Source organism: Phodopus roborovskii, unplaced genomic scaffold, assembly GCF_943737965.1.
Source record: "Phodopus roborovskii unplaced genomic scaffold, PHOROB, whole genome shotgun sequence".
Classification (NCBI taxonomy): domain Eukaryota; kingdom Metazoa; phylum Chordata; class Mammalia; order Rodentia; family Cricetidae; genus Phodopus; species Phodopus roborovskii.
Window position 1 is genome coordinate 32104 of NW_026126010.1, and position 141508 is coordinate 173611.

Genomic DNA, 141508 nt, shown 5'->3' on the forward strand with positions numbered 1-141508 from the left:
AGTGAAATTGCTTTGAGTTTCTCACCATTTAATTTGATGTTGGCTATGGGCTTACTGTAGATTGCCATTATTATGTTTAGATATGTCCCTTGTATTCCTAATCTCTCCAAGACCTTTAACATGAAGGGTTGTAGGATTTTGTCAAAGGCTTTTTCAGCATCTAAAGAGGTGATCATATGGGTTTTGTTTATATGGTAGGCTTCATCTCAGAGATGCATAGATGGTTCAATATATGAAAATGTGTCAAAGTAATCCACCATATAAACAAACTGGAAAAAAAAACAACACATGATCGTCTCACTGAGCAGAACTCCTGGAATCCAGTTGTAGAGAGGAAGGAGTGATGAGCAAAAGGGTCAAGACCATGCTAGAGAAACCCACAGAAACAGATGACCTGAACAAGGGAGAGCTCATAGGCCAAAGTCTGACAGATGTGGAACCAGCATCAGACTGAACCAGGCCCCTTGAACTTGGGTGTAACTTGGGAGGCCTGGGCAGTTATGGGGCCTTTGGCAGTGGAACCAGTATTTATCCCCAGTGCACAAATGGGCTTTGGGAGCCCATTCCCTGTGGAAGGATCCTGTGGAAGGATACTCTCTCAGCCCAGACACATGGAAGAGGGCCTAGGTCCTGCCCCAAATGATGTGACAGACTTTGACCATGGAAGTCCCCACTCTCCCTGAGTAATTGATGGGGAGTGGGATGGGGGTTTTGGTGGGGAGAGTGGGAGGACAGGAGTGAGAGGGAAGTGGGATTGGTATGTAAAATATGATTGTTTTTAATTTAAATAAAAATTACTTTTAAAAAAGATTAGGGGCTGGCTCTTCCTGTAGGCGGCCTGAGGTGACCTGTGAAGATGGTTTGCTACTCCCTCGACCCAGAAAACCCCATGAAATCATGCAAGTCAAGAGGATCAAATCTTCGGGTTCACTTTAAGAACACCCGTGAAACTTCCCAGGCCATCAAGGGCATGCATATCCAAAAAGCCACCAAATACCTGGAAGATGTCACTTTGAAGAAGCAATGTGTGCCATTCCGGCGGTACAATGGTTGAGTGGGCAGGTGCGCCCAGGTCAAACAGTGGGGATGGACACAGAGTCAGTGGCCAAAAAAGAGTGCTGAATTTTTGCTGCACATGCTTAAAAATGCAGTGAGTAATGATGAGCTTAAGGGTCTAGACGTCGATTCTCTGGTCATTGAACACATCCAGGTGAACAAAGCACCTAAGATGCGCCGACGAACCTACAGAGCCCACGGCTGGATTAACCCGTACATGAGCTCCCCCTGCCACATCGAGATGATCCTCATGGAAAAGGAGCAGATTGTTCCAAAGCCAGAAGAGGAGGTTGCACAGAAGAAGAAGATATCCCAGAAGAAACTGAAGAAACAAAAGCTTATGGCACGGGAATAAACTCAGCGTAAAATAAATGCAGATGAAAGTAAAGGTCTTCTGGTCTTCTGTATAAGCAGTTCCAGATTGCCTGCTAATCAACCCTGTTGGGAGGGGGATGCTTAACATACTGCAGAGGTTTATTAAAGTGATGAAGCTGTGAAACACTGAAAAAAAGAAAAGATTAGGGGCTGGGTTTGGTGGCACATGCCATTAATCACAGCACTCCAGAGACAGAGCCAGGTGGATCTCTGTGAATTCAAGACCAGCCTGGTCTACAGATCGAGTTCCAGGACAGCCTCCAAAGCAAAGCAATACAGAGAAACCCCATCTCAAAAAAAAAAGATTAGAATCAGGTTTCAGATACCATCCATTTGAATGTTTAATTTGTCTTTCATAAATGAGAAACTTAGTCTCAGATCATATTTTTTTAAAAAATTGAAAAGAACAAAGTTGTTCAATCTCCATGAGTTTGTAGGTGCTCTATTGTTTCTATTATTGTTGAAATCCAGATTTAATCCATGGTGGTCTGATAGGATTCAGGGGTTATTTCAATTTTCTTGTATCTGTTAAGAGTTGCTTTGTGAGAGGAACACAGTATATACTCACTCATATATGGATTTTAGACCTAGATCAAAGGATCACCAGCCTATAATTCACACCACCAGAGGAACTAGGATACAAGGTGTATTCTAAGAGATTCATATAAAGTCCTTCACAGAACCGGGAAGGGACAAGTCCCCCAGAGCTCAGGGGAAGTCGGGGGGGGGGCAGCGAATGGAGAGAGAAGTAGGAGAAAACGAGGGGGAGGAAAGGAAAACATGTGCGACCAGGAAGATTGAGCATGGTTAGGAATAGAAGACAGGAAAAGGAGAGAGAGACAGAGATAGATAGATAGATAGAGAGAGAGAGAGAGAGAGAGAGAGAGAGAGAGAACATAAAAGAGGGAGCCAATATTGGTTGGAAGATAAAATTGAACACAAAGAAAGGTCTAGAGAACTACAAGACTGCTGCCAAATAACAATTTGAGCTTCTGTGGAAAGGCAACCATAAATGCCCTTCCTGGAGAGTGAGATCAACAACTAACTTATCCATGGAGCCCTCAACTAATGCCTGTTGGAAACAGGAGCAAACACCCATACATAAACACTGAGTCGAAGTAGAACTCAGATGCAGATGGAGAGGACAAGACCAGGTTGCAGAAACACATAGAGACAGCTTACCTGAACAAGGAGGAGCTAATGCGCCCCCAGACTGATAGCTGGGATGCCAGCATGGGACTGACTCAGGCCCCCCTGAATATGGGACCTCAGATAGTGGAGCCAGGTTGTATCCCTGGTGCACAAAAGGACTTTGCGAACACATCCCCCATGGAGGGATAACTGCCTTAATCTAGAGACAGGAGAGAAGCCCTAGTCCCTACTTCATAGGACCTGTCAGATCTACATGACCCCAACTGGATGGCATTCCCCTACATATGGAATTGGGGTGGGGGGATGGGAGGGGAGGGGGGTTAGAGTGCATGTGAGAGGGCAGGGGGGGAAAAGGGAGGGAAGGAGGGAGGGAGGAAGGGAGGGAGGGGGAACTGGGATCAACATGTAAAATAATAAATTAAATTTAAAAAAATGCTTTGACTCCAAAATTTAAGTTCAAGGACAAGTTACTGGGGAAAAGGATTTCTATTTTTGTTTCCACAGAAAATGAAAAGATGTGGATTCCTTCCAGACTAATGTGGTTTGATCAAGCCAGACCACCTGAAACAGAGTACCAGGTGACCCTACATTCAAAACAGCTGGAATAAGCAGCCTTACAGACTACAGCCAGGATTTCTGCATCTTCTTCGAATCCCCCATGACAGTGCCCCTTACCAGCAGGAAGTAGTTTGGAAAGAACGATGCCCAAATTCCCAAATATTGTGTATAAATGTTTGTTTTCATTTAAATGGACTTGGTTATATAAAATAAATAAATAAATAAATAAAAGAAAACTCACAAAAAAAAAGAGTTGCTTTGTGCCTGAGTATGTCATCAGATTTGGTGAAAGTTCCTGAGGTGCTGAGAAGATGCTTTCTTTTGTATTTGGAATGTTCCGTTAGATTCATTTGGCTCATAACACCTGTTAGCTCCAGTATTTCTCTGTTTAGTTTTTGTTTAGATAATCTGTCCATTGGTGTGAGGGGGGAATATTAAAATTTCCTATCAATGTCTGAGGTTTTTTTTTTTTTTTTAATTTTACATGTTGATCCCAGTTCCCTCTCCCTCCCTCCCTCCCTTTTACCCTCTCTCCCCACTCACATGCACCCTGACCACCCTCCCCTCCCACCCCCCCACCCCAATTCCACGTGTAGGGCTATGCCATCCAGGTGGGGTCATGTAGATTTGTCAAGTCATTTGACAGGGACTAGGACTTCTCTCCTGTCTCTAGATTAAGGCAGTATCCCTCCATGGGGGATGTATCCGTAAGGTCCTTTCGTGCACCAGGAATACATCCTGGTTCCACTGTCTGAGGTCCCTTAGACTGCTCAGTCAATGTGTGAGTTTTGATATGTGATTTAAGCTTTCGTAATGTTTCTTTTAGAAATATGTGTTCCCTTGTATATGAAACATAGATGTTAAGAATTGAAACATTTTGGAGGATTTTTCCTTTGATGAGTATGTAATGTCCTTCCCTATCTCTTTTGATTAATTTTGGTTGGAAGTCTGTTTTCTTAGATATTAAAATAGCTGTACCATCTTGATCATTGGGCCCATTTGCAGGGAAAATCTTTTTCCAGTCCATTACTCTGAGGTCATGTCTATCTTTGATGTTGAGGTATGCAGCAGAAGGGTGGATTCTGTTTTTGAGTCTATTCTCTTAGCCTGTGTCTTTTTTTAATTTTTTGAAGATTTATTCATTCGTGACATCTACACTGCTTTGCCTGTATGTATCCCCACAGGCCAGAAGAGGGCACCAGACCTCATTACAGATGGTTGTGAGACACCAAGTGTTTGCTGGGAATTGAACTCAGGACCTTTGGAAGAACAGGCAATGCTCTTAACCACTGAGCCATCTCTCCAGCCTACCTGAGTCTTTTTATTGGGAAATTGAGATCTTTGATGTTGAGAAATATCAAAGACCATTAATTGTTGATTTCCTGTTATTTTGTCATTGTTGGTCATTGTCAATGTGTTGGTGGTGATTATGATACGTGTGTGTGTGTGTGTGTGTGTGTGTGTGTGTGTGTGTGTGTATACATATATTCCAAAATATAACCTGGTCATTCTGTATAATGTCACTTATATGTATTTTCAAGGTTGCTCACTCGACATTGAACATTGAAAATTGTGTTCATTTCTGGGGGAGATTACTTCCCCTGATCCCGGCTTTTCTAAGTTGCCTATAGTTCTTTGTATATAGTTCAGACCTGTGGTCTTTCACCCATCTACTTAGGTATGCCCATTGGGGTCAATGTTGTTCAGTTCATGTTTGAATAGGCATGTTGATGAGACTTTATGGGTGTAACTTCTGATTCCTAGGAGGTACAATTTCATAGCAAACTCTCTGATCCTCTGGGTCTTAGAAGATTTCTGTCCTTTCTTTTGCAGTGGTCCCTGAGCCTTAGGTGTGGGACTGTTTTGTAGATGTATCCATTGGGACTAGGTGCAACAATTTTGTATTTTGACTGGTTGTGCTTTTCTCCATGTATTGCACAGTCTACTTAATAAGGGATGAGGAATACACTCATCTGTGAGTATAAGAACACATGTTTAGAATGTAAGTAATTAGGGATTATGCTGGTTTAGTAAAGCAGTGGTTGTGGATTCTCCTACAAGATCCATGACCTCATTGTAATTAGCCAGGTTTTCTAGAACTAGGTATGATTTACCTAGTGTGGCTTATTTTTATTTTTGTTATGTTTATATGTTTGTCTGTGTGGGAATGTGTAGCTGATAGGATAAAAAGGGTAGATTATTGAATCTACTCTGAAAAGAATAAAGGGAGGATACAGATATGATAAAATAAAAGGTAGATTAATGAATCTATTCTTAAAAAGCAACTACTAGCTTTAAGTATTTTATATTGGATTGGATTTTATATATTGTATACTAATATTGTATCAATATTGTATATTGATACAAATTTGAAATTAATTTTGCTAAAACATACTGTACATATATTTCTATTATTGTTCAAGGTATTATACCTATACAACACATTTAACAATGTAATACAAATTTCTAGTCCTTGAAAGTTATTATTATCAACTGTATAGGAAGTGTAGTTTAGTAATTAGTCAACTATTACATTCAAACTTGTGGTCACATTAGGTATATTTACTAGGTCAAACAGATATTTTAAAAAGACAAGTCACCTTCGAAAACTTCAAAGATGTTCAGAATATGGCATTTAATATGTTTTAACAACATAGGTATCTTTTATGTCAATGAGACATCTTTGCTCATGGCAGCACCAATCTACGTCAGAGAAGATGAAAGGCATTGAAGAAACTCCACATGGAGTTTACTTTCTTTGTGGCAAAGGTAAGCCATTGGGCAAGAAACTGCCCTTGCCTCAAATGCTGAGAGTATGCTGTCTAAATTGGACAAAAAAGACACCAAAAAGAATGACTGCAAACTTTGCCAAGACAAAGCAGTCCAGTCCTTCAGAATATCCTGCTTCACAGACATATCTGTCAGATATGCTAAGACTATAGGCCGAAGATGAATGCCCAGATATTCCAGAACAACCTTGGATGTTTCTGTCATTTCTCACATTTTTTGGAAATCCCTTGCTCGTACTTCTTGTTTACTCAGTATTATTTCCTTCTCTGGTCTCTGAAGGAGTTGAAGACTAGATAGTATAGTTATAGTTTTCCTTGTTTACCAGACTCAGTAAAGAAACTCACTGAAGATGTGTTAAGTTTAGTAGGTTTAAAATTCATTAAAAATAATTTGATAATGCAAATTAGAATAGAAAGTAAATTAGGTACAAGACTTTAGACTCATCAAGAAAAACTAGATAATGGAGTGTTATCCCTGAATTTGTCAAATGCTAATGGACTAAACACTGTTCATGTAGTCATTGCCTTAGATATAGTTATTATACTTATTGTATATAGTTTTTCTTATATTAACTATAATCTTTTCAAATTTTTACACAAAAAAGGGAGATATGTAGTGATACCTTGCTTGTACAAATAAAGCTTATCTGAGGGTCAGAGAATGGAGCTTGCCACTAGCTAACCATAGAGGTCTTTACATCTGTACAAACAGACAGGAAGTGAGATGGCTAGGTGGAAACAGGATATAGGCAGGGATAAACAGGAATTCATTCTATTGTCTGCTGAGAAGCTAAGAAGGCAAGGTGTGGCTTGCTCCTTCTCTCTGATCTCTCAGCATTTCCCTCTATATCTGACTCTGGAGTTTTATTAATTAGACCAAATAAAAACTCCATTTATGTGTAGCTGTAGAGTGCAGGTGCCTTCAGGGTTCTGGAGAAGTCATCAGATACTGTGTGACTGGAGTTACAGGCATTTGTATGCTGGAAGCCAAACTTAAGTCCTTTACAAGGACAGTACTCCATCTTAACTGCTGAGCCATCTCTCCAGCCATAATATATTTTATTCTAATTTTATTACTAATATTAACTCTCTGGTCATATATTACACATCATACAGTAAATATACATATATGTGTATATGTATAGATACATATATGCACATATGATATAAAGGTTGTAGAATGATTATAAAGAGTTCAGAGGCTACAGTAGAGTTCAAGAGTGTTTCAGAAATAAGAAACACAGAAGCTGATGAATGTTCAAATGGAGTCTGTATTGATAAGGTATCAATGGAACAAAGCCTTAGATCTGAGCCATGGGATCAAAGATGAGCTGTAGAGTTGAGTCCAGCTACAGAAGTAAAAGGGTAGAACTAGCTCCAGAAGAATGAACAGGCAGATGGATGAACAGATGGCAGGTCTGAATAGGTAAGCAGGAGGATGAGTAAACAGTAATTCAAGTAAGCCACACGAACAGCAGGAACCAAGAGGAGTTTAAGTTCCCAGGACAGCAAAAAGTTCTCTGCTTGTCAGTCATTGATGCACATACCAAGTGGTCAAATAACGACTCAATAAAGGCTGTCACCATCTCCATGCTAGGTCTGTTTTCGTCAGTGTCCTATTGCAGTAAAGACACACCATTCCATTCCATGACACCCGTAGACTTGTAGTCATGCCATATTTTAGAAATGGATTCAGTTCAACTTCAAAAGTCTCCATAGTCTACCATAGTCTTAAAATTGCTTCAAAGTCCCAAAGTCTCTTCTGAGATTCATGGCGATATCTTAACCCTACTCCCTTGTAAAATCAAAATTAAAAAGCAGATCACATACTTTCAACATATAGTGGTACAGAATACACATTACCATTCCAAAATGGAGAAAAAGAAACATAACAAGGAGATACTGAACCAAAGCAAGACTGAAAGCCAGCTGGGCAAACTCTAAACTCTACATCTCTGTCTGATATCAAAGCACTCTTCAAATCTCCAAACACTGTAACACAAGTTTTAGTTGGTCTTAATAATAAAAACCCACAGCTAGATATCAGGGAAAATGCTGAAAGATCAGAGAGAGAAAAGAGCAAGCCACAACCAACTCTTACATTGTTAACTCCTCAGCCAGAAGAAGCCGAGTTTCTGTCTCCTCACATCTCCTGTCTCCTCACATCTCCACCCGGCCATATCACTTCCTATCTGTCTGTACAGACCTCCAGACCTTTGTTGAGTGTAACATACTTCTCTCTCTTGGGCTGGTTCCATGCTCTGTTAGCAGTTCTGCTTGACATCTATCCCATAACTCTGGTATCTCCAGTAACTTAGGGTCTCCAATGACTTCTCTTTCACAGCTTCACACAATGACCTTTCTGAGCCTCCATGCAGGAACATTTCTGACACATGCCTGGCCTCTGTAGCTTTCCTTAGCCAAGGATGAAGATTACACAACCCCTTTTTTCTATCTATGTCTCGAAAGCCAGAGTCATGGGTCTGAAGCTGCCAAGTTCTGCTGTTTGTTGGGGCTGGAACATGGCCCCCTTCTTTCAATTGCATCTGCATCAGCTTTCTGTTGTTAATTGGCTTCTTCATTACTTAAGCTTTCCTTTAATTCTTTTTCATAAGTTGGAAGCTGAACTGAATTGGGTCTTTCCCTGAAGACACCAGTCTCTTTATTCCATTTAGCACCAGACTCAATAAGGGATTTTTTTTTTAACTTTTTATCTCCTTGAGTACTAGGGCTTAGTTCCATTATACTTCCTGGTGCTTTTTTTCTCATGAACTGTACATTTTGTATTTTTCCTTGCTCAACTTTCTCCTTTTCTTTATGATCTGCATGAGAGTGAACACTAATAACTACATGACAAAGTCAATACTAGGCTGCCTTGAAATCTCCTCTGCCACCAATGTAAATACAAAATTTTCAGTTTATCCTCAGACATGTATAGCATGAATAATAAAAATCCAGAGACAGATATTGGGGTTCAAGATGAAGACCATAAAAGAAAAGCAGCCAAACCACTAGAGAGTCCTTACTTCTACCAAGTCTCAGACCAAAGGGAGTGATCCTGTCCTCAGAGTGACTGCAGACTGCAGTGCTCTCCACTAAAACTCAGACTGCTCTGAGACTGCACTGAGCTCCTGTCTCATATTCCTCTCTAGTGTTGGGATTGAAGGCATGTCGTCCCAAGTGCTGAGATCAAAGGTGTGAGACCTGCTTTTCTGTTAGACTGATTCATTGTCATGTAGCCCAGGGTGGCCTTGAACTCACAAAGATCCATCTGCCTCTGTCTCCCAAGTGCTGGAATTAAATGTGTGGCCACCACTGTCTGTACTCTATGGCTAACTAGTTTCTTAGGTATGTGACTAACTAGTGGTTTATGGGACAAGGGCAAAAAGCAGACACATTCTTTGACAAAATCTCATAAGAACAGTCTCTATGTTAGTTACTAATGTTCTTCTCCTCTGAAACCTCTTCTGCTGGATTGCCATAATCTGCATTGCTCCCAGCACTACTAATGTGGCCCATCAAGCCCTGCCTAGAGCATTCAACTGATTTCCCAACCCAGAGTCCCGAAGTCCACAGTCCACTACAAGCAGCATGGTCAGACTTATCAAAGCAATACCCCACTCTCTGATACCAACTACTGTCATTGTCAATGTGCTATTGCTGTGAAGAGAGACCGTGACCATGGCAACACTTATAAAAGAAAGGATTTCATTTGTTTGTTTTTGATTGTTGTTTTGAGACAGGGCTTCTCTGTAGTCCTGGCTGTTCTTGAACTTACTTTGTAGACCAGACTAGCGTTAAACTCACAGACATCCACCAACCTCTGCCTACTGAGTGCTGGGATTGAAGGCATGTGACACCACTGCCTGGCTAAGGAAAGGATTTAATTTAGGGCTTGCTTACAGTTTCAGAGGTTTAATCCATTGTCACCATGGCAGGGATTAGGCACATGGTGCTGGAGAAGTAGCTGAGAGTTCTACATCCAAATCTGCAGGTAGCAGAAAGAAAGAGAGCCACTGGGCCTAGCTTGAGTTTCTGAAACCTCAAAGCCCACCCCAATGGCACACTTCCTCCAACAAGGCCATACTTACTAATCCTTCTAAGTAGTGCCACTCCCAGATGACTAAGCATTCAAGTATATAAGCCTATGGAGGCCATTCTTATTCAAGCCACCACAATGGCCACCTCTTTATGGGATCTGGGTGAAGTAGTTACATATTTTCCTTGGTCTGCTGTGTCCACTAAGTTCTTGGAGTTTCTGGGGTAATTTTAATATGCTTATGTGCCCCTACAATCCCAGTTCACTCAACAAGTTCATAGAGTGGCACCCTTTCCACTCTAGGAATAAGCTGTTTATGATTTATGCTATGTGGGTAGTTATCCTCCCCCTCAAAATGGACTCCAGAGCCCCTTGTAAGATGGAGTCCCAGCCTGGTCAACAGAGCAAGTTCCAGGACAGGCTTCAAAGCTACACAGAGAAACCTGTCTCAGGAAAAAAAATGGACTCTCTCTGGCTAGTAAGATGGTTCACCAGGTAAAAGTGTTTGCCATACAAACCTGATAATCTGGATTCCACTCCAGGGTTCCATGTTACTATGTTAGAAGGAAAGAACCAGCTCTTTACACTGTGGCATATATTCTCTGTCTGTCTGTCTGCCTGCCTGCCTACCTGCCTGTCCTGCCTCTCTCTCTCTCTCTCTCTGTCTCTCTCTCTCTCTCTCTCTCTCTCTCTCTCTCACACACACACACACACACACACACACACAGTCTAGAAAGACTTTCACACAATATGGAGTAATTTGGAGCAGGGCAGAGCCTGATCTCAACAAAATCAGCTAGGTCCTGAGAGGAACTTAGATTGGATTGAAGACATAGCCAGAATATAGCAATATTAACTATAATATTATAAGTGGGCTTATTTTATAAACAATAAGGTCAAGTACCTTTCCCACAAGCTTTAAGAACACGCCCAGACTGGGTATGGTAGTGCACAACTTTAATCCCAACATTATAGAGGCAAAGACTATGAGTTCCGGGCCAGCTAAGGCTACATAGTGATATCTTGTTTCAAAAACAACAACAACAAAAGAACATACCCAGATTTATGTCAACAATGGAGAGTAGACTCAGGAATAGTGATCTTTATAAATGTTGTAGTTAGGGTTGCTGTGAAGAGACTCCATAACCATAGCAACTCTTATAAAGGAAAACTCCTTTTTTGTTTTTTCAAGACAGGATTTCTTTGTGTAGCCCTAGCTGTCCTGGAACTAGCTCTGTAGGCCATGCTGGCCTTGAACTCACAAAGATTCACCTGCTTCTGCCTCCTAGGTGCTGGGATTAGAGGTGTGCACCACCACTACCTGGCTAAAGGAAAATATTTAGTCGAGGTGTACACTTACAGTTTCAGAGGTTCAGTCCATTATCACCAGGGTAGGTCATGGTGCTATGTAGGCAGGCATGGTACTGGAGCTGAGACTCCTACATCTTGATCTAAAGGTAACAGAACTGAATTGTCTCAATGGGCATGGCTTGAGCATCTATGACACCTCAAAGCCCACTTCCACAGTAACACACTTCCTCCAACAATACCATACCCACTCCAACAAGTCCATATCTCCTAATAGTACCACCCCCTTTGTTGTCCATTTTCTTTGAAACCACCACAATAAGTAAGATTGGTCACATGCCCTTTAAGGCAGTGCTTCTCAACATTCCTAATGCTGAGACCCTTTAATACATCTCCTCACGTTGTAGTGACCCTGACAATAAAATTATTTTCATTGCTACTTCATAACTGTAATTTTGCCACTGTTGTGAATCACAATGTAAATATCTGTGTTTTCAATGGTGTTAGGTGACTCCTGTGAAAAGATCGTTTGAGCCCCCCGCCAAAGGAGGTTATGACCCACAGTTTGAGGCCCATTGCTTCAATATATCCTGGTAAATTGGGAGAAATAAAAACTTTTATAACACTGCTGCCTATTTGGAAAACAAATTCAGTGCACCCATATCCTGTAAGCTATAACTCCAACAGCAAGTGTTCTCTCAAGAACTTGTTGGGGAATGTGACACTCATTAAGCCCAACAATCTATCTCTATATAAGATACTAAACAAGCTGGGTGGTGGTAGTTGTGGTGATGGTGGTGATGGTGGTGGTTGTGGTGGTGGTGGTGGTGGTGGTGGTGGTGGTGGTGGTGGTGGTGGTGCACACCTTTAATCCCAGCACTTGGGAGGCAGAGGTAGGTAGATCTCTGTAAGTTTGAGGCAAGTTCCAGAACAGCCAGAGAAATCCTGTCTCTAAAATAAAAACAAAACACAAACAAAAAACAAGCCACAAACAGACAAACAAAATCTAAAACAAAAAAAACCAAAAAACAAAAAACTTTACAGCCAAATCTTTGTGTGTGTGTGTGTATTTTTTAAATTTTTTTCTTATTTTACATATCGATCCCAGTTCCCTCTCCCTTCCTCCCTCTCTCCCCCCTTCTTCCCTTCCAAGACCCTCAACCACCCTCCCATCCCACCCCCACTCCACAGGGAGGGTGATACCTTCCAGGAGGGATCAAAAAAATCTATCAAGTCATTTGGAGTAGGGACTAGGCCCTCCCTCCTGCCTCTAGTTTAAGGGAGTATCCCTCCATGGGGAATGTGCTCCCAAAGTCCTTTTGTGCACCAGGGATACATCCTGGTTCCACTGTCAGAGGTCCCTTAGACTGCCCAGGCCTTCTAACTGAGATCCATGTTCAGGGGTTCTGGGTAGGTCCAATGCTGGTTTCCCAGCTATCAGTCTGGGGGTTCATTAGCTCCTTCTTATTCAGGTCAGCTGTCTCTGTGGGTTTCTGTAGCCTGGTCTTGACCCCATTTTCTTATTACTCCTCCCTCTCTGCATCTGGATTCCAGTTCGGCTCAGTGTTTAGCTGTGGGTGTCTGCTTCTGTTTAGATAAACAATAGATGAGGGCTCTATGATGGTAGATAAGTAAGTCATCAATCTCATTTTCAGGGAAGAGCATTTAGGGTAGCCTTTCCACTGTTGCTCAGATTGTTAGGGAGGCATCTTTCTCAATTGAGGTTCCCTTCTTTCAGATAACTCTAGGTTGTTTGTCAAGTTGACATTAACACTAGCCAGCACAGATACTGAGCACTTGTGTCTTTTACGTAGCAAGTCTGTTGCGGTAATTTAAAAATTCTTTTGTGTTGCATTTATTTAGGTATTTGTGAGTTCAGAGGACAACTTGTGGGACTCAGTTCTCTCTTTCCACTAACAAGTCCCAGGGTTCAAATTTAGGCCATCAGGCTCAGAGGCAAGCACCTGTACCTACTGAGTGATCTGGCCAACCTGCTGCAGTATTTGACAAGTTGGTTTTTGTTTTTTCCCAAGGGACTCTGTTGTTGATACTCTTCACTTTTCTACTGCAGTAAAACACTTGAGTCAAGTGCCTCCTGTGCGGGAATATTATTTTAAGGTGTGTGATTTTTGTTTATGCTCCATTTGTTTAACAGCGAAGCTGTGATTCCTTGCCTGTTTAAAACACCTGATGTTCTAATAATGAGCTGAACAGCCAATAGTGAGCTAGGAGCAAGAATAGACAGGGCTGGCAGGCACAGATTATAAAAAGAAGGAGAAACAAGGAAGAGGAACAAGAGACCAAGGAGAGAGAGGGGGGATGTCAGCGGCCAGCTATACAGCCAGCCAGAGAGTAAGAGTGAAAGTAAGATATACATAAGTAAGATCCAGAGGCAAAAGGTAGTTAAATTAAGCTTAGAAAAGCTGGCAAGAAGCAAGCCGAAACTGGGCATTAATAACTAAAATTGGGCCTCTGTGAGTGATTTGGGAGCTGGGTGGTACTCCCCCCCAAAAAAAAGATCCAAAAGAAAAAAGAATAAAACATCATACAACAACCTACTATGTATGTATGTATGAACATTGTTGTTTCAATGTTTGTGCTAGTTAGTTTTTTTTTTTTTTTTTTTTTTTTTTTTTTTGTCAACTTGACACAAGTTACAGTTATCCTGAAATAGGAACCTCCATTGAGAAAACAACTTCATTGTGTTACCTTCTTCAGGCAAGTCTGTGGGGCAGACTTTATTAACAACTGATGTGGGAGAGTACAGCCCATTATGGGTGGTTTTTCCCATAGACAGGTGGTCCAGGTTTGTATAAGAAAGCAGGCTGAGCAAGCCCCAGGGAACAAGCCCTGGAGTTCTTCAGTTACACCAGTGACACTCCTTTGTAGAAAATGGATTTTACCTTTCCCAGGAGCTATCAATTGCACATAGCTTCTTACTAAGAGTTGGGACTTCACATCCACTTCCCCTTCGTATTGCGGTTAAATAAGGATCAGGATAAACAGATAGGCTGAATAGATGTTTATTCAGGGAGAAATAACTTACAACCTAGACAAGTTCCACCGGATGCTCTCCTCTCTGCTCTCTGTGACCCACCAGCAAGAGAACTTTCCCTGGCTCCTCCTCAGACCTCTTTCTACAGGTCACTTCCGCCCTGGCTCCAACCCCCCAATGGGCGTGGTCAAAAAGTGAATATTCCTCTACACCTTCGTGTTGGGATTTTGTTTGGCAGGACCCGGGCATGCGGTCACATGAACTCTGTGAGTTTCTATGTGTATCAGCCCTGTTGAGTCTGAAAGATGCTGTTTTCTTGGTGTCCTGCAATACCTCCAGCTTTTACAATCTTTCTGCCTCCTTTTCTGAGTATATCCTTGAGCCTTGAGAGAATGAGTTTGGTAAAGTCTTTGAACATTGTTCTGTTGTAGTCATGATGTTTTATAGCACAACAATAGAAACTCTAAGACACAGGATTATTGCAACTTATGTTGGGAAGTGCAAGAAGCAAACAGAGCATCCAGATCTAGATGGGACGACCAGTATCAATGCTTCCAAATTCTATTTAGTTTTTAACACCCTGTGGTAGGGAAGAGGCTGAAGACTTGAAGAAACTTTCATCCTAGTCTCAAGAGTTCTTAGCCCCACTAGTAGTGAATCACGTGGCATATAGGTGGTTCTAGAGGTCAGGCCATCTGCTTAGCTTACTCTCAGGATTTTTTGTGGGGAGGTTTCAAGACAGAGTTTCTCTGTATTGCTTTGGAGCCCATCCTGGAACTCACTCTGTAGACCAGATTCGCTTTGAACTCACAGAGATCCACATGCCTCTGCCTCCCGAGAGCTGAGGTTAAAGGCATGTACTGCCAACACCTGGCTACTCTCAGGCTACTCTCAGGATTTTAAGTCTTTGTAGTTATCCCTAGGTAATGGGATCTGATCCCTGGCACTGAAAGTGGGATACTGACTTTGCTGCCTGAGCCTTCTACCACCTGACTTTCTGAAAATCTCCTGATTTCTCACTAAAGGCTGGCCAAAACCAAATCTTTAAAAGAACAAAACAAAACTATTTTACTATATGTGTATGGGTGTTTCCCCTGAATGCATGTCTGTGTACCACATGGATATCTGGTGCTCAGAGTTCAAAAGAGGGCACTGGATCCCCTATAACTGGAGTTACAGACGGTTGTAAGCAACCATATAGGTGGTAAGAATAGAACCCAGGTCTTCTGGAACAGCAGCTAGAGATCTTAACCACTGAGCCATCACTCCAATCACAGAAGCTGAGCCTTTCAGCTCTTTGCCTTCAAACCATTCTGATAGCTTTTTCAGCATGAACAACAGCCTCCTTGAGATCTCTAAACCCAGTCTCTATGTCCTGAATGACTGGGATATGCAGCTGCAGGAGGTGCATCCTGCCTTCTAGGCTGTAGATAACAATATTGTGTGGCTTCAGGAAGCAGCTCCAAGTCCTTTGGTTGCTATCATTGGCCTGCTGAAACACTTCAGGCTCCAGGGCACAAGCACTTTGTGAAGTAGTGTTTTCCTGATCCTCTCTCAGTTGAGCCCTTGTTGGAATTAAACCATGCCTGGCCAAGGGACACTTGGAGAACTGGGGGAAATTGTCCCATCTACCTTGACCAGCAAGGAAAACGCAACGCTCAGACTCTTCTTTAAGCAGTTTATTAAGGAACCTTGTACAATCTTCTGACCCCCGGGGCAGCCCAGCCCACAGCTTAAAAGCCCTTGGGCAGTCAATCCCAGAATGCCATGCGGTGAAAAACAAAAACAGACAGGTCCACATACATGGAAGCAAGCCAGATTCTCAGCCTTAGCTAAATATGGAATTGTTTAATACAGAGAGCACTCACCATCGGGAAGGTGGAAGGCGGAAGCCAGCGCCATCTTTAAGGCACAGCACTTCGCAGCTCTCTACAGGAAATCTCATGCTTCCTTCTCCTCCACACATATGGCAGCCCCAAGCTGAGCAGGCCCACAAATGGTGTCTCCCAGATCCTAGTCTCTTAACTTGTGACCACTCTTTTCTTGTCACTTGTCTCAATAACCCTTGCTGAAAGGCTTGGGTCCAAACACTGGCTAGGAGCTTTGAGGGAATGAAGACAGACATACAGACAACTAAGCTGGAATCAAGAGGTGCTTTCTTACAGCTGCAACCAGGAACCTCAGCATGTTTGTAACACATACATAAGGGGAGGGGCTAGCTAGTCTCAGTAGGAGGTCTCTGTATGTGAGCAGTCTTGGGCTTTAAAATTCTTAGAGGAAGAAGGTGCAGTTACTAGTCTTTGCACACTGATCAATCGTCCAATAAACACCAATACTTGGTCCCCCAGAAAGCTTTGCCATCTCTTTGGAGCCAAGCCCATAGGGTTATTGGTTTTGTCAATTTACCATGGGCCAATTGGTCTCAGACATCCCTATGTCAAAATACACATTCACGCAAGGTGTCATCCTCTCCCTACACCTGGTCTTTGTAGAATTCCTTTGAAGTATCAGAACTCTGTAGAGTTCTGTAGACTCCAATCCCAATTCTTGTGTCCTGAGGAGGAGAGTCATCTCCACTGAAAATGGGGCAATTTGACACCAGTTACAAAGCAAAACCAAAGGTCTTTTGGATCATAAAAAAAAGAACTCTCATAGGAGCCTAGCATTGTTATTCGGTGGTAGAGCACTTGCCTAGCATATAAGAGGTCTTGGGTTCCATTTGGAGCACAGAATTACTGTTAACAGATACATGCAAAAACTAAATGGACAGCAATATTTGCATGGATGAAGTATGAACTGTTTGTACAATGAAATAGAATATAGCAGTGAAGAAAGAAAACTAATGCATGGAACAACATAAACAGATCCCACAAACACTGCATTGTATGAAAATAATTGACCACAAAATATGATCCTATTTATAGGAAATTCAAAACAGACAAGGTGGTCTACAGTTTAGAAGTAGTTAAGACAGTGGGCCTGCAATATATGTCAGCAAGCAAAAGCACCCATAGTAGAAGGGGAGAACCAATTTCAAAAAGTTGTCCTGACCTACACATTCAGGACATGATATGTAAGCTTGTGCGCACACTCACAGACTTGCACACACACACACACACATACACACACACACACACACAAATAATAATAATAATAAGTCAACTTTGTATTCTGTTTCCTTTTTTGTTTGTTTGTTTGTTTGATTGGTTTTTGAGACAGGGTTTCTCTTTGTAGCTTTGGCTGTCCTGGAACACTCTCTGTAGACAAGGCTGGCCTTGAACTCAAGAGATTCACCTGATTGTTTCTTGTTCTAAGAGCTAATTACATAGGAGTGGCTAATTTGTAAGAAGAAAATGAGTTTTGTATGCATTATTCTCTATGTGCATTTTATTTCTTTAATTTTTACTGATCCAGGATATTATATGCCTGTAATCTCAGTACATGGAGGCTGAGGCAAGAAAAATCACAGATCTCAAGGTCAGCCTGAGCTACACAGTGAGAACCTGCCTTGAAAAATAGTTTTTGTGGGGGTAGGAGAGATGGTTCAGTGGTTAAAAGCACTGGTTATCCATCCAGAGGACCCAGGTTTGAGTCCCAGCACCCACATGGAGGTTCATGACCATCTGTAAGTCCTGCTTCAGGGGATCACATCTTCCTTTCTTTTTGGGAACTGGACAAGCATAAAACAATTTTAAAAGTTTATTGGCAATAATTGTACTTTGATAACCGGGGCAAGAAGAGTACTTTTCCCATAATGAATATGTAATTCTTTTGGATTTGACATTTTTACTTGTTATTGATATACTTTTTTCATTATATATAGTGTTCAGGTATATATAGCCAATTTCTTTCTAGCAATGTCATATACTTTGACCATATTGTTCCTCCTCTACCCCATGAAATCAGTATGGTAGATCCTGTGACAAGAACAAAATGCTTATGATCAGCCTGACAGATAGTCCACTGGGAACTTGCCATTCTGTGCCTTTTTTTTATTGCTAGAGTCAGATGAAGTACTTCTTCATAGGTAAAGATATGAAAGATATAGTGGATGCTAGTGTTTTATATACTATTTTATATAAAATAAACAGTATACACACATATATATACTGTATATAGAATATATATGTACTAATTTGTGTGTGGGGGTGCATGTTTGTGGTGTACGTGTGTGTTAACCTCAGGCCTTATCAACCAACTGAGCTTTATATTTTCCCAGCCCTATATGTATACTTTAAGTCAGTGGTGACCCAAAGCAGGCAAGCAGTGTGGCTGAGTTACAATGAGCAAGAGAAAGTGGTGTTTGCAGTCAAAACAGAAGGGGCTAGAGCATGGACTTTAGGGTTATTTGAAGTGTAGGCTCTAGGTTTTAAGGTTTAATTCATGTATAGCTAGAATGAAAATTTCTCAAGGGCTGAGAGCTTGATGAAGTAGAACTTGGGAGAACAGAAGCATTTGGTCTTGATCTACAAGCCAGAAGGCCATGGATAGATTGAAGTCATCAACACAAGAGGTAGCATACCAATTTTTTTAATCCCCCAAAAGAATGGATTCCTAGTTGTGTCCCGTAATAACACACTCATGCATGGAGTGGACAGAACCAGCTATTCCATCTGTGAGGATTCAGGCAGTATGCTGGCCTGCCCCCTGTCACCTGGCAGGAGGAACTCAGGCAGTACCCTGGCCTATGGTCGCTAGGCACTATGCAGTCCTTAGCAGGTGCAAAAGGTCCCTTTAAGGGACAGGCTCCTCCCATTCCCGCTGTTTCTGCTGCTCCTCTGAAGAGGCAGGCAGGTCTTTGTACTGCCTGTAGTCCTGTGGCTATCTGTCTCCCTCCCCCCTCCCCTCCCCTCCCTCCCTCTTTTCCTCCCTCCCTTCCTCCCTTTCTCTTTCCCTTCCCTTCCCCCACTCCCTTTTACCCCAATAAAACTTCCCATGTAAGCTCTGTCTACATGGGGAATTGTCCCCCCACCCACATTCGGAGTTTCCCACCAAGGTCCCTCTTGCACTGTTATCATGACATTGGTGCCCCGAGGCACGCCAGGACCTCCAACTGCATCAATGTTTCAACTAAAGGATCACTGGATCTTATTTTCACCTCACTTGTGGCAACTGTATCTTATCCAGACTGCTGCTTAAGGGCCCTCCATATCCCGATATTTCATGGTGTTGTAATTTTTAAAAAGTGGCATGAGAGAAAAAGATGCCACGCTGTTTCACATCACTGTCCAGGCTCTGTGGAACCATCAGGCACTGCCTGGACCTGCCAAAATTGTTTGAGATGGATCCAAATCCAAATCGACTCCCTAGGGCTTAAAGCACCTGATCCTTTCCCATCACCATGGCATCACCTGGACGTATTTGATAGTCTTGCGCATCCAGCTCTATGGCCAACAGCTGGTAGTCCTGCAACAACAGCTGATTAGGAATGGTCAGTGGGTCTCCAGAAAACATCCAGTTCCCATGAGTGAGGCAGAGAAGACCCAAGGATCCGCAATTCCTAGCATCCCAGGAATTCAGAGAGGGTCGATTTCGACAGGCACAGGCTGCCCAGCGAGTCCTCATGCAAAGGGTGGGGGCTAAGGGCTCTGAACCCCAAAGAGCCATGGTTGCCTGGTGCCAAGGCTTTTCTAGGCCCAAAGCAGAAAAGCCATGAGAGTTCTCACTCTTGGGAAATAGCCAGAGGTGGGGAAGGCGAAGTGGCTCACCGATCATGCCAGTTTTAGATGGAGGGACCCAGCGATCCAGAGAAGAGAGGCTGTCACATGTGGACCAGGTTCCAGGATCCTGGTGTGCCTCAAACTGCCTACAGGCAGGAGGACGCGCCAGGAGAGCCTTTCCCGCTGGTCAGGGAACCAATTTTTTAATTAAAAAAAAAAAAGAGAAAGCAGCATGAAGCATGAGAGAAAAAGACATCATGCCATGGAGCACACGTGAAGGTTTTTTTTTTTTTTTTTTTTTTTTTAAGTTGGGGGAAAGGGAACAGAAAAAGAGGGACGGGAGGGGGAGAGACCAGCCTCTAGGGACAGGAGCAACAGAAGAGAAAGGCAGAGTGGGGAGGAGGAGACAGATGTGCAGAGAAGCAGAAGGGGGATTATCAGCAGAGAGGGAGAGAGAAGGATGGGAGGTGGGCAAGGCCATCTTAAAAGGGAATGTAGTGAATATGCACAGGCAGTGCTCTTAGTGGCTGCAGCTGAGGGGGTATCCTGTCAGGACCCCAAGGGCAGGCCAATACAGATGCCCGCATACTTAACACCATCTCTTGTTCCAAAAGTTCATTTAATACATTTTCCTCAGATAAAGGACATGCCATATAGTAAACTGATTTAGATGCAGAACTTCATCTTTGCCAAAAAGCTGAGAAGTGATAATGGACCAATTATTGTTCAAGCACACACTATGGTGAGCACTACTTAGAGCAGAATGTACCTGAACTCCTGTTCCTCTAGAATTTATATCCTTGTGGAATGCTCTCCTCCAGGCATGGAATTGCCATTGATGTCTTAAAATGAAAACAGTTAAATCCCTTGCCCATGTTCCTGTAAGTAACCCCAATTAAATCCATACGTTTAACGGGCTATTTATGGGTGAGAATCTTTCTCCTGTCTGTTACATGGTTCCAAGGATGGATCTGACTGGGGTAGAAATGGAATGAACAAAACAGAAACCCATACACACAGAAAAGCTGAGAGATCTGGTAGTTTGGATTCTCTGATGGAGGAACCATAGTACTCTAGGAAGACTGGCATGCTTAGCATATAGAATTAACAGGTGGGATTATGACATCCAGATAAATAAGGAGCCAGGGTTTATGGAATATAGCTGGATAAAGAAGACAAGATTAGCTAATCTCAGTAGGAGTGGTCTCTGTAGGAGTAGTAGTCTTCAGGATGTAAATATGGAAGTGTGGAGAAAGCTATAGTTGACATTTTCTGTATACACTATCAACATCTACACTTGGACCAACAGGGAAGCCTTTGCCATTTCCCTAGGCTTGAGGAAGGCATCACCATTTTCCCATGGATCTGAAACATTGGGCTTCTTGACATGGCCATGGCTATGTCAACAGCACACACTCAGGACTTCACACACTAAGGGCTTTCTCAGCTCCCATAGTTTGTCCTTGGTGAACTATTTGGAGTGAATAGATAAGATGCTTGTTTTGTCTCCACAGGAAAAGTTGATGCAACATTTGGCACCCAGAGACATGACAAGGTGAATTTGGGGAGGAACAATTACATTGTCTCTGCTGTGGGTGAAAAGGCATGAAACTAACTGAAGCCAAGCCACCCTAGGCTGTAGAATCTGTGGAGACAATCCCAACATGGCTTGTTCCAGGAGTAGGCAATTATATTCACCTAGAGTTAACTGCACATTTCTCACCTGTCTGTAAGAAAGTATACAGGGAGATGCAGGCAGATCTCTGTTAAGTATAAGGCTAGCCTGATCTACATAGCAAGTTCCAGGACAGCCAGAACTACACAGTGAGACCACTTTAACAACAAGGTAAACAAACAAAAATGAGGTTAGGAGGGTGGTGCATGTATTTAACCCCAGCATTCATGAGACAGGCAGGTGGACCTCTGTGAGTTCAAGGCCAGCCTTGTCTACACAGTGAGTTCTGGGCCACCCTCAATTACTTAGTGAAACCCTATCTCCAAAAAAAAAAAAAAAAAAAAAAAAAAAAAGGGAAGAAAGTATGGAGGGTGGGGTGAAGGGAATGGGATGGGAGGAATGGCTCAGCAGTTAAGAGCAATGACTACTCTTTCTGAGGACCTGGCTTCAACTTCTGTCACACATATGGTGGCTAACAACTAGCTCTAACTCCAGTTCCAGGGACTCCAACACTCTCTTATGGCCTGCATGGGCACTGCACATATTTTGCACATACATGCAGACAAAACCCTCATACACATAAAATAAACATACCTTTTCTAAAAGTATGCTGGGGGCTGGAGAAATGGCTCAGTGGCTAAAAGATTAAATTGCTCTTGGAGGAGTCCCCAAGTACAATTTCCAGCACTCAGCTGTGTGGCTCACCTGTAACTCTAAATCCAGGGAGATCTGATGCCTCTGGCCTCCATGAGTGCCTGCTGGCCCACACATATACATAATTAAAAATAATAAAATAATTTTTAAAGTGTGACAAGTAGAGATTATTTAGCGTGGGCCCCTTTCAGCAGCCAAATATGGCCAGTGGAGAGACAGGAGCCAACTGCCTAATGGTAGACAGATGAGAGTATAGCCCTACATCTCCCTGGCCTCAATCTGTTCAAAGTAGTAAGAGCCACCTTGCCCTTCAGAGGTGTGGAAGACACACATGGAGTCTCATAGCACACTCTAGGTTGAGGTGAAAAGGCTCATGGAGAATGCTCATTATGGAGGGACTAACTCAAGTAGTGCCTGCCTTCCATCCTAGCCATTTTATCTACCACTCATCTTTTGAGGAAATAAATTAAGCAATGGAATCTTTTCATTCTGTATTGTACCTTGCTAACTTAAATTTTTTTTTTTCAAGACAGGGTTTCTCTGTGTAGCCCTGGTTGTCCTAGAACTCACTCTGTAGACCAGGCTGCCCTCAAACTTACAGAGATCCACCTGCCTCTGCCTCCCAAATGCTGGAACTAAAGACATGCACCACCACCACCTGGCTTCTTGCTAAATTTTTTTTAACTATCCCCTTAACAGCTGATTCCTGAGATCATTGGCACTTGCTTAGAATGGTAAGGGTTGGGCCTTTGTAAAACAGCATAGGGCAGGTGATAGTATACTGTATGGGTGGAAAAAGATGATTCCATAAGCTATAAGTTGCTAAACAGGGGTGGGCTATTTCCTTACAAGTTCATGGTCAGAGAGGCCCCCAAAACTATAGAGATCACTGCTCTTGGTCGTCCAACAGCTAAACTGCAAGATTCTATTTTGAAACACTTTACTCTTTGGTTACAGAAAATCATGCTGGGACTGAACAGAAAGCTCCCTCCATGCTGGCTAGCTTTCATAATATTAATGAAAGGCAAGGAGCTGACAACGGACTGACCAGCAGACAGACAATTGCAAGGAGACAGATTATTATCAGGGATGAAGGTGGTGAGAGAGGAAGAAGAGGGGCAGAGGGACATGGAAAGAGAGAGGCAAACAGAGATGTACTATCTTTTTTGAGTATTTGGTACTAGGATGGAACCTAAAGCATACTCAGCAAGTACTCTAACCTTGAGCTACATCCCCACCCTAGATGTATGTCAAATTGGAGACCATTCAAAATTAAGATTAGAAGAGAAAAGAGATGCATCCAGATTCACCAGTACACAAGACAGAAGCAGAGAAGCCACACAACCCAGAGAAGCAGTGAAAGCAATGTGTCCAACAGCCATACTCAGCAACAGAAAAATCCTGCCTGCTCTTGCCCACCAGTTATCTCAGCACATGTTCAAATGTAGGCAGGTTACAGTATAAATGGCTACTGTCAATTTCTTCCTATATGCTGTATATCCATCCAGAAAAGCCTTTAGCTACCCCTCAACTGTGTGTCATAACCCCTTTGATAAACTATCTCCAAAAATATTTACGTTATGATTCATAACAGTACAAAATTAGTTTTGAAGTAGCACCGAAAATACTTTTATGGTTGGGGCGGGGCTCACAACATGAGGAACTGTATTAAAGGATCATAGCATAAGGACGAGTGAGAACCACTGCTATAAGCAGCCCAGGTTACTATGCTGAAGACTGAAGTGCCAGACATTTTGTTTTGTTTTTATAAACATTGGCTGTACAGACCAGATGTGCTTCTGATGCCTCTAGCCCTAGCTACTACATAAGAGCAACTACCTGAGATCCAAGAGGAGCCAAATACCCTTACTGTGCAACCCACAGGGCCATAGGATAGAGTACAAAGTCACCAAACTTTAGTGTTGCACAGCTCTAGACAACCAAGAAAGGCAGCAGTGGCCCTTGTAAGGCTTGTCACTCTCTCACACATATCCTCTTCCATAACAAAAGCAACAGTAACCAGTCCTTCTTTCAATCCCTTTAATAAGGTGCTTGGAGGAACCAGGAGAATAACAGGCAGGAGGTGGACAAAGTAGTGTGCTTCTTAAGCCCTTCTCAGTAATTCATCACTCATCTTCTGGTAACTTGATCTTGCTGGGATCAAAACAGTTGGATTCCATGATGGGGAGGCCATTGGCTTCTCGATATTTCACAAGTCTCTCAGCTTCTCGGCGGGCCCACTCTTGCATTCTAGAAGCAGCAACAGGTGTGGTCTGATTTAAAAGAGCCTCACTAGACACCAGTTCCCCACCTCAGCACCCCATACTCCACCAGTTCTGGGCAAGGATTCTGGTCATAGACGTTCTCAACCTTTACCCTTGCCTCTGCCTCTACCCGCTCTATTCTTTTGGAAAACCCCTATACCTGTAGTCAGGCAGATATGCCACAAAGGTGGTACCCAAGACCAGGACGATGGAAAAACCAAAGAAGAAGACAGCCCGCATATTCCAGACGTCCACCACAGGGTCCTGGTCATAACCATGAAAGTCTGGGTTCTGAGGAGAAGGAGAAGTCAGTAAGAGCTTCCTACTGTTTCATAAAGATATATGCTGGCTCTGTATATATCTTCATGTTGGTCTCTAATCTGCCCTCAAACCAATTTATTATTCCTCAATAAAATCCTTTTCTTACTCTTAGGGTATATGAAGTTCCTTCTCACCAAAGGGCTTTGGTATTTGCTGCTCCCACTGCCTAGAAAGCTCTTCCTCCAAATTTAATCAAGTCAAAGCTGGATCCATCCCCATCTCCTCATCCAAGGTTTTAACTTTATTTCCAAATTGGCCTCACCTACTTGTTTGGGAATCATTACCAAATCTCCCTGTCAAGTTGCATCCTTGGGAAGTGCTATTTATAAAGGATTTAAAATGGCTAAATACTGATAATTTCCCATGGGTCCACTTATCCTATAACACCCTATATATTTAAGCCCCTCAACCAGAGGTTAGTATTGATGAACTACTCATATGCTAGTATACAAACCTCACATATCCCAGTAAAGTGGAAAAGGCGATAATAAATATCTAATTGAATAGTTCTGAAATGGCAGGAACTGTTGTGACCATCCTGACTCATTTAATCATATGAAGCAGGTCTATTTTTTAGCTGTCCTATTACATTTCTCACTTTACAAAGAAACTGAGGTATCAAGATACTATAAACTACTTGCCCAAGGTCACACAAATGAATAATTTCCAACCCAGGGTGTCTGACTACAGAGTCTCTGTTATTCATAAAGCACAGAAATTCAGTTAGTCTTAAATTCCAGTATCAGCTCCTCTACCTACTCAAGTTATTTGATCTTGGGCAAGCAACTATTTGTTTCAGTATCCTCATCCGTATAATGGTAACAGTAGTAGCGTTTACCTCCAAATCGCCCTGTTTTGGAACTTATATGAGTTAATAGATACAAAATGTCTAGCACAGACTCGCACCGAGCACGTTCCATCTCAGAATTTAGCATTATCTTGATTATAATGTTTCTAACGCGCTTTGGGTGCTGCCCACTTTAAGTGTGATTTCGAGTTCTAGACCAAAGACATCAAAAAAAGAGGAAAACAAGCCAAAATTGTGAATCTTTGAAGATCTTGTCCACGGCGCAAGCCTCGAGTCAGAGAACGTCCTCTTAGACATGGGTCTGCCAGTCGTAGATTGGTCCCTGCGGCATCCCGTTCCCTTCCCCCCCACTCTCACCTTCGCGTAGACGTTTTCGTCCTCGGGTTCTGGGTCCTCCTGCCAGCGCATGGTCGGTTCTTGTTGCCGCTTTCTCTCCACAGCAGACGGAGAGATTACAGCCCTGGAGGATTCCCAGCGAACGCGGGCACCTGGGAGCCCTCGTACCGCTGCTGCTGCCGAAAGGCGGCGAGCATACAAACTTAACAGCCGGGCCGCCATGACAGCTCGTGCTGCTGGGTCGGGGTTGGGGGAACGGCGCGGGGTGGGGGGGAGGGGGAACACGGAAATGCTATGTGCGCAGCTGCGGTTGATCCCAGCGCGATTTTTGTCGCTCCGCCCTCACCTCGCTAAATAGATCCTAGGTCTAAGTTTGTTTTCGAGAGAGTTGTGGACTCTATTTTACTTCCTGCGCAGTGTCGCTACCAAGTCAACTTTATCCTTTTTGTCAGGCTGGGAGAAATTTGGTCTTGAGAGGTCTGTTTATTTTCTTCATAAGAAGAAAGCGGTGACATCCCGATGGCCTTGTGGGGAAGGAGGCGGAGCTTCTGCTTGTCTTTCAACTTCAAAGGAAAGCAAGCTCTAAAAAGCGGGCCTCATAGAGGTAGCCAATAGCTACTCTTTTTCTGGACTCCCGGGGCGTTCTCACGGGGGATGGGGCGGTAGTTATATGATTGCCAATCAGAGAAGGGCAGGGCCAGCCCATGGCGTCCGGCAACCAATCGTCAAAGCCGGCCAGAGCGCGCTCCCTTAGTAGGTGGTTGGTGGTCGGAGCGCCGACTGCCTTCTCCTCGTCGCCATTTTGTGTCGGAGACTGTGGCCGTCTGGGAGGAGGCGGCACTGAGTTTCCTTGGGAGGGCAGCGCGTCGGGCGCGTCTCCCCTCCCCCCTTCCTCTCTTTTGCCCCCAGCCTTGGACTTGGTTGTTGGCTCTGGTCGGCTCCCGTTGAACTAGCAGTTCTGGAGGAAGTGGCGGCTGGCGGAGGTGATGCCTGGGAGCCCTGCCTTGACAGCCCGGACCGAGAAGGTGAGCACCTTTGCGGGTGGTGGGGGCCAAGGCAAGGGAGCGGGGCGTGCGCGGGGGTACGGTGTACATAGAAGAGGCGCGGGGATGGATTGCACACTCGGGGTTCACACAGAGTCAAGTGATGTACCTGAGAGGGGGTGTCCCCCCCCCCGGCTTTTTCTTATGAAAGCAAAAGCGCGTGCGCGATTGGGACACGGGATGGGTGCACGAGGGTGGGGGAAGGGAAGGACAGATGGGAATGGGGTACTGTGACTTACTGTGTTTGCTCCACTGAACTTTTATCTTTTGGAACGTGTGTGTCTGCGACTTTGCGGCGGTATTCTTATTTCAGGGGTGTGCTGGCTGCCCTGTGTTACTTAGATATCCACGGAGAAATGATCTGGCTGCGGCCTCTGTTCATTTATGTAGCAGGGATGGGGGTGACGACCGCGGAGAGGGAAAGTGAATAAGGACCTCCGGTCCTTATTGGTGAGGAAGCTGTCGTGTTACTGGCCGACCCCAACCTATTAAGTGAATGCTGGGGAAGGTGGAGTGGACAGAGACGATATATGCTACTTTTCTTCTTTTGGTAGTTGTATCTGACACTGATTGTTTGATTACGTGTCTTGTGGTTTTCCTTCTGTTTTCTTGGCCCTTGGTTATTTAGGGGCTCACCTGCAACTTTAATTCTTATCTGTGGTGTGTGTTTGACAATGTTTAACTTACCTTTTTGCCATTGAAGGGTTTGCATCAGGTTCTCGGCCACTAGGGTTCCTGGTTGATTATTTTCCCCCACCTGGGAGCAGTTAACTGGTTCCCGGTGGTCTGACGTGTAAGAGAAAATGGGTACATGTGTACTTGGAGAAAAGATGTGATGGCAACTTAGTGTTTGGCATAACGGTAACCTGCTTTGCTTTACTTGGTTCCTGTACAGTGGGTGCCAGCAGAAGATTCAAGGATAATTCTGATCCCTGGTTGGGTCGCTTCACTCTCAGCCCTAAAAGTTAGATGAAATGACTGCTCCCTTCAACTGAGTAGAACAAGATGTTTTAGAACCACCTCAGAAAGAGGCTCCTTTTGCCTCTGCAAAGCTTAGCCTATGATCCCTGGGGAAGAGATTCAGCTGGGGACCTGGCTGCACGGACCAGAGCTGTGTTGGCCAGGAGCCCAGGAAGATGGCAGCTGTCTTGTTGCCAAGTTAGCCCCTACACACACAACTTTCTCCCTCAATTCCTTCCATCCTTTCAAGGTTTCTGACTGCCTTGTCATGGTATAGTTGGCATCTTGTTGGGAGAATGAAATGATACCTTGTTGCTCTCTTTGGTGTTTTGCTGGTTGTTTTGTGATGCTGGGAATGTGGCTTAGGGGTCAAGTGTTCTACCCCACAACTATGTCACCATTCAATTATTGTGATCTCTGTGACATACCTAATCCAGGCAGAACATTCAGCACTTGTTCTAAGAATGCAAAGCCTTGATCACATAGCTGATGGGCCCAACAGATCTCTTTAAGATTCTCTTTGTTTGATAAGGGCTTTACTGTTTTGGGGGGCAGTGGAATCTTGCTTCATCTTGTGGGGAAAGGAAGGAGAAAGCCAAATGGGGCTGTCTTCCTGCAGTGATTCACAGGAGCACAAGGAAGTAGAAAACAATGTCTCTGGGCTACAGGATAGCTGAGAGCCTTGACAAAGAGTCTCTCAAGGAGTCCCTCTCTGCACCAACTGCTTTGACCCCTTTCTTCCTTCCATTCTCTGCAGAGTCTCTGCATGAGGCATCACCCAGGCAGGCAGATCATGGTGGCAGCGGGGGTGGCTGGGAAGTGAAACGGAGCCAGCGACTGAGGAGGGGCTCCAGCAGCTCCCAAAGATCCTATCAGGACATGGAGTATGAAAGACGGTGAGTTATTCACTCCTTTCAATCCCAAGTACTATAGGCAAACCCCCATATGAGCACTGATCCAGGAAGATGCTATGGGGCACTTCTAGGCAAAAGAAACAACACAGCCAAAGGAGTGGATTCTTTTCAGCATACGTGTATCTATGCTCTGAGAATGCAGAGATGGATGAGACATAATGATTGTGGGTCTCCTCTCATGAGAAACTGCATTGTTATGTATGGTCTTAACAAGGAAGACTACATAGTTTACAGGTGATTGCCAAACAGTCTGATGAGTACCATGGCTGTATATGAAGGTGAGTTTCTTGTTAGTATGGCTGTGGAGGCCATAAAATGATCCCAGTTATCTACCTCAATTGCGCTCCCCCATTTTTTTTTTTTTTTTTTTTTTTTTGAACACAGAGCTCATGGACTTAGCTGTCCTGGCTAGCCATCAAGCCTGAGGGAGCCTCCTTTCTCTACTTCCTCAGCACTGGGATTACAGGCGTGTGTCACACACATGGTGTTTTTATATGAGTGACTGGGGTTTTGAGCTCAGGCCCTCATACTTTAAACCACAAGCAATTTACTGATAAAGCCATTTTCCAGACCTGTGAGGGTGGGTTTTGTTTTCTCTGGAAACAGAGTTTCCCTCTATAGTCCATACTGACCAAGTTGTGGTCCTGTTGTTTCAGCTTCCTAAGAGAGCTGGAGTGACAGCATATCTAGTTCATATAGGGTGTTTTTTTTTTTTGATTTGAGTTGGGTCTTGGCTCTGTTATCTAAGCTGGTCTCAAACTCCTGAGTATAAGTGATATTCTATTCCCACTTCATTTTCCTGAGTAGCTGGAAATGTGACCTCTCATTGGGCTTTTTCAACTCTGATACTAAACAAACATTTAGGACACTTGGTACAATTTAAAGATTTTGGATGTAAGTACAGGATCCTTTGGCACCCTGGTAGATTACTGCCCCAGGTGATTCTGAAGCGAATGACCTATCCACTATATTGTAAAAGCCTAGGAAGGCAAACTGAACTTAACATTCACCAAGTCTATTCTTAATAAATTTGCTAGACATGGTGGTATGTACCTGAAATCCTAGCACTTGGGAGGTAGAGGCAGGAGGGTTAGGAATTTAAAACCAACTTGTGCTACATGAAACCTTGACTTGAAAAAATAGTCGATGAATTTATGAAACATTGAAAAAAAGCAGTTTTTGAAAAGTCTTTGTGGAGTGGGGTACTGGGGATTGGGTCTAGATTGCACAACTCAGCAAGTGCTAAACCATTGAACTGTTTTATATCCTCAGCCCTTTACATTTTAATTCTGACATAGACTCTAAATAGCCCAGCTTGGACTTGTACTCAATCTGTAGCCCAGACCAAATTTGCAGGCATGACCTTACAACTGTCCTCATTTGGTCTCTGAGTATCTAGGTTTACAGGCCTACACTACCAGACCCAGTGTATGAAGACATTTTATTTATTTGTTTGCTTGTTTAATGTGTGTTAATGTTTGCTTGCATGTGCCTTTGCATCACATGTGTTTCTGGTGCTGCCAGAAGAGGGCATTGGATCCCCTGGAACTGGAGTTAAGACAGCTAGAAATCGAACTTGAGTTATCTGGAAGAGCAATCAAGTGTGCTCTTAACTCTTGAGCCATCTCTCCAACCCGTATTTATTTGTTTGTTTGTTTGTTTGTTTTGAGATAGGGTTTCACTATGTAGTGAAACCTTATATCTGCCTGGAACTCATTGGAAATGCCACCACTACCCCCAAACCTCCCAGGTGTTGGGACTAATATGTGCCACATTGACCTCCTTTTAAAACTGTCTTTTGAAAGGCATTTGGTGGCTAGAAATATTCTCAGTGGTAGAACTCTTACTCAGCATGTGTGAAGTATTAAGTTCAATACAGTATTCCCTTAGGGGAAGATTAATTTGATTTTAGACCATAATCACTACAAGTACTGTGTGACTGAGCTCTACGTAGCCATACTCTTGGACTTGGTTGCCAAGTAAAACCACTGGTTTTCAGCTGGGCGGTTGTGGCTCAGGCCTTTAATCCCAGCACTCAGGAGGCAGAGGCAGGTTGATCTTTGTGAGAGGACAGCCTGGTCTACTGAGTGAGTTTGAGAAACCCTGTCTTGAAACAAGCAAACAAACAAACAAACAAACAAAAAAAACTCACTGCTTTTCCTTTCTTTTTTTTTTTTTTTTTGAGAATCTGAGGTTTGAAATTACCACTTTCCAGTTCTAAATAGGCTTTATCATAGATCAGTCATCACAAGGCCTTTTCTTACTGTTTATTTTTCTCAGTTTATCCCAAATTTCCACCTCTGTAGGCAGCAGTCCTTTTTGTGCTTAATATGTATCCTCCTAAAATAGGTAGTATTATCTCAAGTACCTGTTTTCAATTCTTATGAATATTGTAGTGTTACAATTTTTTGTTTCCAAAACTCAATATTATTCAACACTATATTTCAGCTGTCTCTATTGCCATTTGTATATTAATGTTTTGTTTGTAATTGCTGCCACACCTCATGGTGCCCTTGTTACATTTTACATAATAGTGTGTGCCTGCCAAGAATAGATACTGTTTTTGTTGTTGTTGTTGAGACAGTATCTCACACTGTAAAGCTCAGACTGACCTGAGATTCTTGGTAATCTTCCTGCCTTAACAAATCCTTACTTTCTTGCTCCCCTCTCTTTTTGAGACAGAGTCTCACTATGAAGCTCTTGCTGTTCTGGAACTTGTTATGTAGACTCAGCTGGCCTTGAACTCACAGAAATCCATCTCCCAAGTGCCGAGATTAGAGGCATGTGCCTGCACGTCCATATCTTGCTGTATTTGTGTTTCCAGAATCTTCCTGTCCTATATCACAAAAAGTTTTACCATATAGTTCTTACCTTGTCATTCACATCTTTATTTCATTTAGAATCCAGTTTTGAATATGGTACAGATAGGTTTTAGTTTTGTTTTCATATAGTGGTCAGTTTGTTGAGTACCATCTCCTAAAGAGTTCATTTTTGTTCAAGTTCCCTCCATCTTGAGTGATCTAGGTTGTTCCATTTAGCTCTTTGCTTATTCTTATACTATAACCTTACTGTTTGCATTACTGTGGATTTATACAGTTTCTTACAAGCTCCCTCATTGCTCCTATTTTTTTAAAGTTGATTTAACCATTTGTGGCATTTTATTCCATGTAAAAACTAATCTAAGGGCTGATACTGAATGTGCTTAATTAATATGTGTGAGGCCCTGGGCTCCATCTCCAACATTGCAAATTGCTTTTAAAAAGTCATCTCAAAACATGACTTTTGATTAAGATTACATCAAATTTCTATATTTAGTGAGGGGGAAAGTGTCTTTGTAAGTAGCCATCTTTTCCAAGACCTATAATGAAGCATACTTTCTTAGAATTTTTTTTAAAAATTATTTTTTTATATGCATTGGTATCTTGCTTGTATGGATGTGTGAGGGTGTTGGGTCTCCTGGAACAGGAGTTACAGACAGTAGTGGTCTGGCATGTATATGCTGGGAATTGAACTCAGGTCCTCTGGAAGACCAGTCAGTGCTCTTAACTACTGAGCCATCTTTCCATACCCAATGAAGCATACTTCTTTGTTGTTTTTCAAGACAGGGTTTCTCTGTATATCAGCCCTAGCTCTTCTGGGACTCACTCTGTAGACCAGGCAGGTCTTGAATGCAAAGAGATCATCCTGCCTCTGCCTCCCAAGTGCTGGGATCAAAGGCATGAGCCACCAGTGCTTGAAGCATACCTTTAAATGGCACAAAAATCTACCTGTTTGCTTAAGTAATATCTTACTTTGTTAAAGTACAATCCCTAGAAAACTGGAGAGGTGGCTTAGCTTTTAAGAGCACTTGCCATTCTTTAAAAGGATGAGAGTTCAGTTCCCAGCATCCATGTCTAGTAAGTGTTCTTTACCCATGGGCCATCTCTCCAACCCCAATTTATTTTATTTTTATGTACATGTATTTGTATGTGTATGATTGTTAGAGTATGTGTCCATGTCAATGTTTGTGTATATATTTGTAGGACTGTGCACACCTGTGTTAAGTCAGAGGACAGCCTTGAGTACCTTTCACATTATGTTTGATGTAGGGTCTCTCATTGACCTGGAGCTTCAAGTAGGCTAGGCTAGCTAACCATTGAGCTCCAGGGATCCCTTTATCTCCTCCCAGATTGACATCACTGATTTACAAGTAAATGCTACTACACCTGGCTTTTTATCTGAGTTCTAGGGATCTGAACTCAGGTCTTTGTGCTTTAGAAGCAAGAGCTCTACTGACAGCCATCTTTCCAATCATACACATGTCTTTTGTCTAAGACAGTTTCTCTATGACAGCCTTGACTGTCTTGAAACTTATTTTGTTGACCAGGCTAGCCTCAAACTCACAGAGATCCATTTGCCTCTGCCTCCTCTGTGTGCTGGGATTAAAGGTGTGCATCATCATGCCTAGCTCAGATGTGTGATTTTTATATCTAAGAATGTTCAGCCCGGCAGTAACGTGTATGCCTTTAATCCCAGAATTTGGGAGGTAGAGGCATGCAGATCTCTGTGAGTTCAAGGCCAGCCTGTTCTATAGAGCAAGTGCCAAGACAGCCAGGGTTACACAAAGAAACCCTGTCCCAAAAAGTTTAAAAAAAAAACCTGTGTGTGTATTTATTTGTTGTTTATTCAGGGTCACCTTACGTGTGGTAGCACATATGATAGTAGCCCTCAGGAGATGGAAGTAGGATGATTAGGAGTTCAAGTTACTATGGAGTGAGTTCCAAGCCTGCTGGAAAGACAGACTCCTATAAAACAACAAAATATTGAGGGCTGACTGTGACTATAACTCACGTAGAATGTATACTTAGCATCTAAAGCCTTGGATTCCATTGCCAGCACAAGGTGGAGGGATGAAAGAGGATGGAAGAGAGATGAAAGTAGTAGGTGTCAGATATAATAGACCACTTTCCCTAGTCTTAAAGGAACGTGTTCAGAATGTCTCTCTCTTTTTTTCCCCCATTTGGGTAGTTTTTGTTTTGTTTTGAGACAGGGTTTCTCTGTATATTCCTGACTGTCTTGGAACTAGCTCTGTAGACTAGGCTGGCCTCGAGCTCACAGAGATCCTTCCTGCCTCTGCCTCCTGAATGCTGGGATGAAAGGCCTGTGCCACTACTGCCCAACTTCATGTTGTTAAAAGATTTATTGTTTAGACAGTATTCTCTCTGCATGTGTCCCTGCAGGCCAGAAGAGGGCACCAGATCTCATTACAGATGGTTGTGAGCCACCATGTGGTTGCTGGGAATTGAACTCAGGTACTCTGGGAGAGCAGTCAGTGCTCTTAACCTCTGAGCCATCTCTCCAGCCCCTATTTTCACATATATTAAAAAAACATTTATTTATTTTGGGGAGGGTCTTGTGCGTGTGTGTGTGTATAGGTCAGAGGACTACTTGTGAGACTGAGTTCTTTCCCCTGAGTTACTTTTCATCAGGGTTGTTTACAAGAGCATTGTTTCCTTACCAGTAACTATACCACTGGAGAAAATATTTGTCACTCCATCAACTATTAATTGCCTGTAAACCTTCATGGGGATATGGGGACCCATGAGCACATCACACTTCCGTGTGTGGTCCTCATACTTTTTGTGACAGAGTGTGATAGGCTCAGTCATAAGGAGAGCTTGCTTAGGTGATCAAAGCTGCTGTGAGTTCATAAGTACAACAGCCATGTCAAACCCAGCCCCTCACTTCCTCTATATTTTGGGTGTTTTTTTTTTTTTTTTTGAGACAGTATCTAGTCTGTCTCTTTTCCCCTCTTCTCTCCCCTTCCCCCTCCCTCCCCCTCTCTAACTCTTGTAAGGGAGGGAGGGAAGGAAGGAATAAAAGGAAGAAACTATCAGATCACTAGACACTATCAAGTTGAAAAGAAACCCCACAAAATGGGAGAATATATTTGCAGATCATGTATCTAGTAAGAGATTCCTATGTAGAAGACAAAGCTTTTATAGCACGAAAACAAAACATACCAACTCAGCAGTAGGTAAGGATGGAGGATATAGCTCTCAACCACTGAGCTATGTCCCTAGATCTTTTGTTACTGAATTCCCTGGGTTGGCCTTGAATTTGTGATTCTCCTGTCTCTGCTTCCTTGAGTGGTGCTGTTACAGGAATCGCCTGTGCTAAATTTTCTTCTTTTATACTTATTAAGTTGTTTGGATTTTTTGTTGTTGTTATTTGAGTCTTAGTCTCCCTTTGTATGTCAATGACCTCCACATTTCTATCTTCCTGCCTCAGCTTCCTGAGTCCTGAGATTACAGCATGTGTCATCATTCCCAGTATGTTTTCCTTGTACTGGTTCATTTTCTTTATTTTTGGTGCTGTACAGGGCCTAGACCTTTGTGCAAGCTAGCCACCATAAAGCTGCACCTCTAGGTACTTCTATTGCTTATGTTTTTATCTTTTTTTCCTTTGGTTTTTAGAGACAGGGTTTCTCCATGTAGCTTTGAAGACTGTCCTAGAACTCAATCTGTGGACCAGGCAACAGATCCCCTGGAGTTAGAGTTACTTGTGGGCATGAACTGCCCAACATGGGTGTAGGGAATCAAACATTAAGCCCCTGATTTTCATTATCAACATCACTGTTGTTATGTTATGGAAGTGGTGAAGCTAGAACTCAGAGTCTTGGATGTGTTGTCATTGAATTATACCTACAGTTCCTGATTTATTACTTGTAATATTTTTTGTGATCCATTTAGGCTTTGCATGGTTATTCTCAATATTAGCTACAATAATGGTGACCTTTTTTTACCTTTACAGTTCTTTATTTTTCAAGGTTTATTTATTTATTTATTTATTACATATATAGTGTTCTGCATACAGGCCAGAAGAGGGCACCAGATCTCATTATGTATGGCTGTAAGCCATCATGTAGTTCCAGGACCTCTGGAAGATCAACAAGTGCTTCTAACCTCTGAACCATCTCTCTAATCCTACCTTTACAATTCTTAATGCCCTTTCTTCCTTTCCTTATTTAATTGTTTTAGCTATTATCATTAGAATATTGTTATTGCTGGAGTATTTTGTCCCACCAGGCCCTGCTGCTTCAGCCCCAAATGAACACATGGAGATGCTATATTAATTATAAAACTATTGCCTGATGGCTAGGTCTTATTGGATAGCTCTGTCTTAATTATTAACCTATTTCTATTAATCTATTTAGTCTCATGTGGTCTTGGCTTACCAGAGAATGCCTGACATTCTAGATTCTGATTCTCTACGTGGTGCCTCTGCTGTCTGCTTACCTTTCCCAGAATTCTCATCTCCTAGTCCTGCCTATCTTCCTGCCTCCTGAATAAAACAATGTTTTATTCATCAACCAATAAGAAAAACACATGTACCGAAGGACACCCCAATCATAATGTAGTTTAAGAGTGGTGTCAATGACATCCTAGTGTTATTATTTCCCATAAGTAGAATCTTGTTTCATTCTTCTGTGGGGTGTGATTCTCCTTGCTTGAACATGTTCTATTTTTATATTTTATGTTTTTTTTTCTTCAATGCTGGATATTAAGCCCAGGTTTTTGTGTGTGGTCTGCCACTGAGCTAAACAGCTATAATAGTATATTTTCTTTTTAAATGAGCCTAAATTGGTTCTTTTAAAGTACTTTTAAAGACAAGGTCTCATGTAACCTTAAACTCATTTTGTATCTTGGCTAACCTTGAACTCCTGATTTTCCTGCCTCCACCTCTCAAGTGCTGGGATTATAGGTATGAACTGTTTGCCTACCATGAGATACTTGATCACCCACTGAGTCCTATATTAAGCTTTGAGAAATAAGGCAAGAATAAGGATTGGCATGGTTCAGTACTTCCTAGACCCACCATTAAGTTATTTTTTGTAATGTGTGAAATAGAACCCAGGGCCTTCTGCATGCTGGGTCAATGCACTACTACTGAATAATATCGACAACTCCAATTTTTTAGAAGTCTTGGTGAGGCAGGGCTTGCTATGTTGCCCAGGCTCAAGCCTTCTGCCTCAGGTGGGACTACCTCTAGTGATTTTACCCAGTGTCTGAGATGGAAATCAGCAATTTTCATATATTAGGCAAACCCTCTACCATTAGCTATGTCCATAGTCACTGTAGTAAACTTTTTGAGTGTGGGAGGAGGTTCCAGATAGGGTTTCTCTGTGTGTAGCCCTGGCTGTACTGGAACTCAGTCTGTAGACCAGGCTGGCCTCAAATTCACAGAGATCTGCTTGCCTCTGTCTCCCGAGTGCTGGAATTAAAAGTGTACACCAACACTCGACCCCTGTAGTAATCTTTTAGCTGATGAAAGATTTACAATTTAGAGCTGGAGAGATGGCTCAGAGGTTAAGAACACTGACTGCTCTTCCAGAGGTCCTGAGTTCAATTCCCAGCAAACGCATGTTGCCTCATAACCATCTATGATAAGATCTGGTACCCTCTTCTGGTCTGCAGGAATACATGTATATAAAATATACACATATATATAATATTTATATATATACAAATATATATATAAATCTTTAAAAAGATTTACAAATTAAATCAACTTTGAAATAATTATTTTACAATTAACTATAATTGAAGATTTTTTTTTTATTTTTAATTATGTATATGTGACTGTGTGGGGTTATGCACCTGTGAATCCAGATGCCCTCAGAGAGCAGAAGACGACTGTGGAGCTAGAGTTATAGGCAGTTGTGAGCTGCCCAGTCTGGGTGCCAGGAACTCAGGTTCTCTATAAAATCCTCAAAGTTGGAGAAATTTTAACTGAAGAGCTGCCGGTTCTTTCAAGATGGCTTGAAGCAGATAGAGTGGCATGCATAGAATAGATAGGAATAGATCTACAGAGACCTTACCCTGTAGACTTGGTGGGATCTCGATGGAAATTTGGGTGGGTGTTTATCTGTTTGTTTAGAAGAAATCACTAAAGCGAATGACACAATTGGGTTGGTTATCTTAGCAAGTACTCATATTTGAGATTTTTGGGTACAGAGACAGAACTGGGAAAAGCCTATATCTCTTCCTGATGAATCCATTCAGGAAGCTTGAGATGCATATGGACCAGAGGTGAGGAAGGGATGGAGATAAGTGTGTTGGCTTTAAAGGCATGCAATATTTAATCCATGCAGTAGAGTGAGGTTTTCAGAGTCCTTTTTGGGGAGTGAGACTGAAGTCCTAGAGAGTGGGTTATGAGGTAACTCTCACATCTTGAGCCTTTTGTGAAGATTGTTCTTCTAATTTCCATCCTTCTCCTAGAGGTGGTCGTGGTGACAGGACTGGCCGCTATGGAGCCACTGACCGTTCCCAGGATGATGGTGGAGAGAACCGTAGCCGGGACCATGATTATAGAGACATGGACTACCGCTCATACCCCCGAGAGTATGGCAGTCAGGAAGGCAAGCATGAGTATGACGACTCATCTGAAGAGCAAAGTGCAGAGGTGAGAGCAAAGCCAGGCCTTGGGGGTACTGCTCCTGAAAGGCCTGTGTGTCTGGCTGCAGCCCAGGTGTAGGCAGTGCTCTGCTCCTGTGCCTTTTGGATTGCTCGGTTGCTTTGCATCACCATGGAAGGATCTGTCCCTGCTCCTTCTCTGAGGGGTCTTTTCCTAAGTTGGGTCTCCCTGGCTTCCACACTGCTTGATTCCGTATTTCTCAGGGCTCCTAGCCACTACTTCTTTCCCTTCTTCCCTGTTGTTCAGTTTTGGCCTTTGGTTCACTGCAAGCACTATACTGCCTGCCCCCACCATTTAGGGCACTCACAAGATCTCTTCCATGGGACCCAGCATCTAGGGTTGGGAGGACAACCTGAGTACAGAATATCATTCAAGCCAAATAACTCTGGGAAGCTAATACTGGGTGTTCCTGGTCTTGACAAAACCTCTAGACTGAAAGAAAGGAAAGGAACTCTGGGGAAGCCAATTCATGTGGGTAATTACCTCTAGCCTAAAGGATGAGGCATGATGTTCACCATGAGAAAGCCCACATCTGAGGGCTAGAAACACCTTTGCCTTAGAGAACTTCATTATGAGGGAGCCAGTCAAAGACCTGGTACAATCAGATAGGCACACAGCTCTCTGTCTAGTAGGATGGAAAGGTTACACTTGCAAGCCCAGCCCTGAGAAGGAATTGTATTTGAGCTATCCTGTAGCCTCTGGGTGGAGGGGCTATTTGATGATTCCCCTGGTGGACCACCAGCTTTGTTTGGTTAGCCAGGTTCTATAGGCATCCAGGCTTCTCTGTTGCCTGCTCTTGAGCAGTGTCTCTTAATGTCTCCATGAGTACAATGGATCCTGGAAAGAGACTTGGGACAAGTATAGAGTACAGCATCCAATTGTCTGGACCTATCCTCTGTGGGTAGAAAGGCTTAGGCCTGACCTGCTTAGTATTGAAATTAGTAGATTGAACAACATTAAGAATCAGCAACTGCACTCTGTTGTGAAAGATAGTGAAGAGAGACTTTGTCAGGGCTGAGGAACAAGGATCAAGGAGGAGCATAGTAGCCCACCAACTTCTGTTGGCTGCCTCTAACCCATATCTGACACTATTTCTAAACTGTTGGCTTAGTTCCAGAGCCCAATTTTAGAGTGGGAACAGTGTTTTTCAGTGGTACAGTAAACAATTGTATACATACCAGCTGAGCTGGCAAAGGAAGAAAAGGGAAGAAATTGAAAGCAAAGTCTAGTTTGCTGAACCCAGGCTAGTTTATCCCAAGGAGATTTAAGCTATGTTTTTATCAACTTGCCTTTGGGAGCCTCCTCCACACCAAACTGCCATTCTTTGAAGACAGCTCCCAAAAGTATCCTGTGGAACATTTGCTGCCTTAAAAAGGCTACAGTCCAAGGCCTACCCACTCTGCCTGCCTGAGCCTTTAACCGGAGCCCGCCTGCCCACCCCTGGCTTTCAGAGCCTGCCTGTCTCAGAGAGCCATCGGCCAGCCACTAGGCCCACCCAGACTGACTGCCCGTCTGGTGTCTCTCATCTTATTCTGTCGGCCAGGATTCCTACGAGGCCTCCCCGGGCTCCGAGACTCAGCGTAGGCGGCGGCGGAGGCACAGGCACGGTCCCACTGGCCCGCCAGGCTTCCCCAGAGACGGCGACTATCGGGACCAGGACTATCGGACCGAGCAAGGGGAGGAGGAGGAGGAGGAGGAGGAGGATGAGGAGGATGAGGAGGAGGAGAAGGCCAGTAACATCGTCATGCTGAGGATGCTGCCACAGGCAGCCACTGAGGATGACGTACGTGCCCCCCCAATGGCCCTGGGCAGGTGGCAGAGCAGGAGACCAGGCTGGGTCTTCTCCAGGGCCCTCAGCTTTTCTCTACCCATCCTTTGCAACCAACCACAGCACCTTCCCTCTCTTCTCCCCCACCAGCTCCTGTCCCCAGCACTATTCATCCTCTGGGATGGGCCCCACCAGTTCCTGGTATGGAAGAGAGAAGGCAGCAGGCAGGCTGGCTTAGTCCAGGAGCAGTAGCTATGGGTGTGAGAGAAGAGCATCTCTCCTGCACATTCCATTGGCTTTGGCCCTTTTCTTATATGTGGATAGAGAACCAAGCCCAGTGTTGGATGGTCTTGGTGGCAGAGACCCATAAGAGTGAGGTGTTAGGGCCCATAGGCTTTTCTGAAATTCCATATTCCTCCCTTGTCAGCAGTGACCGCCTAGCCACTTGATAGTTTCTTGACCCTGTTTGCCTTTGTGACATTCTCTGCCTTCCATCTTCCTCTCTTCATTCATTTCCTTCTCATGCAATTGGCTTATGGCAAGTCACATTCAAAATCCAAGAGTATTACTAAAGTAGAGTTTTAACTAGCCTCCCTGATCCTTGTACCCCTCACTGCCTCAGTCCCAGTCAGTTCTCCGAGTGGTTCTTCCCTGAAAGCCTGCCAGCTGACCATTTGGTGACAGTAGTGATCCCACCTAAGAAATCCTTGTAGGATCAGGCTATTTGCTGACATTTTTACCTGAGGTTTTATGGTTGGGTAGGCCATGTGCCAGGTTGATTGAATCCTCACAGAGGCTCTTTCTGGAAGATATTAATTGTAGTCAGTCCCACATAGCTCCAATCAGCAAAGTGACTTGCTTCATGTTCCAGCAAGTGGCAGAGTAGAGTTGGGGTCTAAACCTGGACTGCTGGACCCCAGAGCCCAGTGTTCTTGTTATTTTCCAGGCCCTCCCGGATTGGACTCTTGATAAGATTTGTGTGTCTTTATATACTTTTCATCTTCTTGCATACTTATATGCGTAAGACTTAATTTCTTGTCTGCTATCCTGATGGGGAGCTGATGCAAAAAGTATCTGGCAAAAAAGAGGTACTCCCAGCCTAGGGATTGCCTCACTCGGGGTCCTAAGTTGCCTCTATAGTTTCCCTCAGGTTCATTTAACTCAGGTAGCTTTCCAGATCAACCACCATGCCTTTTTGTCTTTAAGTTTCTCCTCCTCATATGGCTGAAATGGCGGCTCCTGTCCTTCTCTATGTCATAGGTAGTAGCTTTTGGTGCAAGTCAAGGAGAGGGAAGAGGGAGTAATTCCTTTGTGGTGGACAAGAATTGCATTCCAGCTTCTAATCTTCCAGGCTACTATTAAGCCTCTTTTCAGATCACCCTGCCTACCATTCCTGACTTGCTATCTCACGTACTTGCCTGATGTCTTTGTGCCCCTGGGGATCATCTTGCTACCATCCTTTACCCTGTACTATTTCTATCTTTGCTTTACTCACTTTCTTCAAGTCCATGGCTGGAAGCAAGACTGAGTACTATCATGGGTTGCAGTTGTTGTTACTGTGGAAAGATTTGAAAGAGGCAGAAGAGGCGCTGTGCATGCGTGCGTGTGCGTGTATGTATATTTGTGTGTTGACCTCCTATACTTAACCATTTTCTTTGCTAAACCCATCCTGCTTTATTTCTTGAGCAGATTCGAGGCCAGCTGCAGTCCCATGGTGTCCAAGCACGGGAGGTCCGGCTGATGCGGAACAAATCCTCAGGTGAGCTTTTGTTCCCAGGGCCTTCCCCTTCTGCTAGCTAGCCTCGGCCTCCAAATCTCCCTTCTGCCTCTGCCTTTCCCTTCCTCTTCCCCTCCCTACTTCCCTTCCTGCCACAGCTGGGAATGGGCAGCTTGGGGGGTACCCTCTCTTTTTCTCTTTCATCCCCAACTCGCAAAGCTCTAGCCAGCAGCCTCTACAGGGGGGCTGTCCTGAAGGGGATGCAGCTCTGGGCTGAGCTGACTATTCCCCAGGGGCAAGGCCAGAGCCAGGCTCTGGAAAACCTCTTCTTTGGGACTCTGAGTATCTGAGCTGGTGACCCCTCCTAGGACATATACTTCCTTCTCCTTCCTCTGCCCCTTGGTCTCCTCCACATCACTTTGACAACAGCCTCTAACCAAAAGTAGGTCTCACATGAACCCACCCATATGTCCCACGAGGGGAGGCAGGGGATGGAGTGGCTCTCTCTAAAAGTGTAACCTAAAGAGCTGCCAGAAGTTTCTGGCCTCAACCTGTTTTCTCCCTCCCTCTTGCAGGCTGCTTGGAGCTAGCCTGAGGATTTAGCAGGGTGGGTGGAGTTGTCTCTGCAGGACCACTGCCCAGGATCCCCAAGGCAGAAACAGTGGGGCCTCACTCTGCCTGGGCTTCTCTTTTCAATCTCAGTCTCTCCTCCTTACACCTCCTCCCTCTCTCCATCCTCCCTTGCCCTCCCCCTATACTATTCCATCCTCCAATGCATCCTGATGGCAATTCTTTTGGAGATCAAGCATGCCCCTCCAGACCCACCACATCCAAAGCCTCCTTCCATTGCTACCTCAGAATGAGTTACTTTCCCAGAATTGCGAGCCCAGAGGCCCTGGCCAGGCCTGGAGTCTGTCTCATGACATATTGTAGGTCTTGCTCTGCTTTGTTCTAGCTGTGCCATTCACTGACAGAATCTGTGTTCCTTTCCCTAAGGAGACATCCCAGGTATGGCCTCTCAGTGGCTTTGGACATTTCTCCTAGGCACCTGTTGATTCTTACCTGTAATGTCCTTTTGACCAGCTCCAGCCACCATCTTCCTATTTAGGAGAATCTTGGCTGTCAGTGGTTATAGTTAGTCTCCCCACTGTGGCCCTGAAGTGGCTCTCTAGTGATTTTCTTCCCCTTTACCTACACCAAGGTTAAGCTGAGACTCTGTTCCTAACCACTCCCTGGTTTCCTATGTGCTGGCCAGGAATACTCCCTCCCATAGCCGCACAGACCAACTTAGCCTGACTTCTCTTTTGATTAAACACCTGATCCAGTAATCCTGGCCTTGCTCTAGGCTTGCCCATGAGTTATTTGCTTTGGCCTATATGGAGTCAAAGCAGCCTCCTCTTCTAGAGACACATCTCTCCTTGTATCACTTCCCTCTCAGTTCTCCATCTATCACCCCAAGCTGGCTAGGCAAGTCTGCCTGAGCCCCCCCATCTCACTGCACAGTTGGGATATATGTCTCCTATCCAGATCTGACTCTCCTATTCTTATTTTCTTCCCTTCCCCTTTCCTTCTTTCCTGCCCTTCCCAACCAACTACCTTGACTCCTACCTTCCCTGTTCTTTCTCTCTCTGATCACTTTTCTCTTCCTTTCTCCTCTTCCCCTTCCCTCTCTGCCCCTGGTCCTCTCCCCTCGGGTTCTGCCCCCGGGAACGCCGTGTGTCCAAAGCTGTTGACTAACCCACTGCGTCTGTATCTGAATGCTGTCTCCAGGTCAGAGCCGGGGCTTCGCCTTCGTCGAGTTTAGTCACTTGCAGGACGCTACACGATGGATGGAAGCCAATCAGGTTGCTTTGCCGCACTTGAACCCCCCCCCAAACAAATACTACTTTATAATCGAGCGCTCCCCATCGCCTGAATCTTAAGGACACAGTTACCTGTCCTGTGGCCCTGTGTCCCCATACCCCTGTCCCCTTTCTCCCCCCCTTCCTGACCCCCCACTATTTCCTCTTCCCATCTCTCACTACCCACTGGGCTTCCCATCTGGGGCCCCGCTCTCAACACCATACCCTGGCCCCTTCCTGCTGCCAGGTACTAGTGCTCCCTCACCTCTCCTGGCTGAGCTTTCAGAGAAAGAGCTGCCAGGGTAGGTTCCTTCCCCTAGCTCCCCACACCCCAGCGGGACCCTTCTGCTCCCAAGTTAGCAGAGCCAGAACTTGGTTGTGCTCTCAGGACCACTGAAATCCTGCCACTGGGGAACTTAGATGTTGGCACACAAACTAGCAAGACTTGTTTTGCTAGGTCTCTCCTGCATGTGAATCTGGCTCTCTGAGTTCCATGCAGAGGGACAACACTGCTTTTGGTTGAAAGTTTCAGTCAAGTGTGATAGTTTTATTGACACCCTAGGCTCAATTCACTGGTCCCTCCCATTCACAGCACCCTCCCCACCCACAGGAGGCCCCACCTCTACCTTCTCAATAAGGAACTGTGCTCTGTCAGCAACGGAGGGAGCTGGCTCCCCTAGCCTGGCACTGGATCCCAACTCAACTGCGTTGGGACCTTCCAAGACTCAAGGGTCTAAACTGGCTACCCAGCCCTATCCTATCACTGGTGTAGAGCACTAGAGAGAAGTGTCAGGGGAGGAAGGGGCAGCCGTGGTGAAGTGGAGGGTCCTGGTCGAGGCAACCCGGTGGCCGGCTCTGTGGGTCAATAGGCTAGTGCGGTGGGCCCAGGACCTGGCCAACCTTGGGAAGGTGGCCTCATGGCGGGAATCCTCCGTCTGTTTAAATTGGCTTTCTTTTTCCCCTTCTCCAGCACTAGCGCTCGTGCGCTCTTTCTCTTTTTCTCTCCCTTCCCTCCTCTCTCTTCCCAGCCCATCTCCCCTCATTCCCAGTTTAGCCTGTGTAGTGCTGGCTCTGGGTGTGGCCTGGCACTGTCAGGACCAAGCTGGGGGAGCACTCCCAACTCGGCAGTCGTTGGTCAACCAAGCACTATGTGCCTGATTTGTGTGTGTGTGTGTGTGTGTGTGTGTGTGTGTGTGTGTGTGTGTGTGTACGTGTGTGTACGTGCGCGCACTCGTGCAACAAGTAGCTGTAGCCTGAGAGCTGTGGTGCTTTCCTTCCCTCCCTCCGTTCCTTCTTCCCTCCATCAGTTCTCCAAACTCCCTTCATTCCCTGTCCCTCATCCATCCAGCTGAAGGGCTCGCTCACTCTCTTCTCCTTTGCTGAAACGGTGCGTGGGGCACTGCTACCTAGGCCTCACTGTGCTTTGCTTTTTCCCACAGCATTCCCTCAACATCCTGGGCCAGAAGGTATCCATGCACTACAGTGACCCCAAGCCCAAGATCAATGAGGACTGGCTGTGTAATAAGGTACAGGGGTGGTTGGGCAGCTGGTGCTAGGGAAGAGTCTGCCCCAGCAGCTCACTCTCTCAGAGCCTGTGAGAGGAAGTGTGCTCTTGGAAATAGGTTGTCCAGCCCCAGTCATCAAGGCTCTTCCCTCATCAAACACAGCCTGGACTAAAGGCCCAGTAGATTTGAAAGAAATAATAGCATTAAATGACTAATTAGTGACAACATAAGCCTACTACAGTGTGTAGAACATGGGCTTCAGAGCCAAGGCTGCTTGCAGACTGTTTCAGGTCTGCGTTGATGGTGGTCAAGGTGCTTATCCTATATGTACATCACTTTTCTTCATCTTTAAGAGGTGAGCACTAAAGTTGTTGGGAGAATGAAACTCTTGATGGGAGAGCAACATAGAAAGACTTCTGGCCCACATTCAACTCTTAAGTAGCTGTTGTTACCATTGAAAAGAAGTACAGAGTGTTCTGAAGATAACTCAACCTTGAAAACTACCCTGATATAGCCATGTCACTATTAAGCCTCGAAGGCCCACCCCGTTGGTTGTGTGATCACCACCATATTCCCTAAGAGAAAGCCGAGGCTCAGAAAGGTGGAACCTGAATGCGCCTTTAGCTCACAAGGCCACCTCCTGTTCCCAAAGTGGCCTTAGGTCTGCCCTGAGGCCAGCTTTGCCATTCTACAGCTTCATCTACCAGGGCTATCTTGTAGTCTGGAAATCTAATAGGAAGACTGAGAGCTAGTGGAGAGCCCTATCTTCTCCCTGAGAAGCAAGCTCGTTAGTGGGAGAGTGGCATCTGCCATCTTTGTATAGGAGAGGCATCTAACCTCTCTGGAAAGAGGAGGAGAGTGATAGTGGCACTTGATCTTTTTTCATATTTTCCTTGAAACCAGTGTTTCTTTATCTTCTTCCCCTCCTTTGTGTCCCACATGTCTTTTGGTTACCATATCCTGTCACTTTCATCCCAGAATAGCCACCCTCCCTTCTTTGCCATTCTCTCACAGTTCTTGCCAATTCCTGCACCCTCCCACCCAGTTCTCACAGAGCCCTCCTTGTTACACTAGCCTCACCCTTTTTCTCCACCCTCATCTGTAATGTTACAGTTGAAACCCAGCTCTGACCATGCCCTCCCATTTCTGTCTAAAACTCCAATAACATCTAGTTTCAGCATGATGTCCTCCTTTACCTGTCACCATCTTCCCTTGCCAGTCTTGGCTTTTGTCTCTCTGCATGCTCCATTCACCAACTGTAGAAAGTCTCTTAGTCCTTCCACTAAGATCCCCTCCCAGCAAAACTAAACTTCTAAGGCTTCCCAGGTTTAAATTTCCTGCTTCTGTGTAGCCCAACCCAGTGAACGGTGATCCTCTTAGCCCATTCTGTGATCCTGACCCCTGTCAACACCGTTTAAACAGACTTCCTGATCACATGATGTAGGGCCTGACCCAGTCATACCTGACTGGACCAGGGATATAATGTGATGGAAGCTGGACAAGGTCTTTGGTGGCTGGAATATCTATCCAAGGGGGGAAAAAATCAAAAATTCAACCTAGTCCTAGCAATAAAGAATGGGAAGGGTCTGACCAAAGGCTTCAGTAGGAAACAGTAAAGGTTTCTGTTAGGTAAACATGTCTCAGCAAGAAGGTTCATGGGATACCTTCTTGAGAGTTGACAGTCTCAACAAGATGGGCAGGGGAAGCAACTGCTGTAACACTCGAGGGTTGTGTATTGCTGAAGTAAGAGGGCTGGTGCGGGGAACCAGTTGTTAGAGAAGAGTCAGAGGATTGAAGATGATAACGAAAGTTCCACAAGACTCCTGCCACCCCTGACCCCGAAAGTTCCCTTCCTGGGGATTATTATGTTGTTCTGTGGGTCCATATTTGGAGGATATCATGGAAAGTCCTGACCACCTGGCCTGTGCCTCACAGTGTGGTGTCCAGAACTTCAAACGCCGCGAGAAGTGCTTCAAATGTGGTGTACCCAAATCAGGTGAGCCATACTGACTGGGATGACAAGAGGAGCGAAGGGCCAGTGTGCAAGGGTGGGGAGTGTGACCAGCCATGGAGCTTCCACCTTCATCATCAGCCTATCTATCTCCTACCATCCCTGACAGAGGCAGAGCAGAAGCTGCCCCTTGGCACACGATTGGATCAGCAGGCACTGTCGCTGAGCGGGCGGGAGCTAAGCCAGGGCCTACTCCCACTGCCGCAACCCTACCAGGCCCAGGGAGTACTGACCTCCCAAGCCCTGTCACAGGGCTCAGAGCCAAGCTCCGAGAACGCCAATGACAGTGAGTCAGTTGTTCTTTCCTCCTCCTTCTGTGCCTTAGGGCCTCTGGTCTGGGACCTCTGAAGGCAGAGAAATGGTAATGAACAAAACTTGGCCCTTACTGATCGTGTTTCTTCCTGGTGTGGGGATAATAAGCACATGATGTAGAAGGAACAAGGGAGGGTCTCTCTACAAACTAATTCTGGGGGTATGTGAGAGGGTTCCTGGTAGATGAGAGACAAGCAGAGTTTATTCAAGAGGAACAGGTGAAAGGAAGCAGAAGGTACATGAGTGTGGAGCAACTTGGGGCCCTAAGCAGACTGAGAGGTGCATCCTAACATTGGGCCCCTTCCCCACAGCCATTATTTTGCGCAACCTGAACCCACACAGCACCATGGACTCCATCCTGGGGGCCCTAGCACCCTATGCGGTGCTGTCCTCCTCCAATGTGCGTGTTATAAAGGACAAGCAGACCCAGCTGAATCGAGGCTTCGCTTTCATCCAGCTCTCCACCATCGTGGTGAGGGCGGCACAGGGGGGGGCCGGGCAGCTATGGTCCCGGCCCCCGGGGTAGGGAGGAGGGTCCTTTACCCCACCCCCACCGCGGTCCCAATGTAGAAATGGGGCAATGGAGCCGGGGGGCCTCCCCGGACCTGACCCTTTCGTCCACCCATAGGAGGCAGCCCAGCTGCTGCAGATCCTGCAGGCCCTGCACCCTCCGCTCACCATCGATGGCAAGACCATCAACGTGGAGTTTGCCAAAGGTTCTAAGAGGTCAGACCCTCACCTAAGCCCTCCTACAGCTCCCCCCCCCACTACCTTGGTGCTCCCCATTTCATTTCCAGTTTCTACTATCCTCCCCAGGGATATGGCCTCCAATGAAGGCAGTCGAATCAATGCTGCCTCTGTGGCCAGCACTGCCATTGCTGCTGCCCAATGGGCGATCTCACAGGTACTTTGCCTCCTCTGCCCCATCACCATAGCACCTGTCTTTCATTACCCTTCTGTCCTCTTTCTGCAAACACCAAGTTTGGCTTATTATCAAACTGTTATGCCCTGTTTATAACAGGTGTTGTAGGCCTTTCACTTTGCTCCTGCCTCTACAGACAGTGATCCATTTCCACTCCATCTTCTATCCTTTCCAGTCACCTTGGGCTTCTTTCTTTTTTAAGATTTTTTTATGTGTATAAGTGTTTTGCCTGTACTTATGTATGTGCACCATGTGTATGTAGAATTTTGAATTGCTGTGAATAACTATTGGGTGCTTGGAACTGAACCTGGGTCCTTCACAAGAGCAGCAACTTCTCTTATCTGCTGAGCCTTTTTTCCATCCCTATTTCCTGTACTTTTTTCTTTGGATTGGTGCTCTGGTGGAACCTAAATTGTTATAATGTTGTGTAGGGGGGTGGGGGGAGAGAAAGATGTGTTGCTTATGTAAGTATATATTCCCATGAATAAAAAGGAAGTTACAAGTATCTAAAAATTTTTGGGAGCCAAGTGTGCTGGTAAACACCAGTGATCAAAGCTCTTATGAGGTGGAGGCAAGAGGATTGGATTTTCAAGGCCAGTCTTTGACTTTATAGTGAGTTTGAGGCCCTGTCTCAAAACCAAAAAAAAAAAAAAAAAAAGGAAAAAGAAGTGAAATTTTTGGTAGAGAATAAAGACTAGGAGGATAGATAGCAAGGTATGATGCATACCTATAATTCTAGCACAGAGTGGGGACTGAGGCCAAAGGCAGGAGGATTGCTACACGTTCCAGGCCACCATGACCTACATAGTTGTACGAAGGAGGAAAGAGGAAAACATGAAGAGATTTCGGGTGTCTTGCTTGGTCTAAGGCCTAGCACATATACCTCATCAGTAGCAGCCCAGGGCGGGGGCCCATTTGAGCATGTACCTTTTTTCTAGTCTCTTCTCCCATTGTTGTTGTCAGTACCCCTTATTCTTTACTGCCTTAAGGCTGCATGCTTTTCTGTTAAGTGGGAATGCTAACTCCATTTGTAGGACAGATGCTTCTAGCAGATCTCTTCCTTTATGTCCTCTCCTGTTCTAATGATCTCTCACCTGCCTCTCAGGCCTCCCAGGGTGGAGAGAGTGCCTGGGCTGCCCCTGAGGAGACACCAGTTGACTACAGCTACTATCAACAGGATGAAGGCTATGGAAGCAGCCAGGGCACAGATACCCTATATGCCCATGGCTATCTTAAGAACACCAAGGGTCCTGGAATGACTGGAACCAAAGGAGACCCGGCTGGAGCTGGTGAGCCTCATCCTCTCTTGCTGAGCATAATTGTGGGGCCTAGCGACCTACTGTCTTATGCTCTAACATTCATGGGTATTCCTTGCTTTTCCTTTCAGGTCCTGAGGCCACCCTTGAGGCTGGGGCAGACTCTGTGTCACTGCAGTCTTTCTCCCGAGCCCAGCCTGGTGCTGCCCCCGGGCTTTATCAGCAATCAGCTGAGGGAAGCAGTAGCCAGGGCACAGCTTCCAATAGCCAAGTGAGGATAACATTCATGCTCTGGGGAGGCTGGTGGGTTGGCAGGGTGCATCTTGAGTGGGCAGGATGGTATTAACAAACACTGAGTCCTGTTGCCTTTTGTGATCCATGAGCAGTCATACACCATCATGTCACCTGCTGTGCTCAAGTCTGAGCTCCAGAGTCCTACTCATCCCAGCTCTGCCTTACCACCAGCCACCAGTCCCACTGCCCCAGAGTCCTACAGCCAGTACCGTGAGTAGCTATACATAGCCCGTGGGTAAGGGTGTGGACTTCTCTAAGCAAGGAGGAATTTGACAACCTTGTCTTTGATCCCCCCCAAAGCTGTTCCTGATGTCTCTACTTACCAATATGATGAGACATCTGGCTACTACTATGACCCCCAGACTGGTCTATACTATGACCCCAACTCCCAGGTAGGTGACAAGGTGGCCTAGGAAAAACTGGAGTGTGGTTGTGTGGCAGCTAGCCCTAGAGGTCCTCCCTCATGTTGCCTCCTCCATTCTCTTCCTCAGTATTACTACAATGCTCAGAGCCAACAGTACCTATACTGGGATGGGGAGCGGCGGACCTACATACCTGCCTTGGAGCAGTCTGCTGATGGACATAAGGAGACAGGGGTATCATCAAAGGAGGGGAAAGAGAAGAAAGAGAAGCATAAGACAAAGACAGCCCAACAGGTAAACCTCCAGCTATCATTTCCTGTTTGGATTCTATGTTCTGTCACCTCTTGCCCTCTCCTGCTTAAGGGAAAGTAGGGTAGTGGGTGGGAAAGTAAGGACTCTTGAGCCTAATCTATTATTGGTGGGTACTGTAGCAGAACCACCTACCACCATGAAGTGACTTATACCATCTGAGTGAGCTCTGGCAGCCTTTCTTTGTCCCTGGAAGGGAGCCTTCATGCTGCTGGTTGTTGATTAACAAAAGAAAAACTGCAGGGTTTTCTGTAGAAAGCAGTTAGAGAGAACCTCTGTGTCTCTGTAGAGAAAAGGTATGATTTTGAAGCACAGTACTTAGAAGCAAACAATAAATATTCCCTCAGTAACCTGAGGAATTATGAAAATGATTCATGCCATGGAGGAAAACATAAAACATTAAATGTGACACCATGTCACATGTCTTAGATTTCTGTTGGTATGATAAACACTGACCAAAAGCAATATGGGCATGAAAGGGTTTTTCATCATGAGCAGAAGTCAAGGAAGGAACCTGGAGGCAGAAAGTGATGTAGACACCATTGAGGAGTGCTTCTTACTGGCTTGCTGTCCATGGTTTGCTCAGTCTACTTTCTTATACAACTCAGAACCTAGGAGGTGGCATTGCCCACAGTGAGCTGAGTCCTACCACATTGGTCAGTAATTAAGAAAATGCCCCAGAAACTCACCAATAGGCCAGTCTGTTGGAAGCAGTTTCTTAATTGAGAGTCCCTTTTCCCAGATATGTCTAGGTTTGTATCATGTTGACAAAAACCAACCAGAACATCACACATAAGTTAAAATTATATACAACGCTAGGGGTGTGACTCAGTGAAAGAGTGCATGTCTAGTATAAGGCCCAGTTACTCCCCCATCCCTGTACACAAGTATGTATCTCTCTGCATTTAGAAAGTAAAAATGAAAGAACAAATAATACAAGTGCCAGTCAGAAGTTGGGGTTACAGCCAGGTGGTAGTGTCCTTAATCCCGGCATTTGGGAGGCAGAGGCAGGTGTATCTCCAAGGCCAGCCTGGTCTACAGAGTGAGTTTCAGGATGGCCAGGGATATACAGAGAAATAAACCTGTCTCAAGAAAGAAGTAGTTGGGGTTGTAACCAGAGGGAGGCTTGAACAAGATCCCAGGCCAATATAAAGTATGATCTTGTACCACCACCACTGCCCCACAGCCCTTCTGACCAGCTTGCTCTGCCTCCCAATTGTATCTGCCTTCCTTACCCACACTACTACTGCTGCCTTTGCCTTTGGAAGCTACGTGGAGTGGGTGGGAGGCAGGGGAATGTTTGGAAATGGGGCCAGTAGATGAAAGGGATCCTTGGCATGAATTTGAGTTTATTTTAATAATTGGTTTGGAGGAGGTGGAAGTATTTGGGCCTTGTTTATAATTTTTCAAGAAATGTTCTACAAGGATTAGGCCCAAGAACTATAGCCCAGAAGCTGGGTATACACAGTACCACTTGAGGCTACAGGGCAGGAAGGGCTCCTGTTGCAAGGGTCATGGGTAAGAGAATAGAGCCCCAAGTTTGAGGAATTCTGGAAACTTTAATCCCCCCCCCTTTCCAGATTGCCAAGGACATGGAGCGGTGGGCCCGCAGTCTCAATAAGCAAAAAGAAAACTTCAAAAATAGCTTCCAGCCTATTAGTGCCCTACGAGATGATGAAAGGCGGGAATCGGCCACTGCAGATGCAGGCTATGCCATCCTTGAGAAGAAGGTGTGTTGTAACTATCCATCTGTACCCCACCTACAATCTCATTACTCCTTAGGGCCCTCTGTGGAGCCCTCAATTTCTGTGTCCTTTACCTCAGGGAGCACTAGCTGAAAGACAGCACACCAGCATGGATCTCCCAAAGTTGGCCAGTGATGACCGCCCAGTGAGTTGTCAGAGCAAAAGGGGCAGGGGTCTCTGATCTCAGCAAGGCTGGCTGACTATGCACCCTCACTGTCTACAGAGTCCACCTCGAGGGCTGGTGGCAGCCTACAGCGGGGAGAGTGACAGTGAGGAGGAGCAAGAGCGAGGAGGTCCTGAGCGGGAAGAAAAGCTCACAGACTGGCAGAAGCTAGCCTGTCTGCTCTGCCGCCGCCAGTTTCCCAGCAAGGAGGCACTCATCCGGCACCAGCAGCTCTCCGGGCTCCACAAGGTAATTGAAAAGAGAGTTGGCAGGATATCCTGTGTCTAGCCCATTCCAGCCCAATTGCTTTACTCTCCTGTTCCCCTTTACAGCAAAACCTTGAGATTCATCGGCGAGCCCACTTGTCAGAAAATGAATTGGAAGCACTAGAAAAGAATGACATGGAGGTGAGATGTGACCCACTGCTGGGCTCCATTCCATCTGCCCCTGTCCCTGTCACTCCAGGCAGTGGAACTTAAAATTAAAAGTTCCTTAGCCAGGTCCAGCCTGACAGCCATGTGTTATCCTGTTAATGTGAGACTTCCTCCCAGTTCCCATTCCATTGTGTCCTGACCTTCAGGACCTAGGACCAGGCCAGACAGAGAGACCTGTATGCCTTCCCCCAGCCCCATCCATGCCTATGTGTGCTGAAAATAGCAGCCAGTTTCAACATCCTCCCATGCACTAATTTCTAGCAAATGAAGTACCGAGACCGTGCAGCTGAACGCAGGGAGAAGTATGGTATCCCTGAGCCACCCGAGCCCAAAAGGAGGAAGTATGGTGGCATATCTACAGCTTCTGTGTGAGTGCAGGGCCAGGTACCAGGTGAGGGGTTCTGGGATTGGCACACCACTCACATGGTACACTGTCACCTGCAGTGACTTTGAGCAGCCCACTCGGGATGGATTAGGCAGTGACAACATTGGCAGTCGCATGCTCCAGGCCATGGGCTGGAAAGAAGGCAGTGGTCTGGGTCGCAAGAAACAGGGCATTGTGACTCCCATTGAGGTGAGTCTATGAGCCATTCTTGTTCCCAACACTCCCAGTGTACCTCTACCAACCTGATAAAACCTGTCTTTCTTACACAGGCCCAAACACGGGTTCGAGGGTCTGGCCTGGGTGCCCGGGGCAGTTCCTATGGGGTCACTTCAACAGAATCCTACAAAGAGACACTGCACAAGACAATGGTGACCCGCTTCAATGAGGCCCAGTGAACAGCTTTGAAAGCAGTTTCTACAACGTGGGACAGAGAAGATGAGGTGTGGAGTGGTCTGAGAGGCTCTTCTATCTACCAACCTGCTCCCTAACCAGAGAAGCTCTCACCAAATTAGACTTGGAGTTGGTGACTTTTGCTGGGAAATTGGGCTCAAATCATGTTCCTTTTGTAATAAAATCTAAAAGCCTGCATCTTCCATGTCTACATGGTTTGTGATTACTTAGGCACAGAATTCATAAATAGCTGTTAGATTAAGCTGGATGGCAATGGTTCTAACCAGCACCTCAACTGGCAATATTCTGGTCATTGCCCACCCCTTGTAAGAGACTGAAGTTTGTGGTTCAAGACTTGGATTGGGAATTCCCAATCCTGTCTTCACTTAACCCTCACCTGTTCTTAGACTGTGATCTCCAGACTAAACTCTGATTTGCCATTCCTGGGCTGGGGACACTGTTTTCCAGCATCTATATGTAGAACACAACAGGTGCTTAAACCTTGGTTGTGCCTATACTCTCAACATGTTGATGACCCCAGAGCTTGGTCTGTAAGTCTCCAGCCCAAGGATATCTCCATGAGCACCAGTCAAATTCATCCTTCTTCCCTCCTTCATCTGCGTCTACAAACAGCACCTGACTCTGGTCTACAGCCATGGCTTCCAGGTTATGCTTAGGTCAGTGGCAGAGGTTCTCAGTGCAGTGGGCATAAAACTGGGATTGCCTTCTAAAGCCCAGTCAGGTGGGTGGCAAAACAAGGCTAGGAATCCAGGCCTAACTTGACAGGTGTGTTTCCTTCCTACCCTAGAGCACCATTACCTGAATCCCCAGGGAACCCACACACCTTGGCAACTTTAGGGTAAAATGGTATGGCAAACTGATTACATACAAAGTTAAACGTGCATGTGCCCTATGACTTAGCAATTCCACTCACAGTTATCTAGCCAACATAAATCTAGCCAGCTGTATTTATAATGCCTCCAAACTGGGAATAGTCCAAAAGTCTAACAAAACAAACTTGATGTACTTGTAAAATGAAATATACAATGCTAATAGAATTATCAACAAATGAACCTCACAAGCACCACTAGTTGAAAAATCAGACACTAAGGTACTGGATAATTCCACTAATATAGAACTTGGAAATCAAAGCAATTTGATGATGGTAGTTGGTAGAACAGGGTTGAGGCAGGGATGGCATTTGTCATACATAGATTATATAAGAAATTAGCAAAAGACCACCAAAACAAAAGTGTAACAACAAACAAAAGACCTAGAGACATATTGGGGTTCAAGTTTCAAGCTGAAGATCAGAAAAGCAAAGCAGCTGGTCACTAGTTCTCACTCTGCCTCAGACTGGAAGGTGATTCTGGTTCCACCAAACCTCAGGATGTAACCTCTCAGCCCGCATAGCTGGAGAAACCTGAGACTTCAATGTTTTCCTATCTCCAATGTGGCTGGAGGGTGCATGCCAGCTCTGAGACCTTGCTCCTGTCTTATATACCTCACTAATGCTGGGATTAAAGACGTGTTCCAGATGTTGAGATCAAAGGCATGAGCTTTGTTACGCTTCACTCTTGTGGAGGCCAGAATGGCTTTGAACTAACAGAGATTCCTCTCCTTAATCCTGAGTCCTAGGATTAAAGGTGTGTTATCACCACCACTGCCTGATCTCTATAGCTTGAGGCTGACTTTGCTTTCTAAATCCTCAGGCAAGCTTTAATAAATCATAAATAATATGTCACAAGAGGAAAGTGAAAATACAATGTCACTAATCTGCAAGAAATTGGTTCAGGGATAACTATTGCTCCTTACCATAACTCCACCACCACCTGAACTAAAACACTAGGATTCCCACTTGAAGTTTGGCTTTGTTTTGAGACAGGTCTCAAAACCAGGTTGCGTTCAAATTGGATATGTAAACAAGGCTGGATTTGAACTGATCTCTTCCCAAATGCTGAGATTACAGACATGTGGCACCATGCCCAGCACAAGTTCCTTATACAAAAAGGTTAGAATATATATTTGTATAGAACCTATACACATGGGGTTAAGAACACTGACTGCTCTTCCAGAGGACCTGAGTTCAATTCTCAGCACCCACCTGGTGGCTTATAAGCACATATGATCTGGTGCCCTCATCTGGCCTGCAGGCATACACAATGGCAGAAAATTGTATAGATAATAAATAAATCTTTTAAAAAAAAGAAGAACCTATACATGCTTAAAATCATCTCTGGATGATTTGTATCTGGTACAATACATATATTCTGTAAGTTACTACACAGTATTAGGGAATGAGGAAGGAAAAGTGTGTTTTTAAAAAAAAAATCTCCCCTAATTTTTACTGGTGCTTGGTACTCTTAGCTGTCCCCTGAATATTTTCTGTCATGCTTAAATCTGCATGAACTCATGAATATGGAGCACTAACTGCAGCAAGCCCCTATGAATCATGTGCTGGGAGCTAAGCCTCTGGTCTCTTTGAGAGCAGCCAGTGCTCTGACCTACACATCCATCTCTTCAGCCCTCGAAATTTATTTAATACTGAGAAAAAATAGTAACTTTACAGTAGAGAGACCTGATAGGTGCCACCTTTACTGTTTACTAAAATTTTGTTTCCCCAAAAGACTGGATGAGAAAGAAACATCTCCTAGTTGAGTTCCCTATCCAAGACAGAGCCAGAACCTGTGTCAGGTGACATTAGACAAACTCAGACAGAGGTGAGCTACAAAAAGGCCTATGATCTTCAAAAGCATCAAGGTCAGGAACACCAAAGATTGAAGGAAACATGCCATGTGAGCATTCTAGCACCATCTCTATCATGAGGTCTGCCCTGGCTGTCTCATGTAAAATTCTCAACTCTCTCCTGCCACATTCCCGATACACCCTTGTGCTACTTTCCCCAATATTGTATAAAATCATATTTCTTCCATATTTATTGCCTATATATTTGTTGCTCTATACCTGTTGCCTGAATCGGAACAAAAGCCATCATGGAAAGGACTTTTGTCTGTCTTGCTTTTTCCTATGTCATCACTGCCTAGAACAGGGTTTGAAAATATCAGACCTTGGAGGCAGGAGTAAATGCATACACCACAACTTTTTGAATCCCTGTGTATACAGTGTTTGAGATTGAACCCAGGGCTTCACACATGGTATGCAAGTGTTCTTACCACTGAGGTACACTGCTACCCTTAGGACTCCGTTTTGAATAAAGCTCTAGTCAAACATGGTGGTGTACACCTATAGAATTGTTTTAAAAACAGTGTGAAAGAGAGATGTGATCATTCGACAGAGCTTGTGTGGAGAGTTTATTGGGGGAAGGGAATAGGAAATGGGGGGAGGGGAGGAGAGAGACTGGCTTCTGGGGACAGGAGCAGCAGGAGAGAGGAAAGAGAGGCAAAGAAAGAAAGGGAGAGCGACCGGAGGTGGGCAAGGCCCACCTTTTATAAGGGAAATGTAGTGAATGTGTACAGGAGATGTTTTTAGTAGCTGCAGCTAAAGTTCTATCCTGTCAGGACCCCAAGATCAGGCCAGTAGAGATGCCTGAATACTAACATATGGTCCCAGCTACTTGGGCAGGGGGTGGAAAGTTGGGATGAAATAAAGGATTACTTGAGCCCAAAAATCTGAGGCTGGCCTGAGCAACATAAGAAGACAAGGAATACATTAGGAGGGGGAAGGGAGGGAAAGAGGAAAATCTTGGTTATCTGGGATAGTATACGAAAAATTCCTAGGGCTCCAGAAAATAAAAAATCTTAGAGAGGCTATGAAGGAAGACAGACACCCCTCTTTTGCATACTTCCCCAATTCCCCAGGGTTTTTTTTTTTTTTTTTGAGTTATCCCTTGTAACTGAAATACCCTCCCCTCCTTTCCTCTTCCTTTTTTAAACTCCAAATCCTGCTTCAGTTACTGTATATACACTATGGCTGTATAATGCAACTTACATTATATCCTTAATGTATCCCACTAGTAAAAGTGAAGACAATTAGAAACTTAGTCACATTCATGGTTTCAGTTGCCACAAGTTCTGGTCTTCAAATTCACATCTCCAGTGTAGATTCACTCTGAATTTCATACTTAGTTTTCAATCCTTCTTCTTTTAAAAATACATTTTTAAGTAGACTTTGTTTTGTTTTGTTGAGTCAAGGTTTCTCTGTGTAACAGTTCTAAATATCCTTGAACTCACTTTGTAGACCAGGGTGGCCTCTAATTCACAGAGATCCACCTGCCTCTGCCTGCAAAGTGCTGGGATCGAAGGTGTGTACCATCACCTCCCAGCTTTTTTGTATTTTTGAAACTAGATGTCATGTAACTCAGGATACTCTAGAACTCCATGTCACTGAGGATGGCCTTGAATTCCTGATCCTCCTCCTGTCTACTTCCCAAGAGATTGTCTACAGTCACCCAACTGGTTTTGAGTCTCACAGTAGCTCAGATTGGAACTCAATGGTGTAGCTAGCCTTAGACTCTGCAGCAATCATCCCATCCCAGCCTTCAGAGTCCTGGTAATACAGGTGTGAAACACCATCCCTTGTCTCTTCTCTAGAGCAACATCATTCCTTGGGTATCTAATAGACATCTTAAATGTAATATAGACAATCTTAATTGTAATGTAGACAAAACCAAACTCTTCTTCTTGCCAAATGCCTGCTCTTTGTGGAGTATTTCCTGTACCTGTGGATGATAATTCCATTCTTCCAGCTACATAGGCCAGAAATTTGATGGGTCAACAATGGCTTTATTTTTCATACCTCAAATCTGATTGATCTCTCAGCAAATCTGGCATGTTTAAGTTTGAAATCAGTCCAGAATCAAAGCCATATGCTCTGCTTCTACTTTACTGACTTTGGCTGCTCTTCTGGCATTACTTCTTGGATTTTTGACTATTAACTTCCAGCGGTTTTCCTTCCCTGATTCCCACTGTGAATATTTTTTCCACAAACCCAGACTGTTTTTACAATTGGGCTGGGGTGTGACTCAGTTGGTAGAGTGCTGGCCCAGCATGTGTAAGGCCTTGAGCTCCCTCCCCAACACTGTAATAAAATAAATTGCTTTCATTGTGTGATTCCTGTGCTTAAAAGCCTGTTACAACTGGATGTAATGGCTCATGCCTATAATCCCAGCATTTGGGGGGCTAGGAGGATTACTGAAAATTCTAGGTCAGCCCCAGCTATCTAAATGTGTTCCCAGGCCATCCTGACCTACAGTAAGATGCTGTCACCAAAAATATAATCCTAGCCAGTCATAGTAGCACACTTCTTTAATCCCTGTACTAGGGAGACAGAGGCACGTGGATCTCTGTGAATTCCAGGCCAGCCTGGTCTACAGAGAGAGTCTGGGACAGCCAGAGAAGTTACACAGAGAAACCCTGTCTTGAAAAACCAAAAAAAAAATCCTGTTACAGCTCATAAATCTTATCTGTGTGTGGTGCATGAATATGTGCAAGTGTAAAAACCTGTGTGTTCGAGTAATATCTTCTGTCATTCTCCACTCGATTTTTATATTTTATTATAATTATTATTGTTATTGTTAGTGTGTGTGTGTGTGTGACATGTGAAGTCAGCAGATAACTTTGTGGAATTGGTTTTCTCCCAATGTTATGTGGATTCCAAGGATCAAATGCAGTTTGTGAGGTTTGCACAGCCACAGCAAGCACCTTTACCTGCAGAGCCATCGTAACTGCTTCACCTTACTATTTTAGTTAGGTTTGTTTGTTTGCTTGCTTGGTTTTGGAGACAGGGTTTCTCTTTGTAGCTTTGGCTGTCCTGGAACATTCTCTGTAGACAAGGCTGGCTTTGAACTCAAGAGATTCACCTGATTTTTTCTTGATCTGAGAGCTAATCACATAGGTGTGGCTAATTTGTAAGAAGAAAATGAGTTTTGTATGCATTTTTCTCTATGTGCATTTTATTTCTTTAATATCACTGAGCCAGGATATTACATGCCTGTAATCCCAGTACATGGGAGGCTGAGGCAAGAAAAATCACAAGGTCAGCCTGAGCTACACAGTGAGAACCTGCCTTGAAAAATAGTTTTTGTGGGGGTAGGAGAGATGGTTCAGTGGTTAAAAGCACTGGCTATCCATCCAGAGGACCCAGGTTTGAGTCCCAGCACCCACATGGAGGTTCATGACCATCTGTAAGTCCTGCTTCAGGGGATCACATCTTCCTTTCTTTTTGGGAACTGGACAAGCATAAAACAATTTTAAAAGTTTATTGGCAATAATTGTACTTTGATAACCGGGGCAAGAAGAGTACTTTTCCCATAATGAATATGTAATTCTTTTGGATTTGACATTTTTACTTGTTATTGATATACTTTTTTCATTATATATAGTGTTCAGGTATATATAGCCAATTTCTTTCTAGCAATGTCATATACTTTGACCATATTGTTCCTCCTCTACCCCATGAAATCAGTATGGTAGATCCTGTGACAAGAACAAAATGCTTATGATCAGCCTGACAGATAGTCCACTGGGAACTTGCCATTCTGTGCCTTTTTTTTTATTGCTAGAGTCAGATGAAGTACTTCTTCATAGGTAAAGATATGAAAGATATAGTGGATGCTAGTGTTTTATATACTATTTTATATAAAATAAACAGTATACACACATATATATACTGTATATAGAATATATATGTACTAATTTGTGTGTGGGGGTGCATGTTTGTGGTGTACGTGTGTGTTAACCTCAGGCCTTATCAACCAACTGAGCTTTATATTTTCCCAGCCCTATATGTATACTTTAAGTCAGTGGTGACCCAAAGCAGGCAAGCAGTGTGGCTGAGTTACAATGAGCAAGAGAAAGTGGTGTTTGCAGTCAAAACAGAAGGGGCTAGAGCATGGACTTTAGGGTTATTTGAAGTGTAGGCTCTAGGTTTTAAGGTTTAATTCATGTATAGCTAGAATGAAAATTTCTCAAGGGCTGAGAGCTTGATGAAGTAGAACTTGGGAGAACAGAAGCATTTGGTCTTGATCTACAAGCCAGAAGGCCATGGATAGATTGAAGTCATCAACACAAGAGGTAGCATACCAATTTTTTTAATCCCCCAAAAGAATGGATTCCTAGTTGTGTCCCGTAATAACACACTCATGCATGGAGTGGACAGAACCAGCTATTCCATCTGTGAGGATTCAGGCAGTATGCTGGCCTGCCCCCTGTCACCTGGCAGGAGGAACTCAGGCAGTACCCTGGCCTATGGTCGCTAGGCACTATGCAGTCCTTAGCAGGTGCAAAAGGTCCCTTTAAGGGACAGGCTCCTCCCATTCCCGCTGTTTCTGCTGCTCCTCTGAAGAGGCAGGCAGGTCTTTGTACTGCCTGTAGTCCTGTGGCTATCTGTCTCCCTCCCCCTCCCTCCCCTCCCTCCCTCTTTTCCTCCCTCCCTTCCTCCCTTTCTCTTTCCCTTCCCTTCCCCCACTCCCTTTTACCCCAATAAAACTTCCCATGTAAGCTCTGTCTACATGGGGAATTGTCCCCCACCCACATTCGGAGTTTCCCACCAAGGTCCCTCTTGCACTGTTATCATGACATTGGTGCCCCGAGGCACGCCAGGACCTCCAACTGCATCAATGTTTCAACTAAAGGATCACTGGATCTTATTTTCACCTCACTTGTGGCAACTGTATCTTATCCAGACTGCTGCTTAAGGGCCCTCCATATCCCGATATTTCATGGTGTTGTAATTTTTAAAAAGTGGCATGAGAGAAAAAGATGCCACGCTGTTTCACATCACTGTCCAGGCTCTGTGGAACCATCAGGCACTGCCTGGACCTGCCAAAATTGTTTGAGATGGATCCAAATCCAAATCGACTCCCTAGGGCTTAAAGCACCTGATCCTTTCCCATCACCATGGCATCACCTGGACGTATTTGATAGTCTTGCGCATCCAGCTCTATGGCCAACAGCTGGTAGTCCTGCAACAACAGCTGATTAGGAATGGTCAGTGGGTCTCCAGAAAACATCCAGTTCCCATGAGTGAGGCAGAGAAGACCCAAGGATCCGCAATTCCTAGCATCCCAGGAATTCAGAGAGGGTCGATTTCGACAGGCACAGGCTGCCCAGCGAGTCCTCATGCAAAGGGTGGGGGCTAAGGGCTCTGAACCCCAAAGAGCCATGGTTGCCTGGTGCCAAGGCTTTTCTAGGCCCAAAGCAGAAAAGCCATGAGAGTTCTCACTCTTGGGAAATAGCCAGAGGTGGGGAAGGCGAAGTGGCTCACCGATCATGCCAGTTTTAGATGGAGGGACCCAGCGATCCAGAGAAGAGAGGCTGTCACATGTGGACCAGGTTCCAGGATCCTGGTGTGCCTCAAACTGCCTACAGGCAGGAGGACGCGCCAGGAGAGCCTTTCCCGCTGGTCAGGGAACCAATTTTTTAATTTAAAAAAAAAAAGAGAAAGCAGCATGAAGCATGAGAGAAAAAGACATCATGCCATGGAGCACACGTGAAGGTTTTTTTTTTTTTTTTTTTAGTTGGGGGAAAGGGAACAGAAAAAGAGGGACGGGAGGGGGAGAGACCAGCCTCTAGGGACAGGAGCAACAGAAGAGAAAGGCAGAGTGGGGAGGAGGAGACAGATGTGCAGAGAAGCAGAAGGGGGATATCAGCAGAGAGAGGGAGAGAGAAGGATGGGAGGTGGGCAAGGCCATCTTAAAAGGGAATATAGTGAATATGCACAGGCAGTGCTCCTAGTGGCTGCAGCTGAGGGGGTATCCTGTCAGGACCCCAAGGGCAGGCCAATACAGATGCCCGCATACTTAACACCATCTCTTGTTCCAAAAGTTCATTTAATACATTTTTTTCCTCAGATAAAGGACATGTCAGATAGTAAATTGAATAAGAAGAGATACAGAACTTCATCTTAACATTCATACATATACATAAACATACATACATAAATTGAATAAGAATAGATACAGAACTTCATCTTAGCATTCATACATATACATATACATAAACGTGTGTGTGTATGTGTGTGTGTGCTCTCCTGAGTTCATTTAATGTTAGTCATAAGGCTGATAACTTGGGATTGAATAGACTGTCAAGGGACATGTCTCAGAAAAAAACTGATTCTCCTTCTCTTAGCAGTCATTGATTGTCTATAGCTCTTCATCTAGAGGTGGCGACTTGTGGACTCCCTTTCATTCATATTGCTATCTCAACTGGTATTGTCAGTATGCAGGTCTTGTTTAGGCAACCATGTTGGGATTTCATTGATGCAGCTTTCCCCATAGTGTCTAGAAGGTACTATTTAGCAGCAGACATCCTGGTCTTCTGGCATTATAATCTTTCCACCCTCTTTCCCAGATCTTTCCTTTGGTGTAAGGGTTTTGTTATAGATGTACCAACTGGGGATTGACATCCAATGGTCACTTATTCTCTGAATCTTGATCAGTTGTGGATCTCTGTAATAGTCACTGTCTGGAATTGGAGAGATGGCTCAGAGGTTAAGAGCACTGCCCACTCTTCTAGAGGTCCTGGGTACAATTCCCAGCAATCACATTGTGGCTCACAACCATCTGTATTGTGATATGGTGCCCTTTTCTGGCCTGTGGAGATACATGCAGACAGGACACTATACATAATAATTAAATAAATTCTAAAATTATAGTCTCTGTTGCAAAAATAATGCTTTGGTGAGGCATGATAGCTACACTTATTTGGATATCAAGATAAGTATGTAGAATACAGTTAGAAAGTATAGTGACTCCAGAAACTGGCAGTAGTGGGTTCTCTCCAAAAGCCTATAGCCTTTTCGGCCACAGGTAGTTGTTTAGGTTTATAGTACCAGGTACGAATTTCTTCCCACCAAGTGGGTCTAAGTCCAATTAGACAGCTATTAAATTAGTTATTCCTAAAATAAATATGCCACTATTGTACCACTGTGGTTATTTTGCCCGGATGGTCATTATGGTTAATGGGCTAGGATTATTTATTATTTTCTTCTTTATTAGCTTGCACAGCACCTTCAGATACTGTGAGAGCTAGTCCTTAGAGAGAAAACTTCTAGGTCAGTGTTTTTTAACTTATGGTTTGGGACCCTCTGGGGGTCAAGTGACCCTTTCACAGGGGTCTCATATCAGATACCCTGAACATCAGATATTTATATTATATTAATAACTGTAGCAAAATTACAGTTATGAAGTAGCAGTGAAAATATTTTGTGGTTGGGGGTCAGCACAACATGAGGAACTATGTTAAAGGGTCACAGCATTAGGAAGGTTGAGAGCCACTGCTCTAGGTCAATTTCACTGCTCAGTTCTTCCAACACTGTGTTCAAAGTATGTGGTATCTTTAGCAACAGGGTCTTACTTTCAAGTTCCCAAAGGGCAATAGCAATAGCTTACATTTTGGGGATTCTCTTGGACTCCCCTAATGAAAAAATGGAAGGCAGGTTTCCCTTGCCTGGCACTTGGGGGGTTTAATTTGCTAGTCTATGGTTCTTGGGGAAGAGGGCATCACCATTCCATGTGGCCTACCTTCATTACAATATGTATCACACACATGTATAAATTAAGCTTATAAAACAGTATGACTTTTTCAAACACCCTTAGTATTAATCCTTCGTTTCCTTCCCCCACACACCTTACTTTTTAGAGGAATTGCTTCTTACTAAACCTGTAATTCACCTATTAGCTAGGCTGACTGGCCAGTGAGCTTCAGGTATCCTCCTGCTTCTTCCTCCCAATACTGTAATTATAGGCCTAAGCCACTATGCCCAGTTTTTAATATGTGTGTTCAAGTCCTGATCAAACTTGGGCTCTAAAGATTGACTAGTTAGCACTTTACCTGCTTAGCTATCTCCTCAGCCCCTTATTGTGAATCTTAAATGCTAAACATATCAATCTGATTTACAAGACCCTGGATGATCTGTCCCCAAGTTTCATCTTCTAATACCTCTCCAGCTCTATAAACCATTGTGTTCTTCCTCACATGTCCCAATCAAGTCTTTTTGTTGCTAGTGTTCCCTCTACATATCTTTCCTTTGTTCCTATGCAAGAGATTATCAAGGGACAGATCTTGGGAGGAATGTTCTTGACTTCTGCAAGGATAGCATCTCTGTTGTGTTCCTAGAACTCTGCACTGAATAGGTGCTCAATAAATGTTTCAGGTCACTGGAAATATTTGAAAGACTGAATTTGAGGCAATAGAAGCATTTTATGGTAAATATCTTTGTTCATACATCACCACTCTGTGGAAAGCTACAACCTATCCCAACAAATTCAACTTCCTGTGGTCTATTTTTCTCCATAGAATTTAGCAATTATATTCAGTGGTGTATGTACAGAAAGCATCCCTATTATCCAGCATTTTGATTTTAGTATTTAATTGATTTCATTTTCATTATTATTCTGTAGTCCCAGGGATTAAATCCAGGGTTTGCACATTCTACACAAGCATTTCACCACCAAGTACACCCCATATAGTCTAGTATTTTTGGTGTATGTTTACTGTGTTTTGATGCACAAATACCACTGTTGTACTTTTCCAATTTTATAATATACAGTTTGTAGTCTAGGGGTCCTGGGCTAAGCCATATAGCTTAGGTGAGCACAGGCTGTGCCATTTGTTTTTAGTAAATTCATGCAAGACATTGCCTAAGTACACAGTTCTTACAAACTATCACTATTGTTAAGGGATATATGATTATATATACAACAGTTACTTATATAATGTGTATACAATATATAGTCAGCTATACTGTTTTATAATGTACACAGCACATAAATATAAGATACATTAATTACAAACAGATGTAAAGCATTTACATATTAACATTTGCAGCTGGGCATAGTGGTGCATGCCTGTAAGTAATCCCAGCACTTGGTGGAAGATGCACTTAGAGGATCATAAGTCCAAGATGAACCTGGGTTGTAGAGCAAATTCCAAACCAGTCTAAATTGCATATGGAGATCCTGTTAAAAACATGCACACACATATGTGTTTGTACATAGTAATTTATGCAGTTATGGGCTAATTATTATAATGCATAGGTATATGTGAGGCTATTGTTTGTTATTATGTGTTATGTTTACCGGTTGTTTCTCACGATAGAATATTGTTCTATGAGGGCAAGGAAGAAGTCCCAGCCCCTGGCCCACATCTTGAGCTCCATAAACAGAACAAAAAATGAATGAACACTTTTGGCCACCAGAGTCTCAGCCTTCCCATGCTTAGGTTGGATGTGTCTTCTAATCTGGAGGCACTATCATATTCCGTTCTCTTTCCCCACCCTCAAAGAGTACACAGCCCTAGGAAATAAACCCAGGCTTACATTTTCCCATCTTCTAGGGGCTGATGCCCACCACGTGCACCAGGCATTAGCGGGACAGGACTACCACTCCCAGCATGCATCGCGCATTGGGGTAGTACCACAACCTGTAGGGGATATATGGGTCTGAAATCCGGTGCCAGAGGCGCAGAAGCAGAGAGAAACGTCCCCCTGTTTAGGCATCTATGGTACACCCCAGACCCGGCCCTCTAAGGCCCCGCGCTTCCGAGCTCCGCGCAAACTCTAGTTCTTTTTGCACGACAGAGGTGGTTCGCTCTTCCGTTGCCCTGTGGCTGCAGCTTATCTCCAGAAGGAAGGCGAGGCTTCCGCCCAGCACTGGGGGTGAGCGGGAGCACATTGCCTCCAAGCCCCTGGACAGCATTTGGAAGAGGGTGCTTCCCTAGTCCCAACTTTGGGGATTCCCTAGTGGGCATATTTGGAGGTTATAGGGCCCCGGGTGGCATTCAGAAGGTGTCTGCTTTGGAGGAAACCCTCAGGAGGCGGTGCTTGGGGAATCGGGTGGCATTTAGGAGTCTGTTTTATGGGGTAGTTCTCAGAAGCAGATTTATACCCCTTGGAAGCAAGGCATAGGGGGCGCTTGGGGGAGGCTCCGGGTCTATGTATGAGTACTCCGTGGGCAGGATTTTCAGGCTTTCCAAGAGGAGAGAAGTTTGAAGTTACTAAAGTCAAGTCGGGAGTTGGGAAGGACTTGTCTTAGATCTGACCGGGTGACAGTGGAAACGTTCAGCACCGACGTGGCACTGTGGTATCAGTGGCCTTTGTGACCTCTGACTAAGTAACCGCAAGGCTGGTTATCCTGGGTTGTGAGACCGGGACACATCAAGGGCCCAGACGTGGGGAGAGGAGCCTCTCAACCAAGGCTGGAAAAGACTCTGTCTGCTGGGTTCTTCCGAGCGGACATAGAGCCACCCGGCCACTGAGCGGTCCTTTAGTTGCCGCTTTATTCATTTATGAGGGGTGGGGCTGTGGTGCGAACCCTCTTTCGCACCTGGTCCACTGGAAGTGTCAGCTTATGAATTACTCTCTAGGGGGAGGATCAGCGTGCGGAAGGGGCGTGTTGACCGGGTATCCCGAAGTCTGCTTCACAATCTAGAGTTTATTGGTAACCCATACAATAATCTGTTAAGGTGAGTAGCGCTCCAAGGTTTTTTTTCTTTTTTTTCTTTTCTACGGGTTCTATGAATAATTTATGAGGGGCGTGGCCTAAACAGCTGCGGATCCGCAGTTAGCTTTCCCTTACAGGTTCCAGGATTTAAACCTGGCTTCTATAAGAGGTGATGCCGCATGTCTCAGTAATTCTAGATTACTAACCGAGACTCTGAATTCAAATCCCATCCATCTTTCTTTTCCGGGGTCCGAGGAGTGGGCATTCAGGGCAATAACAATAGTTTACACTCATTTAGTTACTTTTATTAACCCATTTTAGCTTCACAACTTCTCAGAAGTAGGTTTCATCCTACTTCATAGATGAGTAATCAGAGACACAGGACAGGTAAGTAATTTGTCCTAAAGTGAGTGGCTGAACTAGGATTCAGATCTGATGGTTTGGGAGTTGGATAATGCCCTTCCCAAGCCAATTTAATGGTACTATTACTGATGGGCTCTGTGGTACTCATACCCTCCCTCCCTCTCTCCTCTCCTCCCTGTGTGTCTCGACTGGTCTCTCCAGACTGTTACTGTGTTTCCCCTAAGTACTGTGGAATTACAAAGGACTTTGAGTGAGGAAGGAGGATCTCTTGAATAAGGGTGTTTGAGACCAGTATGGACAGCATAGCAAAACTGTCTCTCTCCTTTCTTTTCTTTCTCCTCCATTCTCTCCTCTCCCTCTGTTTTTGCTCTTCTTTGCTCTTTCTCCTCCTTCTCTCCCTCTTCTCTCTCTTCCCTCTCCTTGTGTCTGTTTCTCTTTCTCTGGGGTCTGTTTCCCCAGACTTGCCTGGTATTAATGATCCTCCTGCCTCAGCCTGCCAAGTACTATGGAATTAGAGGAGTCATGATAGCACACCCCAGCAAGACCCTATTCTTTTAAGAGAACAGTATTGCTACTGCTCAGGTTAATTATATGCTACTATGTGCCAGGCACTGTTTTACTTATGGAAATTCAACCACAAGGTAAGTTCTTGTTCCTAATTCTTGTTTTCTGGATCTGAAAACATTCCAGTTGATAATTTTTATAATGGCTGGATATATCCTCACACAGTTTAATTCAAATATGCTTGCTATTTACTTTAGTTACATATATTTGAAGATTGTTACAATGCCTTGTGGAAGCATTGCTCTAAAATCCTTTCTGTACTCATTTTCATAACACATTTTATCAGTCTGGGGTGGATGGATTTTTTGAAGTAGGGGTGTTTTTTGGGTGGATGCCATGCTTGAACCCAGGGGAAAGTGCCTCATCCATAGCCTACATCTCCAAACTGAGGTGGATTGGTTCTATTACTGTCATTGCCTATTAAAGGCATATAGTAAGTCAGGATTTAGTTGGGACAAGATAATCCCCTAAATGGTCAGGGATGAGGAGCAAGGCCTGTGCTTCCTTTGCAGAGTTATCCCTTATGACATATGCCTTGACTATTTTCTCATAATCTCTGCTTGCTGGTCAGGGCCACCTTGGCTGAGAGGCTGCCCACAGGCTCCATGAGATTTGTCTTTTGTGGAGTCAGCGTTTCATGGTAACCAGGCTGGCTTCCAACTTATGATCCTCCTGCTTCCATCTCTATTAGTGCTAGGATTATAGGCATGTGCCACTATGAATGTACTGCCTGGGTGCAACCTTTCTTTTGTGCCCCCTCACACCCACCCACCCTATATAAGGTCTCTTTATAGCCCTGGCTGTCCTGGAACTCGCTCTGTAGACCAGACTGGCCTCAAACTCAGAGATCCACCCACCTCTGCCTCCCCAGTGTTGTGATTAAAGGCATGCACCACCACCGTAGGTGCAACCTTCCTTGACCTCTCTGTTTCCAAATTGGGCTGCTGCAGTAGCAGCATTCAGTATTCTGGAGCCAAGGGAGTGCATTTTCCCTGCAGTAGCCCCATTTCTTGCTTACTGGGTATTAGATAGAGCAATAAGGCAGGCCTGCCTCTTTTGTTCCATCCCACTGAGCTTCATGCATTATTCATGAGTAAAATGTAGCTTTGGTCTCCTTGATTCCCGGCAGCAGAAAGATCAAAGATCATTCATTATTCATGAGTGTGGGGTGTGATTGCCACGCTTTAACATGTACTTTCTGGTTACTTGGTCATAGTAAACCCATCACCTTGCTTCATAATTCACTATCAGAAAGAATGGCCTTAAGGTTCTTCCTTTTTTTTTTTTTTTTTTTTTTTTTTTTTGACAGTTTAGCTTCAGTAATTCTTTATTCATAGTCCATGGGGCGTGGCCTCTTGCTCTACCTGTTTTTCTAGTTACTGCATCCAGGGCCACTTGGTGGAGCTATTCTCCTTCTAAATTAGAGAAGACCCAAACTGGCCCGGGAAAATACATGATTCATGAGTGGGCGTGGCCATCTTCCATCCGGGTTTCTGGGGGGTGGGGCTCAAGGTTTTGTTCCGGCCTCGGGCTCTGCCGCCGCCATCTTGTGTCGGCTGCTGAGGAGAAGGAGGCGGCAGTGGAGACTTCAACCACTGTGGTCGGGGGAGGAGAAGACGGCGGTGATTCTAGCTGGCCCAGGCGGCAGGGAGGAGGAGAAAAAGGAGGGTGGCGGCCGAGTTTGACTTCGGCTCCTTGAGGAGTTGGCGGCGGCGCGACCCGGGGAACCGGCATTGGTAATAGCTTTTCTCGGCACCTGGCTCGAAGCGAGGGCTCTGGGAGGTATGGGAGGGTCCCTGATGGCTCTCTGCCAGCCCGCTGTCTGGGTGCACTGCAGTGTCGTAGGTATCAGGAATCACTAGAAAGCGGGTGTGGGGGAGTGGAAATCCTGAGGCGGGGGTAGGTCATTTATGTCTGGGACCACCCTATTCCCTTGGGCTCTGATATCTGACCTTGACATCAGACCCCCTATCTCTGTTTCTGGAGATTTCTGGCTCAGCATCTATGATGAGATAACTCTGTCCTGAGCCTTGGCGTTCCTGTCAGAACTCCCACAGTCTCCCATAAAGGAACAGAAATTCAACATTGCTGTTTGTAAAAGCCGTCCATACTTGTGTGCTATCGAAGACCTGCCCCGAAATCTCCCTCCTAGCCTTTCAATATTTGTTCTCAGGGCTTAAGAGAGGCCAGACTTCAGGAAGGGTCCGCGTGGCCTTCATTTCCGAAAGAAGAGCCTTGTCTAGCATTTTCATGCTGAATCTCCCCCTCCCCCCAGGATACTATCTGCCTTTAGAGCTGCCATCTGGATTAGACCCGGTGAATAGCTATCTGCCTGGCCTTCCTGTGGGAGACTTGTTCCTACCTTTGAGGTCTCCCAAAACCGCCTTGACATAGCATCCTCTTTCATGGACTCCTGGCATTCTTAAGTCACAGATTCTTCTTAGCATCTGCCCTTAGAGGTTCCTTTGCTTCTTAGAATCTGCTCTTAGAGATTTTCCCTGCATTTAGGGATCCGCATTTTTATGTTCTCATTGTTCTTAGGCTGTCCCTTCAGTAGGCCTCATCTTTTTCCCCATCAGCCATCCTCAGCCTCCAGTATGTCTCCTCTAGAGCCTCTCAGGGGACTAGACACTAGGGAGGACCTGTTTGGACACAATTCTCCATTATTAATCTGCTGCCATAGTCTACTATCAGACTTGATATTTTTTTAGCCCTATCTGCCAGATTGTCTCCTCGTAGACCCAACTTCTCCTTCAAAAGCAGAACAGAATTATAGTTTCTCTCTCCCTCCCCCTCCCTGTCCTCTTCTCTCTCTCTCTATCTCTCTCCCTCCCCCCTCCAGGTTTTCCCTGTGTAGCTTTGGAGCCTGTCCTGGAACTCTCTCTGTAGACCAGGCTGGCCTCCAACTCACAGAGATCCATCTGTCTTTGCCTCCCAAATGCTGGGATAAAAGGCATGAACTACCACCACCTGGCTGAGTTTCCATTTTTATAGATCCCTTAATCTTAACAACAGGCCTCAGAATCTGCCCTCCTCCTTTTAAAGGTTCCTAGGATCTATATTCAGAAAGTCTCAGTGTTTGCTTTTGGCTTCACTGAACCCCACTATCACTGTCATATACCCCTTTCTCCAATAGGCCCACTTATCCTCCACCAGAGTAGAAAACTTTAATATCTATTTAATGAGCTGTGGAGTCCCAGAATTGGTTAGGGAAGCCTAACTCCACTTGGAGATCTAGCCAGTATTTGCTTGATAACCTTTATTTTTATAATTATTATTTTGAGACAGGGTCTTACTCTGTAGCTTTGGCTGGCCTGAAATATATAGATATATAGACCAGGCTGGCCTCAAACTCTTAGAGCGCCCATCCTGCCTCTGCCTCACTAGTGCTGGGATTAAAGGTGTACACCACCATGCTCAGCACTTTGAAACCTTTTTAAGGCTTGAGCTATCTGAAACTCATCTTCCCTTCTCCACCCTATCAGAGCAGCTGTGGTGCCTGTTACAAACAACCATACAAGGCCTTTGTTGTGCCATTAGAAATCCTTCTTCAAGAGTGTGCCCTCAGAGACCTCTCCTAGCCTCTTAGCACTTAATCTCACAGCTTCCTGGCACTCTAGTGTCAGCATCAGAGACATTTTTCTGTGAATTCCCATTTTTTTGGTGAAGGGATTCTATCACTAGAATCTGAGACTCTCAACCCCAACATCTTCCTGCAGTAGTCTCTGATTTTGCATTCTCCTATCTCTTTAAATTCGTCTTTCTTAGACTTTGCCCAATGCCCTCAGCACTTCTAAGGCCCAGTTAAGGTCTCTTTTAGGTCTCTTTTCCTAGGTCATTAAGCTTAATCACTTCCTGATGCATTTCTCATGTTCTCAAGGATTTCTCAGTTAACACCTCCCAGAAAGCTTGAGGTGCCCATCCTCCCTGGTACTGTAGCTTCTTTGAGTTAGTCAGGTGTGTGTGACTCCTAACCCTACCCCTGAGTTCCCCCTGCTCATCCTTTCTCTGCTTTGGTTGTAGAATATCCTCTGTTTCAGCCATCAGTTTAGAGACCTCCAAGTAAGTTTTAAAATGATTTAATTTTAGCTTTGTCACGCAAGTATGGAAGATAAATTCCAACAGAGAAGGCTGTTAAGGGAGAAAGGATGAAGATTTCAGGGTTTTTTTTTTTTTTGTTTTGTTTTGTTTTTGGGTGGGGGGATCTTTAGCTCTTAACCAGGGGACTCTGCCCTAGATTCCTCCTGCTTGCCTTGATATAAGGGTTCTCCAAAACCTGGCAATTGAAATCTCCCTTTTAATTTTCTTCTTTGAAACAGGGTCTCACTGTGCAGCTCAGGCTGCCCTCAAACTTAGTTTTCCTGCTTCTGCCTCATAAGCAGAGGGGTTGCAGGCATGTACTACCACACCTGGCTTTGAAGTCCACTTTTGAACTGTCATCCCAACCCTGCTTAGACTCTTGTTGCCAGCTCTAGGGGGGTGGAGAGGTAAAAGGTCTGATAAAGAGTTCTCTGGCCCTGGATCTTGTCTGATGTAGGGAGTGGAGAAAGAATATGCCCTGTACAAACTAACCAATGACATGGCAAGGGAGATAACTAAAGTAATGGAGGCCCCTTTGGATGCCTGGGGAGGAGCTTATGTCCTCAGGTCCCTGCATTTTGAAACCACAGATAGCATTTTTAGCCTCATCAGGAGGACAGTTCCTATTCTCCCAGGTTTTGGAGAAAATGGGCTTAAAGGAAATGTCATCTCTGTGCCAAGTCAGTACCAGTAAATGGAAAATAGGAGTTGCCTTTGTCTCCCTCCTAATTTATGAAGTCTCTTCCTACCCAGGTTGGATCTAAACATTCCCTGCAATTTCACTGGCAGACTTTGGCCCTAGGTAGCCTCCTACCTCCCCTCTTCTTCCTTTCTTTACATCCCATCTCTGGACTCAGAGCCAAATACTGACACTACTCAAGACAATCGCACAAACTGCTACCAGCTGCATGACACTTGGCAAGTGACATTTGGGGCAAGTGAGCGAAGCTCTCCAAGCTTTCACTTTCTATTTATGGTAGGAGCATAGGATTATGTTCACAGGCATTGTTAGAATTAGACAAAGCCCTTTACTCTTGTGACCGATGATGGAATAGTTAGTAGGAAACTCTTATTATTGTGTTCATATTAGAACATGACAGTGCCAAGGTGAATCTTAGGTATGTTGGTGGTATTGAGGGTCAGAAAAGGCTTCACAGTGAGAGCAGTTGTGTGACTAGAGAAGACAGGGTGTAATAAGCAAAGCAAGTGATTTTGGATTTGTCTTCTATTTATGAGCATTTTAATCCACCACCATTAGACTTTACTTCCAGTAGCAGGTTATATTGAGATTTTTCTCCCCTCTGGGACCTAGTGTGTCACTTGATCATGTGAGCTCAGATTTTCTCATTTGTTTAACGGGGACCTTAAACCCTGCCTTGCAGGGATAGGATAATTGAAAGCATGAAACTTGCTAACTCTGAGAAGTGGCTTGGACTTCAGAGTCTTGGATCTGGTCTGATCCCAGTTCCACCACTACGAGTAGGAACTTTGGTCAAGTCACCAAACATCCTGAATGAAGTTTCCCCTTACATGTGAGCTGGGGTAAATAGTAGTAGTGCAATTCCCAAAGGCTTGCCCTGAGGACAGAGAGCGACAAGGCTCATAGAGTGCTTAGTGTAGCCTCTGACAGAGAGAACTCCTAGTAAATCTTCATTTATCATTACTGCTAACCTGTTGAAGGACTTCACATGCAGAAGAGACTTTGGAAGTGTACATTTTCTCTCTTCCTGCAGCCTGTTTTATTGGCCTGGGTTGTTTTCTACTGTTAAAGCCCTGCCCTTCTCTCAGTTTTAAACTCTTCCCTGACCCCCACCCCATGGTCTATCTATGATCTATATCTTTTCTCAACTCAGCAACACCATATAGCCACTGTACAAAGTGAGGGAACAGCTCCACATGATAACCTATAAGGGGTCAAGATTTAAAAAAAAAAAAAACTGAGTATTTTATAAGTCCACATCTGTTCTCTGATCTTCCCAGAATGATCTTCCTTTTATTCCACAGGATTGGAGTCTTTTCTGTATGGTGTGCTAGGGAGAGAGAAAATGATTTAGCAGTCAGATGTGTGGATTTATAAGTCAGACTATCTGATTCAAATCTTGGGCCTGTCAGCAGTGTGAGTCTGGGCAAGCCACTTCATCTCTCTCTATGCCAGTTTCTTTTCTAATGTAGATTTGTTAATACTTAAGTCTTCTTCCACTATTACCAGTAGTAAGCAGGAAAATAATTGAAGGCCAATCAGGGCTACATGGTGAGACCTTGCATTTAAATAAACAAAAAATACCAGAAAAAAATGTCCCCATGTATCCTAGGCTCAACTCTGGCCTGCCTTTTTTCCTCTAGATGTCCAGCTCGCCGCTGTCCAAGAAACGTCGCGTGTCCGGGCCTGATCCAAAGCCGGGTTCTAACTGCTCCCCTGCCCAGTCTGTGCTGTCCCAAGTGCCCTCAGTCCCAACCAACGTGAGTATCTTTCCCATGGAGACTGGACTGGCTTGCATGGTGGTGGCGCAGGGAGTCTTTCATGTCACTTTTCATTTGCCCACACCCCACTCACCCATGTTGTCTTGAACCTTTTCTTGCTCTCCATCCCCAGGGAATGGCGAAGAACGGCAGTGAAGCAGACATAGACGAGGGTCTTTACTCCCGGCAGCTGTAAGTAGGGCTGAAGTCTGCCTGAGGTGGGAAGGGGAACTGAAATAATGGGATCAAGTGGGCTGGACTGTGACCTGGAGTCTCTTCTAACTTGACAGGTATGTTTTGGGCCATGAGGCAATGAAAAGGCTCCAGACATCCAGTGTCCTTGTCTCAGGCTTGCGGGGCTTGGGTGTGGAAATCGCTAAGAACATCATCCTTGGTGGGGTCAAGGCTGTTACCCTACATGACCAAGGCACTACCCAGTGGGCTGATCTCTCCTCTCAGGTACCTCTTCCCAATATTCTTTGCTCTGCATCAGCCTTTTGTGCCACAACCATCTCAATTCTTATCCTTTTGTCATCCCTCTCTTACAGTTTTACCTTCGAGAGGAGGACATTGGTAAAAATCGGGCTGAAGTATCTCAGCCCCGACTTGCCGAACTCAACAACTATGTGCCTGTTACTGCTTACACTGGCCCTCTTGTTGAAGACTTCCTTAGTGGCTTCCAGGTACTTGGCCACTGCTCAACTTCCTGCTTGATTTTCTTGGAATTTATCTTTGTTATTTTAATGAGCTGTCTAGAGTATTAGGCATCATGCTGGAGACCAGAAGGGATGTAGGCAAGATGGGACCCTGGGCATGTCTTTTGGGGGAAAGTTGTGTATACAACATAGTAGTTATGAACAAACTGGTGGCAAACTGTTCTGCTGTGTCTAGCTCTTCTAGTATAGATTTAGGCAGGTTACATAGCTCCTGGGCCTTATTCTTTTCATTTTCAGAATATGAATGGCAGCAGTACTGACTTCATGGGGTTCTTAATGAGGATTAAGCATGAAGAATAGCAACTTGGACACGGGGAAGGTGGCATGGGCATTTGCTAGTTTAAAAAGTCAGACTGTGAAAACTGAAAGTCTGTCCCATGGGGCTAAGGTCCCCAAGGGCCAAGGTACTACAGCAACAACAATCTGACACAGTTATGGGTACTCATCCTGGTGGGTAGGGATGGATGTTCCTGGAGAAGATGGAGAGCAGTTTTAAAAATTGTGGTGGAGTGGGCTGCATCTTGATAACCACTAACAGGTGTGGTATGAGTGATCTCAGACTTTGGCTGAAGACAATTTTGCCCTGTCTGTGTCTCACAGGGCATGACAGGGTTGTAGGCAGTTAACAAACAAGTGAGTCAGCTATTCTGCAGTCTGTGCTCAGTACCACTCTACCTTTTCCAACATGCTCTAGGCCTTCATTTTCTTTGCTGTGTTTTCCTTTTACTGAATCTGATCCTCAGATCTTTATGAGAGAAGCATGGGGAACCAGGAGAAACTGGACAGCTCTATCTTCAGAACTGCCTGAACCTTCCCATCATTCTTCTGCTTTTGTTCCTTCTCACCCTCTTTCCCCTAGCTCTTGACCTGGGCTCTACTTTTCCATAGGTGGTGGTCCTTACCAACAGCCCCCTGGAAGACCAGCTGCGAGTGGGTGAATTTTGTCATAGCCGTGGCATCAAGCTAGTGGTGGCAGATACACGAGGCTTATTTGGGTGAGTGCCATGTCTCTCCCTACAACATTTCCTAGGCCAAGAATCTCATCCCTCTTCTGCCATTCAAGTTTTATATTGTGTGCTCACCTTTCCCTGTGTGACATTAATACTGTTATATCCCAGCTGTGATATACCATGTTTCCTCAGCAAATACCTAGTACACCTTGAAGGATGTCTGGGGACCAGTGTGGGCCTCAGGCATCAGTCCTCTTGCCACTCTTTACAGACAACTTTTCTGTGATTTTGGAGAGGAAATGGTCCTTACAGATTCCAATGGAGAGCAGCCACTCAGTGCTATGGTTTCAATGGTCACCAAGGTAAGGAGGCCAGCCTCAGGAGTCCTGGCAGACAGATGACATTCTTCTTTCTCTCTTTACTCTTATACCTTGACTTGCCTCTGAGGCTCACTCATTTTTAACCAGGATAATCCCGGTGTGGTTACCTGCCTTGATGAGGCCCGACATGGCTTTGAGAGTGGTGACTTCGTCTCTTTCTCAGAAGTACAGGGCATGATTCAACTCAATGGATGTCAGCCCATAGAGATCAAAGTGCTGGGTGAGCTGGGACTATGGGGACATCTTAGGGGAACTGGCTAGGAGATTAAGGGGAGGAATCCCTGAGTTCAGAGTGAGGGGAGCCATATCCTGAGTACCTGAGGTGGTTCAGAACCTGGGGTCCTACCGGTGCTGATGGGCTTCGGAGAGAAGGGCCAATTGTGTTTCAACTATTAAATAGGAGCATAGGCTTCTGGGATCTGATTTGAGGTGAAGGAGCCACCTATATTTTGAACAGGGCAGATCAGAAGATCTGCTTATGTCTAAGCTGGTTTGGGCAAGAAAAGCCCTACCACTGTAGACTTGGGGCCAAAGGACACAGGGTCTCATGGGGTCTGAACTGGCTTTGGGGCAGGGAGATTGGTTTCTCATCTCCAAATGGGGCATGGGATTGAAAAATTAATAATATCCAGGCTCTGCCCTGGATCAGGCATGCTTTTTTTCCCTTGTCTGTGAGTTTTGTGGACTTTTAGAAGGGTATGTAAAACTGATTGCCTCCCTATCCACTCTAGGTCCTTACACCTTTAGTATCTGTGACACCTCCAACTTCTCTGACTACATCCGTGGAGGCATTGTCAGTCAGGTCAAAGTACCTAAAAAGATAAGCTTTGTGAGTATTGGGGACAGTGGACCTTGGTGGTTCTACACTATTGGTTTTCAACATTCTTAATGCTGCAACCCTTTAATACAGTTCCTTGTGTTGCCATAGAATTGTTTCATTGCTACTTGATACTTTAATTTTGCTATTGGTATAAATTGCAATGTAGAAATTTTTGGAGATAGAGGTTTGTCAAGGGGGTCATGATCCACAGGTTGAGCGCCACTGTTCTAGACCATTCTTAAATTTTGTTTCTTCTCACTTTTAGAAATCCTTGCCAGCGTCACTGGCAGAGCCTGACTTTGTGATGACTGACTTTGCCAAGTTTTCTCGCCCTGGCCAACTGCACATTGGCTTCCAAGCTCTGCACCAATTCTGTGCTCAGCATAACCGACCACCTCGACCACGAAATGAGGTTGGTAGGTGGGCCAGCAGCCAGCCAGGATAGAAATCCTTGGTGTTAAAAGCCCACCATTCCTCTGCCTATCCACTGTCCATCTCCTGACAGTAGCCTAAGAGAGCCTTACTTGTTTCCTTTGCCTTACTAGGAAGATGCAACAGAACTGGTGGCCCTAGCTCAGGCTATGAATGCTAGGTCCCCATCTGCAGTTCAACAGGACAACTTGGATGAAGACCTTATACGGAAACTATCTTATGTTGCTGCTGGGGACTTGGCACCCATAAATGCTTTCATTGGGGGCCTTGCTGCCCAGGAAGTCATGAAGGTGAGCAGGATGGGGATGGACTGGGTTTTTGCCTTGCCTCCATTACTTGCTACCTAAATGTGTCAGGGTCTGATTAACGCTGATCACTTCCTCTTTCCTTCTCCTTCACTAGGCCTGCTCTGGGAAGTTTATGCCCATCATGCAGTGGTTATACTTTGATGCTCTTGAATGTCTCCCAGAGGACAAAGAAGCTCTTACAGAGGATAAGTGCCTCCCAGTATGTGAATGGGCTGGAAGGAAGGCATTATTGGGGGTGTTACTGGGGAAGCTTCTCTCTGACCTGCTTCACTTCATTTCATATTCCTCAGCGTCAGAACCGTTATGATGGGCAGGTAGCTGTATTTGGCTCAGACCTTCAAGAGAAACTGGGCAAGCAAAAGTACTTTCTGGTGAGTGATCTCATTGGACCCCTAGCATGTTCACCTCCCTTGGTCTTTGACCACCCTCTCTGGAGTTTTCTTCTATATTCTGAAGGGGAGGGCCTTTTTTTTTTTTTTACAACCCTGGAACTAAAATGTGGCACTAGACCTTTTTGCTCAATCCTATTGCCTCCATCAGGCATGAGGAATAAGGGGTAGCATTGTATCCACTTGCTTTACCCTGACTTGCCTCTGTATCTCTTGGCTATTTCCTAGGTGGGTGCAGGGGCCATTGGCTGTGAATTGCTCAAGAACTTTGCCATGATTGGGCTAGGCTGTGGAGAGGGTGGAGAGGTCGTTGTCACAGACATGGACACCATTGAGAAATCAAATCTGAACCGACAGTTCCTTTTCCGGCCCTGGGATGTAACGGTGAGATAGATGGGAGTAGGAGGTGGAACTTTTGACACCTCACTCTTCTCCTGTCTTTTTCTTGTCCCTGGTATTTCTAGCAGAGATCTGCTTATCTTTCCTTTTTCCCTTCTTGCCCTCTGTTTCTTTGATTCATTCAGCAGACATTAAGTAGCCCTATCTTGTTATCTCTCTTCTGAGCAACATCAAGTCAGTTTATTTTTTATTTATTTATTTTTCTGTCATTACTGGGGATTGAGTCTAGAGCTTTATACATGCTAGGTAGCTAGCTAAAGACTACCATTGAGCTATAGTTCCTGCCCTTTCATTTCTTTTTACCTTTTCCTTGATTTTTTTTTTTAAATTATTGCCAGTTGTGGTGTGGTATGCCTTTAATCCTAGCACTCAGAAAGTAGAGGCTGGAAAATCTCTTGAATTCCAGGATAGCTGAAACTATACTGTGAGACTATCACAAAAAAAAACCCAGCAACAGAGATATATTTATTTTATATGTATGTGTGAGTACCTGTATGCATCTATATATGTCTACTGTGTGTGTATCTAGTACCTGAAGAAACTGAAGAGTGGGTTGGATCCTTTAGAACTGTAATTCTGGGGTCACAAGAGTTTGTGAGTACTGGAAACCAAAACTGAGTCCTTTGGAGGACCAACAAGTGCTCTTAACCACTTACTCATCACTCTAGCCCTTATTGATGTTGCTCTTGGACAGTGTGTTGGAAGTTCCCTAAAATATCCCCAAATTCAATGAGGTGCCTAGGAGAACTAGTGGCTAGTTTATTGTAGAAAAAGGACACAGTATAATCAACAAGGGAAGAACGGCTCATGGAATGGAATCAGCAGTGAGTATCTAAGAGTTACTCCTAGTGGAGTTGCAGAAGATGGAGTTCATTTCCCCAGTAACAAGTATGACAATATTTCTGAAAAGTTTCTAGCCAGGGAAGCCTGTTCATCTGTACCTAGGGCTTTCCCTTGGATCTGGTTGTGTATCAGAATTCTTGACTGCAGAGGGAAAGAAAGTGTTTAACATAAACCACACTGCTCACACAAACAGTTCAGGTACACTGATCCATTATTATTAGGTGAGGGAGCAATGGGAACTTTCTCTAAAATCCAAGGTCCTAGACTCCAGCCAAGGGCCACTTTTAGAAGTGGGCCTTTTGAAGGATAGCATTGTAGTCAGCCAGGTGACACTTCTCTGCAGTTTGAAACCGAGGTGCCAGAAGTCTGTGCAGCCTTCTATAAAGTATTACTAATCAGTGTTCCTGTTCATTAATTTATTTACCGAATAGTTACTTTAGGAGTTACTATTCTAGATACTTGACATACATTAAAGACTACAATAAGGCAGGTGGCTCATACCTTTCATCTCAGCATTTGAGAGGCCAGTCTGGACCACAAAGTGAGTTCCAGGACAGCCAGATCTACACAGAGAAACCCTGTCTCCATAAACAAAAAGAAAGGTGATATTCGAGAAAGGTAAATAGTAAAGGACAGATAAATAATTGATATACTATAGGTACAGCCAGGGCCACCCATGCACTCAGGAGGCAGGCAGATCTCTTGAGTTAGAGGCCAATCTACAAAGTGAGTTCCATGACCATGGCTGCATAGAACCTGCTTCAAGACAGCAACAAAACAATAAAGATAATATAACATTGAGGTATGAAGTCCATGTTGGTACTTTGCAAAGAGTAAAGGAGCAAGTTGGGCTTGCTAGGGAGGTTACCTTACAGATTTCATTAGTTCCTTAAGGAAGGCCTGCAAAGCTATGGTGGGTGAGGGTTTTTTGGTAGATGTGCTCAAGGCCCAGATAACAACCCTTAAAGTTATGTTCTACTCTTGAGAGGTCCTGGGAATCAGTTCAGTTTACTCTGGGAATGAGAGCCAGGGAAAAGTTCAAAGCAGAGGAAGGATGTGCCCTGGCTGGTTTTTAACACTTCTTATTTATTATCTAACATCTGGTTATATTTGGGGAAATCTCAAACCTGCAGTGCTGCTCCCTTAAAGAACAGTAGGTATCAGGTGAGTAAACAAGTGGATAGTCAGATGTCTACAATGCATGTTTGCCTTTTGTTTGCTTTCTTTTCCACCTCACTGCCACATCCTCAGGCCTGGCCATGTGGCATTGTTTTTTAATATTGTGCTAAACTAGGGAGCCTCCTAAACTCAGGCTGGTTTCTCTAACATTGGATGAATGTTCAGAGGGACAGCTCTATATAATGTGAAGTGAATTCACCAATGACTGAGTCCCCCATTCTTCCCTCAACTCTTCTCTCCTAACTTCATAGAAGTTGAAGTCTGACACGGCTGCCGCAGCTGTGCGCCAGATGAACCCTTACATCCAGGTGACAAGCCACCAGAATCGTGTGGGTCCTGACACAGAGCGGATCTATGATGATGATTTTTTTCAAAACTTGGATGGTGTGGCCAATGCTCTGGACAATGTAGATGCCCGTAAGTTTCAAGGCTGGTAAAGAAGTCAAGGGCAAAAGAGTTCCTTCCTGTTCTTTCCCAGTGTGCCTTTCCTTATCTCCTGGCTCTTATATCATTGTCCTCACCTTCATCACATAGGCATGTACATGGATCGCCGCTGCGTGTACTATCGTAAGCCATTGTTGGAGTCTGGCACACTGGGCACAAAGGGCAACGTGCAGGTGGTGATCCCCTTCTTGACAGAATCATACAGCTCTAGCCAGGATCCACCAGAGAAATCCATTCCCATCTGCACCTTGAAAAACTTCCCCAATGCCATTGAACACACTCTGCAGGTAAAGTATGGTGCTCAGGGGTAGGGAAGGATATCCAGTAGGCTTTTGGGTGTCACAGGCTTAAGACATGTTTTCTTAACACCATCTTAACACCTGGTAGTTTGCATTTCTTTTTTGAGGGGGGATAGTTTGGTGGTGGTGGTGGCAGTTGCACTTCTGAAATGACTAATTCTTCTTGAAATCCTTACTTTTGACTTTTTCCCAGTATGTAGACAGGTAAAAACCAGTGCCTTTGCTCTAGGCATGGTGGCTCACCAGTATTTCAGAGGCTAAGACAAGAGGATTGCTGTGAGGTCAGGGCCACCTTGAACACCTTGAAAGCAACATCTTATCTCAGAAAACAAAAACAAAACAAAAGAATGATGAATACTGAAATATCATTCCTTACCTAGGTTTAACAGTGGTTTGCCATATTTTCTTACATTGATGTGGGCGTGGTAGTATACACCTTTAATCTCAGCACTGAGGTGGCAGAAGAACTTCTGTTCATTAGCTGTCAGATTCTAACAACTTAGAGATAGCTCAGCAGTTAAGAGCAGTGACTGCTCTTCCAAAGTACCTGAGATCAGTTCCCAGAATCCACATGGCAGTTAACAATGGTGTTAACTCCAGTTTCAAGGGATGCCCTCAATGGATAGTAAGTGCATGTGGTGCCCTAACATGCAGGTAAAACATAAATTTAAAATAGGGGCTGGAGAGATGGCTTAATGGTTAGGAGCACTTGCTACTCATACAGAGGATCCAGGTTCAGTTTCAACTACTTACATGGCAGTTCTGAGTTCAATACCAGCCTATACAGAGCAAGTTCCAGGACAGCCAGGGCTGTTACACAGAGAAACCCTGTTCGGAAAAACAACCAAAGAACTATCTAATCAAAATGTTTTCCTCTTTGTTTTTTTGGAGACAGTGTCTCATGTATTCCAGGCTTAGCCAATACAACTTTTTCTACTACACATGTACAGGTCTTGATAGATTTTTTTTTTCTCAGAACAATTTTATTGATTTGAATTGAGAGGCCAGAAATGAAGGAGTGAGGAAAGTTGGGACCTTTTCTCACTTTCCTGTAGAAACCTGTTTTGTCCATAATTCTACAAAACTCATTTGTTCTGTCTGCAGTGGGCCCGGGATGAATTTGAAGGCCTTTTCAAGCAGCCAGCAGAAAATGTCAATCAGTACCTCACGTGAGTAACACTTGCACACCCCACTCTCTTGCCTGTCATTCAGAAAACATTCTATACTTTTTTTCATTTGTCACCCTCTGCACTGGGTATACTTTTCAAAGGACTCGAAATGTTCAAGTCTCATGCTGTGAAAGAATCAAGACAAGTTTTCTGTGGAGGAAATGGGATTGCCCTAGAGCCTACTTCAGGTGGACATTGTATAATCTTGCCCCTTGGCCATTCACTTCCTAATAGAGACCCCAAGTTTGTGGAACGGACCTTGCGGCTGGCAGGTACCCAGCCATTGGAGGTGCTGGAGGCTGTGCAGCGCAGCCTGGTGCTGCAGCGACCACAGACTTGGGGTGACTGCGTGACCTGGGCCTGCCACCACTGGCACACCCAGTACTGTAACAACATCCGGCAACTGCTGCACAACTTTCCTCCCGACCAGGTAATGCTCACTTGTATCCATTTGGCAGCATGTGTTGTCTTGCAAGTAGAGTTTGCTGCAGACTTTTCAAGTGGCTGATGTCCAAGGCAAGAGATGTCAGAAGAATAACCTTTTTGTCAAAGGAATGACCTAATTGGTTCTCTTGCTGTTCCCCTTCCCTGTGGTGTAGGCTGAGTCTGATCTGATTTTTATTAGTCTGTAGTGGACCAGACATTCTGGACTTGGGAGCATAGGAGTAAACATGTATTCAAATCCCAGCTCTCTCTGAACTTGGGCAAGTCACTTTTCTGTGTTCCTTTCCTTAGCTTGAAGGAGGAACAGTTGTGACGTTTCACTGGTATTTATTAATACTAAGTAGTACATGCCTGGTGATCCACCAGTCCAATCTGCTAGAGGGGTTTGTGAAGTATCTAAGAATGGTTTTCTCAGTCAGGACCTTGCAGTGTGGATTGGATCTTAGATGATTGACTCCACCCCTTCAAGGATCCAGCCAAGGGTAGTGAGATGGGATGCATCCAGAGCCAGTTAGGCTTGTCAGAGGGGCCTTCATTTTAAAATCTGTTTCTTGAAACTCTCTTTGTTTTAGCTCACCAGCTCAGGGGCCCCATTCTGGTCTGGACCCAAACGTTGTCCACATCCACTTACTTTCGATGTTAACAATGTAAGTCTCCTTGTTGGGTCTTCCTGGGATCAGGTAGAGGATGGATGGGTGGGAAGGCGGTGGTGACTTTTCATCCAAGGACAAATGTGTTAGCCCTATTGTGCCCTGCCTTCTCCTAGACACTGCATCTGGATTATGTGATGGCTGCTGCCAACCTTTTTGCCCAGACCTACGGGTTGACTGGCTCTCAAGACCGAGCTGCTGTGGCCTCACTTCTGCAGTCCATACACGTTCCAGAGTTCACCCCTAAGTCTGGTGTCAAGATCCATGTTTCTGACCAGGAGTTGCAGAGCGCCAGTGCCTCTGTTGGTGAGGGTGTTTGGTTGTTTGGTCAGAAGTTCCTTTCCCTAGTTTCCCCATTAGTCCTCTTCTAGTAGCTCTGTGACCTCACCTTCCTTTGCACCTCCGTCTCTCCCTCCTTCCCTCCCTCCCTCTTTCCTTCTTTCCCTCTTTCCTACTCCAGCAACCAGGAAAACAAACTTTGTTCTTGCTTGGTGTGTATTTGCCTTGGTTTTATTCTTTTCTCTGCCTCTCCTTGATCTGTTCATCTAGGAGGTAGGATCTCCAGCAGGGGTCTCCTGAATCTTGCAACTTTGTCTCCTTCCAGATGTCCCATGTCTCCCCTTCCGTGCATCCCTCCCATCCTGTTTCTCTGTATGTCTTCACCCTAATGTTGCCCATTATAATTTAGTTCCCCTGCCTTACCTTTTGGGTATCTATAATGTGTTTATATCTCTGTATACCATCCCCTACCTCATACCCCCCATATTGACTTTCCCTGTTCTCCATCTTCCTTCTGAAATACTGTGTATTTTCTTTAGTCTTTTCTTCTCCTTCCTCCACAGGTTCCCTCTGACTTTCTTTTCATATGTTTTCTCCTCCCTATCTCATCCTCTATCTTGCCTCTTTTCATATAGTCTCCACCTTCCCCTCAGATCCTTCCTATCCTTGTATGTATACTTCTACATATTCCCACCATGTCTTGTGTGTGTCTGTATACAGTATTTCCCCAAGGTTGACAACCCCTTCTATCTGATCACCCTACCTCACTTCCACTTTGTCCTACTGTCTTTGTTTCCGTTCCTAGTGTCTCTCCAGATCTTGATAGCCTCTGCTCCTGCCTTTTTCAGGTTTGCTCTCTGTTGTTTGCCTTTCCCCTTTGCCCTTTCATTCTAGGATCTCTCTCTCTCTCTCCCTCTCCCCCTCCCTCCCTCCCTCCCTCCCTTCCCCCCCCCCTCTCTCTCTCTCTCTCTCTCTCTCTCTCTCTCTCTCTCTCTGTCCAGATTCTCTAACTGAATTCCTTTTGACCTATCTAGGCTTTTAACCTCACTCCCTGCATCTAAAGGGCCTGGTTTTTCTTTTTGTGCAGATGACAGCCGTCTTGAGGAGCTCAAAGCCACATTGCCCAGCCCAGACAAGTTACCAGGATTTAAGATGTACCCCATTGATTTTGAGAAGGTGCTTAGAAGGGGGCCCTGGATAGGACAGTTGGGGTGAGCTAAGCACAAACTGGGTTGTAAAGAATGGGGAATCTAGGAATATGGAACCAGTCCAGGCCTTTATGGTGATCAGATCATGGGCTGCCGCATAGCTTTCCTTCTGATCTGGGAGTGACCAGCAGGTAATTTGCATTGGAAGATACTTAAGTCCTAGGAGGCCAAGAAAACTTTTCATCTGATGTACTCCTCTTACTCAGGATGATGACAGCAACTTCCACATGGATTTCATTGTGGCTGCTTCCAATCTTCGGGCTGAAAACTATGATATTTCCCCTGCAGACCGGCACAAGGTAAGGGAATTCTAATGATGTTCTAGGCTTGAGTTCCTTAGATCCATGCCTTTCTGTAGACCCTCAGCCCCTTATAACTTACAACTAACATCTTCCTTGGTCTGTTTCTCAGAGCAAGCTGATTGCAGGAAAGATCATCCCAGCCATTGCCACCACCACAGCTGCTGTTGTTGGCCTTGTGTGTCTGGAGCTGTACAAGGTAGTTCAGGGACACCAACAACTTGACTCCTACAAAAATGGTTTCCTGAACTTGGCCCTGCCCTTCTTTGGGTTTTCTGAACCTCTTGCTGCACCTCGTCACCAGGTAGGTGCCCACATCAGAAGATGGGACTTGTAGCGGAATATATCTCAGTATAACTAGCTTTGGTTTGCATTAGATCTGGTCACTAGGTCAGAGTTCCACTGCTATATACCTGCATGTTTTTTTTGCAAGAGTACTAAGGTGTAAAGTATGTCTGGCATGTTGAAGGAATAAAAGACAGTAGATAAGAGTGATTGAGAAGATAAGGAGTAGAAGATGAGACTAAGAGTCTCTTTTTGTGGCATACAACCTTGTCATTCAATTGTAAAGGTTTAGTGCCTACTCAGAGTGACATGGGAGCCATGAGGGGTCAGGGAGGGCAGAGGGTTGGAATTTCTGGAATGGCCCATATCCTGTTCTTTTCTTGCATTGCAGTACTATAATCAAGAATGGACATTGTGGGATCGCTTTGAGGTACAAGGGCTGCAGCCTAATGGTGAGGAGATGACCCTCAAACAGTTTCTTGAGTACTTTAAGGTAAGGTCCTTTCTCCCTCTCCTCCCACCTAGAGGAAGGGATGTATAAATTTTTTACCTTTCCACCATCTTAACACTGCTCTTTCCCCCTCCTGCCCTTCAGACAGAGCACAAATTAGAGATCACCATGCTGTCCCAGGGTGTATCCATGCTCTATTCTTTCTTCATGCCAGCTGCTAAGCTCAAGGAACGGTTGGATCAGCCGTGAGTAGGCTATTGCCAGACAGACTGGGAAGGGCCCTGTGTTCCTTTGTTGGGTGGGGAGCCTCAGCTTGGAGCTCTTCCCCTTCTTGTCCATCACCCTACCTCCTTTTTCTTGCTTTGTCTTCTTGGCTCTTTGTCCTTACCCTCACCCCTTTCCCTAGGATGACAGAGATTGTGAGCCGTGTGTCAAAGAGAAAGCTGGGCCGCCATGTGCGGGCACTGGTGCTTGAGTTGTGCTGCAACGATGAGAGTGGCGAGGACGTCGAAGTCCCCTATGTACGATATACCATTCGCTGATTGCTATGCATTCTCCTAAGCTCCAGTCCTTCCCCAGATCCCTTCCAGTACTGGTTCCCATTTGGCCTCTGGCAATTGTCCATCTAGCCAAGCCTGGTATTCTGTTATCACCCAGCAACCCCAGACCCTCTCACCACTGCTTTGTACCTTGTTTGGAACTCAAATCCCAATAAAAAGGATAACAACCCAAATATAGACATCCTGGCTGTCTCCAGGGAAGGAAGGAGCATCCTGGAATTGACTGGTTCAAATAGTAGCCCAGTGGGCTACTCCAGCTGCGGGTTTCCTGGGCAGAGAATAATGGGAGTTGATATCTGTTATCTACTCTGTAACACACACGGAGGTACTGGTGAAATTATATAAATAGATACCTAGGTCTGTGTGACTTGAGTAATTTGAGCTAGGTTCAAACCCTGTGTTCTCTATGTCCACTGTGCACACACTTAAAAGTGATAAGGCTGCGAGGGCAGAGTTAACATACTTTGGGCAAATCACTTCTCCATTGTGTAGCAGTCAGACCCCGAGCTGTCATTTACAGTCATAGTTCCCCACAGCGCCAGGAATGTCTGTACAGGTGTTTCAAGTCCATGCTGAGGATCCCTGAACAGCCAGTCTGAGAAACACAGATATCATAAGGCACACTGCAGTTTTTATGAACATACTTGGCTAGGGACATCTGGAGTGAGAATGCTTTTTTCTGCTTCGGTCTGCCCATATGTGCCCCTTGAAGATGCTTGTAGGTGACCAGGACTCCTACCTTTTGGAGAAAAGCAGGTTAGGGAGCCAAGGAGTAATTGGTTAGTCATCAACAACCCCATCAAGCACAGAGCTGCTGTACTCCTCCTTCCTTATCTTAGCTGAGGGTTCTAAACAGTTGAAAACGCCAACCTGGCAGGCCATCTCCATGGTAGATTTTTTTTCTTCATTGGTTTCTGTCTCCAACCTAGCCAGGAAACAGTTTCTCTGTCCTGTTTAGAAGCAGGACCCCTCTCTACTGAAGTAGAGTCCTTCCTGTCCCCAAACTTGGCCTGATTTTCATCACAGCTTGTCCCCACATCTACCTCCTGAGTCACCTCTTGGCTCTAGGCACAGTGTATGCTATTACCAACCTCTCTGTCCATACTTTTTATTCTTGGACTGATGTATTGGGGTGACCTTATTATCGTCCTTTTTAGTCCCTTAGGATGCTACTTTGGATGACAGAAGTACTTTATCTCTGGTGTCTCATGGTGGGTACTAGCTGTTCAGAATGAGCAGAAAAATCCCCCCCCCTGCTGTTACTTTTCCAGAAGACTCTCAGACAAGCACTGCATATACTATTCTTTGCACTGGTTTTCTACTGTCTCAGTTCCTTCATGGGCATCCTGCATACTTTGTTGTCTACCTTGAGTCTGTTTACTGCCACTGCTCCTGGATTCTTTGTCCATAGGTATCAGCTTCTGGAACCATGGTCCATGCCCGAAATCCCAGCACTGTGGAGGTGAATCAGAAGTTCAAGGCCAGACTGGGCTACATGATACCAAAAAATTAGAACAGCCAGTTATTTCACAAATCCTGGCTATATCTTAGATTGCTACCATGCATACCATTTTACTGCTGTGTGTATACACCATTATAGAACCAGACTGATAAGAAACAGGGCTCAGCAAGCCAGGGTTGGGTCTCTGTTGGGCCCTCTATACCTAGCAAACCCAAGAGAGAGAACAAGAAATAGTGCCTCTTGTGTTGGAACTATTTGCTATCCAGTTACTCAACCAATATAGGTATTTGAGACTTTATCAGTAGATAAAACATCTCTTTCTTAAGGCTCATAAAACTTAAATAATAACTAAAAGTTAAAGTTGAAGGGCTGGAGAGATGCTCAGCAATTAACAGCACTGGCTGCTCTTCCAGAGGACCTGGGTTTGGCTGTCAGCACCAGCATACCTAATCACAACTATAACTATGGTTCCAGGGTATCCAATGCCCTCTACTCATCTGGACACCAGCCACAAACATGGTATACAGACATACTTACATGCAAAAACACCTATATACATCATTTTTAAACGCTAATCTAACATGGGCTAGGGCTGTAGCTATTGTTTGCCTGGAGTTCAGTCCTCAGTTCTGCATAAAGGTGGTGTAATTGCAGCACTGGGGAGAGAATCAAGGGTTTGGGCCAACCTGGCCTACATGAAATCTTGTTTGAAATCTAGTTGGGTGGGTAAGTTGGCTCAGCATGTAACCACCAAACCTGACAACCTGAGTTCAATCTTTCACAATGCTATATTATGATGGGCTGAGGTCTTTCTTAGTTCCATATAGTATTTTGTTTATTTGATTAGTTTGTTTTGTTTTGGAGGCAGGGTTTCTTTGTGTAACCTTGACTGACCTAGAACTGTAGACTAGGCTGGCCTTGAACTTACAGAGATCCACGTGCCTCTGACGCTAGAGTGCCATCACATCTGGCTAGTTTCATATTGTTTATACTATTGGTCAAAGTGATAACTATAGGGAATCAGTCTGTTGAGAAAAGCAAGTGATAAATGTAAAATGAGACATTTGTATCTATTTGTGTTTATTAACTTCATGTATTTTATAAGAATGACATCCCCTGGAGCTGGAGATACAGGCAGTTGTGAACCACTTGATGCAAGTGCTGGGAACCAAACTAAGGCATTCTGGATGAGCAGCAAGTGCTTGTAACCACTGAATCATTTATCCAGCCCCAGTCCCATTAATTTATTTTTAATTGTTTAAAAGTTGATCAATGAGCTGGGTATTGTGGTTCAAATGGGCTGTAGATAAAGTTCAGCTGAAGTGCAAAGAAAGCCAGGTGTGGTAGCATATGCCTGTAATCCCAGCATTTGGATGCTCGAATTACAGACTTCAAGGTCATTCTTGACTACAGTGAATTCAAGGTCAACTTGGGCTACAAAAGACTCTGTCTGAAGACAAAACAACAATAACAAAGTGTTGATGAGACTGGGTGTGAGCTCATGAATTGCAACTTAAACGTTGCAAAAATAAATGCCTAAATATTTAAAACCACACTTTTGAAAGGCACAGAGCCAAGTGGGGATCTGGAATAATGGGATTGCAACAGGAACAAACGAGGAATGTGGAAAAGGGGTAAATGCAATCCGGGCAAAGGGAACAGCACTTGTCCCAGAATTGTTCCTGTTGTGAGAGGAAGGGTAGGAGATTAAGTCAGTTAAGTGATAAGACATGATGTCTATCCTTGCAGTGAGGAATTTAATGGCTGAGGAAGTCCTTGCCAATAACCTTGCTTGAAAATCCTAACTGGGAAGGGAGGATGGGAGGCAAGAAGGTCCACCAAGGGAAGCCCAGAAGAGGCAAGGAAGTTCCTGCGTCCATTGTATGGAAGTCTCAGAAGGCTTGCAGAAATGTTTGGCATAGATGTGGGCAATCATGTTCTAGGGAGAGGAATGAGAGGATAGGTGCCTGGCAATGCTGGCCGTGTAACAGCCTAGTAAGTACATAAGACTGTCAGTGGCAGGCAAGATGAGGTAATTGAAAGGTGTCAAGCAAACCCAGTTAGGGGAGCATGTAAGTGAATGTTAGGGTGAGAAGGCAAGAAGCTCCACCCAAACATGCGCTTTTTGAAATCTGCCCCTCTTAAAGGTCCACCTTTCCTCTCAGCCTAGGTTCCACCACAAGGAGAAGCTACAGACTATGGGAATGGTTAAGGGAGGGATCCACTGATTGAGTGTTCTTTGGACCAATTATATTACGGGATATTCAGAGACATTCTGAGAGGCGCTTAGAACAAAAAGGCAAGCTCGAAAACCAATAAAAACCGTCCAAAGGAGGAGGCAAGCCGAGGGGGAACAGCGAGATCACGCCTCTTCAGGTTTGCCACGCCCTTCATTCTTGCTAGGCCTCACCACCACAGGGAGCAAGTCCGATTGGCTGAGCGACAGATTTGAAAGGGCGGGGCTACATACGTTTCACAGTGGGGAAAGGAGCTAGAGTTGGAGGGAGGGTTGCAGGGCGGCGCCAGATTGTCCTATCTACGGTGGGAAAGGCCAATGATAATCCAGGACACCTCGCCTAGAAAGTCATCTCGAGCCTTTAAATCCTTGTTTCCCGAGGCACCACAAAGGACTAGAACTGCTTGGCTCACCTGTTCTTTTACTCCTTCCTAAAGTCCCGTTTGCCACCATGGAGGTGTACCAAGTGAGACTGTAGGGGAAGCGAGAGGGGACTGATACGCCGGTCTACTAGCTGCTCCTCACCTCGATGCTATTAAAATTCTGACAAGGTCAAAACTGAATAAAAACCCACATCTACATCCCCACTGGCGCCGTTCCGGGGCCAACGCCACATTCCCTGGTGGGCACGCAATGGCCGCACCCCCTTCCGCCGCAGACAGGTCTCATGGTTCAAGCAGTCCGAGGTGAGTCTCCTCCTTCCTCCTTTCCAGCGCGTGCGTGCGCATGCGCGGAGCGCGGCGCGCGTGGCTGTTGGGCCGCTGGTTTTGGGGCCCTGGGATCCGCTGCGTCTCCGCGAGCAGTCCGCTTTGAGTCCCGAGCCGCCGTGAACACCCGGGTTCCAGCGGGCGCTTGCGAGCACGGGGTCATCGCCCGCAGCGGCCAAGTTCATGGCCGGCTGAGCGGGACGCCGCCTCCGCCTCAGCCGCCGCCGCCGCCGCCGCCTCTTCCTCCTCAGCCGGCGGCGGCCCGGGCCCAGCAGCCATGGCCGAAGACTACTGGGACGGGCGCCTGCGGCGAACTGGAGGAAAAGGAGGTCGCGCGGCCTCATCCCGGGCCGCCGCCCCAGGCGCCGCCGCGCCGGCCCCGCGGCTCTGAGGTTACTCGCGCGCCCCCTCCGGTGAGCGTGTCCTCGATACTTAGGGTGGGGGCTGCTCTTTCTTGAGAACCAAACCCAAGCCTAGGCGGTGCCAGGACAACAGTTAGGGGGCTCTGGGCTGCTTAGCTGTCAGGTCCCCCTCCCCCTCGAGTTTCCCAGAATGCACCGGGGGTCATTTGGGGCCTCCCTGACCTTGGCCCCGCCCTGGGCCCCTGTCCTGGCTGTTGAGGATGGGAAATGGTGTGGATGCTAAGGAGGCGAAGGGTGATTAAAGGACTAGAGTTACGGGAATGTATTGATAAAGTAATGTGAAACACCCAAGGTTGTAAAGAGGATAGTAAAACGCCTTAACGACTGTGTACGACTTCAGGCCCACTGAGTGCTTATGGAAAGGGGTTGCAGGCCTATGAAGAACGTGAAGATGTATAACGGGGGTTGCGTGTAAGGGCAGTTCCAGAACATGTTAGTGGAGGTTAGGGTTGCAGAGAAACCTGGTGTAAATGGAAAAATGGTGGTAGGTGTGCCAATAGATTCAGGGTTCTGAGGCCCAGCGTGTGTGTGGTGATGAGGGTCAGAATAGTGTTAATATTGTGTTTGTCCATAGGGTTATGGGTGTGCTCATGAAAGTAGTTGAAGGACTCAAATGTTAAGTGTAAGGATCATAGTGGAAAGGTGTTGTAATAAAGATCTAGGTAGTGTGGAGCCCAGTATATGCAGGCAGAACTGTTGTAGTACCTGAGGGTGTGTGATGGGGCGGGATGGTAGAAGGCCTGTACTACTGGGTACCAGAAGTGTGCATATATGTAGTATGGGAGGGTGGCAGTAAATGAAGTATAAGGAGCTGAGCACAGCAATGCTCAGGGTGAAGTGACAAAAGAGAGAATGTGAGTTTCCAGAAAGTGTGGGGTAATGCTGTGTATGAAGTTCTAGAGTAGTGGTTCTCAACCTGTGGGTCACGACACATTGGGGGGGTCACATCAGATAGCCTGTATATCAGGTATTTACATTATGATCCACAACAGTAGCAGAATTACAGCTTTGAAGTAGCAACAAAAATAATTTGAGGTTGGGGGCCACAACATGAGGAACTCTGTTAAAAGAGTCAAAACAATAGGAAGGTTGAGAACCACTGTTCTAGAGGCTGCTACCATGTGTTTAGAACCAAACAGACACTTAAATGTATACTATTGGAAGAGAGCATGAAGTAAAATATGCTGATGAACATCAGAACACTGTGAATACTATGTTCTTCCTGTCCATGGACCACTGAAGTGTGTTGATTTGGGGAGTGGTACAGGGATAAAGTTTGGGGGATGGGAATATAGTGTGTGGTGGAAGGAATAGAGCTATAAAGGAAATCAATTGTGAATCAAAGGGTTAATAGTGGGAGTGGGGGTTGAAGCAGAGTGGATAGGAGTAAGTGTGCCATTGGAGCCATGAAGGACTGAAGTGTATGTTAATGGGGGTCAGGATTAAGTATGTACTAATGAGGGTCACGTCTGATAGAAAGAGTAGTGTGTTTGTTCCCAGAGAATAGGGCTACATAAGGGTTCAAGGTGTGCTAATAGGAAGTCCGAACTGGGTGAGGCACCGTGTGTTCCAGTAGGGGTCAAGATAGAATGAAGACTCAGGTTGTGCTGAGAGAAGGGACAGTGTAGTGGAAGTACAGGACGAAATGTATGTTAATAATGGTCACAACTGTGACAGTAAGGGCTAAGAGATGGTTCAACTATTAGTATATACTGCTTTTTCAGAGGACCTAAGTTCAGATCCCACCATGCACATGAAGAAGTTCACAACTGAAGGGGCCTGAGTGTGAACAAAACTAGTCAGGGATTGTACAAGGTTCACTATGTACTAATGTGGCTCAGAGCATTGTGAAGGTCCAGGGAATGCTAATTTGGGTCAGCCGTAGAACACCTTGAGTGCATGCTAATGAGGATCAGAATCCAGAGGGGACATTATGTTACTGGGGTAGGACAGTGCTACAGAGAGGCTAACAAGTATCTAGGCTAGGAAGGGACTCAGAATGTGGTGATGACAGGAGTTGCTTAAAGGAGGCAAATATATGCCAACAGAGTTTTGAGGTAAAAAGAGAAATCATGAGTGTTAGTAGGAGTTAAGATGTAGTGAGGACCTTCTTGAGGGTCTAGTGTGTGCTTATAGAGATTAGGCCAGAATGGAATGTGTTGGCATATTGGAGTATATGACAACTGTATGCTCAGTGCTTGGAGTTAGTGTGAGTGTCCTTGATATGAGAGTGGCCTGGGGGGTTGGGGAGGGATTCCACCTTATAGTTGTGGAATTCTACCTCCTGATTCTTTCTTCTTCACTTACTCTGAAGCCTGTAAGCTCAGAAAATTTAAATTATGGTATTTAAGTTTTGCTGCTCATAAATGTTAAAATGTATCTGTTTCTAGGATCTGCCCCTCCCCAAGTGTTGTGTAACTCTGTATTCTTAAAATCACCTAAAAGATGAATTCTGGAAAATGTCCAGTCATTGAGGGTTCCAGTTAGAGGTCATAAATTAATCCATAGCTCCCTCTCTGTCCGTTTTCCTAGCCCCTTACTCTTGTCACCACATACAAAATAACTCAGTATAAGTGTCATGTGGAAACAAAAGGAAGTCTTTGAGAGCTGGCCACTTTCTACACCTTAGATCCAGTGTTCAGCCTCCAAGGTCAGGATTTTATGGTATTCTGGGTTTTTTATGGGTGGATCTTGCCCTTGTTATCTGAGGTTTCTTCTGCTAGGCTGGCTCTGCCTCCCCTTGTAGAGATGATAGGCAGAAGTTGGGATGGGAACTACTAGGGGAAGCACTTTGTTTCAAAGTAACAGATGAACCATTTCTCTTCTTGAATCCATCCCTAGCCTTATCCTCAACCTCCTATCTAGCTGTACTTCCCTTGGGCCCTGGGCCATCTCAAGCCCTGCTGTGAGTACAGATGGTTCCTGAGCCAGGTCTTTCCCCCTCCTTGCTGGGTCAGAGCCCAGGAGGAAGCAAAAGAATGCCGACCTAAACCTTTTGGTGGCCCCATTCCCTCCAGCAGCCCATCTAGGTCATCTTTCTGTCAATTCTAGCATCCCTGGGTGTCTTCTTTGGGGTAGTCTTTAAGTGTCTGGGACTTAACCTCAATAATAAAGGTTGGTCCTACGCTCTCAGCCCTATGAGTGACTGCTTCTGTATGTAGTTTTGGAGTCACTATTTCAGGTTCTTAGGATGTTGCTATGGCTTCAGCATATAAACACTACCCCAGTGGGGCAGATCTTCTAGTTGCGGTGGTGAGAAGACAGATAGTGAAAAGAAACCAATAAGTAGATGGTATTATTTCTAAGGTGGCAATGAGAACTAGGGGACACATTGGAAAGGCAAAGGAGCTCAAGATGGCTGAGACTTTAAATAGGTAGGTTATGGAAGCCTCATGAAAAAGGTGATATTTTTACAATGGACTGGAGAGGATGGAGAAAGAGATGTGTTACAGCCTGTGAAACAACCAGCGTACAGATCCTGAGGTAGGAACTGTTGGGTGTGGTGTAGAACAGCAACTAAAAATGATCAAGGAAGAGGTGAGGCCAGAGAAGTGATAGGGGTGAATGAGGTATATAAGACATATGGGCCACAGTCAAGATGGCTATGTTTATTTGAGATAAGTAAGGTGTGATGTATTCTCTAGGAGAAAAGAAGTATGACTTGGGTTTGGACCCTGTGGATCCTAATCCTATTGAGCCAGTTTAGCAGCTCTGAGGATAGGTGGAGTATGCTGAGACATACCCCCCCACACACACAATTCCATCCAATGGTTCGACCTTGGCAGCCCTCCCCCCCCCCCATCTGGAAGAGAAGTGGGGTGGTCCATTAATCACCATGGCAGTGGTTGCTGGGGGAGGTGAGAGTGTCCCTGTGGGCCACAGGGAGCATTCTGCCTGGCAGTTGGGGGCAATGTGGGGCTGGTGCCAGCGAAACATGCCATTCTATGGACACACCCAGGATTTTGTCACTTGTCCTTCAGTTCTAACTGAACCCCTTGTCCCAACTGTGGCTTCGTCTGTCACTGCTGCTGCACCTGAAGACAGCTGCTGTGGAGTATTGTGCTCCCACAGTGAGACTATTGCCCTAGAGACCAACAATCTACTGAATGGCCCCTTGCCCTCAGCAAGCCACCCAAGTCTTAGTACCCAGGTAGACTACTTAGGGGTGGACTAACAATGACAAACGACCCTATCCATGCCAGATTTCCAAGGATCTGTACTTGTTGAATGGGCACTGACGTATCCTTGGTCATTGTGGTCTTTTAGGGGCCCATGATGATCAAGCAGATGCCAATGTGGACCCCATTTCTATTCATGTCCCCTGTTCAGGTTGCCATGGATCGGATGAAGAAGATCAAACGGCAGCTGTCAATGACACTCCGAGGGGGCAGAGGTATAGACAAGACCAATGGTGCCCCGGAGCAGATAGGCCTGGATGAGAGTAGTGGTGGAGGTGGCAGTGACCTTGGAGAGGTCCCTACCCGTGTTGCCCCTGGGGAGCTTCGCTCTGGAAGGGGCCCACTCAGCTCTGCACCAGGTGGGTCCACTTTGATCAGAATCTCTTCCCGCCCCAGCTACCAAATACTGGCTCCCAGTGCATTCGTTAGACTCTTGTTTTTAGTCTTCATTTTTTTTTTTCATTTTCTTCCCCTTCCCTGTCATCCATTTTTAACACCTCCTTCCTTGACTTTATATCCAGGCTTCAGGGGATGGTACCTTACCTATTATAGCTGCTCCAAGGCTCTCTCTGCTCTTTTCCTGCATTCCTGCACTCTGGTGGCTCTCTTGGTCTCACTGGGTCTGCCTTTCCCTGGGTCTGCCTTCTCAGGGTTCTTGGCAATGCCTGTTAGCGCTAGCCTTCTGACTCATGGGCAACTACCATCTCAACTCATCTGTGATGGAATATTCTATTAGATGACCATGCCCCCTTCATATCTATCCTGGGCCCACCTAGTCTGCTCTAGGGGCCATGTACACACATGGATTAGGGGCAGGAGGGAGTGTTCTTAACTCCAATGTCCTGGCCTTTCCCTCTCCCCACCACCAGAGATTGTGCACGAAGACATGAAGATGGGGTCTGATGGGGAGAGTGACCAGGCTTCAGCCACATCCTCAGATGAAGTGCAGTCTCCAGTGAGAGTACGCATGCGCAACCACCCACCACGCAAGATCTCCACTGAGGTGCTTGATTCCTGTCCCACTGATGGAAGAGTGGAGGATGGGGTTGTATTTGGGGAGGTGGAGCTTTTATGATCATGCTTCTCATTCATCTTGGCTGCTAGGACATCAACAAACGCCTCTCGCTACCAGCTGACATCCGCCTGCCTGAGGGCTATCTTGAGAAGCTGACCCTCAATAGCCCCATTTTTGACAAGCCTCTTAGCCGGCGCCTCCGCCGTGTCAGCCTGGTAAGCATCTCTTTGTCTCCCACCTATCCCACTCTCAGTGCCATTCTCCAGCCCTGCTTCAACATATCTCCTTTATCCCACAGTCTGAGATTGGCTTTGGAAAACTGGAAACCTACATCAAACTTGATAAGCTGGGTGAGGTGAGACAGTCAAAAGGACCATCATGAGGATAGGGGTCAGTACAAACTCCATGCAGTCTCATTGCATCTTTGCTGTTTTACTTCCTCACACTCCAGGGTACCTATGCCACTGTCTACAAAGGCAAAAGCAAGCTCACAGACAACCTTGTGGCACTCAAGGAAATCAGACTGGAACACGAAGAAGGGGCACCTTGCACTGCTATCCGGGAAGGTACAGACCCCATCCTAGACATTCTTGACTCCATGGCGCACACACACTATGATGAGTGAGGACAGAAATTAGGGGTATTTGGGCCTTCTCTCCTCGCCTGTGCAACATTGTGGCTTTCATGAGAATTCCCACTATCTACATACCCAGGTAATAATCAGGGTAACTAGGGCTCTAAATGGATCAAGGAAGATTAATTAATTGCAAATTAAGGTGTTTGCTTTCATTCTTCAAGCACTCTTTAAAGTGTTCAGAAAAATCACATGGAATATTTTGAATTACACAGAAAATGAGTACAAATTCCAGCCTATGTACTTAGGTTTGGATAAGGGCCCTTCCCAGAAAACAAAAGCAGATTGTGAAAAATATAGTGTCACATGAAGTTGGGGCTGTAGTCCCACAATCTTGCTTGATACTCTTGTCTAGGCCTTATTTTCTGCATGTGGACCATTGAGACACACCTACTTCTTAGCATATTGTAAAGCAGAGGTAGATGCTTTGATTACCCTAAACTGCATAGGGAAAGAAGTAAACCTCTAATCTCTTATCTTTATTTTGAGGATGGAGCTCTCACTCTTGATCTATTCTGTTCCATGCTTCTTACAGTGTCCCTGCTCAAGGACCTCAAGCATGCCAATATTGTCACACTACATGACATTATCCACACGGAGAAGTCCCTTACCCTTGTCTTTGAATACTTGGTAAGGTTAGATAGGCCCCAGGGAGGTGGGGAAATGGCCAGAAGCCATAAAATGTGACTCTTGTTCCTGTACTACCTCTTTTGTCCTCAGGACAAGGACCTGAAGCAGTACCTGGATGACTGTGGGAATGTTATCAACATGCACAATGTGAAAGTGGGTGTGGGGCAGAAAGCAGGGTTAGGAGGTGTCCCCACTCATCCACTCGCTGTACAAATCTCCCAGAAATAGCCTCTTACTCTGTGATATTTTTACTGGGAGTTCTTGGAGGGCAATGGGAGCCTGTCATCTCTTGTGTGATAAGACATTGGGCTCAATGTCTGTTTGGGAGGGAGAAGTGCCTTCCTGATGCCAGGGGGATGGGTTAGTGGCTATCTTTTGACTTCTGCCTGTCATTCCTGGATCTGCAGCTGTTCCTGTTCCAGTTGCTCCGTGGCCTGGCCTACTGCCATAGGCAGAAGGTGCTACACCGAGACCTCAAGCCCCAGAATCTACTCATCAACGAGAGGGGAGAGCTCAAGCTGGCTGACTTTGGTACCACCAGTGTCCCCTTTCTTCCCACTGATTCCTCAGCAACTCATTACCCTATGACCACCTAACCTCAGTCCCCTTCAGCCTTTCCAGACTTTGATTTTGGCAGACACTCTTTGTCCCATTTGTATTCTATTCTAAGCTTTGCCCACAGCCTCCTCATTCCAGCTGCTCCCTTTTCTTTGCCTTCCAGGCCTGGCTCGTGCCAAGTCAATCCCTACTAAAACATACTCCAACGAAGTGGTGACACTGTGGTACCGGCCCCCTGACATCTTACTCGGATCCACAGACTACTCTACCCAAATTGACATGTGGTGAGGAGAGGTGGAAGTGTGGAAGGGGCTGGCTGCCCAGCCAACTGTCCCCTTACTCATGGTGCCTTTTCTGCCCAGGGGTGTGGGCTGCATCTTCTATGAGATGGCCACAGGCCGGCCCCTCTTCCCGGGTTCCACGGTGGAAGAACAGCTGCACTTCATCTTCCGCATTTTGGGTGAGGAGGAAGTTTGTGCCTAAGGAGCTGTGGGAACATGCAGGGAGGACCTGAGATGTTTGGGGTAATTTATCTTCTGTACTAGGAACCCCAACTGAGGAGACATGGCCAGGCATTCTATCCAATGAAGAGTTTAGAACATACAACTACCCCAAGTACCGAGCCGAGGCCCTTCTGAGCCATGCACCCCGGTGAGGCTGATGGGTAGATGGGCATTAGGGGCCAGGGTGTCTGAACTCAATGTAAAGTGCATCCCCTTATCTTTGTGTTAGACTTGATAGCGACGGAGCTGACCTCCTCACCAAGCTGCTGCAGGTGAGACCATCTTTGGAAGCCAACCTTAACAGGAGTGGGGTTCTAGGTGTAGGAAATTGGACCACCTCCAAGGGCCAGCTCTGAGGAGGGCAGACTAAGAGGCTTAATATGTTGAAAATACCGTTGTACCAATATACTCTCTTCTGTCTAATTCAGTTTGAGGGTCGCAATCGGATCTCTGCTGAGGATGCCATGAAACATCCATTCTTCCTCAGCCTAGGGGAGCGGATCCACAAACTTCCTGACAGTGAGTGGATATGGGCAATGGATGGCTTAAGTTGGGGCTGTGGAGAGCAGAACCACTGGAATGTAGGGTGCTAGTTGGGCCATCTCTAAGGAGGGAACATCCTCATGCACATATAGCAGGTTGTATCTATTAGGAAAAATATTTGTTTCCATCTTGTATTCCTTTCACTTTTTATGAAAATTCTCATATAGTACATGTAGGTGTAATATCCAAAAAAAAAAAAAAAAAAAAAGAGTGCAGCACAGTTTTTGCCAACTAAACAACCATATAACTTTTAGACAGTTCAAAACCAATGGGAGAAATTCCCCTACAACTTCCTTATACTGTCTTTGGCATTCCAGGCCCCTTTCTAGAATAATAGAACTAGCTGGGGGCTTTGGATTTGGGAGATTCTTTTGAGGCAAGGTTATACTAGGTAGCCTGGCTTGTGGTGATGTGGCTTTTTGAGACAAATATTCCTATAGTATAGACCTTAGGCTTGCTAATGTAGCTTGGGATGACCTTGAGTTCCTCATCTTGTCAGCACCTCCCATTTGCTGAGATTAGTAGGTGCATGTCACCACACCTGGCTTTTTATAAAGATTTTTAAAAACCTAATTTTGGTGGGCTGTTATCTGAGGCAGTCTTAGCCCATTTGGTATATTGCCTGGGCTAGCCTAGAACTTGTGACAATCCTATCTCAGATTCCTAAGGTCTGAGATTACAGGCATGAGCCACTATGCCTGGTTTTAAAAAATCTCAGCACACAGAAGACAGGAATGTAGATTTCTGTAAGTTCAAGGCCAGCCAGGGTTGTAAAGAACATGTCTCAAACAAAACAAAAGTTCATTACACAGAAATGGCTCACCTTTCCTATCTACCCACTGAATTAATAATTAAATCTCAAACCACCACCTTTCATGTAGATTTGTAGGTACTGTTTATATTAGCATTGTCATACTCAATAAACTGAATACTTTTTTGTCTCTTGCAGTGGTCCAGTAGTAATCCTTGTGCCATCTTCGTTAGTATAGGCAGTTAGATAGGAGAAAAGCTTCTCAAAGAAGGGTCAACTTGTTCTAATTCACATAGTGGGGCCATGTGGGGTTTTGTTCGAGATAGACCAACAGTTCATTCCCCACTTAAATGTTTCTTCATCTACAGCTACTTCCATATTTGCACTAAAGGAGGTACAGCTACAAAAGGAGGCCACTATTCGGTCTTCTTCTATGCCTGACTCAGGTAAGTGTGGCCCTCCTCTCTTCTTGCTTCACCCACCTACCTGCTTGCCCACTAACAGCCATTCACTCTGCTTTCCCCTGCAGGCAGGCCAGCTTTCCGTGTGGTGGATACCGAGTTCTAAGCCAAGCTTTAAGCCACAGACCAAGGCCCCAGCAGGCAGCAGCTGGAGGGATGCCATACCCCTCACAGGGCAGTCCCCATCTGTAGTCCTCCCTGTTTGTTGCCTGCCTACCTGCCTGAGCCACACTTTCCTACCATCTTGTCCCCTGCCACCTGCCTAAACACCCAACCACCCAACCACTGGCCTGGCCTGTAAACCCAACCACTGGCCTGTCAACTCAACCATTGGCCTGTCTGCTGGGTGCTAACAAAGCTCTCACCACTACTTTGCTTGATGTGTCTCTGTCTTGGTAGTTGCCGGCGGACAGAATGGCAATGTCAGTCTCCCACACTAAGGCTTGGCCTTCCCCTTTTCATCATGCTCTCCCCCAGGACCACTATCCTGTGGCCAGCCAGAGGATTGGAGCTAGTCCTGGCCATGGTTCTTCATTGACTGGAAAGTGGTGATGCTTTGGGTCTGAGGCATCCTTGAGGTATCCTCAGCCTGCTTTCCCACTTGTTCCACCTGCCTCTGTATGGGCCTTCTTTTTTGTTATTATTTTAAATGAGGTTCTCACTTTTTAATGCAATATCTCTGTATACAGACTGGTTGGGCCCTACTCCGAATGTTGGCCCTCCTACAGTATTTTGTGCAATGAAGTCCCACTCCCAGCCTTTCAGAGACAGGGACCCAGACCCTGTTCAGATCCTGACCATCACTAGACCCTGGGATTGGTTATGGGAAAGCATGCCTCAGCCACCTTCCTCCCCATATAGTGTCCCCAGCTATAGGGGTACCTGAGAACTACCAGAGACTGGGAGATGGACATTTTGGGGGCCTATTTTTCCCTTCAGTCCTGTAGCCGGGGCCTCCTTCCTTCTCAGGGTCTCCCTAGCCCAGCTCTGCCTAGCCCTCCTGTCCTGTCCCACTCGGTGCTGTTGAGTAGGGGCTCTGCCAGGAATTGACCAGCTTAGTGAGGAGCCATATATAGTATGTATATGTGCATAAGCAGGGGGACATGTGGGAGCTTGTGCCCAGTTATATCCCAATCCCTGGGAGGGTAAGGCAGGGTAAGGACAGTCTCCTGGATGGATGGTTTGCTCCCCTTCCTCCACCCTAAGGCTTGGGACCCTTGATTGGGGTGGGAGGGCAAGGGAGGGTGCCCTTCTAGTGGGGGTTTGGGGGGGATCGGGTTCATGAATGCACCATAATCGCTGTATGAAATATTAAAAAAAAAAATCTAAAGTGAAAAGTCTGGTTGTACATCATAAAGGCAAGGGGGCTCATGTTAGGGTGATTAGGTCAACTTGGTGAATTCATACCTGGTCCCATCAACTGAAAGCATTGGGAAAAAGTAGTCTGGAAGTGTGGAACTGTGAAAAAAACATTGGAAGGATTGTACATAGAATGGTGGGATGACGTGAAGCAGTAGGGCAGGCTTAATTATGTCAATGGGAATCAATAATTGATCATGAAGGAATTAGGTTTATCCAGCAGTGTAGATAAGCCTTACAGGATAGAGGTGAAAATTAAAGTTTGAAGAAAGTTGGAAGATCCCATAGATTCACTATGAAGAGGCCAATTGGAGAGTGAAAGGGGTAGCTTTGTTGGTGGTTTTGTTTTGTCTTGGATTTTTGCAACAGGATTTCTTTATATTGTTTTGGAGCCTGTCCTGGAACTCTAAACCAAGCTGGTCTCGAACTCACAGAGATCCGCCTACTTCTGTTTCCTCAGTGCTGGGATTAAAGGTGTGTGCTACCACTGCCTGGCCTGAAAGTAGTAGTTTTTGACCACTGGTTATATGAAGGAATTTTTTAATAGACTTAGAAAAGTTCAAGAGTGGGGTCACGTGCCAGAAGTTTGGACAAGTTTCTGGAAATTCTGGCGGTCATCTGTATGGCAGAGGCAGGTGGTGAAACTCTGTGTGTTTGAAGCCAGGCTGGTCTACAGAGTGAGTTCCAGGACAGCCAGGACTGTTTCACAGATAAACCCTGTCTCAAAACCAGAAAACAAAAAACTGGCAAATTGCAGGTGAGAGGCCCTATCTCACAAAATAAAGTGGAGAGCAATTGAGGATTATACCCTGTGTTGACTTCTGGATTCACATACATCTTTGCTCACACAGCACACAAAAAAGTGGCATAGCCAAGTGAGAGTAGGGCCTTAATATCCTTTGTCCTTGAATACCTACATTCAGACAGTGGTATTGCACACCTTTAAAACCATAATTTGGGAGGCAGAGGCAGGCAGATTTCTAAGTTTTGGGCCAGCCCTGCCTAAAGAAAAAAAAAAAAAAAACCAGTAGGACACATTCCCGTTTCTGTTAGTTTTGTAACCAGGTATTGACAAATTATTCAGCAGACATTCTGTGCCCGTTCTTGAAATTTGTATGAGAAGAGATTGGCCTCTGGAAGGTGAAGAAACTAACTCTAGTGATGGGGAAGAGCAGATGCAGAAAGGCAATGAAAGCCGATTCAGATGGGGTTAAAGATCAACTATCTACATGTGCCAAACTGCATTTCATTTGTGGGGGTGGGGAGCAAGTTAAAGGAGTTCACTCCTTCAGGGCTCATGCAATGAAGTGAGCTCATCTGTGTCAGGTTGGGTTAGAGGATAGAATCACAGTAACAGACACCCCACCACCACTATCAAACTCCCTACAGAAGCTAACTGGAAATAAGAGGTAAGTTAGATCACGCCATGAGTGCAGAGGGTTGAACTGTGCAAGCAGACCTGCATGCACATGGGTCTATGTACGTATGGAAAGGCAAATCTTAAAGTGTGTTCTTGCCTGTGTATACTATTTGTTAATAGTGAAGGCAGTCACTAAACCAGCCCCAAGTTGTGAGGACAGCCAATAGAAAGGTAGGTGGAGATACACGGAGAATTAAAAAGTCATTAACTAGTGCAACTGAGAGCCTAGTAGGATGCTTCTCAACCAGAGACAACTTCCCCTCTAGAGGACATCTGGTAATGTCTTGGAGGTACACAGCTTTTGTTTCTCTGAGGGTTGCCACCACTTTCTAGAAGTAGAGATCTGGGCACAGCTTAATTTCTTATAGTGCTTCCCATAATGAAGAAATTAAAATAGTGTTGAAGTCTGGCATAGAGCCTGGCATACCTGTAACCGTGTGTGTACTTCTAGCATTTGAAAGGCTAAGGCAGGAGGGTCACCATGAGTTCAAGGCCAACCAGAGCTTCATATTCAGAATTGAGACCCTATTACAGAAAAAGACTAAAAAATCCTGGCACATTCAATGGCTCATAAATATTTGACTTCAGATTTCCTTTATATAAGATTGAGGGCACCCAAACAACTTTTGCTTATTCCAAAAGTACCCTCTGGGTAATTTCACTATATATGCATGAAAATGAGAGTGAAGCTACTGGAGAAACAGTTTTGACTTTGTGAAACCCCCAAAAGGGATTCTTGAGTTGATAGCCTGTGACCACAGTTTGAGGATCTGTTTGGTGTTTAAGGTCACAGCTCTGCAGCTAGGCCTGCACTGCTACAGCACATCCTATCTGGGAACAAAAGATTTGACAATTCTGGATCTTAGTTTCCCTCAATTGTTAATCATGGATCAAAAACATAGTACCTGCCACCCAAGGCATTTTTTTTTAAGTTCAAGTCACTTAAACTGGGCAGACTGGCTATTTGTTATGCCCCCAACAAACATGGCTTAGGGGTGACTTCATCAAATTTGTTTGGTAACTCTAGTTGAGGAAGCTGAGTGTTGAACACACTTTGGAGGCTGAGGCAGTTGGATCAAGGCAAATCAGATGCCAGCCTGAGCTCCACAGAGTTGGAGGCAATTTGGGGCAATTTAGCAAAGGTCCTGTCTCAAAAGACAGATAGACACACACACCCTAGTTCAGGCTCTCAGGAGGTGGTAAACTTTTTGTATTTGAGTTAAACAAACAAACAAAAAAATAGAGCCAGGCAGTGGTAGCACAGGCCTTTGATCCCAGCACTCTGTGAGTTTGAGGCCACCCTGGTCTAGAAAGCAAGTTCCAGGACAGCCAGGGATACACAGAGAAACCCTATCTCGAAAAACAAACAACCCCCCCCCCAAAACAAGTATTTTACTTTTTGTGTATGAATGTTTCCCCTGTATGCATGTATGTATACCTTGTGTATTCCTGCTGGTCCCTTGGAACTGGTGTTTTGGATGGTTGTGAGCCATGTGGGTACTGGCAACTGAATCCCCATCTTCTGCAAGAGCAACAAGTACTCTTAACTGCTGAGCCACATCTCTCCAGTCTCTACATTTGGTTTTTGTGGACAAGGTTAGTGCAATGAAAGGTAATTCTAGTTAGGCTAAGAAAAACGGTGCTTTCACAGTAGGGGGCTGCAGTCCTCAACAGAGCAAAGGGCAGGAAAATACACATATTTGCTTATCTGGAAAACCTTTAGCCTCCATCTTCCATAAGACCTTTTGACCTAGTGTTAGAATTCCATAAGGCACTAGTGCCTTAGTACCAAACTGGAGGGTTAACCCCTGGCATTGGTTACACAGATCACAGCCCACCACCCAGTTTCCGCCTAATTGTGACGTTTCCAAGATGGCAGTAGCCCCCTGATTGTTGGGGGGCTCTGCTTCCGTTTCCGGGACAAAATCCGGAAGTGCCAGTTGAGGGTCCTCTTCCTATCTTCAGTTGCGTCGGCAGTTGGAGGAGGACGGACGGTGATGGCGGCGGTCGCAGCGGACCCAGCTGCAGCTGCCATCCCGGCCTCCGCCGAGGAGAAAGAGAGACAGCGCGAGGCAATGCCAGACCTGGACGAGCAGTGGCGCCAAGTCGAGAATGGGCGAGAGCGTCCACTGCGAGCTGGCGAAAGCTGGTGAGGCTGGGCTTCAATGAAGCCTTGGCCAAGGGGACTGCGGGGGCGTTAATATCTGCGGGGTACTTAGAAGCCAAATTCTAAGGAAGAAGAGGTGTGAGGCGGGGAGGGGGCTTGGTGGGCCGGCGGGAGATAGGGGGCGTGGAGGTACTATTGAATGAATCGCAACATTTGGGGAAGAGGCGGGGCCGAGTGGGCAGTCAGCTGCCCGAGGACAAAATGGGGTTTGTTTGTGGCAGTAGCGGGGCGTGAGGGGGACAACCTCGGAGTCTGGGGACTGCATCTTTTGGGGAGGGGGTGAGAGGGGACTGCGTCTGGGAACCTGGAGCCTGGAAAGGAGGCTGGCTCCGTTCTTAACGCGGGGGCGTGGCGTGTGTTACGAAACGTTGCGTCGGTTGCAAGGAACAGCCTACACGTACTTGGAGCGCCTGTGAACCAGACGAGATTGGTGGCGTCAGCTGAAGAGCAACTCCGTAGCCTATAGCTGGGGCCGAGGGCGGAGGGAGTGGTGGGATGGGGAGGGTGCCGGGCCCCTGGGAACGAGGCTAAGGACTGAGGTGGGGCAAACTGTGGAGGAGGGGCGGTGCCTAGGGCAGAAAATGGCGCCTGCGAAAGAGCAAAGATTGTGACGCGATAGTTTTTTTCTCCTGTCCTAGGAAGGAGCCTCCTTCCTAGGACAAGAGAAAGTGCAGATGATACAAAGGGAGATTCTTTGAGAAGAAATTTTTTTCTATTTAATAATTTGTAATCAGTAGAAAGTGGTTATTTAAAAAGATTCCACAGCCTTGACAATTTGTCTTTACTCATATTTTTTTTTAATGCTCATCAGTGCCTCAAAACTTACGGTTTCTGGGTTCTTATTTCACTCCGAGTTTCATTTTTTTTTAAATTGTGAAATTCGTAAGACCTACAAAGATTATAGTATAAACCGTTTTACATAAATTGATGGACATCCGGATGAAAGAAATGCTTCAAAAATGGCAAGGTCGTGAAAGACCGATGCTGAAGGACTGTTCCAGATTGAAGGAATTAATGCAGTTTAACAAGTCACAACTAAATGCAACATGTGATCCTCAGTTGGATCCTAGAACAAGGAAAAATAAATTATTTTTAAAAATCAGGGTTCTTTCTCATAATTTCTTTCACTGTAAATTTCATTGGGAAAAAAATCGGTGAAATTTGACTAAGGCCAGTAGATAAAATATTGCTACCAATAATTTCTTGTTTGTGATCATTGTAATTTTGTAATGAAAGACTGTCCCTTGTTGGGTGAAAAATACATACTGAAAATTTAGGGATAAGGACCCATCGTGTAAGCAACTTAGAAAATGAAAAACTAGCCTATGTAAAAATGCTCATGGGAGGGAGAAGACTATGGAAATTTGGTCAAAGAATGAAAAATTTAGTTAGGCAAGAAATAAACACAGGAGATCCAGTGTACAAAATAGTTAATAGAAATCTATTATATACTTGAAAATTGCCTAATAGATTTTACATGTTCTTACCCAAAAATCTGTGACACAATTGATATGTTAAGTAGCTTGTTTTAGTGTTTTCAATGTATATATCAAAACATCATGCTGTATACCACAAATGCACATATTTTGTCTAATTTAACATAAATAAAAACAACCCAAAATGATATGGGAAAAATAAGAATAGAGCAAATGGATAAAGTGTGTTAGATTTGGGGAATATAAGGGCATATAGAGAAGTTTGTATTATTTTGTCCCCTCTTTTTTTTGGAGACAATCTCTCTTTTACGTATCCCTAGCTGGTCGGGAAATTTACTGTGTATACCAGGCTGACCTTGAACTCAGAAATCTGGCTGAGATTACAGGCATGTTCCACTGAGCCTGGCTTGCACATATATATATATATATATATATATGTATGTATGTATGTATGTATATATATATTTATATTTATATATATGTGTGTAATATATATATATATTACACATTTTCAATGAGACTATTTAAAAGAAAAACAGTTACCAAGTCTTATGTGTAGATTCATCACCCATATGAAGACTCAGAACATTACCTTAAAAACTTCTGTGCTCCTGTCAGATGGAAATTCCCCTCCCTGCTTCATGAGGAACTGTTACCCTAAAATTTGAATTAAAGGGCTCTTTTCACATGTTTCATTATCATGATACACTTTTCCACCATTCATATTTATAAACATATGTATCTATATAGAGAGTGTGTTTATAAAATAGACTGGATGCATACTGTGAGCCCTTATATGACATAGTAAATGATATTTGTATGATGTAATTTAAGAACATTAACCTTGATCTGTTGACTATAGCTCTGTCTCCTAGGTTTCTCAAATGTTAAGATATTGTTTTTCTATTAATTGGTAATTTTAAAATACGTATTTAAATATGTATTCATATATCATATCTATCTGTTCCCCAGGATGTTCAACAGCTTTATGTCCCAAGCAGTATAAATGATACAATCCTGAGTGACCTGCAAGGATTTTGGAGGCTGGTACCCTACTTCCATTCTGTTTTTCTCTAATCTCTCTGATTACCAGTGCATCAACCCCCTCCTTTTCAGGGCCATCCACATTAGACTGTTGCTGTTCTTTACATATTCGGGCCTTTTCTAGACTTTCCCACTTTACAGAGTGGGAAATAACAATGCCAAATAAATGTATATACATTATTGAGATAAATTACAATTCCAAAACTGGAGGATATAATGATCTTTTCCTGCCATCACGTCATAGTTCTACAGCAAAGAATAGCCTCAGTCCATCTTAAAAATAAACACTAAGCAGGCTGTTTTTGTAGCTCATTTGAAGATGTCCAAAAGGTCCTCAAAGCTTTGGTTTATGCCCCTTTCCATTGGTAGATAATACATGGCATCCTGTCTTCTCTGCCAATAGCCTTTTAAATTATGCTGCCAGTAGTGGATCTTCTTTGGGGGTGAGGAAAATGTTTTGGAACTAAGTAGAGGTGGTGGGTATACAATATTGTGAATGTACTAAATGTTAAGGAATTGTTCACTTTAAAATGGGTTCATTTTATGTTCATTTCACCTCATTAAAAAAATTACCACACCAGTGTTGGTTGAATATTAAAACCAATTTGTTTGTTCTGTTGGAATTGTTAAGAAGCATTTTTGCCAAGCTCCACTTTTTGTTGCTTATCTAAATTAGGTAAGAGCAAATTATCTCAAAGTCCTATATGAGTTTGCTGCCATAGTTGGGAAATATGTGTTTATAAAGCATTTGAACTCAAGAACTAGCTCCAAATTGTGCATATGTGTCAGTATTATCTGCACCACCCATCTTTGGTTCAATAGCAAATTTAAACAAGTGCAGTTAATTAATTTGGTTGTCTTTTCTGATTAAACATCTTATATGCATTTATTTGGGGGGTGGGATACCCCATGTGACTGAGTGTGCTGAAGGAGGCCAGAGAAGTACTTGCAGGAGTCAGTTCATTCCTTCCACTGTGTATATAGATAGGTTCTGGGGCATCAAATTCAAGTCAGCAGGCTTGGTGGCAAACACCTTTACCTACTGGCCCATCTTATCCACCCCCACCTTATTTTTTGATAACAGGGATTCTGGTTGAACCTGAAGCTGTTTCAGCTGGACTGATATTCAGTCTCCACCAATCCCAGAAAGTGCTAAGATTGTCACCATGCCAGATTTTTTGCTCAGTTTTTACATACTGAGGGTCCAAACACAGCAGGCACTTGACCTAGCCACATTCAAATATCTGAAAAGATAACCTCCTTAGAAAGTTTTAGTTTAGTTCTTGTGACAGTGAATTATCTACACATTTAATCAAGGATAGCTGAGAAACCTTGGGAAGATTAGTACAAAGTACAGACATCTTCTTAACAGTAAGCAACTGTAGAGGTTTTGTTGTTGTTGTTTGTTGTTGATTTTATTGTTTTTCCAGACAGGGTTTCTGTGTGTAGCCTTGGCTGTCCTGAAACTAAATCTATAGACAAGGCTGATGTTGAACTCCAAGATCCACCTGCCTCTGCCTCCCAAGGGATCAAGGGTGTGTGCCACCTCTGCCAGGCCTGACTGGAGTTCTTAAGAAGAAAGGGTGGCTGGGTTTAGAGAAGTGCACAGTACATGGAGAGAAACCAGTTTCATAGGACGTTAAGAAAGGTTGAGGAAAGATATTTACAGTAGTATGTCTAATCCTACATGATCAACTGTACTTAACTGAGGAAGGTAATTTTTTTTTGTTCTTTCGAGGTCTTCCATTGTAGCTCAGGCTGGCAACAGACTTGTGACAGTTCTTTGCTAGTCCTTAAAGTTCATTTTTTATGTGTCATTTTCAAAAATATTAAATAGGAAGAACTGGGAATGCTGACTCATTCATGTAAACCCTTTATTCCCAGCACTAAGGATGTAGAGGCAGGGTGATAAAGTCAGAGTCATTATAGGGTACATGAGAATTTGGTTTTTAAAAAGTTGGAAAATAAAAGCTATTATAAAAATTTCAAATTAAAAGTTCCCAGTGGTGTGGTAGCACATGATTTAATGCCAATATTCTTTAAGCAAAGGCAGTCCTGGTCTACAAAGCGATTACAGGTCAAACAATGAGTCTGTGTCTTTTTATTAGAGAAAGACAACTTTGTGTTATCTCCCAGAGATAATTTAGGCATAAAAGAACATTTTTTTTTTTTTGCTAAGTTTGGAAAGACAGATAAGCAGTACTTAAGAAATATGGGCATGGTGGTTCATTTGTGTGATTTCAGCATTTAGCCAGCTAAAGCAGGAGGATTGCCACAAGTTTGAAGCCAGCCTGGGAAGAATATTCAGAAAACATGGTAAAACATCTGAAATCCTAGCATATGGGAAGCTAAAGCAGGAGGGCCATGACTTTGAGACCATCCAGGGCAACAATGAGTTTTAGTCCAACTAGCTACAAAGTGAAACACTTTCAAAGAAAAATGTTACAAGCAAGACAGGAAATATAGTTCCTTTTATGAGAATATAGTGGTAAAGAGTTTTAGAAGATTATGGTCATCTTTACATAGTTCATGGTCAGTAGGCTACATAAGACCCTGTTTCAACAACAAAAATGAAGAATTCAGAGTATGCAGTTAGGTGGTGATGGCGCTTGCCTTTAATCCCAGCACCCTGAATGCAGAGGCAGGCAAATCTCTGTGAGTTCTAGGCTAGCAGGGTCTATGTAGGGAGTTTCAGGACAGCCAAGGCTATATAATGAGACCTTGTCTCAAAATAAAAAATAGAATGTAAAAATGGGGACAGGAGAAATGGCTCAGCAATTAAGAGTACATGCTGCTTCCAGAAGCCCCAAATTTGGTTCCCAACACTCAAGAAGTGGTTTACAAACACCTGTAACTCTAGTTCCAGGGGATCTGATGTCCTCTTCTGACCACATGTGCATAATTAAAAGTATGAAGGACTTACTAGTAAGCCTTTATGTGTACTTCAATTTATTTAAGTAAATTTGATAGATCAGTGTTATATTTATCATCTGTAACTTTTTATTTTTAATTGTGCAGGATGTTAGTGATAGGAGTAATAAAAGAATTCACCAAAATGGAAAAGGGCACCAGTAAAGAGTTTATTATGTAAAGATAACTTTCATTGTTCTGTACAGGCAGTTAAGTTGTGTTTCAATGACGCAATGCCCTGGAACATTTGTAGTTGGGGTTTATGGTAGAGTTAACTCTTTCTGACCTGATAACAGTCATCAATGGCCTGAATCAGTAACTGCCTTTTTCTGAGAATATCTGCCCCAGAGTGGTATCTATATTTATTTCCCTGTTTTTATGATATTAAGCCTTATTCTAGCCCTGGCTGAGCCCACATTCAAAGCAATTTTCTTGCCTCCAAAGTACTTATGTCGCTAGGTGGGGTAAGGTGTGTGTGTGTGTGTGTGTGTGTGTGTGTGTGTGTGTGTGTGTGTGTGTGTTCATGCATGAGAGAGAGAATTCAATCTAAGATTTCTTGTCTGCTAGACAAAAGGTCTACCACTATCCTATATCCCCAATCCTAAACTAACTGAAGTTTTGCTACAGAGTGATTTTAATGTTAAATTTTAATTTAAAATCTAATTTTTAGGAAGGCCAGGGGCTAGAGAGATGGTTCAGTGGTTAAAAGGGTGTACTGCTCTTTGCAAAGGACCCAACTTACAGTTCCCAACACTGAAGTCAGGCAGCTCACAATTGCCTGTAACTCCAGCTCCAGGGAATATCTGAAACTTTTGGCCTCTGTGAGCACATTTCCACCCACAGACACATGGGGATATGTGTAATTAAAAATAAAATCTTATTTTTAAAGATGACAGGTGCCTCCCTTTGCATTGAAAATACTGCTAACTAAATCAGTGTACCTTCATTTGTGAACCTCATAACCTGACTTTAGGGGCCAATAAGCTGGTAGGAGGAATATATGTGTTGAATGATAGATTTTTGACATGAGCTCCCAGGTGGGAATGAGTATTTTCCTGGAGTCAATGATATGGTATGGTCTGGGTATGTACAGTCAGAAAACAAAAACATGCAAAAATTCAAAACCAGGTGGGATTCATGTCTGTAATCCTAGCACGGAAGCTGAGGCAACAAGTTCACTGCTTGCCAGGACTGTGTAGTGAAACCCTGTCTCAAAAGAGACCACAGACCAGATTCATATTGTAGCTGAATGTGGAGGGCTATTGCACACACCTTTTAATGTCAGTATTCGGGAAGCTGTTGCAGGAGAATCCGTAGAGCCCAAGGCCAGCTTGGGTGGTACAAGACCTCATTTCAAAAAACAGGGCAATGAATGAAAAAAAATTGAATAATGTCCAAATGAATTTCACTGAATAAATTTTATTTTTTTTTACATGCTGCTGAAAGTTTTCCTCTTGGATTATAGTAGATTTGGTAGTTAATTCTGCAAGTGATGAGAAGTTGTACAGCTAGCTTCTAAATAATCATGACACCTTTGTTGTATGTCTGGGTTCCAGGTTCCTTGTGGAGCAACACTGGTATAAACAATGGAAGGTGTACGTGAAGGGAGGGGACCAGGATGCTGCCACCTTTCCTGGCTGTATCAACAATGCTGGGCTCTTTGAAGGTACCAAACTTTTGCCTTTCCCCATCAACCTTGCCCTGGAGTTCTGATCCTCTCTGTCCCCACAAGTGACCATACTCCCATTCTCTATGGCTAGTTATTGGTGGGGTGGCCAGAGTTAACAGTCCTTTCTTAATCCATGCTTTGCCTTATTTGTACCCACTACCCCCTGCAGATCAGATAAACTGGCACCTCAGGGAGGGACTGCTGGAAGGAGATGATTATGTGCTGCTCCCAGCAACTTCATGGAATTACCTGGTCAGCTGGTATGGCCTAGAAGATGGCCAGCCACCTATTGAGCGCAAGGTATATATGTTGGGGCAGATGCTTGGGGTAGATTTTAGATTTCTAAATGTAAGTTCAGGGTAGGTTCGCAGTTGTGTGTACCCATGTTCTCCTGTCATTTGGGTGGTTTTATGGGTGTTGGTGTTCCTTTGCCTTCACAGGTCATAGAACTGTCTGGCATCCGAAAGGTGGAATTATACCCAATAGAGCTGCTGCTTGTCCAGCACAGTGATATGGAAACAGCTCTCACCATTCAGTTCAACCCTACTGATTCTCTGGGTGAGTCTCAGAGCCTCTGGGACAAATTGCTGTTCCTAATCATGAGTCACATCTCCATAGCCTGAGGGTATCTGGGGGATCAAGTTACAACATCCTGAGAAGGCACCAGTCAATACTGTGGAGGACAAAAGTGGTGGTGGCCAAGCCGAGCAGATACTAGCTGTCTACTGGAATCCAGAGAGAATGAGCTATGTTCCAGTTGCTTGGGTGGGATGGGAAAGGGTGTTTATTTACTAGGAGGGTCCCTCAAGTTCTGAGTGTGTTAAGTGTCTGGGTCACTTATTTGGAGATCGATTTGAGGACACAAGGTATTGGCTAAGTAAACAAAGTGAAAATGAGCTAAAGTTATCAAATGGGTCAGTATTATAGGGTCCCAGAATATATGGCCATGTTCCATCACCCTCCACAGACCTAGTCTTGCAAACAGCTCGGGAGCAATTTCTGGTGGAGCCTCAGGAAGACACACGCCTCTGGATCAAGAACTCCGAGGGCTCCTTGGATCGATTGTGCAACACACAGATCACACTGCTTGATGCCTCCCTTGAGACTGGACAGGTAACCGTGGAGAGGATTTCTCTGCACTTGTAGCCTGGTGGGTAGATTCCTGGCAGCAGTCAGACCAGGGAAGGGCAGGGTGCCCTTTAAGCCTTCCATTAATACTTCTCTTTTTCCTCTCTCTACTGCTGACCCAGTTGGTTATCATGGAAACCCGAAACAAAGATGGCACTTGGCCCAGCGCACAGCTGTGTGGCATGTGAGCCCTCGGGGTGTCGTGCAGATTTGGGGCACCCCACAGTAGGGAGACAGAACCTATGAGTACAGAGCCCCCACCTGTAGTAGGCCCTTAGCTCATAGGTTTCTCATCCAATCCCAGGAACAACATGCCAGAAGAGGATGAAGACTTCCAGGGTCAGCCGGGCATCTGTGGCCTTACCAATCTGGGCAACACGTGCTTCATGAACTCGGCCCTACAGGTTGGGCCATTAGATTTATGTCTGGCATAGTTCCAGGGGTTAGGTATGGGGACAACGCTAGGGGATGGAGGGATGATTATTACAGTACAAGGGGTCAGGTTAAAAGCCAAGGCTCCATGAATCTGATCTGGTATGCCCACATTTTCTCCTGAAGTATCAACACCTTTTCCCTCTACTTGCTCCCTGTTTTCCCTTCTTTCCTTTGGTACTACCATTTTCCTCCTCCAGAGATACTGATATCTTTCCCTGATACTTTTACTGCATTCACACCGCCAACCCTTCTCTCTCCCATTTCCCTCTCCTCCCTCCTTCTCTGTTCTGACTTGGGCCACCTCACCTCCCCTCTACCTCTTTCACTGGGCCCTACTACCACAGTGCCTCAGCAATGTGCCACAGCTCACGGAGTACTTTCTCAATAACCGCTACCTGGAGGAGCTCAACTTCCGGAACCCTCTGGGCATGAAGGGTGAGCTTGCTGAGGCCTATGCAGATCTGGTAAAGCAGACTTGGTCTGGCTACCACCGCTCCATTGTGCCGAATGTGTTCAAGGTGTGACTCAACCCCATGGGCTCCTGCCTTCTTTTCTCTTGCTTCTCCTAACTCCTACTCACTTTACCACCTGACTGTCTCCTCAGAACAAGGTTGGCCATTTTGCATCCCAGTTTCTGGGCTACCAGCAGCATGACTCACAGGAGCTATTGTCATTCCTTCTGGATGGGCTACATGAGGACCTCAATCGAGTCAAAAAGAAAGAATATGTTGAGCTGTGCAATGGTGCTGGGCGACCGGATATGGTAGGCTACCCATTAAAGCTACATGGCCACTGCCTTAGGAATTCTCTGGTTTCCCAGGACTACCTAACACCTTACCATTTTCTCAGTTCCCCTACCTTGAACTTCACCCAACCTTAATCATAGCAACATGTCTGTTCCCATAACCTTGGAGTTAACCCCAATCAGGCTTCTGTCCTTCATAAATCCCAGCTTTGAGATTAAATATAGTTTCCAGATAGACCCCTTATGAATCCATCCCTAACATTTCCCTCTGCTCCTAACACACTATGACATTGTCAACAGGAAGTGGCTCAGGAAGCCTGGCAAAACCACAAACGACGAAATGATTCTGTGATTGTGGATACGTTCCATGGGCTCTTCAAGTCTACTCTGGTGTGCCCTGATTGTGGCAATGTGTCTGTGACCTTTGACCCCTTCTGCTACCTCAGCGTCCCACTACCTGTCTGCTCTAGGAGGGTCTTGGAGGTCTTCTTTGTCCCCATGGATCCCCGTCGCAAGCCAGAACAGGTGGGGAGGGAGTATAGGAACACAGTGAAGGATATGGTAGTCAGAATTTGATTACTTTCTTCAGGGTTTTCTGCCTTAACCTACCATAAGCTCTTTTGATCTTCTTTTTCCCTCAGCATCGGGTTGTGGTCCCCAAGAAAGGCAATATTTCAGATCTGTGTGTGGCTCTGTCCACACACACAAGTGTTGCACCAGACAAGGTAAGACTACAGAGGGAGGCTGGGTAGGTAGGATTTGAAGGAAAAGGGGCCTTGCATTCCCACTGTTCTCATGCCCCTGTTCTATTCCCAGATGATAGTAGCAGATGTCTTCAGTCACCGATTCTATAAGCTTTACCAGCTGGATGATCCTCTGAGTGGCATCTTGGATCGGGATGATATCTTTGTGTGAGTGAAAAGACTAAGGGGAGTGAATAGAGAAAGCTCCTCCCACCTTTTGCTTTGCCTTGCTGGGGATGGAACCCAGAACTCAAGAGCTTGTTAGACAAGCTTAATACTTGATTCTTAATATTTATAGTTCAATACATATACCCATAAATAAGTAAATATATAGAGAGAACCAGAGAAAGAGAGATGGTCTGTCTCCCTATGTAGTCCTAGCTGAAGTGGAAAATGTAGACTAGACTGTCCTCAAACTTAGAGATCCCCCTGCCTCTGCCTCCCAGGTGCTGGGATTAAAGGTGTGAACCACTATGTCTGGCAATATGCTCCTTTTAAAATGTATTCATTATTTATTTTTCTGGGTAATGGAATTAGAACCCAAGTCCCCTGCATGCTAGGCAAGTGCTCTACCACTGAACTATGCCCTGCTTCCCTCAAGTTTTAAACTTTGGGCAACTAAAAGCTAAACAGTGCTTTGCAAATAGAAATTTTCTTTGTAAACCAAAGTGTTTTCCACAGGAAAAAATATTTTAATACTTGTTTTTTTATAAACCCCCTCAATGTTCCCATATTTCCAAAGCTCTTCCTAAAATAGGATATAGGAAAAGTGCTGTGGAAGTCACTTAGTAGTTCATAAAATACCAAATAGTTCACAGATTTTTAGACCCTTTAAAGTATTTTGGGAAAAGGGTAGAAAGACCCAGGTTCAATTCCTAGCACCCACATGGAGGCTCACAACTGTCTATAACTCCAGTCCCAGGGGATCCAATGTCCTCTTTTGGCTTCTGCAATCACCAGGCACACATGTGATACATAGACATATATACAGGCAGAACACCCATACACATAAAATAACAATGATAAAATATTTGGGGGAGGCAGGCAAGATGGCTCAGTGAGTAAAAATACTTGCACAATTCTGACAAACTGAACCCATGACAGGAGGAAAATGGCCCCTGAAAGGTATATCCTCACCTCCACATGTATGCCCATGTTCAAACACACACACTAATAATAAATGGAAAAAGAACCCTACCTCCTTTTTTTTTTTTTTTTTTTTTTTTTTGACTGAGGTGAATGAATAGAGCAACTGGAGGGCAAAGTCAGGAAATCTTTCTTGGGATTCCTTAGTCAAGGATAAACTAATCACCTCCCCCATATACACACAGATATGAGGTGACTGGTCGGATTGAGCCTGTTGAGGGTTCAAGAGATGATATCGTGGTTCCTGTTTACCTTCGAGAGCGCACCCCATCCCGAGACTTCAACAACTCCTACTATGGGCTGATACTTTTTGGACACCCTCTCCTGGTGTCTGTGCCCCGGGACCGGTTCTCCTGGGAAGGCCTATATAACATCCTGATGTACCGGCTTTCGTAAGTACTGCTTTCCTAGGGTCGGGCCAGTGTATTTGAGGGAGGAGACCAACCAAGGTCAATACTCAGACTTGGCTTCTGAGTTTGGCACATCCAAATGACAGTTCAAATTGAACATGGCAGTACAACTTCCAGGACTTTTTCTTCTTCTAGACCTCTGGCATCTCTAGTGCTTCTCTTTGGTAATGGTGAACCAAACTGAATACAGAGGTGAACAAGACAAAGTAGAGATAATTTCATTTTGTATATAATAGTCTCTACAGAGAGGACTTGGATGTAATTTATTCTTGTATCTAAAATCTATTTTCCTTACCATGGAAGGCAAGCAAATCTGCATTATCTAGATTAATTTCTCCTTCATTCTAATTCAAAAGTTCATCCTTGTTGGGCCTTGGTGGTGCACACCTTTAATCCCAGCATTTGTGAGGCAGAGGCAGGTGGTCTCTTTGAGTTTGAGGGCAGCCTGGTCTGCAGAGCTAGTTCCAGGACAGTCAAGGCTACATAGAGAAACCCTGTCTTGAAAAAAAGAGTTCATCCTAAAGCTTCTCAGAGGTAAATTCAAATTTGTAATTGATTGCATATCTATTTAAGGGTGGCTTTAGACTTAAACTCCACACTCCTAACTAGTACATGAATATATATCCATCTATCCACAGGCCACTACTGGCATGCTTAGCTTCTTCATTCATTTATGTCACTACCTCACCATTTTCCAGGGTCATGATTAAGGACTTCCAGGTGTGGTAGTGCATGCCTGTAATCCCATCTACTTGGGCAGCTGTGCTAGAATCATATGGCCAGCTTGCATAACTTACTAAAACTGTCTCAAAGCTAGGTGGTGGCACACCTTTAATCCCAGTACTTAGGAGGCAGAGGCAGGCAGTTCTCTGTGCGATCTAGACTAGCCTGGTCTACAGAGCAAGTTGTAGGACAGCTAGGGTTATACAGAGAAACCCTGTCTTGAAAAACCAAAAACAACAAAAATTGTCTCAAAATAAAAAAATTTTCAGGTAAGTGTTGGGAATGTAGTTCAGTGGTGAAGCATTAGCTTAGCACTCTCAAGACCTAGAAATGAAGAAAGGAAGGAAGGAAGGGAAGAAAGAAACCTGCTTATGTGTAAGTTTACCACTAACTTCTCTACCATACCCAAGTAAAACCTTGGGATGCTCCACCATCCTTGTGCCTCTCCCTTGGGAGTCTTCTCTGCTTTGTTACAGACGCTACGTGACCAAACCCACCTCAGATGAGGATGATGGGGATGAGAAAGGTGAGGCCCTGGAAGATGGGAAGGGAGAGGGGTCTGGTAAGGATGAATGTAAAGGGTTAAAGATCAGTACATTTGGAAGATATGTATGACTCATACAGGGTTCCTCAAAAAGTGTGGAAGCCCAATTCCCTAGAGTGCCCACATTTCCATCCCTTTTATCCTTCTTATCCTAGGTGATGAGGAGGAGGAGGAAGAGGGAGAGGAGGAGGATGACAATGAAGACAGCAGCAGTGATGAAGAAAAAGAGGAAATTCCTGGGCCTTCCACTAACAATGATGTCCAAGAAACAGAGCAGGAGCAGGCTGGGCCCAGCTCTGGGGTCACCAGGAGATGCCCATTTCTCTTAGACAACAGCCTTCACACATCTCAGTGGCCCCCAAGGCGGCGGCGAAAGCAACTATTTACCCTGCAGACAGTGAACTCCAACGGAACCAGTGACCGGACCACCTCCCCTGAAGAAGTTCAAAGTATGTCATTTGGCTGGGGTTGCAGATAGCACGGGGGTCCCCCAGCAACAGGAACATAACCATCTCCTCTGCACCTGTAGCCCAGCCATACATTGCCATGGATTGGGAGCCAGAGATGAAGAGGCGTTACTATGATGAAGTGGAGGCTGAGGTAAATGGGACCCTAGGGACGGGAGGCCCTTGCAGCTCACCCCTTTATGCATCCTCCCCCTAACTTCAGCTAGGAACAGAGCCAAGAGATTCATTCAGGCCCAGGACCGGCCTGGCCTTGGCGCCTGCACACTTCTGGGATCGCCATGGCCTCAGGTTCTCTGACTCACTTAGTGATTCCACACTGCCGTTTTTTCTTGACCTTGCTCATGCCTAACCCTCTGGGTACTAACCCCCTCCCCAGGGGTACGTGAAGCATGACTGCGTGGGATACATGCTGAAGAAAAGTCCAGTGCAGCTGCAAGAGTGCATCAAACTCTTCACCACTGTGGAGACCCTTGAGAAGGAGAACCCCTGGTGAGGGCCTGGCATAATCAGGATACATTTTATGAGTAGTACTAGCTTTTGTTTAATAGAAGTACTCACAAACAAGAAAAATGCAAATAGCAGGCATACTGAAAGTCAGAGCTCCTTTACAAAACAAAAACAAGTCATACAGGTGCATGTGAAGCTGTCTGAGAGGGGGAGGGGATGAACCAGAATGAATCTCTGTAGAGCAGATGGTGTGCATGAAGAACACACGGGGCATGAGGCAGGTGCTCAGTGTCCATCCCTGTTCTATCTGTAGGTACTGCTCCTCCTGCAAGCAGCACCAGCTGGCCACCAAGAAACTGGACCTGTGGATGTTGCCTGAAGTTCTGATTATCCATCTAAAGCGTTTCTCATTCTCCAAATTTTCTCGGGAGAAGCTGGACACACTGGTGCAGTTTCCTATCCGGTCAGAAGCCTTGGAGAGAAGGGCTATGTGTGCAAAATGGGAAGGGACAGGTGGAGCATGCCAGGATTTATTGTCTTCTCACCCACAGGGATCTGGATTTTTCCGAGTTTGTCATCAAACCAAAGAATGAGTCTACTCCAGACATGTACAAATATGATCTCATCGCAGTTTCCAACCATTATGGTGGCATGCGTGATGGACACTGTATGTGCCAGCCTGTGGGCGGGGACATGCCCTGGGGGTCTAGACTAGGGGTCAGGATGTATCCAGTGGGTGACTAGACACTGAGCCAGAGACAAAATTATCAAGGCAGGAGGAGCCTAAAAGTAGATGTGGATGGAAACACCACAGAGGCAGGAAGGTGGTAAGGATGACTTTTTGTTTATTTCAGATACAACGTTTGCCTGCAACAAGGACAGTGGCCAGTGGCACTACTTTGATGACAATAGTGTCTCACCTGTGAATGAGAATCAGATCGAGGTATAGCTTCTCTATCCCCACTTGGTCCCTTTCTTGTTATCTCCTTCGGACTTCCAAACTGACCCATTTACTCTTCCTACAGTCTAAGGCTGCCTACGTTTTGTTCTACCAACGCCAAGATGTGGGTCGACGCCAGTCCAAGACTGCTTCATCTGATACCCCAGCTTCTCCTGCCTCTGGTTCTGCAACCAACCCTGAAATCATGGATGTTAACTAAGGGTCACTGAAACTACCACAGAGAAGGAAACCCCCTTTGCCATTCCCTCATGTCAACACCCCCTTTACCTGTGTTCATTGCCCCCAGGCATTGCAGGCTTAGTCTGTGGCTACTGTTTTCTTGTATCGCTGTATTATTCTCTCAGAAAGAAGAGGCCCTGTGCCCCTGGCTGTGTGCCCCTGCCTGTGTGTGCCCGTACAGCAGTGACTTCCCCTCCTAGTCTTATTTATGCTGCCCCTTCCCATCCTTTCCTTACCCCAAAGTGTTCTTAGTGGCTGATAATGGGGGTTCACATGAACACAGAGTGTATTTTCTTATTGACACCATATTCCTTCTTCTCTGTGATAAATATACATATAAAGCTACTGTGTGTCCCGCACTTAGTAGTTTGGTTTTTTTCTTCCCTATGTACTTACTTATAGGTCTTTATTTTATGTACTTATTGAAGATTGGGTGGGGTATGAGACTGATGCTGTTCTGAGTGAGTTTGTTGTTTTTGAGGCAGGGTCTGTCTTTATAGCTCTGGTTGCCCTTGAATTTCCTGTGTGGACCAGGCTAGCTTCTACTCAGAGATTGACTTCCTCTACCTCCCATGTACTGGGGTTAAAGGCATGGCCACAACACCAGGCAGTTTTGAGTAGTTATTAATCACCTGTACCACAGGTGCTACCTTTCAAAAGCTTTTAAAATCCTTGCGGTAGGGACTATATGGCTAGCCTGGAACTTGCTATATAGACCAGGCTGGCTTTGAACTTGCAGCAGTCTTCCTGTCTGCCTCCTGAAAACTAGGATTACAAGCATGCATTACCACACCTGGCTCCAAAGTGTTTTACAAATATGAACTCTGCCCATAATAGTGTTGTCATCTCTAGTTTGGGAAAACAGGTACAGAAGTATAGGAATGGCTTTGGTTCTATTAGCTTATTGGTGTATCTCTGATTATTAGTCTAGATTCTTGAGCTGAAGATTTATTGAGGGATCTGAGATGCTCTAAAGATAATATACTGAGGACACATGTGGAAGTGATAGGCATAGCTGTGGGCAAACATTGTTTGGGGGCATAAAGATATTCTCCTGACCCTGACTCAGGTCCTAATACTACCCTCTAAGAAGACTGTCCTCAGAAGAACTATGAAGGTGGTAGACCTGGGCCAGATCAGCCAGCTGTTTCTATTTCTGGAATTGGCCCTCTATCCTACCAGGACCACAAACCCCACCAGGAACTTGCCCTCCTATCTCCTCAGAGAAAAATACAGTGACATTATTTGTCTAAGGACTTAACTGAACAGTCAAAAGCTGCCATTCAATGAATACTGAATATGTATCATAGGATGCTGCACAGAGGAGCCAACCATCACCTCTGGGAACAGCTGTGAATGGAATAGACAGGATGAATGTGTGGCAGCTGGATATAACTAAGCTACTTAGTCCTAGTGAAGGAGAGAATGCTGATCAGTGGCACACAAAGGGCTGTTGCCATTAAGTTTGCAGTGGCCTGGCAAAAAAGTAAAAGAAAGGATACAACCCAGGAGCAGCTAAGTGGACGACATGTTGAGGGTGAAATATGGGGAGTGGGCACCTTCCAGCACCTTTATGTATGTGCTCACTGACCAGCTTTCTAAGCCTAATGTAAGGGTGCTTATAGAAAATCTATTACTTAGGTAAGTAGATGCAATTGCTTAAATTACTGGCTATTGGTGATTAACTTAATCTCCATCTCTGCTCCCCTACCTAGGGTGTTGGGGGCTGAAAGTCTTGGTTGCATTTTTAGGAGTAGGCAAGGGAGTGTTGAGACAATCTCATAGATCCCAGGCTAACATCAAAGTTATTATGTAGCTAGGAATGACTTTGAACTCCTGATCTTTCTGCTCGGGTTATGGTCATGAACCACCATGCTAATCCTAAGGTTCCAGTATTCTAATCACTAGGTTAGTTTCTACAGCAACGAGCCCCTATTTTGAAGTTACCCAGGGACCCTCCAACGGCCACCTCATTACTATAAACTCATGTATGCTTGGAAGGACTTTTTATGAACAATGGGCTCTTCCTACACTGTCACTAAGGCAATGGAAAAAAAAGGAATAAAATGCATACATTGGGCATGGTAGCATTTACTCAGAATCCCAGAGTTTTAGCTCTATGCCAGGAACAAAGATCAAGAATATTTACTATATCACACCATCATTATTATTATACAATAGTGTTCTCTGCTAGACAATATCTTTATCAGTTCTGAATCCATTGATTTTTAAATTTATTTTGTGAGCACGTGTGTGTGCAAGTGTGGGCTATACAACACTAGTGGAGGTCATGGGACAATGTGTGGAAATCAGTTCTCCTTCAACCATGTGGGCCCCAGGGATTGAACTCAGTGCAGGCAAGTTTATCTGCTGAGCTGTATCAGTTAACCATTTATTTTGAGAAATCAGTTTATTTTGAGAAAAGGTCTCACATCCCAGACTAGCTTTGATCTTACTATGTATAGAGAATGACCTTGAAGTTTGCATCTCTTTGGTTGTTTTTTTTGGGGAGGTTGTTTGTTGTCCTTTTGATATACAGAGAGCATCTCTCTACATATCCCTGGCTGTCCTAAAACTAAAGAAAGACAGACAGACAGACAGACAGACAGACAGACAGACACACACACACACACACACACACACACACACACACACACACGAGACAGACACTGTAACACTCAGTCCTAAATGGTCTCTATCCATCCCCACCCCTCAAAGCTTAGAGACCTTAGAGAGAGAGGAGTAGAAAGATTTTAAGAGCAGAAGTGGTGGATGGCTCTAAGAAAACAATGTCATCCAGACACAGTAGAACTGATTCACAAATGAATTTACAAAGACTTCCACAGCACAGCACAGACCTGAACAAAATCCCAGCACTGGGAAGGGAAAGTAGATACAAAGTCCTACCCCTAACAGAGAAGGTATTTGCAATTGATACTTCCTGGGAACTGAAAAGTGAATATCATTGGGCACACTTCAGGACATATCTTACACAAAAGTGACTCAATGTTTTGGGTTATTTATCATTATTATTAATATTTTTGAGACAGGGTTTCTCTTCATAAGCCTGGATGTTCTGGAATTTGATCTGTTCTCCAGGCTGGCCTTGGACTCAGAGATCCTCCTGCCCCTGCCTCCCAAGTGCTAGGATAAAGGCTTGCATCACCACTTCCAGTTTGGGCCTATTTTGTTTTGCACTTTCGCTATTTTTTTTTTGTCTTATTAGTTTGTTTGTTTTGACCTTTGTTTTGTTTTGATTTTGAGAAGGGGGAAGAAAACATGGTGTCAAGTAGATAGAGAGGTAGGGGGAAAGAATATGATCAAAGTATATTGTATGTAAAATTTTTAAGTAATAAAATATTACAAATCAGGGATTAAAACTTGGTTTTAACAAAATGTATTTTTTTAGCTCAGTTTTTTGGTTTTGTTTTTTGAGACAGGGTTTCCCTGTGTAGCCCTGGCTGTCCTGGAACTAGCTCTTGTAAACCAAGCTGGCCTCGAACAATGAGGCTGCTTCTGCCTCCCAAGTGCTAGGATTAAAGACATCTGCCACCATCACCCAGCATTATTGGCTCAGTTTTAATAAAACTTATTTGTTAGCAATTAATTAGCCAGGTGACCACATTAGCATGGTTGGATATCATCATACTATCAAATGGATTACTTTGGTCGGATTTACTGAATTTAATAGATCACAGGGAAATATACCCAGTGCATAAATTACTTGTAGCTCATTACATTTCATGCCCTCATCATAGCAGAGATGGGAACACGTGTGGAGTGTAAGCACTGAGTCCACAGCTGTTGTTATTTTTAGAGACCTTTTGATACAAGCAGTTTTAATTTTTCTCACTGCTAGGGTCCTCCCTTCTTCCCCCTCCCTTTCCTTTTTTCCTTCATTCCTTCCTCTCCTTATTGTTTTCTTCACTTTTTGACATGGTCTCTTGTATCCTAGGCTGGCTTCAAACTTATTATGTAGTGGAGGAGGATAACCTTGAACTTCTGAACCTTTTGCCACTTTGTGCCCAGTGTATACCATGCTGGGTTTGAACTCAGGTGTTGCTGGCCTGGAACTCACCATGTGGACCAGGCTGGCCTACAGATTGCTGGAATTACAGGTGTGAGTCACCACACTGGTTGTTGTTAATTCTTTTATTATTAAATTTCTCATTTATTTTACATCCCAATCTCAGCTTCCCATTCCTCCTCTTCACCCATTCCCCCCATCTCCCCCAACCCTCTCAATCCACTCCTCCACTGTTTCTGTTCAGAAAGGGACAGGCCTTCCATGGTGTCAACAAAACATGGCTATCAAGTTGAGATAGGACTAAGCACCTCCCCTTGTATTAAGGCTGGTCAAGGCAAACCAGTATAAGGAATAGGTTCCCAAAAGTCAGCCAAAGTGTTAGGGGCAGTGCCTGCTTCCACCTCTAGGAGTCGCACAGGTAGATCAAGCTACATGATTGATAGAAATAGATGCAGCTATTTGTAGCCAGGCACTAGGCTGAGCTTGGGGAATCCTGTTGAGAGGAAGGATTGTACAAGTGTGTGTGTTTGGGGGGGGAGGTGGTTTCATGGTCAACACAAGGGAACCCACAGAAACAGCTAACTTCATCTATTCGTTCCCTGACTCAATCAAGATGAGAACAAAAAAGAGATACCATAATAGAGGGAGCCATTATAGGTTTGAAGAAAAAACTGACTCTAGAGAAATGTCCAGAGGATGACCGCAATTAACAATCTGAGCAACAGTGGAAAGGTTACCTTAAATGCCCTTCCCTGATAATGAGATTGATGACTAACTTATCCACCATCATGGAGCCCTCATCTAGTACCTGATGGAAGCAGGTACTAGAAGCAGACACCCACAACTGAACACTGAACCAAACTGGAATCCAGATGCAGAAAGGGAAGACAAGACCAGGCTACAGAAACCCACAGAGACAGCTGACCTGAACAAGGAGGAGTTAACGGGCCCCCCCAGACTGATAGCTGGGAATCCAGCATGGAACTGACTCAGACCCCCTAAATATGGGTCTCAGCTAGAAGGTCTGAGCAGTCTAAGGGGACCTCAGACAGTGGAACCAGGTGCACAAAAGGACTTGGGGAGCACATTCCCCATGGAGGGATACTCCCTTATCCTAGAGGCAGGAGGGAGGGCCTAGTTCCTGCTCCAAATGACTTGACAGATTTTGCTGATTCCTCCTGGAAGGCATCACCCTTCCAGGAGGGGTGGGGATGGAATGGGATGGAAGAAGAAGAAAGAAAGAAAGAAACAACTAACCTGGGCTCATAGGAGCTCACAGAGTCTGGACTGGCAGCCAGGGAGCCTGCATGGGACCAACCTAGGCCCTCTACATATGTATGACACTTGTTGATTTTTTTAAAGTTAGAATTTTGTATATTTTCAAGAAAGTAGTTCCATGTTTTGAAAGTGCATTTTGTGTGTGTGTGTGTGTGTGTGTGTGTGTGTGTGTGTGTGAGAGAGAGAGAGAGAGAGAGAGAGAGAGAGAGAGAGAGAGAGAGAGAGAGAGTTTGCTGGGAACTCAACACAAGGCTTTGCTCATGCTAGAGAAGCATTCTGCCAGTTCCAAGGACCTCCTCTGTGTGAATACCATATAAGATGAATGGCTGTATTGAGCTCCTGTAACCTCAGAACAAGGCTGCTTTTCCTGAATCGCAGGTGGAGCTTAGAACAAGGTCACTGCTGCCTCCAAACAGAATAGGACCATTATCTCATCAGAAAGTGTTAATAACAAGCTCCAGTTGCAAAATGTGGATATCAGTTTAGTATGGGTGGTTGTGCTGAGCCCTTTTTGATTATATAGACTCAGTACAAGACCACCCTTCCTCAAGGCTAGGTTGTTGCTAAGCAGAGTAAGACCCAACTGCAGTTACTCCAGGGTTCCATACCATAATGCTCCATATTACCTACATTTTCCCCCATCATAAACTTCAGCCCCTATATAAACAGTTTCTCTCTGTCTTGCCCATTGTAGCTGTGCCACTGTGTAGCTAATGCATGCTACTTCTGTCCTGATGAGTTCTTTTGCAGCCTGTGCATCACTGGCCTATCAATACAGTCCCAGACACATTATCCATTCTCCCTCCCCCCTTTTTTTGGCTTTCTGGGACAGGCTGGCCTTGAGCTTAGGATCCTCATGGCCTCACAAGTGCCAGGATTACAAGTTTATGCTACCAAGCCCAGTTAGAAGCATAACATTTATTTGTTTATTTTTGAGACAGAATCTCATGTAGTGTAGGCTGGTCTCAAACTTACTATGCAGTTTAGAATGATGAATTTCTGTTCCTCCTGTCTCCACCCTCCAAGTGCTAGAATTACAGGCATGGGATACTACATAGTTTTATACTAGGCAGGCCCTCCACACACTTAGCTACACGGCAGCTCCAATTTTAATTATTTGAAAATAACTCTAGCTGGGTGTTGGTGGTACACACCTTTAGTCCCAGCACTTGGGAGGCAGAGGCAGGTGGATTTCGGTGATTTTGAGGCCACCCTGGCTAAATTCTCCAGATTAGCTTTGAGCTGTAGCCCCTCTTGCCTTCCTGATGATTTTTGTTTTGTTTTGTCTCACTGTGTAGCCCTGGCTGGCATGGAACTTAACTATATAGACTAGGCTGTCCTGGAATGCCCAGAGATCTGTCTGTATCTGATTCCAGAATGCTTGGATTCAAGATATGTGCTGCCATGCTTGCCTGTTTACTTTTCTGTGACAGTTTTGTATAGCCTAGGCTGGCATCAGATTTTCTGTACAATTAAGGATGACATTGAACTCCTGATCCTCCTACCTTCACCTCCCCAGTGTTGGAATTGCAGGCAAACACTATTCCTAGTTTGTTTACTTTTTGTTTTCTTTTATTTTCAGTACTAAGGATCAAACTCAGAGCTTTACATATGCCAGGTAAGTACTCTACCAGTGAGCTATACTGGCAGTCCTGGAATACATCTTAAACAGTTAGTAGTTATATATTTAGGGCATTACTAGATACCAGCATTACAGATAAAGAAATGATCCAATTTCCAGAGCTCAGTGATGTTCTCAAAATAGTGTTTGATGTATGATGGACTTCCTTCTCAAATGTCACCTGCAGTTAGCATTTTCCAGCAGTGTCTTCTCGTTAAAGGAGACAGAGTCTACTCAGATGTGGCCTGCTGCCTATTCCTGACTTTCCTTTCTGGTCTTGGCCTCTTTCTCTGCAGCTATAGAAGAAACATGTTGAATGATGATGCTATCAACACAAACTTCTTGCTGTTTTGAGTTTTTGTGGTTTCAAGAGCACAACTCAAATGGCAGTGTAACCTAAATTCCATAGACATACATTATCAGATTGCTCAGTGTTGGACACATTATTGAGCAATGAGAAACAGTATTAGCTGGACACATGATGGCTGGCAGTCTGTATTGGAATCTTTGTTGATTGTGTGTATGCCTTTACTCATTGTGATAAATCTTACTTTCAAAGATAAATGATTTCAGGCTCCCGAGCATGCATTTGGATCATCAGTATTTGTGTCCATGGTGACTCTGCTGTTTTGGCTCTGGGATCTTGTCAAAGCCATAGGGAGGTGGCTGGAGACACAGAAGATGGATGACTCATTTTAATCTCTGGAATGATCAAGATGATTACTGGAAGCTTTTCTCAGTGATGGGTACTACCTGTTTGTGTTGACCTTGCCTTTTGACCACCTCTGTCAGACCTGGCCTGCCTTTGCAGTTTGATGGAAACTTCAGAATTCCTTACACTGAAATGAATTAAGAATAATCTCAATGAAGTAAGCTTCATTGTTTCCTGCTTGGTGAGAATCTCTTTGGCTAATGTTAAGAGCTCCTGAGCCACTGAGTTTCTTCATAATCTATGTGGCTAATTGGAGGCACCTTGGGGTTACAACTAATACAGACAGCTATAGAGTCGGGCTACCACATCTGCAGAACACATGTAGTCAATCAGTTCTCTTTCTAGTCCATTTGTTTTCTTGTTAAAAAAATGTACATTTCCACAATGGAGTACTACTCAGTGGGGATTGGGGGTGGGGTAGGGGGATGGACACATGAAATCTTGAAATTCGCAGACAAATGGATGGAACTAGAAGAAAGCATCCTGAGTGAGGTAACCCAGTCACAAAAAGACAAACATGCTATGTACTCACTTATACATGGGTTTTAGACATACAGCAAAGGATCACCAGCCTACAATTCACTCTGTCAGAGAAACCAGGAAACAAGAGGACCGTAAGAGAGACATACATGGTCCCTTGGAGAAGTGGAAAAGGACAAGATCCCCTGAGCAAATTGGGATGGGGTGAGGGGAGAGGGAGTTGGAAGAAAGAGAAGGGGAGAAGAGGAGGGGAGAGGAGAACGTGAGGGAGCAGGGAAATTTGAGTCTGGGGATTAACAGAGGAGAAGAAGAAAAGAGATACCATAATAGAAGAAGCCATTATAGGTTTGAAGGGAAATCTGGCACTAGGGAAATGTCCAGAAACCTACAAGGATGACCCCAACTAACAATCTAAGCAATAGTGGAGAGGCTACCTTAAATGTCCTTCTAGAGCCCTCATCCAGTAGCTGATGGAAGCAGAAGCAGAATTCCACAGCTAAACACTGAGCTGAACTCCTGGAATCCAGTTGCAGAGAGGGAAAAGTGATGAGCAAAGGAGCCAAGCCCAGGCTGCAGAAACCCACAAAAACAGCTGACCTGAACAAGGGGGAGTTCATAGACCCCCAGAATGATAGCTGGGAAATCAGCACTGGACCGACTGAGACCGCCCTGAACGTGGGTCTCAGTTAGTGCTGGGACTAAGGGCGTGGGCCACCAACGGCTGGCTAATTCAAGTTTATTTTAAATGGTACCATTGTGTTTTTATTTACTTAAACATTTCAGTTGTGCTTTTACATTTATTTGCTTATTTAGTGAGAGAATGCAAAAGTGTATGATTATATATGAGCATATGTATGCCATTTTGAATGTGTGAAGGTCAAGGGACAACCTGGTGGAATCAGTTCTTTCCTTCCACTGGGTGGGTCCCAATGATCCAATTTAGATCATCAGCCTTGGTGGCAGAGACTTGCTGACATATTTAATTTGTTTGTTTTGACATAGGGCCTTTGTAGCCCAGGCTTGCCTCAAACTAATGGCAATCCTCCTACTTTATCTTCTAGTGCTTAGGCATGCAATCACCCCCACCCCCATCCCACCTCACTCCCCACCCCCACCCCACCCCCACACAGGTAATTATGTTGTTTTTAAATTCAGAAGCAGTGATTCCAATTTCAACTAGAATCTTTATGACTCGACACATTGATAAGAGACATCAAGAACAGAATTAGTCTAGACATTTCCATACTACAAACCTACTTCAGAGAGCAAGCTTTCGTGGTCCTCTGCCCACTGTTGTGCTTTCAGCAGCATGTGCTTAGGAAACTGGGACCCAAGCCAGTGCTCTTACCTCTAGTGCTTGTATGGCTTATATTCTAATGTGCACAGAATTCCAGAACTACTATAAGTTAAAACATATGGTAATGGGCAACAGAAATGGATTAATTCCTAGTGTTTGTTTACACAATATAAAATGTGGAAGGGAAGCTTCATTCTGAACATCTTTTCCTTCGTGTATAACAACTATACAATTAGAGCATAATGTTTACAGTGACTAAAAGGAATAGCCAATATGAAATGTCACCCTGTGGTGTCAAAAGTGAAGGAGGCATACTCATTTCAATAAAGGTGTTTTTTTTGTTTGTTTGTTTGTTTTGGTTTTTTGAGACAGGGTGTCTCTGTATTGTTTTGGAGCCAGTGAGCCTGTCCTGGAACTCGCTCTGTAGACCAGGCTGAGCTCGAACTCACAGAGATCCACCTGCCTCTGCCTCCCATGTGCTGGGACTAAAGGTGTGCACCGCAACTGCCAGGCTCTTTTTCTGATGTTTTGAGACAGGGTTTTACTGTGTTAGTTTAAGCTGACCTTGAATCTGTGATGTTTCATTTACCTCCGCCTTCCAAGTATTTCTTATCAAAAATTTTCTAGGAAATGTGCAGTTAGGGATTCTCATCTTCCTTTTAGAATCTGTTCCATCACACTCTACATTTGAGCTCTCGCTGAGTTCTTGACTCACAGAATTTCATCCCTTGAGGGTGTTGACCTATCAAGGCAATTCAACACAGGAGGCCACTGGGGGAAGAACTGTAGGAAAAGGTGACAATGAAAAGATGTTTCATCAAAATGCCAGAATGTGTGCAAACACATCCTCCTTCGCATTTACGCACATGGATGTCAAATGGTCAAGCGGTTCCTAAGCAACCGTGCAGAGGCGGTTGCTAGGCCATCTAATCACTTGTCCTTGGATTCAGCTTGGCAGGCATCATAAACCTAGGCATGCAGACTGCTTACCACTTATAGATGAGTGTCAGTTCCACATCCTGTAAATCCGGTAAAAATGAACTGAGGGGGCCAGATAACAGGCAGCACAGGTGGGTGGGTAGCTCTGTCACAGGGGCCAACTGTGAGTCACATCCATGCAGTTTCATAATAGCCTTACACAGAAGCCTGCAGTTCCACTCTGTGTCAAGAAAGCAAGGCCTGAGTCTCATCAGAGCCAGCAAGGCTAGTGAGATACTGCCTCATGGTGACTTCTCATCAGGCTGTCCATCAAGCCATGTTCAATGGAAAACTGTTAAAACTGTTCTAGCAAGGTTCTTGTAGGATGCCCAGCAAGCCTTTCCCTTCGTGGACTGTACAGAGATGAGCAAGGCCACATAGCACCATAGCCTGTTCCCCTGCAGCTGCATTATCCAGCCATGTGTCCAGCAAGAATTCTTTTTAGTAGTTTTGCATGGCGTAATCCCAGCACTTGGAAAACTGAGGCAGGAAGATTCTTGTAAGTTTGAATTCAGCCTTGTGAGTTTAGGTACATAGTAAAACCCTGTCTCAGAAAGAGAGAGGGGGAGGGAAGGAGAGAGGGAGGGAGGAAGGGAGAGAGAGAGAGAAAGAGAGAGAGCGCACTTTGTTAGCTTTTAGAAAGCATAGGCTAAAACAATGGACCACTGGATGTCCCAATTAATTGTATCACTAATAAATAAATTCTTTTCTATTTGTTTTAGGTGACATTAGATAACAATGACTGTGGCAAAGACCACCCTTAGTAAAATGATAAAACCTGTCTGGAAGCTAAGCACTGCCATGCCTGCTATATGCCATTAGTCCAATGCCAGCAAGGGGTCTTCTTACCAGTGCACAGCTCCATCCCACCTCCAGCAGAGAGTAAGTCTTTGGTAGGAGGCCCCAGCATGATGTGACTTCCCAGCACCAGTTGTATTCTTTGTGCTGTTTTGTAACAGGCAAGTAAAGACTTGAAGGCCATGATGTAGGCATCATGTGATTAGGATTATGAGTACTGTGCAGCAAGAGCCTGTCTTTTCTGATGGGGATCTCAGAATCAAACTCAGGTCTCAAATATGGCAGGAAAGCACCCTACCCCTGAGATGTTCCTCTACACCTGTACTATTTAATTCAACAGGAATTAATGTACTACTATCTTTTATAGCAAACACACACTCAGAGTGACTGGAATTAAAGTACTCTTAAAGCAGTGTTGCTAGTTTATGTTCTCCCAAACCTTCTGTGTCAAAATCCTAACACTTAAGGCAGGCAAAGGGGTTAGAAAGTGAGGTGAGGGTGGTTAGGGAGTAAGGCCTTCCACCATGTGAAGAAATAGGGAAAAGCACCATCTGTCGTGCCTCACAAGATGCCACATTTAGCAGAACTTGGTAGCACACACCTTTAATCCTAGTGCTTGGGAGGCAGAGGCAGGTAGATATCTGTGAGTTCAAGGCCAGCCTGGTCTGGAAAATGAGTTTCGGGCAGCTGGGGCTACTTAATGAGACCCTGTATTAAACAAGCAAATAAAAATACTTAGCAAATCTACCAGGGACTTGGTCACAGCCTTCAGACCTATGAGCAGTGTTTGTTGCAGAGCTTCCGGCAAGAGGTGGTAGTTACTTACAGAAGGCACAGCTTCATCGCTGTAGCATGTTCAGAGAAAACCAGAAGAACTGGATCGAGTTGACCTGGAGTTGACCTGGAGCTTAGGACAAATTTAGCAAAGTACACTTTCTGTTTGTGGGTTTGTTTGAGACAGGCTAGCTTCAAATTCACAGCCATCTTGCCTCAGATTCCTGAGTGCTGGCTTTATAGACATTTGCCACCATGTTTGGCCCACCAAAGCATTCTGACATGACAGGACAGGATGAGTATCCTGTAAGAGGAAGCCAAGAAAGACCATGGGGAGATGGCTAAGGTGATGGCTTAATTGGGAAAAGCACTTGCCTGGAGTAACTGAGTAAACAGAGTGACCCTGCTTCACAAGCTAGAAGGCAGGAACCAACTTCTCACACACACGCACACACACATACACTAAATAAATGTAATTTATAATTTGAAAGCACTCTGTTCTCAAAACTAATAATAATATAATAAATACATAAATAAATAAACCCCAGTGCAATTTCCTGTTTTTAATATTCTGCGCACGCGCAAGGGTGTTGCAAATGCCAATTGACTGCTCTTTTTCTGTTCAGAAAAGGAAAGGACTCCCATGGGTGTCACAAAACATGGCATACCATGTTGTGGTCGTGTCAAGAGCAGTCTTTGCAGGGCTGCAATCGGAGCCAGCCTAGCAGCCCCAAATCCGTACCTGAGTGGGGGAGTGTGGATGAGGGAAAGGCTAGCTATAGATAATAAAGAGAGTGAGACAGAATAAAGGTCAGGAGGGCAGATCAGTCAATACTGAAATGCCACGAGTTTATTTTTACCACTCTTATATACCTTATCCAAAAAGGGGAACACAGAATCATGTATATGGAGCAAACAGACTTTTCTCCCTTACTCATTCTAAGGGTTCAATAACCACACCTTAGTTTTAACTTCTTGTTAGATTTACTTCAATATTAGTTACATGTAAATATTTGGGCACACATCACATTGTTTGACAATTTGTGGGACTGTCTCTCTAGTTAAACCAAACTGTTTTCTTAGACTATTACTATTTTGATGATGAAAGCTGTGTGACTGCTGAGCTAATTCTAACTGAGATAAAGTGACCATTTTTGTCAATCTATCAGCTGACTCATTACCTTCATCCAGTGGGCTGCGAAGGTTTGAATGAGATCTTATATGACCCACAAAGCCTTTCTTTGATGAATGGCACTTTGAATTTACTCAAACAGTATTTTAACCCCGATTATTACTAGTTCCAATGTGTGGAACTGTCTCTATAACTTAAAGAGCTCTGAAACCATAATGACTATCAGTATATAAGTTAAATGAATCATTCATTAGAAGCTCATAATTTAACTGTAGACCCTCCATGGACCCCCGAGGCAACTTGAGCAAGCCTGAAGCTGTTGGCTGGAACTCCTTGCCCCAAACCTGTTGTTGGTACTCTTCCTGTTTTGATAACACACACCTCCTAACTATACACACCTCGTGGGGAGGAGCTAAGCCTAAAATTCCTGTAATTTTCCACTGTGCCCATTCCATCCCTTCAATAAATGGCATTCGGCATTCCGACATTGCCATTGAACAAATGACTCGCTTGTCTTGTCTCTTTATTTCAATCTCTAGGCCTTCGCCCGATTCGTGGAACAGATCGTATCGCGGGCGCTACAAGTCAAAGTCCCACCGAGCCCGGGAAAGAAAGGATCACCTAAGAGATCACCCTCGAAGGCTGGTTGGCAAAAGTAAGTGAATGAGGGTGTATTGAAGGGTGGGTGCCAGTAACTGTAAGGAAATGCTCAGCGGGCAATTAGTGGCCCTATTGAAAAGGCAGGGCACCGGGATTAAAACAAGACAGCTAAAGAATTCATTGCCATAAAGTAAAAGAAAAAATGGCAGAGATGAATAGGACTTTTGAGGAAGTACAAGATTTAGAATCTGTGAAGTCTATCAGGGAACAAGAGGGATCCCATCTAGGAGATGATAGTCCCACCGTAATTGATGAAGAGGATACTTTGGGATCAGAAACTGAAGCTGATGAGTGCATATGCCGTCCGCCACAGCACAACCCCTTTTGTGATCCCTTTAGTAGGGCCTCTACACCTCGAGGGTTAGAGGAAGAGGTCAAAGATTTAATAACCAAGGTAGAAGCGTTAGAAAAGGAAAGACAAGATAACAGGGTTGGGGAGCACAGCCCATTAAATTTTAAGGATATAAAACAGCTTAAAGAAGCTGTCACTGCTTATGGGCCCCATGCTCCTTTTACTCAGACAATTTTTGAGTCTTTCACAGTGTTAAATTGCACCCCTAGTGACTGAATGCAGGTCCATAGAGCCGTGCTGAGTGGGGGTGACTATTTGCTCTGGAGAGGCGAATTTCAAGAATTTTTGCAAGGAAACGGCCCAATGCAATGCTGCTGCCAGATTTCCTGATAGGAATTTAGATTTGCTCATGGGCGCTGGGCAATATGCTACCCTTGCAGCTCAAATTCTTTTTGACCCAGCGTTCTATGCACAGATTGCTATTGTTGCTACTAGAGCTTGCCTAATAAGACTGCAGGGGATCAACTATCTAAGGTATTGCAGGGATTGTCTAAGCCCTATTCAGAATTTGTAGACTGATTCCTACAGCTGGCTGGTCGCATTTTTGGTGATGTTGAAAATGCCATGCCCATAGTTAAACAATTGGCATTTAAAAATGCAAACAAGTATTGTAAAGAGGCTCTATGTCCCCATAAGGCCAAAAGTCTTAATGACTACATACACATATGTCCGGACATAGATGGTCATCACATTATGAGCCAGGTTATAGCTTCAGTTATGAAAAGAGGTGGGAACAATGGAGGAGCTTTGCTTTGGAGGTGGACAACCAGGACATTGGAGGAGACAACTAGGACAATGGAGGAGACTTGCTTTGGAGGTGGACAACCAGGACATTTCAAAAGGAACTGCCCCCAGAGAGTGACAACACAATTGAGTCCTAGTTGGAGGCTTTGCCCCCATTGCAGTAAGGGTCACCATTGGAGCAAGGAATGTTGATCAAAAACAGATGCCCTTGGTAATCCTTTACCAGCTCCAGGAAACAGGAAGCAGGGCCAGCCTCGGGCCCCTCAAACCCGGGTGTATGGGGCAATGGATACATCTGTAACCCACCCAATACAGATGATACCTCAGAGAAACCCCTTTATGTTCAGGACCTTATCAGAGGTACTCCAGGAAGCGCAGGATTGGACCTCTGTTCTGCCACCCGAGCAATATTAACACCACAATGGGCACTCAAACCTTAAGCACAGGAGTCTTTGGGCCTCTTCCTCCGGGAGCAATAGGGCTATTGTTAGGATGGTCAGATGAAGTCATATCCCTGTTAATCTTTGGGGAAGAGATGTGCTTCATGGGAGTGGTCCTTACTACTGAGCCTGTTAAAAATATGCTGGCTTACCAAGGTTATGGTTATGTACAAGGAAGAGGACTAGGTACATTCCTCCAAGATGACCCTCAGTCTGTTGCATCCAAAAATTTAATACCTCCAATCTTCACATTTAAATTAATTTACTATTCTCAAACCTTGATGTTATTAGTTTTTGCTTCATCGTATTCCCCTACCGTGGCGTTTTGGCAAACTGGTTCTATATTTTGGGTGCATGAACATGCATCCCCAGGAAAAACAGTTAGATCTTATACCCAGACAATGCTTTGTATTATTCAAAAGGCATACAAATGAGTCTTCAAGTTTTTGGCAAGATGCCGGATGTAATTGTTACTCCCTATACTCAACAACAGATACATGGCTTCAACAGTTTGATGACGACTGGGCACATTTCTTGTGTTTCACACCCTGCCACTTTGATAGTCATTTTCCGTCTAACAAGTTAGCTCATTTTTTAAAAAATCACACTGTGTGTTTCCCCAAGATTATTTCCCAAAATCCTTTGAAGGGGCCCCACAATGTATTTACTTACAGACGACTCTTCAAATGGTTGTGCAGTAGTTCTTTCTTTTCCCATTATCAAATGCTCTATACTTAAAGTGAAGTCTGCACATTTGTGGAACTAGCAGCAGTACAATTAGCCCTTCAACATTTTTCTGATGAGCCATTTAACTTATACACTGACAGTAAATATGTGTATCATATGTTGGCTCCCTTAAAAACTGCTGCCTATATAGCTCCGGTCTCTTGTGTACTGGAACATTTACTAGCCATACAAAGCCTACTATGGAGGCGCTCTCCAATTTTTGTAGGACATCTCCAAGCACATTCTGATTTGCCAGACCCTTTGAGTGAAGGAAATGCCATTGCTGATTTTAATACTAAAACAGATAGTGCCGTCATGATGATGAGAGAGTCTGGTTATGAAGCAGCCTGCAAAGCTCATATAACCTTCCACCTTAGTACAGGGTCACTAAAATTCTATTTTAAAATTACTAGAGACCAAGCTATTAATCTAGTTAATAATTATTCCCCATGTGCAGAGTTCTTACCTGTTCCACCACTTGGAGTTAACCCTGGTGGTGTCACTCCTAATGATATCTGGCAGATGGATGTTACTCATGTTCTTTCCTTTGGTCGACTACAATTTGTTCATGTATCTGTGGACACCCATTCTCATCTCCTATTTGCCTCTGCCCATACTGGAGAAAGGCTTAAGGATGTTAAGAGCCATTGTTTACAAGCCTTTGCTTATATGGGAATGCCCAGACAATTAAAAACTGATAATGGCCCTGATTATATTAGTCACGATTTCAACTTTTTTGCAATTTTTTTTTTTATTTCACATAAGATGGGTATCCCTTACAGTCCTCAGGGTCAGGCCATGGTAGAGCATGCACATCGCACAATTAAAGCCTATCTTCATAAAACAAAAAAGGGGGAGTTTACAGGATCTCCTCATAATCACCTTTCTCTTGTCCTTTATATTTTAAATTTTTAAACTATTGATGGTGCTGCTCGATCTGCGGCTGACAGGCATTGGTGCCCTCAGTTATCTGACTATGGCTCAGTTATGTGGAAGAATGTCACTACTGGACAATGATATAGTTTTGACCCAGTTGTAGTATGGGCCCGAGGGTCACTTTGTGTCTTTCCACAGGACACAGATAACTCTGTTTGGGTGCCTGAGCGGATGATTCGCCATATGGGGAGGGACCCTGATTGTAATAGCCAGAAAGAAGGTCCAATGGGCTTCAAGAATCTGCCCATCCTGATGCCTGTGGTTCCGAGTAGCCACATGTGGCCCTTTTTCCTGACCACTAATTACAGTTTGGATCAAGCAGCTATAGATTTACACTTTGATCCAAAGGATAAGAATTTCACCTTCATCTCAGGCACTTGTATTCTGGTTCCCTTCTCTTTGTTGTAACTAATGCTACTAATTTTGAAGGAAGTTTCAATTGTTCTCAGCAGGTCTGCCGACTGGTTAGCTTCTGGACATATGAAGTAACAGCTGTCGTGGGCCAGCCTTGGGAGACACACATTGCCAATTAAGACACTGACCTGATGTCTTTTTTTTTTTTTTTTTTTTTTTTTTTACTATATCCCAAGCAATTCAAGTAGTACCTATTGTTGGGATGCACACATTCACAATAACACTTCAGACACACATGTGTGGCCACACCATACATACAGAACATACATCTTTCAGCTCTCCTTTTTTTTTTTTTTTTTAGGCCAAGATTAGTTTGTTGAAATAGAACATCTTTAATTGAATTATGAACATCCAAAATGTGAACAAATCCCAATAAATTCATCTGTCACTTTTTTTTTTTAATGAGGCCTTAAAACACTTTCTGACAGGCTGCATTAATTTTTCCATACATTTGGAAAATGTATGGGAGTTAGGCACGGCAGCAGCTCCTAAAGCTGCAGGCATCTAGGTCTTGTCCTGCCTTTGCTCTCTGGGCCTGGGCTGGCCTGCTGCAGCTCATCTGTGACTGCAGCCACTTGAAAAGTAAGCAACCACCATTGTAGCAACCCTTGAGTTCTTGGCACCCACAGGTCCTGCTGACCTAGTGCGTGTGCAGGGCCACACCTTTGCTTCTCCATGCCCTGTTGCAGCCTTGAGACAGCTGTGGTGGTGGCTTCTGTGAGGGGGAAGGATCCTTACAAAACTTTCAATCATCTGACTAATATTTCCCTGTCTCATATCTCTAATTATATACATTTTTACCCTTGAGGTTAACTAACTTACTTCTTTAGCATCTGTCTGGTATTTCTCTGTTTCACAGCTACAATTATATACAGTTTTACTCCTGACATTCACTCACCACACTTTACTTCACTTCTTTTTCCCAGTGCTCACTTCACCTTTGTGGTGTATTCTTCTGTGGTGTCCATCACTTATGTCCCCTGTACTCAGTCCCACTTTTCGGCACCATTTGTCGGGATCGGTCTTTGTGGGGCTGCAATTGGAGCCAGCCGAGCAGCCCCAAGTCCGTATCTGAGTGGGGAGTGTGAATGAGGGAAAGGCTAGCTATAGACAATAAAGAAAGACAGAGGCACAGAATAAAAGGTCAGGAGGACAGGTCAGTCAATGCTGAAATGCCAGGAGTTGATTTTTCTCCACTCTTATATACCTTATCCAAAAAGTGGAACACAGTATCATGTGTATGGAACAAACAGACTTTTCTTCCTCACTTATTCTAAGGGTTCAGTACCACCTTAGCTCTAACTTCTTGTTCCCTAGCCTTGAGGTCAGGAGTAGCCACACCTCAGATTCGGGTCTGTTGTTATTTAGACTAAGACAGTGGAAACATCCTTCTGTAGCCACACCGTTGACCTTTAGGTCTTGTGACTTGCTGACGGCTTTGAACTCTCTGTCCTTGTGCTAAGATGGAGTTCAGCCATCTTTATGGGCACCCACATGATTGGACTAACCTCCCCTTCCCTTACATTAAGGCCGGACAAGGCAAACCAGTATGAGGAATAGGTTACTGGAAGCCAGCCAAAGTGTCTGGGGCAGTGCTTGCTTCCACTGCTAGGAGTCCCACAAGTAGATCAAGTTATGTAACTGTCACTCATACGTTGGTCCCATGTGGGCTTCCTAGTTGTCCAAACTCTGTGATGTGGCCTTCTTCTAACATCAGGTCATTTATTTATTTATTTATTTGTTTGTTTGTTTATTTATTTATTCACTCAGAATTCAGCTAAGCTGTTTCGCTTACCAATAATTATTTTCCAGTTTCTTGCTGATTGTATTCTCTCATTTCTCACTGAAGGACATGGGTCCTATTAGGAATAAATTTACCAAGGTAAGTGGAAGGGTGCAATGCAATGCTAAGTCATGCAGCTGTTACATGCTTAGTTTTATGAGTTACATTTCTTTATTTGTGTGAAGGATGGGGGTCAGAGGACAAGTTGTACTGTTTGTCTCCTACCTTCTGAGGCTGGCAATCCAACTGGGTGGTTAGGCTTAACAGCAAGCATTCTCATCTGCTGCACTGTCTCACTGACCCACATTGTCTCCTAGTTTGTAGCTTGTCTTTCACTCCCTTCAAAGAATCTCTCTCCTTGCAAACATTTTACAGTGTTTGTTTTGCTCCATGCCTGTTTTTGTGGTATAAAGAATGGAATTCAACAGAAGAGATCTACTACAGAGCTACAACTGCAAGGATGGAAAATATAGCCTAACTCTCCAATGACCCCAGGAAGCTAGAAGTTTAAAAATACTATCTAAAAAGCCCTAAATACCTTAAATTCCAGACTCTGTCCTCTGCCTGTAAATAGGCGAAAGGTCTAGGAGCCTGCCCAAATGCAGACCTCTGGGGCTATAGAAAACTGATTGGTCTATAAAGCACAGGCTTGGATGATTTAAAATGATTGGTCTAAAAAATTGATTGGCCCATACCGGTCAGGCTCTTGATGCTATGGGATGATTGGTTTATGATGCACGGGCTTTGTTGTAAACCCTATAAAAGCTGTCTTAATTCTGCACTCAGGGTCCCCTGCGTGGACCCCAGTGCACTTGGAATAAAAAGTCCTCATGCTGTTTGCATCAAAACTGCTTCTCGTGAGTGATTTGGGGTGTCACCTTTCTTGAGTCTGAGCGTGAAGGTCCACGCTCTGAGGGTTTTTTACAACTCAAGCCCACTTTTTTTTTTTTTTTTTTTGAAGCTCAATTAATCACATTTTCCTGAATATTTTCTCCTAGGTTTCTACCCCCTTTGGGTGTAAAACAGTTAACTATTGATCTTTCGGGGGAATTTGATATATCAATACCACATTACAAAGCCATTATTCAAGAAAAAGGATCTTGCTGGTTGTGATGAGACATACTTTTAATCTCAGC

The 141508-nt window shown here is 44.6% G+C and overlaps 5 protein-coding genes and 1 pseudogene across 12 annotated transcripts; 5 read left to right on the top strand and 1 right to left on the bottom strand.

Moving 5' to 3' along the window:
* The first annotated feature begins 830 nt into the window (after window positions 1-830).
* Window positions 831-1448, top strand: LOC127218281 (60S ribosomal protein L17-like; annotated as a pseudogene).
* Window positions 1449-24321: 22873 nt separating this feature from the next.
* Ndufb11 (NADH:ubiquinone oxidoreductase subunit B11) lies at window positions 24322-26255 on the bottom strand. The gene is made up of 3 exons (XM_051179314.1): window positions 26012-26255; window positions 24686-24816; window positions 24322-24511 (listed from the first exon to the last, which is right to left on the bottom strand). Exons 1-3 carry the CDS (start codon window positions 26210-26212, stop codon window positions 24388-24390), a joined length of 456 nt encoding a protein of 151 aa, XP_051035271.1. The 5' UTR covers window positions 26213-26255; the 3' UTR covers window positions 24322-24387.
* A 55-nt stretch (window positions 26256-26310) lies between these two features.
* Rbm10 (RNA binding motif protein 10) lies at window positions 26311-53968 on the top strand. Of its 5 annotated transcripts, XM_051179313.1 has the most exons (24): window positions 26311-27046; window positions 28751-28889; window positions 38168-38351; window positions 39907-40146; window positions 41821-41890; window positions 43619-43692; window positions 45129-45215; window positions 47130-47190; window positions 47315-47491; window positions 47829-47989; window positions 48146-48243; window positions 48334-48421; window positions 49545-49728; window positions 49827-49966; window positions 50082-50199; window positions 50290-50381; window positions 50481-50645; window positions 52241-52390; window positions 52485-52550; window positions 52629-52817; window positions 52901-52975; window positions 53264-53370; window positions 53447-53576; window positions 53657-53968. In XM_051179313.1, the coding sequence occupies exons 1-24, from the start codon at window positions 26977-26979 to the stop codon at window positions 53780-53782; spliced, it is 2991 nt and encodes a 996-aa protein (XP_051035270.1). In that variant the 5' UTR covers window positions 26311-26976; the 3' UTR covers window positions 53783-53968. The 5 variants fall into 5 exon arrangements, with proteins under 5 accessions (XP_051035270.1, XP_051035265.1, XP_051035267.1 ...); XM_051179308.1 differs by lacking the exon at window positions 39907-40146 and having other exon boundaries at window positions 26320-27015; XM_051179310.1 differs by lacking the exon at window positions 39907-40146 and having other exon boundaries at window positions 26320-27015; window positions 47829-47986.
* Window positions 53969-69640: 15672 nt separating this feature from the next.
* Uba1 (ubiquitin like modifier activating enzyme 1) lies at window positions 69641-87316 on the top strand. The gene is made up of 26 exons (XM_051179315.1): window positions 69641-69839; window positions 74527-74643; window positions 74777-74835; window positions 74934-75102; window positions 75192-75326; window positions 76248-76354; window positions 76581-76671; window positions 76777-76909; window positions 77421-77518; window positions 77775-77921; window positions 78055-78231; window positions 78344-78448; window positions 78540-78620; window positions 78867-79022; window positions 81311-81476; window positions 81594-81790; window positions 82907-82971; window positions 83206-83401; window positions 83988-84062; window positions 84182-84371; window positions 85432-85520; window positions 85759-85851; window positions 85964-86155; window positions 86528-86629; window positions 86732-86832; window positions 86994-87316. The coding sequence occupies exons 2-26, from the start codon at window positions 74527-74529 to the stop codon at window positions 87127-87129; spliced, it is 3177 nt and encodes a 1058-aa protein (XP_051035272.1). The 5' UTR covers window positions 69641-69839; the 3' UTR covers window positions 87130-87316.
* A 4102-nt stretch (window positions 87317-91418) lies between these two features.
* Cdk16 (cyclin dependent kinase 16) lies at window positions 91419-101617 on the top strand. 4 transcript variants are annotated; one of them, XM_051179318.1, is made up of 16 exons: window positions 91419-91531; window positions 96304-96511; window positions 97022-97155; window positions 97257-97382; window positions 97466-97522; window positions 97619-97733; window positions 98337-98431; window positions 98522-98584; window positions 98839-98962; window positions 99153-99273; window positions 99352-99449; window positions 99535-99640; window positions 99722-99764; window positions 99921-100011; window positions 101155-101232; window positions 101316-101617. In XM_051179318.1, the coding sequence occupies exons 2-16, from the start codon at window positions 96310-96312 to the stop codon at window positions 101351-101353; spliced, it is 1491 nt and encodes a 496-aa protein (XP_051035275.1). In that variant the 5' UTR covers window positions 91419-91531; window positions 96304-96309; the 3' UTR covers window positions 101354-101617. The 4 variants fall into 4 exon arrangements, with proteins under 4 accessions (XP_051035275.1, XP_051035277.1, XP_051035273.1 ...); XM_051179320.1 differs by lacking the exon at window positions 91419-91531 and adding an exon at window positions 91822-91965; XM_051179316.1 differs by lacking the exon at window positions 91419-91531 and adding an exon at window positions 95894-96124.
* Window positions 101618-105965: 4348 nt separating this feature from the next.
* Window positions 105966-121579, top strand: Usp11 (ubiquitin specific peptidase 11). Its single transcript, XM_051179321.1, has 21 exons — window positions 105966-106175; window positions 113140-113249; window positions 113422-113552; window positions 113693-113810; window positions 114220-114365; window positions 114503-114564; window positions 114685-114784; window positions 115160-115333; window positions 115420-115578; window positions 115861-116085; window positions 116202-116285; window positions 116377-116471; window positions 117635-117841; window positions 119059-119108; window positions 119282-119575; window positions 119656-119726; window positions 119970-120082; window positions 120354-120503; window positions 120592-120707; window positions 120895-120983; window positions 121066-121579. Exons 1-21 carry the CDS (start codon window positions 106024-106026, stop codon window positions 121198-121200), a joined length of 2781 nt encoding a protein of 926 aa, XP_051035278.1. The 5' UTR covers window positions 105966-106023; the 3' UTR covers window positions 121201-121579.
* Window positions 121580-141508: the final 19929 nt, after the last annotated feature.

What these genes read in the sequence shown, in the direction of transcription:
- Ndufb11 (XM_051179314.1), bottom strand. Translation starts at nt 26,212, where the DNA reads ATGGCGGCCCGGCTGTTAAGTTTGTATGCTCGCCGCCTTTCGGCAGCA. An exon ending in ACGAAAACGTCTACGCGAAG is followed by an intron (nt 24,817 to 26,011) that starts GTGAGAGTGGGG and finishes CCTTCTCCTCAG; the next exon opens with AACCCAGACTTTCATGGTTA. An exon ending in GCATATCTGCCTGACTACAG is followed by an intron (nt 24,512 to 24,685) that starts GTATAGGGGTTT and finishes TGCTGCTTCTAG; the next exon opens with AATGCAAGAGTGGGCCCGCC.
- Rbm10 (XM_051179313.1), top strand. Translation starts at nt 26,977, where the DNA reads ATGCCTGGGAGCCCTGCCTTGACAGCCCGGACCGAGAAGGTGAGCACC. An exon ending in GATGCGGAACAAATCCTCAG is followed by an intron (nt 41,891 to 43,618) that starts GTGAGCTTTTGT and finishes TGCTGTCTCCAG; the next exon opens with GTCAGAGCCGGGGCTTCGCC. An exon ending in TGGCCAGTGATGACCGCCCA is followed by an intron (nt 52,551 to 52,628) that starts GTGAGTTGTCAG and finishes CACTGTCTACAG; the next exon opens with AGTCCACCTCGAGGGCTGGT.
- Uba1 (XM_051179315.1), top strand. Translation starts at nt 74,527, where the DNA reads ATGTCCAGCTCGCCGCTGTCCAAGAAACGTCGCGTGTCCGGGCCTGAT. An exon ending in TGGTTTCAATGGTCACCAAG is followed by an intron (nt 76,672 to 76,776) that starts GTAAGGAGGCCA and finishes ATTTTTAACCAG; the next exon opens with GATAATCCCGGTGTGGTTAC. An exon ending in GCAAGCAAAAGTACTTTCTG is followed by an intron (nt 78,621 to 78,866) that starts GTGAGTGATCTC and finishes GCTATTTCCTAG; the next exon opens with GTGGGTGCAGGGGCCATTGG.
- Cdk16 (XM_051179316.1), top strand. Translation starts at nt 95,909, where the DNA reads ATGCCATTCTATGGACACACCCAGGATTTTGTCACTTGTCCTTCAGTT. An exon ending in TCCTCACCAAGCTGCTGCAG is followed by an intron (nt 99,765 to 99,920) that starts GTGAGACCATCT and finishes TGTCTAATTCAG; the next exon opens with TTTGAGGGTCGCAATCGGAT. An exon ending in GATCCACAAACTTCCTGACA is followed by an intron (nt 100,012 to 101,154) that starts GTGAGTGGATAT and finishes CTTCATCTACAG; the next exon opens with CTACTTCCATATTTGCACTA.
- Usp11 (XM_051179321.1), top strand. Translation starts at nt 106,024, where the DNA reads ATGGCGGCGGTCGCAGCGGACCCAGCTGCAGCTGCCATCCCGGCCTCC. An exon ending in AGCCACCTATTGAGCGCAAG is followed by an intron (nt 113,553 to 113,692) that starts GTATATATGTTG and finishes TTGCCTTCACAG; the next exon opens with GTCATAGAACTGTCTGGCAT. An exon ending in CCTCCCTTGAGACTGGACAG is followed by an intron (nt 114,366 to 114,502) that starts GTAACCGTGGAG and finishes CTGCTGACCCAG; the next exon opens with TTGGTTATCATGGAAACCCG.